This window comes from Gobio gobio (assembly GCF_949357685.1).
Source record: "Gobio gobio genome assembly, chromosome: 8".
Lineage (NCBI taxonomy): Eukaryota > Metazoa > Chordata > Actinopteri > Cypriniformes > Gobionidae > Gobio > Gobio gobio.
This window is the reverse complement of record NC_137114.1, coordinates 28,372,815-28,476,052: the sequence shown is the minus strand read 5'-3', so window position 1 is coordinate 28,476,052 and position 103,238 is coordinate 28,372,815. Positions and strand designations below refer to the sequence as shown.

At 38.6% G+C, this 103,238-nt stretch overlaps 4 protein-coding genes across 7 annotated transcripts; 1 reads left to right on the top strand and 3 right to left on the bottom strand.

Annotated features, from left to right (window-relative positions):
• The first annotated feature begins 1,876 nt into the window (after positions 1-1,876).
• gdpd5b (glycerophosphodiester phosphodiesterase domain containing 5b) lies at positions 1,877-65,317 on the top strand. Of its 4 annotated transcripts, XR_013817102.1 has the most exons (18): positions 1,877-2,190; positions 24,048-24,222; positions 41,414-41,517; positions 44,999-45,092; positions 45,300-45,359; positions 45,627-45,725; positions 47,639-47,732; positions 49,647-49,792; positions 51,541-51,623; positions 53,316-53,466; positions 54,141-54,362; positions 55,426-55,583; positions 55,909-56,056; positions 56,389-56,471; positions 57,626-57,640; positions 59,128-59,240; positions 61,069-61,319; positions 64,048-65,255. XR_013817102.1 is itself a non-coding variant. In XM_079824161.1 (17 exons), exons 2-17 carry the CDS (start codon positions 24,106-24,108, stop codon positions 64,113-64,115), a joined length of 1,755 nt encoding a protein of 584 aa, XP_079680287.1. In that variant the 5' UTR covers positions 1,877-2,190; positions 24,048-24,105; the 3' UTR covers positions 64,116-65,256. The 4 variants fall into 4 exon arrangements, 2 of the variants coding, with proteins under 2 accessions (XP_079680287.1, XP_079680288.1); XR_013817101.1 differs by lacking the exon at positions 57,626-57,640 and having other exon boundaries at positions 64,048-65,317; XM_079824161.1 differs by lacking the exon at positions 61,069-61,319 and having other exon boundaries at positions 64,048-65,256.
• A 135-nt stretch (positions 65,318-65,452) lies between these two features.
• hspa13 (heat shock protein 70 family, member 13) lies at positions 65,453-70,611 on the bottom strand. The gene is made up of 5 exons (XM_079824165.1): positions 70,491-70,611; positions 69,544-69,884; positions 69,258-69,471; positions 68,280-68,447; positions 65,453-66,908 (listed from the first exon to the last, which is right to left on the bottom strand). The coding sequence occupies exons 1-5, from the start codon at positions 70,513-70,515 to the stop codon at positions 66,340-66,342; spliced, it is 1,317 nt and encodes a 438-aa protein (XP_079680291.1). The 5' UTR covers positions 70,516-70,611; the 3' UTR covers positions 65,453-66,339.
• A 1,448-nt stretch (positions 70,612-72,059) lies between these two features.
• samsn1a (SAM domain, SH3 domain and nuclear localisation signals 1a) lies at positions 72,060-88,748 on the bottom strand. Its single transcript, XM_079822616.1, has 16 exons — positions 88,402-88,748; positions 86,970-87,113; positions 86,591-86,637; positions 86,413-86,450; positions 86,017-86,100; positions 80,500-80,582; positions 80,146-80,202; positions 78,788-78,890; positions 78,350-78,651; positions 76,235-76,315; positions 75,728-75,856; positions 74,073-74,184; positions 73,841-73,992; positions 73,524-73,736; positions 72,916-73,066; positions 72,060-72,417 (listed from the first exon to the last, which is right to left on the bottom strand). Exons 1-16 carry the CDS (start codon positions 88,423-88,425, stop codon positions 72,314-72,316), a joined length of 1,824 nt encoding a protein of 607 aa, XP_079678742.1. The 5' UTR covers positions 88,426-88,748; the 3' UTR covers positions 72,060-72,313.
• A 10,415-nt stretch (positions 88,749-99,163) lies between these two features.
• LOC307130229 (long neurotoxin homolog TA-bm16) lies at positions 99,164-100,583 on the bottom strand (the record flags this gene model as incomplete). Its single annotated transcript, XM_079823189.1, has 3 exons — positions 99,164-99,515; positions 99,976-100,071; positions 100,499-100,583. 3 exons carry the CDS (start codon positions 100,581-100,583, stop codon positions 99,433-99,435), a joined length of 264 nt encoding a protein of 87 aa, XP_079679315.1. The 3' UTR covers positions 99,164-99,432.
• Between the last annotated feature and the right edge of the window lie 2,655 nt (positions 100,584-103,238).

The following is a 103,238-nucleotide window of genomic DNA, read 5'->3' as shown; positions in this document are numbered from 1 at the left end:
AGTTATTATGATTTTGGCTCTGTCGTGACTAAATGGAGAACAACCTTTGCTCAGACTGATGAGGAGCAATGCCCTTCATTGTCTCTGGGCCTTGAACAGACTCTTAGTCATCAAGGATAAGGAGTTGGCTATAATTGACTGCAACCTTAGTCACTTTTACAAATTGAAGTCACAACGATTAGTTCTTAAGGCGTTAATCCCAAAATGTGGCTTGATATGTTTTAGGTTTTGAGGTAATTATTCAGATAACCTTGCCCTTGAAGTAGGAACAAAAAGTTGCATAACTCAAAACTTATTTTTTTCACCCTACACCATGTTGATCACTAGATGGCGATCAAAGAAAGCATCATACAGCACTGGCTTTCCCAACTTCATGGGTAGGCCAAGCCTGACCCTTTCCTGTTCTCTCATTAAAAAAATGAATTGGTATTTGGGTGTTAGGTATTTTAAAACTTTTTTTATTGTCCTTTTATCAGACTTTTGTGTAAAACTGCACCTTTTTGACTCCAGATTTATAGAAAGTAAAGATGCCTGCATGCTTAGTCACAAGTATAACAGACAAATAGAGGAGTTTGGAGATAACTGAGCTGATTAGAGGATAGGTGTTCATTTTATTTGAACAGGGCCTAAAATGTCATGTCAAGCAACCTAAGCAAACGTGCCCACACACACTTGCTAACTTAAACTTTGAAATGCTTGTGTCTGTCTGAAGTAAAATTATAATGGCCTACTAGTCCACAAATAAAGCCAAACATTTCAGTTTATAACTGCATTTTAACAATATCGTGTCACAATATATCACAATACAAAACTGCAACAATATTGTGTATAGTTCACACAAAATGAAAATTACTGAGTGAGAATTTTTTATTTACAGAGTTTTAGTGTCAGTACTACATAACTACTTTACATAATTTTGTATATAATGTATAATAATATGATGGAGGGATATCTGTGGGTCCTGATAATGCCAAATTTCTTATGTTTCCAGTAAAAAGTGGCCTACTTTATTTTGAATATATTGAGTCAGTGACAGAGTTCAAGCATTTTTGCCTATAACGATTCTGTGTTTTCAGCTTCAGAATCATGAATATTTTTATTCTGGTGCCGTCACCATTGTCCTGTGCATTGGGTTACCATCACCAAATCCAAGCCTATTCATTTCCGTCCCTAATGTAATACCAAATTTAGCATTTTTATCAACAGTACATTTTTTGTTAACCTTTCACCATATGTCTTTGGGTATCGCAATAATATATTGTGAGTTCAGTATCATGATAGGCTATGTATCGAATCGTAACATGAGGCTATCGTTACACCCCTATTTTAATTTAGTCTTATGGTTTTTTCGCTTCTTCCATTATTTAAAGCATTACGTACAAGTACTGACTTCGCTATTCATTTAAAAGCACAACTTAATTGAACAGTTTTGACATTTTTCACTGTTAGAAGAATTGTTTAAATGGCATTTAAATAAAAAGTAAGTTAGAAAAAAGTCTATAAAAGAACTATGCACGAGTAGCCTATTACATTAAACGCCTTTGCTTGAATAAAACGGAATGAGGACTCAACGTTTTGTAATAATCCACTACTGCACTTGAGCTCCTTCCTCTATCTATATTCTCTTTTATGCAAATTGTGTTTTTTTTCTTTGACAGCTTACAATTAAGAAAGTAATTTATAATACAAATGAATCATGAATACACTAAAACATAACAAATAATGTATTTTTAGCTTATAGCATTGCATGGATAATTTGACTCAGAAGACTCGTCATACTGGACAGTAGGGAGCACAACAAGACAGAACAGCATTTGGCTCCGCCCTCAGCGCATCGGCCCCGCCCATAAGCAAGCGGCAGGACTGCTGCTGTCTCACTCGCATATTAAGCACGAGCCCAGGTACACACAAAGACCGCCCGGAGCCCAGGAAACAGACAACATGCCCTTTTAGTTCAGACACTTTTTTATTGCTTCTCAAAGTGCTTCTCGTGTCTGCCGGTGTACTCGCACTTTTAATTTAGTCTCATATCATTTGAATGTCCTTCGAGTGAGTTGCTGTGTCAGCTGTGGGCTACCTGTCCCGTTAGGTGTTGAAGGAAGGAAGGAAGGAAGGAAGGCACACACACAGGAAACGTTCCTCCAGAGTTCACCAGCTAAACAACTACAGGGCAAACGCGTCGAGATAAAGGTAAGAAACTTGTTAACGTGTTTTTCTTCCTTTTTTTCCGTCATCCGCCCTTTAAATCATTTAAGCGCTGACCATTATTAAATGGTGAAAACTGTTTAGCCCTGCATGTATTGTATTAAATGAATACAAGGCTATTCGATTAATGTAATACTTTATGTCATATTAAAAGGCAACCAGGTTCATATTGTAAGGACCCAGGTGGTATTCAGTGTTGACAGGGTGCGGTGGGGGAGTCTTAAAATTCCCACCAAAGGAAGTCAAAACAAAAGGTTGAGTGGGTGGATCTTAAAAATATGTATGAATTTTAAACATACATATATGTTGTACTTTCAAATATTTCAGTAACCACAAAAGTAAGATTACAAGCTCTGTAACGGAAATCGCGTTGTAGCCATAGCAACAGTATGGCGTTCTTGCATTTATCCAAGTGGTGCTCACTGCAGAGCCAAATGACGTCCAGCTCCCCCTCTCTGGAGTCTGGACGTCAAGGGTTGAGCTTGACATTAGCTGCATCCAAAATCACATACTTCCCTGCTATATTATATAGTAGGCGAAAAAACGCATGTGACAAAATAAGTTTGTCTGAATTCACAGTACTAAAAGAGTTGGCAAAAAGTACCCGGATGACCTACTACTTGCGGCGAGATTCTGAAGTGTGCGTACAATTGACACTTTACAATCTCATGAGGCCACGGGAGAGGATTTGCGAATGGCAGTGGAGCGATGTAACTGTTGCTGGTAGGTTACATGATAATTACATTGGATAAGTAATTACATTCATACTACACACATTAATACTATATAGAACATAGTTGTTTTTAGCAGTCGTGAAATTATTACTCATCTTATGTATGCGATTTCGGTGCAGCCTAGGGCTAATATTTCCCTACTTTTATATAGTTGGCAAAAACAGTATGTGCCAAAATAAGATTTTCCGAATTCACAGTACTCATAAAAGAGTTGGCAAAAAGTACACGGATGACCTACTTCCGGCGAGATTCTAAAGTGTGCATACTTTATTATCAGGTCACATGATAATGACAGCATGGCAAATGTATTAAGTCTGGATTACATTCATACTACACACACTCATACTGTATAGAACAGTCAGATCAGTCGTGTCTGCACAGCTTTCAAAAGTATACTCAACCACGGATGAGTGTGGATGGGCATGTTCGACACACTGTTGTACGCGCACAGTCTGTGTGGTCTCAAAAATTGGGCTGCACACGGATGGGGTGTGCGGACGTCCGCTAACCCTCCTGATGACGAAAATTACGTCACACGGATGGTGGCGGGACACGGACAGCCAAACTATACTTCGGGCTGTCCAGCTCCACCTATCTAATGGATCTAATGGCCCGTACCCAATTTGCATACTATCCATCCTAAATAGTATGTGACATTAGTAATGTTCAATACTTTTTAGGGCAGAAAGGGTGGATAGTATGCACATTAGGATGCAGGGAGAGTATGGTTAGGATGTGGTTGGATGTTTTAGCTTCATCCATTATGCTCAAATCACTTCATTAGGATCGTCATCAGATAAAACATGAGGTGTGTCCCAATTTGTGTACTTATGCACTTTTCTATTACCTTTTTTTAGTATAAATAGTGCGAGTAGTGTGTTCACACCGACAATTCCTCATAGAAAAAGTACACAGATGGTGCACTTAATTAAACGAAAAACGAAGTGTGGAATGTTGGACACTTCATGCACTCAACTGTCACAGCTTTAATAGCGGAGGGGGAGGGGCTATCAGACTCCGGTGAATGACAAAATAACCTTATAAAATTCATACACTACACAGATATACATAGTGCATAAGTACAGAGTGTAAAATGTGTAATTAGGGACGCAACTATAAACCTTGTCCTTTTAATTTAGATTTACATATTGCAAATATGTCACAATTTGATTGGCGTTTAAGTTTAGCACAAGGAACACCAAAAGACATTTTGCGTCACTCCAACATCAACAGATTGTTTTGTAGACAAACTTTATTGTTTGGAATTTCCCTTGCTTGGCACGCGGATACGTCCTTTCTGTTGACGCCAGGTGACGTGATCGCATCTGTTTTCCCTGTCAACATCACTTTGTTGGTCCTGGAGCAACTGTCATCATGTCCACTTATAATTGTAAGCTCTTAGAGGTAAATATTTCTCTATGCATGTAATCATAATTTTCCAGATACATTAATAAATAAGTCTAAGAATCTCTTCAAATTTGAGCTTCTGAATAACCAAAAGATTTCTGGGAACCAGAGTAATGACGGCTTACTCTGTTTTAGCCATTTAGGTCCATTATTTTACATGACAGGTAGGCACTGTTTACACTAGTGCCTTTTCGTTTTTAAACGCATCATTTCTGCTATGCTTACGCCTGGCGTCCACACTACTCCACAGTATTCGACCCTCGAAAACGGAGACGTTTGGAAACGCCGCAAACCCATTGCGCTTCAGTGTAGACGGACCAAAACGGATGCTGCATTCGGACCTGCATACTACTCTTACTATTTCTGCCATAGAGCGATATGGTAAAAGTAGTGAGAATAGAACACTAACAGGGAGTTCCGAATTCAGCAGGAGACTTTTGAGAAGAAAGCGTGGCTGCCCACATTCACATGCCTAGTGTGCATGAATGGTCATGTGACGTTTGTAGTGTAGACGGAGATTGTTTCTGATCGTTTTCATTTTAAAATGCCATGTCATTAATAGGAATGTTGTTGCAGGTCCAACAAACGAATGTTGATCCAGGAACATGTTTTAATCGGGCAAATCACTTTAGGTACTTCAGATATAATCTGTATAATCTTAACCTACATCTCTGACTGTCACTGGTCACTAGGTAGCTTTATTTTTGCCCTTTGACTTGATCGATATCAATGCAGCTTTACCAGTTAATTCTGAGCGAGTCACATTTGTACATTTTAAAGAAAGTTATTTATGTTGGAATACTAGTAGCATGAAGACTTTTAGATTTTAAATTCCATTTGATTGACACATGCCCTTAGAAACAAAACCAGGCCAAAAGCTGAAATGTAACGTATTGCTGTTGTACACTCTCAGCAAAAAAAATTTCTTTAAAAGGTACAGTTATACGTTTTGTTCTTCAAGGAACAAAATTGTACCTCCACTGTACCTTTTAAAGGTACACAATTGGTCCTTAGGGTACAATTAAACCATTGGCCGGCAAGTTCAGTCCTATTGAGTCGCTGTCCTGCCGAGTTTGACTCCAACCCTGAAAGACATCTATAGAAGCTCTTATTGAGAATTAACAGAGGTTTAGATGTTGATGTTTTATTGAAAATATTTGGTCACCATTGTGGTGATGAGTGTTTTCTTTAGTTGGGCAGTTTGACTTTTATGCCAGTTTGTGGTGTTTGTTATAGTGTTAACAAAACACAAAATCTGTTCAAATCAAAAGAAGCCATAAACAAAAATTGTCATGAAGAAAAACGATTGACTGAACTCATCACTGACTAAAAATATCAATAAATAATATTCACCAACAATACTTTCTTGCCACAGATCAGGCATTCTGAATTTTGATTTTTAAATACATTTTAGGGAGAAAAAAGTTTGGACGCACACAGATATCAAGAATCAGCATATGAAAATCAACAATGGTGACATACTTAATGCTGAAATGCATGTTGGGAGCCATGAGTTTTATACTGTGGTGGCTTAGTAGGGTTGGAGCTAAACTCTCCAGGACATCAGCTCTCTAGGACCGAACTTGCCTACCCCTGACTTAGAGGTATAAAAATGTACCCTTAAGGGTACCACCCCAGTGGCGGACACTTGTACCTTAAAAGGTACAATTTTGTACTCTTTTTTTTGAGAGTGTATGTTGCGAAATACACTTGTTCTGTCTTTTATATTAGCTTTAGTTTACGAAGAATAAAGATCTCTTCAAAGATCTGTTAGCCGAGTAAAAAAAAAAAACAACTGTCGCCCATCTCTTAGGAAACAGTCTTCATTTATCTAGCATGGCGGGTTTAACATTGAATTATTCCTCCTTATCGTAAGTGAGCCGGGTGATGCTGTGAGATGACCTATTATTATTGTCAGTCCTGTGGGAGCTGAGCCATGTGCTGTCTTTGATTAGTTCACTCCCCCCTCCCACATGTCAAGGAATAATGGATGAGACTCTCAGACTCAAAGCACAGCATTGCATCATTAGTGGACCAAATGGCATCTACCCTCTTAAGAAACCGCATCTGATGAGGTGCGTTTTGAAACTTGGAATATCTTTAATATTCATTGTGCTTGATGGTGGATGATTTTTAACTTAGTACTTACAGCAGAAATCTGTGGTTTGATCAGTAAGGATATTCTCTACTAATTAGCGGCAATTTAAATCAATTGTGAGCCCTTACGTTTTGTCTTTGGTGCACTGAAAAGTTGCATTGGGATAAGATGGAGTCAGGTGGTTGAGCTTAAACAATATCTGCAAAGTTACGACGCTCAAAGTTCAAAGCAAAGGGAGATATTTTCTCTTAAAGAAATCACTTTTTAAGGACTACAACAAACGCCTGGTAGGGACTACACAAGCTTCCTCCTGGGTTAGTGACATCACTAACCCTGACATTTACATAAACCCTGCCCCTGTGAAGATGCAACAAAGGAGGGTGAGGCTATGTTGAGAATTTATAGATTATCATGACAGAATGTGCTAATCAAGGACTTGAAGGTAGTTAACTCCATCAGCTACATAAATTCATCAACTATTCATTCAGAAAATTCATTCAGAATTCATTCATTCAGAAATGTCTTGTCTCAATCTACATGTTGTCACTTCTTCTTGAGTCTCTCCATCATTGTCCGATTCCGGTTTGAACATAAAAGGCTGAACAGTTTCATTGCCTGTGCATGAGGTAATCAGAGCTGCTAACTGGAGTTCTTGAAGCTCCGCCCCATGAGCAGCAGCTCATTTGCATTTAAAGGGACACGAAGTATCCTCTCTCTTTATTTTTTTTTTTCAATAATAAACTTGGATGTATTTAATTCACAATATGTTTCATTGCAACTTAAAGCGTTTTATAATGTGCAGCGGTATACTGCAGCTGGTGCTGTAATATGGAGCGCAACGCAAGTGCCCAAAACGTTTAGTTTTTTCCACATATCTTTGCCATATAAATGTGGTCTACATTTACATTTATTCATTTTGCAGACGCTTTTATCCAAAGCGACTTACAAATGAGGAATCCAGGAAGCGATTCGTCATGAAGAGGCGAATAAACACAAAAGTGCTCAAAATACAAAGTTTCAGACATTGCTTAGAGCAGCATAACCTAGAATAGGGAAGGATTAAATGAAAGTGAAAGGTTTTTTGTTTATTTTTATGATGAGGTTAAGTGCTCGCGGAAGAGATGAGTTTTCACCTTTTGAATGTTGTCCGGGATTGTGCACTCCGGATGAAGACGGGGATATTGTTCCAGCAGCAAGGAACAGTGAACGAAAATGTTCTGGATCTAAAAATGTGTTGCTTGAAACAGATGGAAAAATCAACAGGCCTGTGCTGCAATTCTAGGGATGTTTTGCCCTCCAGTTCCCAGACTGAAACTATGAATTGGCCACGTATCCCATGTTGCCATTTGGACAGATGGCACCTGTGTTTGCTGCCTCTGAGATTTCACGTGGCATCGGAAGGGTTAAGGCTTTGATGGCCTTCGTTGCAGCCAGAACAATGTTCCTACTGTTTCCGCATACCTCGAATGCCTTTGTCAGGTACAGGTTTTCCTGGGAAATGTTTCAGCAGTACCTACTGTATGATCAAGGTCTGATCCAGAATTACTTTTTTTCCTCACAAGTCCACTTGACTTAATCTCCAGGGGTGGTTGCAAACTGCTCCATTAGGGCATTCTTGTGCTTTCTGCATTAGCATTTAGGAGGGCAGCGGGTTCAGCTGAATGGAGAACGTGCCAAGCTCAGCATCCCTCTGTTTGGAGCGAGTGAAACCATCTGAACACAGTATGTTTATGCTGGTTTGTTGTTCGTTTTGCTCTGTCCCTCGTGTGTAGGAGGTGTTAAGTCCTTCATTTTGTTTCACTCTTTTAAGGTTTATGGCAAAGTCTGCTTTTTATAGAAGGTTGACCACTGATTTTGTATTTGATTTCATTTGCATTGAGAATTGCTTTAGGAATAAAACAGTAAATGTCCTGTTTGAATTCTATGTTTTAATATTCTACTAATACACCCTGTTTAGGGTTCGAGTTTGCCAATATGCCAAAAAAAAAACCTGCCAGATTTGTGCTGCCAGTCTGAACAAAGCTTTATAAGGCTCTCAGAACATAACTGGAGAAAGCTTGACACAAGAGTAAATTCTAACCAAATATGGCTGATTGCAGGCAGTCAATTAGACGGCTGAGGAGGAATGATTACATAAAAGAGCACCACTAAGCGGTGTTACGTCTTTAGCTCCACTACTACTCTCCTGAATAAATGATGGGGCATTAAATTAACCACTTTGGATCGTTCAAAAATGGCACAGTTCCACATTAGCACAATGATGTATGGGTGAGAATGGATGCCCTGCCATCTCTAAGCTTTCTGCTCGTAATTAAAACTATATTTTCTGTGCATGGATAAGCTTGTGTAAAAGATGTCAGAGAGTGCGAGAGGTTGTTAATTATAAATTAAACCTGTTTATATATTTCATTCAGTACTGAAAAATCAATAAAAGAGTTTTCAAAGTGCAATTTATTCCTGTGATGGTAAAGCTGAATTTTCAGTTGTCTTCTGTCACATGAGCCTTCAGAAATTATTCTGATTTGCTGCTCAAGAAACATATCTTATCAATGTTATGAACAGCATTTCATTGATTTAGAAATCTTGTGTAACATTATGAATGTCTTTAATGTCACTTTTGATCAATTTAATGCATTCTTAAAGGGATAGTTCACCCAAAAATGAAAATTAGCCCATGATTTACTTACCCTCAAGCCATCCTACGTGTATATGACTTTCTTCTTTCAGACGAATACAATCGGAGATGTATAAAAAAAAAAATCCTGACTTTTCCAAGCTTTATAAAAATTCCGACTGACGGCCATATGCATTGATTTACAGCGAAAGAGTAACCCCTGACCTAACGCATGACGTATTGACGAACGTCAACCAGAATTTTTAAAGATATAATAAGAGAAGCGGAGCTTGAGTTTGTTGCCCAGTCAATTTGTTTGAACCGCGAGAGGCAAAGTGTCAAAAAGAGTCAAAGCTTACACTACACCTACGTAAGTCGATTTGCGTAAGCCATCTGCCAGAAGCTCGTTATTTTATTTGTTAAAGTTTTAAGTATGGATATTTTTCTTACACAAATGCATCGCTTCGCTTCAGAAGGCCTTTATTAAAGGGATAGTTCACCCAAAAATGAAAATTAGCCCATCATTTACTCACCCTCAAGTCAATCTAGGTGTATATGACATTCTTCTTTCAGACTAATAAAATCTGAGTTGTATTACAAAAGTCCAGGCTAATCCAAGCATTAGAATTGGATTCATAGTTGCTCTGTTTTTGAAGTCCATAAAAAGTGCTTCTGCCCATCAAATAACATGCTCCACGCGGCTCTGGGTGTTAATAAAGGACTTCTGAAGTGAATCGATGCATTTGTGTAAGAAAAATATCCATATTTAAAACTTTATCAAGTAAACTATCGACCGATAGATGGATGCACTATTTTTGGGCTTTAAAATTTCGTTCTCCATTCACTGCCATTATTAAGCTTTCAAAAGCCAGGATTTTTTTTTTATATATCTCTAACTTGCTCTGGCTGGTCAACTCCTTCGAACTCCCATTGGTCCGTGGTGATTACGTAATAGACAGGAGTGCGCTGAGGCTCCGCCTTCTTTCACGTGGATCTCTTCTCTGATTTATTTCTTCTGTTGAGTTTGTCAAGGTCAGATGTCCGTTGGCTAAAAACACGAGCACACTGGAGAGTCACTTTATAGTTGAAAATGAAGTTGTAGGCTACTTCTGATGAAATGAGACACTGACACTGTTTATCACGTTTAATACTGTAAAGCTGCATGCTTTTAAGCATTTTTTATGTAGAGTGCTATATAAATTGACATTTACTAGAGTGCTGAATTGCAGACGTGTGCAAACATACCACGTTGCTTTGATCATATGCTTTTCTTGTGCTTTCTTTAAAAAAAATGCTTGCTGTTTTCTCAATTTTGTTGTGTGTTTATTTTGTTATTGAGAGGAAAGCACGCAGCACATATTTACATTCATCTAAATGTCGTTCTCATCAGTGTGGGCGGTGTTGTTTGCTTATTCGATGTTCGTTTACAGTATATCGCTGCTCACGTATTTCAAATTTATTTTTACCCCTAAGTGAAAAGCCATTATAAAGCTTGGATTAGCCAGGACATTTTCAAATAAAACTCTGATTGTATTTGACTAAAAGAAGAATGTCGTATATACACCTAGGATGGCTTGAGGGTGAGTAAATTATGGGATAATTTTCATTTTTGGGTGAATTATCCCTTTAGACTTGTGAAAATCTGTTGGATGTTGCAGGTCAGTTAAGATTGTTGGCCTTTGTTCCTCTACTGTCTCACATTTTTCCTACAAATGGCACCACCTGCTGCTTTTAATTAGTGCCAGAGAGTAACTAAAAGATCCGGAGTACACAGACACAGCCCAGCTCTCATCTGTGGCATTTTAAATCATTGGCTGTCTCCAGTCATGGAGGAAGGAGGCGTCTGTAACACTATATTGCTACCCTTATAATTACACTGATGGGCATTTAGCACTGTAAAACGTAAGTAGTTAGTCTGTGAAAAGTGCTTCGTGTCACTTGTCACAACTTCTAAATAGTGCCTTCAAATAAACCCTTTTTAATTATGCCTGGTTTAGGGTTCTTAATTTTGCTTTCTGAAACTAGATGTCAGATAAATTAGCCATATTCATAATAGCTAGTGATTGCCTGTTTGTTATGACATTTTAATTAGGGCCAGTGAATAATTGTCTTTTGTTTTTTAAAATGAAAAGTCACTTTGTCCTGACAGTAAAAGTTTCTTCCAAATAGACGTCAAGTGGAAAAATGACAGCATCTAACGTCCGTGTTCAAGGCAACAGCAGCTTATACAATAGAGGAAAGGAACTATATTTAACTCTGATCTATTACAGTGTCTCCGATCAATCAGAGCAAGGTCTTCCTTTAGATGCTCTTTGCTCAGAGTTCTGCTGACTGTTTTTTTTTTTGTCCACTGAAGATGTCCTCTCCTTGTCCTGTGAGACATGACGAAAGCTGTTTGCTTGAACTCTCCACCCAAGAGGACAGAGCACTCAGTGAATGAGAAATGAACAAGGAAACTCATCGGACATGTGACCAAGTTCATATACCCTCACCTATCATGATTATGACAGCTGTCATGGTATGACAGTCTATTAGTAATTTACTAGTAGGAAATGAGGGACTTGCTTATTTGTTTTTGATTGCCATGTGTCCCAAAACCAGCCTTTGATTAATTTAGATGGCAGAGACTGCTGATTTAATTAAAGCTTATTTCTACTTTTAAAATGCATTCCCATTAAACTCTTATATAAGGACGTGTCATGTAAGGGATCAGGTACAGTCAGATGGCAGATTATCTTGTATATCTTATCTGTACTTGATTAGCTTAAAGTTGGCAGGAAACAGAAGTTGGGATTGTCTTTTCTTCCCTCTTACGACATACATCTGAGTGAAACAGCTTCTCAAACAAGTAAAAAATGTAGGGCGGGTCATGATTTTGTTTTTCGGGAATTGATTGGATCGTTGGATCTTTGTGGTATACTATTGCTGCGATCTCAACCTGTGTGACAGGTTTTCCTCCCATAGTCCAATGCAATGTACTGAAGAAAACAATTAGCCGGCTTAGCTACTAAAAATAGTGAAATTGCAGAGTGATACAATAAAGTGGCATTGGTGTGTATGATGTCATTGGAAAATGGTGTTATACAGTTTAGTGTAATTAATCACATTTTTTAATTTAATATAGGGAAACAGACAGTTTATTCCCATTAAAGGAACACGCCGACTTTTTGGGACTTTAGCTTATTCACCGTATCCCCCAGAGTTAGATAAGTCCATACATAACATTCTCATCTCCGTGCGTGCCATAATAACTCTGTCTGACGTACCCACCGCTAGCCTAGCTTAGCACAAAGACTGGAGGTAAATGGCTCCAGCTAGCCTACTGCTCAATAAGTGACAAAATAACACCAACATTTTCCTATTTACATGTTGAGATGTGTATAGTTACATCATGTACGACGGAAAATGAAAAGTTGTGATTTTCTAGTAGCCTGGGAAAACCCAGACAACTTCTGGCAAATTTAGATTTGCTCTGCAAGTAGTCTGGCAAAGACCCCATTCAAGCCCATTTCTAAACCCTAGAAATCGCGGCACCAATTAGAAACGTTGGGGGCGGACTTTAGGCGATGACGACAGCGCAGCGACGTTGAAGCAGATTTGTGGAGCATCACTCGTTCGAATCAGCTATCGCGTCTGTTTTAAGCGATTTAAACTTTTCCTTTTCGTTAAAACCCGAGCAAAGAACAACACTCGAAGCCTTCATATCTAAAAAAAAAGATGTTATCGCTGTCTTACCGACTGGATTTGGCAAAAGTCTGATACCAGCTTGGCCCTTTGGTGGCTAAACGAATGGGTCTTAGCGAGAGCCCTCTGGTAGTGTTAATGTTTTACAAAATATAGTTTTAAGTCCTTTTCAGGCGTGAATGTAGTTGTTTAAAGCTCAAATATGTGGTTTATTTATAAAGAGAGCGCCTTTTTTAAAATTTGATCTGCCGTTTTCGGAGTTGTGAGTTCCAGTGGTTCAGCGGCGCTCAATTGATCATTGAGCCCGCCGAGAGGCGCCTTTCCTCGGCCAGTCCTTCTGCCGTCTGCCGCTGGCTCTGATGTCTCTGTAGTGGTTAAACCGTCTCGTCTTGTGTAGATCTAACGGCTGATCTTTGCTCTCATTAATCTATAATTAGTTCCTAGACAGATCGTTTTGTCTGAGGGCAAAGTGAAGTTTCATAACTTTATATTTTTAAGAAATTAAACTTTACCGTTGTAGTCTCCTAGCGCTGACTTTGACTGAATTGCTTTATTTATTGTATTGATACCTTTTACTTATACTTTTATAATTGCTATTGATGATCACACATAAACTGACATTTAACAAAAAGAGACTGGGTTGTGTTTTGTGTCATATTTAATGTATTACAGTGATAATTATGCCTAAATTATGTGTGTGTGTTTTTTTAAATGTAAACGAAAAGAGGCTGGGTTTTTTATATTTCGTTTTGTTATAAACATGCATTGAAGATAATATGCATTGTCTGCACTACATATATACTGAGTGATACTGTCAAGAACGCTGCTTGTCCATTAGCAGAGTAGGCGGACTAGTGTCCTCCCGTCCTCGGGAGTTCGTTCTCCGGAGTCAAACTTGGTAGCCTAAGTCACGGACGCAAGTCAGAAGTTCACGTACGAAATATGTCATAAAACACCACTGCCTCATTTCATAAAAAAAAAAAATTTAAACATAATAATAGCCACACGAATGTGGTTCAGGCAACGCGTAGCTAGGCCTACATTGATATATATATATTTATAATAAAACGAAGTACAAAACACCCTGCCTCTTTTCGTTTACATTTAAAAAAAATTATATATTAAACATTAATATGTGGTTTAGGTAAGGTGACCAGATTTCTGAAATGGAAACCGGGGACATTTCCTATTTGAGAACACAAGTACAGACAAGTACGCATATTGAGAAACGGCCAGAGTCTCAGATGTTTCTCCGTCGCTCTGCATACGTCATCTCCCTCATCGCTCTGATTGGTTTTTAGGTCTATCCTGCGCCGAGAGGCATTTGAGCGACGCCCGTTGGTGACGCCCCTTTGGAAATGATTTGTCTATGAAGCTTTGCCAGACCATAACTCGGTTACTACTGAGAATGGTCTGGTTTTAACCAGGCTAATTTTCTAGACCAATATGGCTGGGAACTATTCTCTCAATCCTGCGTAATGATCAAGGAACTTTGCTGCCGTACCATGGGTGCAGCGGCTCAATGATATTACACAGCGCCTGAAAATAGCGTGCTGGGGACTTTTCATTTTCCGTCGGTCTTAGTACACAATGTAACTATACACATCACAACATGTAAATAGGAAAATGTTGGCGTTATTTTGTCACTTATTGAGCAGTAGGCTAGCTGGAGCCATTTACCTCCAGTCTTTGTGCTAAGCTAGGCTAGCGGTGTGTGCGTCAGACAGAGTTATTATGGCACGCACGGAGATGAGAATGGTATGTATGGACTTATCTAACTCTGGGGGATACAGTGAATAAGCTAAAGTCCCAAAAAGTCGGCGTGTTCCTTTAAGTCCCATTTTTGTGCATAGCAAATCAGTAAATAATACATGAATTTTTATCTGCACTAGCATTTTGCATAATAAATGAGCATGTCAGAAATAAAGCAATTGATTTGGAATGTGCCGTAGCTACATTCTTACCCCCATTTTACGGTACTCAAAAATTATGTTGGACCAGGCCATATCACATTATGACTTAGAGAGGTCCATTCTTTTCTTGACAGCATGAAGAATTATGGTCTCTCCTCTCTCATACAATTTGATTGTGGTCACATTTATGCTTTCTGCCAGTGTAGATTGTAATCCTCATTCCTCATGCATTCTCTTCGGGCTCATTTCAGGTAACGACTTGGGGGTTTATGTGTCATTTGTGTCACTTTAATAGTTGTCCAAAGTTCCAACAGCAACATATTTTGCTGTCACATAAATATTTTCCATTGCAATATTTGTGTCGTGAGCTAGCCTAAAAAGGTTATAAAACACTGCATTAATACGCAGTCGTAATGTTGTTTTATGTTGGAATTTTGGACCCTCTGAATGAACAGATTTCCACATCAGCATTTTGCCATGCTCATTAGAATTTTGAGCGAGCTGTGCTCTGTGAAGTTGGCACATCTTTCTTCACAACAGAGTCCTTCAACAAAAATGATTGATGAACGGAAGCAATCAAACATGGACCTTTTCGTCAATTTCTGTCACCAAGGAAAAGCATAATTGGACTTGAGCTATTTTTCCATAAATAATATAGCATCCAAGAATAATTTAAAAAAAAAAGCACTTGCGGTTAGTCCACACAGCTGTGAGAATTACCCATGGCCGTGGAAACTAGGGGTGCTAGTACTAGGGGGTGCAGCACCCCCTGCCGACAGTTATACATCTATATTGGAATTTAGGATATTTTTCAACATGTTTTTAATTTTCAACCTTTCGTTTTTATATGTTGTCGGATATGATTTTATGACTTTGAGAAATTAATATAGGGTATTTCAAAAGCCGATCTCGCATGGAGTGAGTGACGTCACTACGCAGGATGAAGACCAGCATGTCTGAGAACTAATTTGACACTGTAATACAAAGATAAATATAGAGGTCTTGATTAAAGCATTCATCGGCATTAGGGGCCGTTCACACAGAACGCAATTTTCCATTCCACTGTGCTACTTTTCCATTGTTTTTCTATGTGAATGTGATAATATCTTAAAGGAACACTCCACTTTTTTTGAAAATAGGCTCATTTTACAAGTCCCCTAGAGTTAAATATTTGAGTTTTACCGTTTTTGAATCCATTCAGCCGATCTTTGTATCTGGCGGTAGCACTTTTAGCATAGCTTAGCATACATCATTGATTCTCATCAATCCATTAGCATCTCATTCAAAAAATGACCAAAGACACTTTCAATATTTTTTTCAATATTTAAAACTTGACTCTTCTACAGTTACATCGTGTGCTAAGACCAACTGAAAATGAAAAGTTGCGATTTTCTACACCTATATGGCTAGGAACTACGTTCTCATTCCTGCGTAATAGTCGCGGATCATCGCGGCAGTACCATGGCTGCAGCGGCGCAATGATTCGTTGGTATTCTGTGAAACATGGTGGTAGTATTCACCTTCGACTTACTATCACAGCCCTTTACAACACACAGAACCATGGCTAATCACACAGGTAAATCCACAACACAATTTGTCGGCTGCAAGCCTGAAACTCTCTCTGCAACTACACGAACTTAGTGCCGGTCCCATTGAAAGTTACCTAGCTGGGGGCTACTTTCAGGCGCTGCAATATCATTGTGCTGCTGCAGCCATAGTACTGCCGCGAAGATCCGCAACTATTACGCAGGAATGAGAAAGTAGTTCCTAGCCATATAGGTGTAGAAAATCGCAACTTTTCATTTTCAGTTTGTCTTAGCACTAGGGCTGTCACTTTACGTTCGAAAATCGATTGCACAATCGATCGGACCAACCAACACAAGTTTCGAAAACGAAAATAGGGAATCGATTTTAACCAAATATGTACACTATTATTTTTGAACGAATTAAACAAATAAAAAGTTATTAACAGGTATTATTAATATGTTGAAATATGTTTTTAAAACTTGCATGAGGTCATATTGTGACAATGCTGTGTGCGTAGAAAAGAATGAGCGCTATTTCCTCCAGAATGGAGAACAGCTTTCTCATTCCTCTCAGCGCCGCTCGCTCAACCCGAAATGCCCTTTGTGATATGCTGGAACAAATATAGGTATATCTGAAATAAATGGCTATAGGGCTGCCCCAACTAAAGCTTTTTTCCTAGTAGGGTAGTTGTTCATTTAAGTCGTTGTTCACACGGAGCCAGCGCCTCCATGTCATTGTATGCTAGATTTTCTTATTATTTATTAAATCAATGCAATATTAGTTCATAAAACAATTGATTAAATTAAGAAACAATTTATATAAAACGAAATTCGATTTATGAAAAGGAACCACCTTTGCCAGCTGACAGCGACCCGCTTTTGTGGTGGAAGATTGGCAGTTCGAAATACCCCCACCTTGCGCAGCTGGCAATGAAGTACCTGAGTGTCCCTGGAACATCAGTGCGGTCAGAGCGCGTCTTCTCAACAGCTGGGCATATAGGCTAGTGAATAAAAAACGCTCTGCTCTGGACCCCGAAAATGTTGATAGACTTGTTTTCCTGTCCAATAATTTGTAATAGGACCTTATTTGCACGTTTCATCAGTAACGCCCGCATAGCCTAAGTGTCGGTTACGTTCAATTAAAAAAAAAACACATGGCCTGTTCACAAGCTAAGTTCATTCAAAGTTTCATTTTGAACGGTGTAATAATTACGTTAAATTGTTATCCACACGAACTTCACATTCAGTCATTGTGCACAAAATAAATCATCAGAAATATTGCTGATTTGTGCGTCTCAAGCGCCCTCTTTACTTTCATCCCAATGCCCGTTAGTTGTCAGTGGATTGGCGTAGGCTATATTTAGCGTTGAAAATGAAAACGTCATTTAAAATCGATTTTAGAATCGATTCAATGAACACTTGTGTCTCAAAAATCGAACAGGATTTTTTTACAAAAGTGACAGCCCTACTTAGCACACGATGTAACTGTAGAAGAGTCAAGTTTTAAATAGGAAAAATATTGAAAGTGTCTTTGGTCATTTTTTGAATGAGATGCTAATGGACTGATTAGAATCAATGATGTATGCTAAGCTATGCTAAAAGTGCTACCGCCAGATACAAAGATCGGCTGAATGGATTCAAAAACGGTAAAACTCAACTATTTAACTGTAGGGGACTTGTAAAATGAGCCTATTTTCAAAAAAAGTGGAGTGTTCCTTTAACGTAAACTGCCGCTGTGCAGTGAAAAAATGCATTGTTTTTAACATGTTCTGAGTTCTGAGCGTTTTCACACAACTTTTTTTATGTTCATCTCTAACTGATGTTTGAGCTGATTTATATTAGGATTTTTTTTTTAAAATCTTCCACTACGGCACCGCACGCCGCCCTGCAGATTTGACATGAATGAATGACATGAATGAAACACACCTATTTTGTTCACCATTTCCTTAATTCACAAAATATTGCTCAATGTTGGGCACCAGATATGCTGGTTGTTGAATATTTTTGTGGTTTAAAATGCAATAATGTGTTACACAGGTTTAATGTCCTGCATGTATTCTTGACTTATCTCCATGTCTTTTTTGCAAAACTCTTGAGCGAAGTTTTATCTACTAGTCCTTGAGAAATAAGGTTATTCTAAAGGTCAAAGCCACATTTTTTTTGATAGGCAAAAGAAGGATACATTGCACAACCACAAAAGTTGAATGCATCCTTTTCGATTTGTTCAATAGGCTCAGTTTCTCAAACAATATTCTAAGAAACAACATCCACCACTCCAAATATTATTTCACATCCAGCCACACCAGCTCTGCTGGTCCTCCACTTAGACCCTGTCTGTGTTTATTTAGGTGTGCTGTGGAAGAGGTCAAGTCCGAACTGTTTGTGGTCTTTGTAAATTCCAGTCTGAAGTGTTTTAAAAAGGGGCTGTGAGCGTCTAATCTGTGAGGTCGTATTCACTCCCTCGTTGTAAAGGAGCATTTTACCTTGGGCTTTGGGCAAGGTATTTGGCAGTTTTGAGCAAACAGATGGTTACTGGAATATCTTTTAGCTGAGAGAGAGCGAGTTGGGGGGTTGCTGACACAGCATTGGAACGCTTCCATTTAGGAGGGAGTCAGACATAAACAACCTGCTAATATGAGTCAGGCCATGGCAGAGCCTGTATAATTTTCATCACCACACCTCCATTTAGTAAAAACAACATGTTTTAGATTAGATTCATCATTTAGATTAGTTAGATGCATGCCAGCCTTCTGTAACTTTTTTTGGTTATTGTTTTCAAACTGAATCCTCATGCCAATCAGTAATAGACACTAAAAGTTGTAAATAGGACAAAATATTTCCTTTAAGCATTGGTTACTCTGAGCATCTGAACTGGAACAAATTGCTCCTTGAAGAACAATTTACCTGATTCACATGAAGAAAAGCTTAAGAAAGCAATTTGTCTCCTCCTGTGGAAAAATGCAACACCTTTGTCCTGTAACTCGATCAGATTTGACATTTTACCCCTGGATAAAAACGAAATATCTGCAACCTTTCCCTAAGGCAAAGAGGTGATTGTTATCATTTTCTGCAATTGTCTCTTCACTTGTCAAGGACCGATGGCGGTAATTTGTAGCGCATCAGTTTGAGGAGCCCTTGATTGCCTGCGGTTATTTTGAATGTCTCACCAAATTGACCGTGATACAGTGACATCTTAAAAATGACTCCAGGGCTTGATTAGTTTGTAACCAGGCTGTAAACAGTTTAACCTGCTCGTCTTTTGCTCAGTGTGACCAGTACTTTGACCTCTATAGTAAACATGTTTAAGATACTAATAGTAGATTGACTCACAGTGGACATTTCTGCCTAAATATGCGGTCACATTTACTGCTCTTCAATGACTTTCGCCGGCAAAATCCAGTAGTTTTAATGATTGGGAAATTTGCATCATGGCAAAAAAGTTCCCTATGCAGACTTTCCAACAGGTTCATGTTCAGGGATTTGCCACACTGACCAACAAAAAGCTGCTTGAAAGTGACTTTTCTGTGAGCTGTGCTTCATACATCACTACACTATTAACAATGAACAATGGACCTTTTTTACTCACAAAATTTTGCCAAAATTTCACTAATGTGACCCCACTTTAAGGCTCTTGAGACTGTCAATGATACTGGCTCTTTTTGCCATAGGAGGTTCCTTTTAACTCAACCTTTCCCTTCTAACTCTAATCTGGGATTCAAACTGCTGAACCGTTTCCCTTAATGGAGGCTGTTTTTCACTGTTTTCGGGCAGTAGGAAATGAAGCAGCAAAAAAGGAGAATATTGTTCCTAAACTCTCTCACCCATGTCAGAGCCCTAAAAATATAGCGTAAGAGTCAACTAGAGGTGTCATGGCTAAACAACAACGGTTGCCCGATGTTGTGAGTTTTGCGTCATTTGATAGAAACTGACTTTTGCTTATGTTCTTTGGGTGTATTTTTGTGTATTACACATTTGCACAAGTAAATATTTGGTTTTCTGTGATTGTATTGAACATTGCTGAGGTGAATCCGGTTGATTTCAACATGCTATTATGCTAATATATATATACATATATAGTGTATAAATGAGGATTACGAGAAAGTTGGATGTGTGACTTTATCCCTTACGCAAGTCACTTTTTTGTAATCATCTATTCCTATTTTACATCTATTACATCTTACATCTATTTTTTTTTTATTCTATTCCAAAGCACAGAGTACGACTTATGTGTTTTTTTTCTCCATTCTCAACAATGCAATTTTTTACTACAACTTATAATCAGGTGCAACTTCTGGGAAATACAGACATCTTCCCAAGTGCTTAATGAAGTGAACTGGTGACCTGGCAGAAAGTTGATATATTTAAAGAGACAGCAGAGTTTTGCTCTTGCAATGTGACTTCATGGTCTTGTGTAATAGCATGTTTTCCCTTTCTGAGGGATCTGTTGAGACACAGAACAGCTGACGGCTGCATTTTATCTCCAGTTCATAACAACAGTGACTAATCCTAATTATTTTAACCTCCACGCTTGCTTGTTTATTGAGCCATCTAATTCCTGGATGATATTAATGACTAAATACATGATGATTTATTCTTATTGAGTATATATTAAATGGTTCATTCTAGATGTATCCTGGCACGCAAATATTAAACGTGTAAAATGTTGATGTAAAAAGCCTTTCAGCCATGTCTGACATGACCAGATCGAATGAACCCTATAATTATCCCACCTGTTAGATTACCGTTCCCCTTCTAAATTTTTCACACGCCCAGCAGTAAATACAGGAGGTGCTTAATTATTCAGCAGCTCACTAAAATGGTTTCTCTTCTCTGCATGGGAGTGCAAGAATAATTGCTTTCTTTTCAATGAACTAACACTGACAGCTAATTTACAGTAATGAACACGAGAGAAGCATTTGAAGCTCATTTTGGTTATGAAAGAAGTTAGATTTGTCATATAACACAACCTTGAAATGGCATACTTCAAGTCTGCCTTGTACAAGCTGAGCTTTCTAATATAATTTTAGCTATTTAACTCCAAGGGCATGGATTGTTTTTGCTCAAGCAAATTAACCGATGCTAGTAACAGCGTGGTCCCTAACCTTCATCGTAGTTCATTGTGAACTCTGATGTTCAGTTAACCTATAGAAAAGTATTTGCTATCATTTTTCCGTGTTCATTTGCATTATTTTTGAAGTGGATTGAGGGTTCATGATCATTCACATGAGACCTTGGTGACGCAACTAACTCCCATTGCTCTGTTGGGTCCTCTAATTACCGGATACGCCTCCCACCAATGCAGTGCACATGAAAGGCTGCTGGTGGTCCCTATTCTCTGCCTGATGTCCCTGATTACTGTTTGGGTGAACTTTGCAATGAATCATTTAGGAGATAAGCAGAGGAGGTACTTAGAGTTATGATAGTCATAGTCTAAATGGTGGCCCTCATTAGAGCGATTCATTCTGATCCACCTAATTTCTTTCTCTAACATCTTTCTTACAACTTGCGATTCACTGTAAGTTCGTGTTGTTTACATTTATATGCACTTACGTGCCGAATGCTAAAAAAACACAGACATTTGATGCAGTTTCACTCTCCGCCTGCGGTTTCAACTCATGACAGGGAACAAACAAACACACTTGCAGAACTCCGTTGCTGCTCCGGGAAAACAAACTGCATCAACTGTTTCCTTAAAGGTGGGTTATTTGGGAAGCTGAACATGGTAATCTTTCCCTCACAACCAGAAACACACTTCTTTAGTGACGTTGTTGATTTTTGTGGTCTAAAAACAAAATGACAGCTCTGCCGACGGCTACCATAACGAAGCTTGTTGATGGGGCGTGTTCTTGCTCTCCCTCTGGTCAATGTGCGCACATGCTCATCTGGGAGAAGTAACCAGGAATTCCACCCTGTATGACGCCATACTCGAAAAAAAACTTTCAGAATACTGAAGGAGTGTATTTGGCTGAGAAATACTGTCATGCATCCAACTAAATTTTTTTTGTTTAATTTTGGCCTTGTTTAGCATGAGAATCCAACTCTTTACCAGTGTAAATAAGTCAGAATGCATGCAATAACATTATATTTATAAATAACTAAAATAACTGTTTTCTATTTTAATGCATTTTAAAATGTAATTTATTCCTGTGATGCAAAGCTGAATTTTCAGCATCATTACTCTTATCTTCAGTGTCCCATGATCCTTCAGAAATCATTCTAAAATTATGATTTTGTGCATAGGAAACATTATCAATATTGAAAACAGCTGCTTAATACTTTTGCATAAACTGTATATTTATGTTCAGAATACTTTGTTGAAATAAGAGCAGCACAAAAGAACAGCATTTGTTTGAAAGATAATTTTTAAGTGTAAAAGTCTTTACTGTCAATTTTATGCATTTTGGCTAAATGGAATTATTAATTCCTTTCAAAAACATAAATCTTACTGACCCCAAACTTTTGCAGGGTACTGTAAACATAGTTTCCTAAACATAAGACGTTTAAGCAGATGAACAACATTGAAAGTATTTCTCTGTTGGCTTTTCCACAGTGCTTGGATTTGTGTAAATGAAAAAGCTGTCTCATTAGATGACAGTGTTTTGGCTGATGCCAGTGCTTCACTGGCTTCCCTGATAAGGGTTCCAGAGGCTTAGTACCTCGCTCACAGAGACTGATACGCAGTGGAAAATCTCTGGGCTGAAGCTGCAAGAATGCGAATTTATTCTCTTGGGTAATTCAGTGATGATTACTAAGGGCACGGCGCCGATCTGATGCCTGACCCACATAAACAGTTGTTGAGGGTCTACTACAGATAGATCCACAGACAGAAAGTAGTCCGAAATAAGTCTCTTATGCTCACTAAGGCTGCATTTATTTAATCAAAAATACAGGAAAAATAAATATTGTAAAATATTATTACAATTTAAAAGGGCAGCTTTCTTGTTTAATTATTATAAAATGTAGTTCATACATGTGATGGCAAAGCTGAATTTTCAGCATCATTACTAATGGACCCTTTTCACAGACTGTGATGATGCGTTTTAGCGGTCATCAATGTCGTAAATCCTGCAAAGTTTTTTGTATTTAAATTTTTTGTTAATGTACATTTAATACTAATACTTTGTATTATATTACTTTTGCATCAAATTACAAAAAACAAGTTGACGCTGCTGTGAGGGTCTTTCTAATACAGCGTGTGTGTGAGTTCTCTCTTTTCACTGCCGTTATCAATCTTACTCTATTTTTTCCCTCTTTTTTTCTTTTGCTATTTGAGCAAATGGGGGCACAAAAATATATTTGATATACTGTCATTCACCACAATAAAAGTTAATCCAACAATGACAACTTCGGCTTCTGAGAAACCCGGAAAAGGTTCTATCGTGTTAAATGATTCTTCAGAAATCATTCGAATTGTTTATTTGGTACTCAAGAAACATGTCATATTATATGTTAAAAAGTTGTGCTGCTTAATATTTTAGTGGAAACCGTGACAGGATTCTTTGATGAATAGTATTTGATTTTTTTTTATTTGCATTTATTTGAAATAGAATCTTTTGTAACAATATAAATGTCTTTTAATTCATTCTCACGGAGTAAAAGAGAAAAAAAAACATCTTACTGACCTCAAACATTTTAACTGTAGATTTCAATAGGCACAAATTGATGGTCAGTTTCAAGAATTCTGCATCTACAGTGTTTAGAGAACCTGGAACGGCATTGATCAGTGACAATGTTGGAAATACACTCTCAGTTCTCCACTCCTCCCCTGATATGATTTATGGATGTGTCAGCCATTTGAAGTGTCACATGGTTCTAATGCTAATCTACTGTTTATTTATGCAGTGCTCTGTGTGTGTCTTTCTGCAGGGTCCTTGGCGGTTAGTGGGATGATAGTGAGGTGGGTTGGAGTCTGGATTGAAGGAGCATGGTGAAGCACCAACCGTTACAGGTCTATGAGAGACAGCTGTGTTTGTCATGTCTAACCGGAATATACGGCTGCCGCTGGAAACGCTACCAGCGGTCACATGATGACACCACCAAGGTGAGCTATCCTGTCTCCAAGCCATCTGGCTGTGACTTGAAGACTTTATTAAAGCTCAAATCCCACAGCTAAAATTCATTTTAGAGTTCATTTTAGTTGTTGTTTGACCTAAGTGTTCTCACGAACAGTTTTGATGTGGTGAAGTGTTTCAACATTTCAACACCAACAGTGTTTAAAGGCTCAGGTATGAGTGTCTTTCTTCTGTTGGACACAAAGGAAGATATTTCAAAGAATGTGGGAAACAGAACAGTTCTGGGGCACCATTGACTTCCATAGTATTTTCTTTCCTACAATGGAAGTTAATGGTGCCCCAAAGCGGCCTGGTTACAAAGAAATTGAGGGTGAGTAAATGACAGAATTTTCCTTTTTGGTTGAATTATCCCTTTAAGAAATGTTCACACTGCCCCGACAAATTTCAACATTTCAAACGAGCTAACATTGTTTTTTCTCATTCTGAGTCATTTCATTCTATTCGATTCTATTATAACTGAAAACAAATAAAGAGTCTTTTTAACCAATTCATCTAAAGAACCAACCCAAAATAATCACAAATCACACTGATCGTGACGTTTGTTGTTGTGTGGTGTCCTTTAGAAAACGGCTTGGGTTCATAATGTTCACGCAACAACCTACACATATGCAGATTGTTTGAAAGTCTAATAGGTTAACTGGGATTGGAAATTAATAAGGTCACATGATGAGTCTTAGTTTCCAAGAAAACCTTTTTGAGAAGATCAAAGTTTCGATTAGTCAAGGGTCACTGTGCAGTACAGGGTCAGGTCAGAAATTCATTGACTGATAGCAAACTCTGTGTTCACTTGTGTTCTTTATCTGGCACCAAGACTAGTGTGACACGTCTATCTTTGTTTTGTGCATAGACATAGATGATGTAGTGTCAATATGAGAACACAGGCTTAAGAAACTGTAGGTCATTAAGAGGGCAGCCATTTTAAAAAAACTTCTCAGTATAGTGAACGAACATTTGCACTGTATACATGTGAAATAACCAGACTAATGAGCCTTAAGGTTCACACCAAGAACGATAACTATATTAGCGTCCACACCAGCAGACTAAGTGCGTTCTTGTCTGTCACTTTAAATGCTTGAGCTCGTTACAGCAGGATGGATTCTGATTGGCTGTCAAATATAGGATAAAATCATTCTGAAAGTGATATTGTTTCTCTGTGCCATTCCGTTGATATCATATCTTTATCGTTATCTTTATAGTAAGACTTACTGAATTTAATGTATTAGGTGAGGTTTTAGAAATTGATTTACTTTAGCAAGCAAATTTTAGTCATAGAGGATAAAAACATTTCATTAGGAATCACATTAATCATAATCTTTTTTTTTTGATTGGGGTTTGCTTACGTCTGCTTCAATAGAGTCAAGTATAAGTAAATAACGATCTGTTTCTTATGTGTCAAAGCACTTTTTGTCTAGGATACCGCTTCCATAAAGTTAATTAAAGGACATGTGCTGAGCATCAGGGGAATTGTGATGTTATATATGTGTGTTGAAAGAACTGCCTCCAGACTGCCAACAAATGGTATTTTCCTCGTTGTCTAATGCAGTGAGCGAGGCCAATAATCCATGAGGGTGCTTTAGTAAAAGAAGACTTTAATCAAAACATTGCAGGTCTGTAGAACTTCTACATTAGCGGAATAGGGACAGCGTTAAGGGAACATGTGCCCTTTCATGTTGTATGTACCCTTTGATTTACCACAGTACGTGTTACGCTAATAAACATCCTCTAGTTTTTTTTTTTCCTTTTCCATGATCTCTCCAAGGACTTTCAGTAGCTCAAAAACACACAAGTGTTAGTGGAAAACCTATAACCCTGCACTTTCATGCTTTTTTATATGTTTTATTAAGCAAATCAAACATCAAAAACCTCTCTGGAGGTGCTTTTATTAAATGTTTGCTTTCCTTCAGAGAGAGTTTTGCCTTTGAGCATTACTGTTTTCAGATGTGTACTCTGTAAAGGTCCCTGTGGGAGAAGAGAGTTGGGACACAATTGCTTGTCAGAGAATCGGGCTGTAAGATGAGACGGGAGCAAAAGGAGAAGACTTTGTGTTGAAAATCGGTGACACAGATTTTGACCGTGGTCATGTTGCTGAGAGAAGCAGGAGAGATGGTTGTCAGAGAAACCAAGATAAAGTTGGGTCTTATCAGTACAGATGCATGTCGATAGCGAACGGAGGAGCATAACACTGCACCAGAGAGACTATATTTGCCTGTCTGAGAGAGTTTAAAAATAATTTGCAAACTTCATGTCCTATTAAGTACACTGTGAAATATACAGTAAATTACTGTAGTATGACTGTAAATTTACAAGAGTACTGTAAGTCATTAACTATATTTGTACTGTAAAAACACAGCACTGCTATTCAATTCAATTCAATTCACATTTATTTGTATAGCGCTTTTCATAAATTAATGCACAGAAATAAGTGAAATAAGAATACATGTTGTTAATGATTAGGGCATATAGAATTGAGCATGAGTGCGTGTTGATGCAGAACTGCGTCATCTGAAGTCATCGCAGGAGCTGGAGTCGTCTCTTCACAGGTGTTGGTCATCTGCACTCTTTATGAGGGGCTTGATCCAGACTGGAGCTGACAGACTCTCTAGTTACCTCGGGATGGGCGTCTCGAGATAAAACAGAACAGGAAAATAATTAGCGTAGCTGCTGTTCAAAACATTAAGCAAAGACAATCATGTGCACTGATATAACTGGAGTACAAGGTTATGAGATGCATTATGTGAATGCTTGGCTAAAGAGATGAGTCTTTAATCTAGATTTAAACTGGAGGAGTGAGTCTGAGCCCCGAACATTATTAGGAAGGCTATTCCATAGTTTAGGTGCCAAAAATGAAAACGTTCTTCCTCCTTTAGTTGACTTAGATATCCTAGGTATTACCAGAAGCCCAGAGTTTAGTGCTCTTAAAGATCGTGATGGGTTATAAGGCGATAGAAGATCAGTTAAATACACAGGAGCTAAACCATTTAGGGCCTTATAGGTCAGTAGCAATACTTTATAATTGATACGAAACTTAATAGGTAACCAGTGTAGGGATGTTAGAATTGGTGTTATGTGATCATATTTTCTTGACCTAGTAAGAACTCTAGCAGCTGCATTTTGGACTAATTGTAGCTTGTTTATTGAGGAGGCAGGACAGCCAGCTAGTAATGCATTACAGTAATCTAGTCTAGAGGTCATGAATGCATGAGCTAACTTTTCCGCATCAGAGACAGATAGCATGTTCCGTAGCTCAGCAATGTTTCTGAGGTGGAAGAAGGCTGTTTTTGTAGTATTTGAAATATGATTTTCAAAAGACAAGTTGCTGTCTAATATAACACCCAGGTCTTTAACTGTAGCGGATGAAGTAACAGTGTATCCTTCTAAATGCAATTATATTCTAAGAGATTCTGTGTACAGGTTTTTGGTCCAATAAGTAATACCGTCTTAATCTGAATTTAATAGGAGAAAATTACAGGTCATCCAATATTTTATATCTTTAACACACTCTGTCAGCTTGGATAATGTAGAGATTTCATCTGGTCGTGCTGAAATATGTAACTGAGTGTCATCGGCATAACAGTGGAAACTAATTCCATGTTTTTTTATAATATTACCAAGTGGCAGCATATATATTGAGAATAGCAGAGGGCCTAACACAGATCCTTGCGACACTCCATAATTTACAGACGTTATCTAAGATTTTTCCCTGTTTAAATAAACAAATTGGTAACGTTCTGATAGATGCGATCTAAACCACTTTAATGCCCATCCCTGAATACCAGTGTAATTTTGTAGACAATCTAAGAGTATTTTATGATCTATTGGTGTCGAATACAGCACTAAGATCAAGTAAAACTAGTATTGAGATACAGCCTTGGTCAGCAGCGACAAAGTCATTTGTAATTTTAATGAGTGCAGTTTCTGTGCTATGATGGGGTCTGAATCCAGACTGAAATTTTTCATAGATATTGTTTTCTTGTAAGTAAGAGCACAATTAGCAGATTTGAAATGGGTCTGTAATTTGCTGCTTCATTTGGATCTAGTTGTGGTTTCTTAAAGGGATAGTTCACCCAAAAATGAAAATTCTTTCATAATTTACTCACCCTCAAGTTGTTCCAAACCTGCATGAGTTTCTTTGTTCTGCTGAACACAAAAGAAAATATTTTGAAGAATGTTTGTAACCAAGAAGATAGAGCAACCATTGACTACCATTGTATTTTTTTCCGCTACTATGGTAGTCAATGGTTGCTCTGTCTGATTTGTTACAAACATTCTTCAAAATTTTCAGAATTTTCATTTTTGGGTGAACTATCCCTTTAATGAGAGGTTTAATAACTGCCATCTTGAACGGTCTTGTTACATGACCTAGAGATAAAGTTGAATTAATAATATTGAGAAGAAGCTCTTCTGCTACAGGTAACAACTCTTTCAGGAGATTAGTTGGTATTGGATCTAATAAACATGTTGTTGGTTTAGAAGCAATGATAAGTTTATTTAGCTCTTCCTGTCCTATAGTTGTAAAGCACTGCAGTTGTTCTTCAGGGGTGATAACTGAGGCTGAATCATAAAACGTTTCAAAGGTTGTACATTTATAACTGTATTTCTGTTGCTTTCGATTTTTTCGAAGTCATTACTACTAAACTGTACTGGAATATTTTGTTCAGGGGATGTCTGTTTATTTGTTAATCTGGCCACTGTACTAAATAACATATAATATAGGTTAGATTGTTAGATTTTTTCCATTTGCGCTCTAGATAACGAGTTTCTCTCTTGATAGCGTGAGTAATACTGTTGTACCATGGTGCAGTACTTTTCTCTCTAAACTTTTTAAATCTGATCGGTGCAACCATTTCTAATGTACTAGAGAAAATACTGCTAATCATTTCCTCTAGTTCATGTGTGTGTTTGGGTACACTGAGCAGCTGAGATAAATCTGGTAGGTTATTTTTGAATTTATCTATAGTGTTTGGGAGAATTGGTCTACCTGGGGTCCGTTCTTCGTACCTCGCTAACTCAGTTAGCCAGATTTGATTGTTGAGGATTTGGCATGATCTTGGATTGTTTGGTTCTTCGATGCTCATCCTGGACTTGCTGTCATAGCAACAGGTCCGTAAACTTAAACCTGCTGGAGAGCAGGCTTATTTCATGTGAACAGGATTAGATTGCATTTTGAGGTGATACTTAAAATCTGTCCCAGCCACTGCTACTTTATTACAAGAGTTCATTACTGAACCAGGGGCAATAATAATAATTTTAAATACAACCCCAAATCAGAAAAAGTTGGGACAGTATGGAAAACGCAAATAATAAAAAAAGAAGTGATTTCTAAATTTACTTTGACATGTATTTCATTACAGACAATATGAACACAAAATATTTCATGTTTTGTCTGGTCAACTTCATGTCATTTGCAAATATGCATCCTTTCCTGTCATTCAGACCTGCAACACATTTCAAAAAAAGTTGGGACAGGAGCAATTTAGGGCTAGTAATGAGGTAAAATGGTTAAATAATGATATTATTTGAAACAGGTGATGTCAACAATTGATTGTAATTATGATTTGGTACAAAAGCAGCATCCAAGAAAGGTCTAATCCTTTAGGAGCAAAGATGGGCCGAGGATCGCCAGTTTGCCAACAAATAAGTGAGAAAATTATTGAAATGTTTAAAAACGATGTTCCTCAAAGAAAGATAGGAAGAGATTTGGATATTTCACATTCAACAGTGCATAACATAATTAAAAGATTCAAGGAATCTGGAGGAATTTCAGTGCGTAAAGGACAAGGCGCAAGCCTAAGCTGAACAACCGTGATCTCCGATCCCTCAGGCGGCACTGCATCAAGAATCATCATTCATCTATAAGCGATATCACCACATGGGCTCAGGACTACTTTGGCAAACCTTTGTCAAGTACCACAATACGTAGTTACATCCACAAATGCCAGTTAAAACTGTACTGTGCCAAAAGGAAGCCCTATGTTAACAGTGTCCAGAAGCGCCGTCGACTTCTCTGGGCTCGGAGGCATCTGGGATGGACCATCACACAGTGGAAACGTGTACTGTGGTCAGATGAATCAGTATTTCAGGTATTTTTTGGGAGGAATAGACGCCGTGTGCTCCGGACCAAAGAAGAAAAGGATCATCCAGACTGTTACCAGCAACGAGTCCAAAAGCCAGGGTCTGTCATGGTATGGGGTTGTGTCAGTGCCCTGGGCAAAGGTAACTTGCACTTCTGTTAAGGCACCATTAATGCTGAAAAGTACATAGAGATTATGCTGCCTTCAAGAAGACATCTTTTCCAGGGACGTCCATGCATATTTCAACAAGACAATGCAAAACCACATTCTGCACACATTACAAAGTCCTGGCTGCGGAGGAAGAGGGTACGGGTACTTCACTGGCCTGCCTGCAGTTCCGACCTGTCTCCAATAGAGAATGTGTGGCGCATTTTGAAGCGCAAAATGCGACAACGAAGACCCTGTACTGTTGCCCACCTTAAGACTTGTTTGCAGGAAGAATGGGACAAAAGTACACCTGAAACACTTCATCACTTGGTATCTTCAGTCCCTAAACGTCTTTTAAGTGTTGTGAAAAGGAATGGCAACATTACAAAGTGGTAAATGCTTTACTGTCCCAACTTTTTTTGAAATGTGTTGCAGGTCTGAATGACAGGAAAGGATGCATATTTACAAATGACATGAAGTTGACCAGACAAAACATGAAAATATTTTGTGTTCATATTGTCTGCAATGAAATACAAGTCAAAGTAAATTTAGAAATCACTTCTTTTTTCTTTTTTTTTTGCGTTTTCCATACTGTCCCAACTTTTTCTGATTTGGGGTTGTAATAATAATATACACATTTTAAATTGTATATGTATATGAGAATGTATATAATATTATAATGTTGTGTATAATACTGTAGACACAGCCACTTGATTGAGCGATTTATTTGTGATGGAATAATTACTTTATAATTTTATTGGAGGTTTACACACATGTTGTACAGTTAATCTGAGCCGTGCATTAATTTAAGTGATGATGGATATTATGGGAGTGGCTTGATGCAGCGCAGGAGATGCAGAGAATTTGATCTTGACCCTTAAGAAACTTTAATACTGTCACGTTACAAATCTGCTTCAAATTGAATTAAAAATGTAATTACAACATTGAAATAAAAATGTAAAGGGTGTACAAAAGTGCCAAGTTTTTTGCCAGGTGGCTTTTTTAATTATATGTTGTCATTACGTTGCTGTCTTGACGCCAGCCAATCGCTGCATTGCTGATCATGGTTTCGAGTATCGATGCATCTGCCCTCTTCAGGGAAAACAAGAACGCGCAGTGATCTTAGATCATTTAATCCAGATATTTAAATCCAATCAGCAAATTTGTTTGAAGAACCAAATTAGCCAGACATCAGTTATCAAGATTAAAAGATTTGGGATCTGTCAAATCATCTCAGATGTATTAAACGAGGAACGAAGAACGGACCCCTGGTCTATAACGCGGAACATATGGAAAATATCAGCAGTGCGCAGTGTGCACGTTACAAGGTAGTGATCAGTGACGTCATCACTTTGGGGTATATCAGTAGGATTGATTCCATGTGATATAATTAAATCTAGTGTATGATTAAAACAATGAGTGGACCCAGTCACGTTTTGCTTGACCCCAAAGGAGTTTAATAAGTCTGTAAACGCAACCCCTAGCGCATCGTTTGTATTATCTACGTGAATGTTCAAATCACCGACAATCAGTGCTTTATCGACTGTGACCATTAAGGTCTGAGAGAAACAGCTAGCTGTACAAACAAAATGGCTTGTTTTACAGTATGTTACTCTAAAATTACAGTACAAATAATATATAATTTAAAAAAAAAATTTGCCAGGGCGAAAATAAAATGGGTGAAAGAATCCTATAGACATACAATGAAGGACTTGGGGCGAGTTATGTATACACTACCGTTAAATATATATATATATATATAAAATCGTACAATCTAAAAATTTGATCGGTAAGCTTTTTTAAATGTTATTAAAAGAAGTCTCACCAAGTATACAAAATACATCAAAAGCAATAATATTGTGAAATATTTTTACAATTTAAAATAATTTTTTTCATGTCAAATTCATGTATTCTATGGTAATATATTTGTGGTATATTTCAAACATTGCCTTACCAAACTTGTTTTTTGGATTCAGAACATAGTGTGAGACAACCAGATGAAGAGTGTGAGTGTGCAGTTGGATCAATGCCTAATACAATAAAATGAGCAAAAATGGAGCAGATATACATTTCCATTTTAAATCCACAAAAGGAGACTAAGCCATTTCCCTGGTTTCCTGTTGTTCTCTGGCTCTCAGATGCTTGTACTGTGCTGTCAGCGGTTTCAACTCAGTCTTGACTGTCCATAGCGGGAGGCCTGACCCTGTCCACAAAACAGCCAGTTCAGCTGTCTGTAAGTGAGAGAGAGAGATAGAATGGTGTCAATTCTCAATGAATGCAGATAATGTAGTTTCCTGTCACTTTTAAATGAAACGGGATATGATTTTTTTTTATTCATACATAAGAATTTGACCTTTGTCCCCTCAGTTGATCAGTTGACAGTTGATCGCTTCAGAGCCCAGTTCTCACTCTCATATGACACACTAAACTCAGGGATGTGAGGTCTGGGATGATGCAAAGCGCATCCATATTTCATGATTCCAGACTCAATCTGTGGAATCACTGAAGCAATGAGATTCCATGTGGCCTTTCAAACTCAATACAAAAGCTTTGTGATTGAATCCCAGAACAGCATGGCATACAGGGATCTAATACGTATAATATGTAGTTCTGTTGAATTATTCTATATGAAGCCTGTCTTTGTGTCTGGGTAGTGTGTGTGTGTGTGTAGTGTGTGTGTGAGAAAGAGAGAGAGAAATGTGTGATTGTCTCCTGTTTAAGCTGTAAACTGTGCTCCACTGAAAAGAGATCCCTCCTCAGTAATAATTGAGAGTTTTTCCATTTACCCATCCCAACACAAAGGACACGTGAATAGAAGTGTCATTTTCTCCCATGGGCCTCTGCATGGTCTGTACAAGCCAATATACACAATACCAGCAGCGACCGGCATGTAGTGGATCAACTGTGATCAGTTACACTACCATTTTGATTTTTTTTTTTTAAAACAAGCCTCTTATGCTCACCAAGGCTGCATTTATTTGATCAAAAATATTGTGTAATATTATTACAAGGTAAAATAATTTGTTCTCTATTTTAATATATTTTAAAATCTAATATATTCCTGATAGCAAAGCTGAATTTTCTGCATCATTACTTTTTCTGTGTCACATGATCCTTCAGAAATAATATGCTGATTTGGTGCTCAAAAAATGTATTATTATTACCAATGTTAAAAACAATTGTGCGGCTTAATATTTTTTGTGGAAACCGTATAACATTTATAAATGGCTTTACTCTCACTTTTGTTTTATCAATTTAGTAAATGGGTCAATGTGTTTGCGATTGTCTTATTGCCTGTAAACAATACTGAAAGATAATGACTGTAAAAATCAACACTTTGTCAGTGTTGAGTCTTTAAGGATTTAATTTCATTCAAAGCTATTTTCCTGCAGCCCCCGCTGCTTTCATCCTCTCAGATTTTCTGCCAAAACCTCTCAGGATCTACCCACTCCACATAATTAAATAAATAATTTTTCATCTGAGAGAGGTTGACGGCTCTAACATTAGTGATTGACAGTAAAGATTATCTCATAATGTGTGGTATACATGTGTCAATGACACGACATACAACTAGTTGTTTACTTTGCTTTCATTCATACAGCACTCATCAACTGAAATCACTGTAATTTTGGTTATATAAGGAATTTGACAGTCTCTTTCATAAAACTGGACCGACAGTTGTATTCTTCTGTTGTGTGAACATAGCCATTGTTTGAGTGTTTAGCATAAAGTTTATCACTCTAAAAAAATGGTGCTATATGGTACTAAAAGTGGTTCTTGGCTCGTAATCATAGGGGAACCACTTTTGGTGCTATATAGCACCACATCTTAACATGTTCTGTATATGGTAGCGGTGCTATATAGCACCTCAGTCATTTAAAGAACCGCTGAAGAACCACTGAAGCACCAAAATTGGTGCTATACACACAGTACTTAAAGTGGTTCCCCTATGATTACGAGCCAAAGAACCACTTTTAGTGCCATATAGCACCATTTTTTAGAGTGTATACGTTTTGAAAAATAGTAAAAAATTGGGGGCGAAAATACCTACCCAGTGATGCCCTGAAATAACTTTTTGTTTGGAATAAATTTAATCAATATATCAATGTAACATTATTATATAATAAAGGGATTTAGTATAGTTTCCTTGATGTGACTTTAAAATAACATTTATAGGCTTCAAAAATATTAAATTTTTTTTTAATGAACTGGCACTTGAAGTAAAAGTGTGGTTACTTGTGCCAGCGATGGCGTTAAACAAACTCAAACAAAATCAGGAAAAGTAAATGTAAAAAGGGCGTCTGTTTGCATCTGATGCAAGCTCTGTCATCATCTGCAATAGATAACGTTAAATATGATTAAACCTGAATTATTTCACATACATGCTGCATTTTCTTTATTGTTATCTGATCAGTTAAATGTACAGTTTCTGTTCATGTTTTTGGCAGCCAAGCTTTTGGTGCATCCCTAAAAAGGCCATTTTAAAGGGATATTTCACTCAAAAATGCAAACCCTGTATTCATTTCTTACTCATGGAAACATCCCTTTTAACATCTTTCTAGCCTTTTGTGAAAAGTTCATATACCTTTTGGTCTGATGAAAACACTTTAGTATGCTAAAACGTTCTCAACCTTCAGTCAGTACTAAGGGCAGGGTGTCACCACAGGCGTGATACACAGTGACAGACAGTGACTCCAGATTACAGAGACAGACCTGCCACCAACTTAGCCAGAGGCCACCCAACCAATCAGTGTATTTCCTCAGGGCGAAGACTGTCATTTCCAGTGGATTGGAAGAAACACACAGACCTGTACATGCATCTTCAGACCACATCAGCAACCAACTGAGGCTCTTAAACTCTTTCCATCCATCAGGAATACAGATTATGTGTGTGATTACGTTCTGTTCCCTAGATGCTGTTTTGCACGTAGTAATCTGTTCGCTGCAATGTTCTTCATTACTTGGATTCACATGTAGGAAGACTTTGCTTTCAGATTTTCTCTCCACTACTCCGCCAGTGCTTTACTGTCATTCAGGGTTCATGTTTACAGAAGGGAGCAGCGTTTTTAAATGGCTTTTGATGAATTTATCTATGCGTGTATTCTAGTGCCAGCATTTCCTACAAGGTGACCTACAATGCATGTTCTTGTCAGATTTAATCTTTCCCTGTCCATCAGCATGGAGATTATTAGGTTACGGTTTTAATTTCACATTGGAGTAGAAGAGAGAAAGATGTTAAAGGGGTAGTTCATCCAAAAATGTGAATTCTGTTGTTTTGGATTCAATTGACTTTCTTTTTATAAATTCTTTCCACATGACATCTTCAATCTTTAATATTCCTTGGAATGGGTTGGTGACTAATTGGAGTCCAGAATTTTGATGTTTGATTTTTTTTAATTAAAGTATGAAGCATGGATAGTATGGATTTACAGAGATCTTGGCTATTCAGTGCTTTTAAATAGAAATGTATGTAAATATGACATTTAGTTCTTTGTTGAAGATGTTGTTCCATGGAACAACATCTTCGACAAAGAGCTAAATGTCATATTCAGTTCAAGTACATATTTAATTTTGTTCCTTTTGCACATTTGCAAAGGAAGCCTATGAAAGTACTCTTTGTAGCAGCCGGCACAAACATTACACATTATTGACCCACAGTAATTTTACATAACAACTAACATCAATGGAAACACTTTGAACAGAAATAAACAGAGTGGAAAATTCAACTGGAAATTAGTCAGGATCACAGCATTTACATTTAGACATCCAGCATGTCTGGCTACAACCTTCAGCTAGACACTATCGAGCTATAGTGAAACTACTTTCAGGACCAAAAATACCCTTGTGTAAATGCCAACACTATGGTGAGAGTTTCCACTATTACTGATGGTCTATTCAGTAGAAATGATCCAACTAACCCATGAAGCTGTAAGAACTAGTAGGGTTATATTGAATCCGTGTGGTTTAGTAAAGTCATTTTGCATAGTCTTTGTTATACTGCCACAATTGAATTCCACCTGACCTAAATTTGACCTCCAATGACACTTTCTTTTCAGTTGTATAGTCTGCTTTTTCAGACTGGTATTCAAAAGGTGCCTCTGTACACCAGTAAAATAACCACTCTATGAATAGAATGCATATCTTTTCTTTAAAAATGGTTCTGTTAATGGATTGTGTGACATCTGTTCCAGAATGGGTCAGTTTGTAAAGGGACTTGATTTTGCACCTCGCTCACCGATGCGATTTACCGCTGAGGGACTGTTATGAAAGGACGTTGTTCCGCTACTCCCCCTACCTTTTCCACTTCCATTTTTCTCTCTGCTCATTTCCACCCACCACTGTCTCTCCTTCACTCTCTCACACTGGGCAGTCGGCCTCCTCATGTTCTTTGCCCTTTGCCTGTGGACTAGATATTTAGCAGTCAGTGGGATTTTGAACTACAGTTGGCAGATGTGTGTGGTAAATATCATATGAATAAATGATCCTGGGGCATCAAACTCAAGGCGCTCCAAGGAAAAGCTGTTTTTTGCTGTTTGTAGGATTCTATCTGTTATGTTTTGGGCAGTGGTTCAGCTTGGTTTTTTGCTCAGGAAATGCTAAATAAGCTAATTTTCATAATTGCAGCCAGTGCTTGGCAGATCTTAGTCTGAGATATTGTTATTTTGCCCATATTTCAGCATCAGATAAGCCTGTTTAACTTAATGAAGATAATTAAAGGCAACCACTGTAACCATGCCATTTCACCCCACCTTAACCAATTAGCGATAGTCCAAGGCGTTTACTTGACAGCATTATAACTAATGTGCCATGCAAAGCTTTGCTGGGATTGTTTTGAGGGGAATTGTTACTTTTGATTTTACTTAAAAGGTTAGTTCACCCAAAAATGAAAATTCTGTCATTCACCCTCATGTCGTTCCAAGACCTTCATTCATCTTCGGAACACAAATGAAGGTATTTTTTTATGAAATGCAAGAACTTTCTGACCCCTCCACTGACAGCAATTTAATTAACACTTTCATGGCCCGTAAAGGTAGTAAAACATTGTTAAAGTAGTCCATATGACTCCAGTGGTTCAACCTTAATTTTATGAAGTGACGAGAATACTTTTTGTGCGCCAAAAAATAAACAAAAATAACGAATTTTCATTTTTGGGTGAACTAACCCTTTAAGAATTGTTTATAGAAGTGTTTCTGTGCCTGACATAACTCTGTGAACAATAAGACGTTCAAGGTCCAGACAGTTGTAGACACTGCCTTGGCTTGCACAATACAAATTCAACGCTCCCCTCAGGAAATAGTGGAAGAAAAGTGAGTTTACTTTGTTACTAAGTGGTGGAGAGGCGCTGCCATCTCAGATCAGCGGGACAGAATGAAACGAGCGCTTTTGAAAATAAGCTTTTTGAGGCTTGATAATAAGATGATATTCTCGTTTAGAGGAAGCACTGCTTGCCGCCCAGGGCTGCTTTGAATCCCTTCTGTTGAGTTGTCTCCTGCTTGTTGCTTATTGACCCTGGTGATGTCATGACAATCTGCTACAACCACAGCCATGCCAAAAACACAGCCGAGTTTATCAATGCATATGCTGAACTATCTTTGTCTTAAGATTGTGTGTTCAAGGTTATGGAGGATGAGTCATTTCAGGCCATGAATAAATCCCTAGCTTAAACTATTAAACTTTGGTGCAAAACTTGTCCCACAATGAATGATACTTCAAATTATGCAGCATTTTTAGGAGAGATGTGCTTTTGGTTTTTGAAGCGATTTATCTTTATTAAGTGACTTTAAAATGATAAATTAATTTAATCGTAAATCCTCATTTCCCCTTTTTTCATGTGTAGATTACCTTTGCTGTCATCTAGAGCTCACTTAAAGTTAATCTTTAAAAATTCAATTTAAATGTAATCTTTAGCTAATTAAAATGAATATACATTTTTTTCACACTGTATATTATAATGTTGAACTAAGAGTACCTTAGTAGCCGTATAGCAACACCCCGCATCCACCCACAACCCATATCAGTGTTAAACATCTCCGTTGTTCTCAGTCTGGTGTCATTTTTAAGCTGATGGAAAAATCATTTGCAAAAACACAACCACATATGACATTTGACCTGTTTTATGGTGTGCTATTGATTTGGCACATTCAGGCAGCCTGTGATGTTGGTGTGAGATCACAGGTTTAGCAGCATTTATTTGTGTGTATTATTTTTCTGCTTAGAATTACCCATAATCCTCTTTATCCATCTATATTTAGGTGTTTTTGGATGATGGGGCTTAGGAATTAATACACTACATGCTTCCTAACTGCTTTTTGTGGACCAAGTGGAACATTCATTTCTGCACATTTTCATTGCTCTGCTCCCTCATGGCCACTATATTTTCGTTCTTTGTGTAGTGACGAGGAAGAAATTTGACAGTATGAGTACTTTGTGTCTCCGCTATTTATTTTATTGAAGTAAGGGCTGTCATTCTGCATTGCCTTTATTTTGCAATGAAAACAGAGTGAATTTCTTTTATGTAACAAGATTTAAATTTATTTAACTAATTAAATTATATTTTATTTTTGTAAAAAAAAGTTATTTAATTTCATATTTATTTGTATTAATTAATTTAATTAAATTACAAAAATACAATTTAATTGTATTACTCTACTTTTTTTTAATTGATCATGCTGTTGTAAAAAGTATATTTTCGTGTTTTTAATTTTTCTGGGTGGTTTATACCTATATTTTTGTCCACTTTCAATTCATTCTCCCAGAAAGGATAAAGAAAAAAGTGGGGCTTATTCAAATAATAACAGGAATTATGTTGTCTGCTATAGACAGACTGACACTGAATCACCAAGGTGGATTAAAGAGGAAAACCATTAAGAAAAATTACTATGATTTGAAAATTATAGTAACGTTAGTCCATTTGAACATTTAAAGCATTATTTATGTCTGATTAAATGAATGTATTATTTGTTTTCCATGGTTTATGTAATTGCACACTAGCCATTTCATTAATTCACAGACCCAATTGGATTGTTTGCTGTAGACAACGCACTACTCTGTGAGCCAAATAAATGGTGATTATTTTTAGGTTCGGACATTATTCACAGTACATTGGTTATTGTTAAGAGGTTGGCAGTGCCAGGGGTGTATATGTGCAATGTGTGGGAAGTGCCGGTGATATGCTGAAAATGAAACTCTATTTCAAAGAAGGTATTGTTAAAAACGTTCTATATGTGTGAGAAATGCTAATATAAAATGCTCAATGCCCATTTCATCCACTGGAAGATATAAACTGGAGAACAAATACCAGAGTGGCTGTAGAGTAACATGGTACTAAAAGAGCTTACCAAGTCAATGATATTTTCATTTCAGTCCATAATTGATCTATAAAACAAATCAATATAGGATGTTTAACAAGTCACTTCCAGTTATTATATAAATTATGCTTTCTCATCTGATGGTCTTCTCATCAATGTTTTTTACATACACTATATTGCCAAAAGTGTTGGGACACCCTGACAAATCATTGAATTCACTTCCATGGCCAAAGGTGTATAAAATCAGGAGCCAGGAGAATGGTACTTGCCTGACTTCAATGTGCCAAGTGTAAAGTTTGGTGGAGGTGGGGTTATGGTGTGCGGTTGTTTTTCAAGGGTTGGGCTTGGCCCCTTAGTTCCAGTGTAAGGAACTTTTAATTCTTCAGCATACCAAGACATTTTGGACAATTTCATGCTCCCAACTTGCTCCCAACTCCCAACAAGACATGGATGAGCGAGTTTGGTGTGGAGGAACTTGACTGGCCTGCACAGAGTCCTGCCCTCAACCTGATAGAACACCTTTGGAATGAATTAAAGTGGAAACTGTGAGCCAGACCTTCTCGTCCGACATCAGTGCCTGACCTCACAAATGTGCTTCTAGAAGAATGGTAAAAAAATACCCATAAACACTCTCCTAAACCTTGTGGAAAGCCTTCCCAGAAGAGTTGAAGCTGTTATAGCTGCAAAGGGTGGGCCAACTCCATATTAAACCTTACAGATTAACAATGGGATGTCATTAAAGTTCATGTGCATGTGAAGACAGGCATCCCAAAACTTTTGGCAATATAGTGTATGTGAGTAAAGTATGGGGAAATTAAATTTGTATTTAATTATTGCAGATTTGCAATTAATTTAGTGTTTGAGTTTACAGTGCATTTTGATGCATTTCTTAAAGGCGCAATATGTTCGATTTTTGGATTAAAATATCCAAAAACCACTAGAACAGTTGTACATATTTTGTTGACTTGTGTACTTGCATTATCTCAGATGTTTCCAAGAATGTTTAAATCCAGAGAAATAAGCCATTTTAACCAGGACACGGATCGTGTCCGTGCGTCGCCTCCGTTATGTCATACCGGCCTTACCCTCGATTTCCGGTTTTATTTTGTAGAAACCATGGAAACACCAAAGATGCTTTAATATATTATGTGTTTTATTTGACAAAGGATACATTTCTAGACAGAAAACGAATTATTGTACAGTAATACAGCATTTTCTCCGTCATATAATATGTTTTAAAATTAATTGCTTTGCTGAGAGCATGAACTAATGTTTGACTAATTAATCTGTGATGAAGGCAGTTCTCACTATTGAAGGAGCTCTATTCAGATTAATTGCGTTTCATATGTGTATGCAGTCATGTCCTGGGGCATTATGAGAACTCTATTAAATTACACTCATTTCACACATTTTTAAACAGTGTTGACAGTATTTAGAAATTTTGTTCTCCATACTGTAGGACTCTCGAGATGATCTTTTGGCACAGTTTTATCACAGTGGCTGTATTGTTACATGCGGACACCAACCTGTTTATTAATATTAAAAATAGACTGATGCTGATAGACACAAACTATGAAACGGATTTATTATAACTCCTATTTACACTATTTGTTTGTTGTGTTTCTCTGTTCCAGTGGGAGTGTTTGTGGTCCTTCATTCTCTTCTGCACTTTCTCCTTGTTACTGGTGTGGTTTTACTTCTGGTGGGAGGCCCACAATGACTACAGCGAGTTTAACTGGTGAGTAGGCTTTATAAAATCATACACTTTCATCAACGTTCCCACAATCTCTGTTTCTCTGCAGTGATACATCTAAGAAACTCATGAGCTTTCCCGAAACAAATTTGGCATAATCCTACGCTTAAAGTAATCCAGAGTTCATGGGAAAGGCTCTGATGGAACAGATTGCAATTTTAATAGATAGGCTTGACTGTTTTTGGCTAGTGCTCAGAATGGAATCACTGATTGCACATACTGTGCAGTGTATACTATGTACTGCTTTTAATACTTTTAGTATTTAAAACGGTGTACATTATGCAACGAATTAGAGTAATATGCTACATTGCATTGCATGCAGGTTGCATATTTAATCCAGCTAATTCTCATCTAGAATTAATTTTGTATGTAAATGAAAATGTGTTCGCTTTTGACAGTCCAATTAAACGTCAAGAAACATGCTGAGAATCGAGGCTGTTATTTTTTTTCTTCCAGTTGATTTCTCAAACATTAAATGGAAGGGTAGAGTGCATTATGTGGCTATAGGACCAAGTGCGGTGTTAATAGTTGTGTATATGGCTAATTTTTTTTACATAAAATACAGAAATAAGTATAGTAGTATAATATGTTATATGGTATATAATATAAAATAATTTATATCTAAAATTTTAATTACATGATATACACCGATCAGGTATAACACTAATATTGTGTTGGTCCCCCTTTTGCTGCCAAAAACAGCAAAACAGTGCTCCTGAACTTTCGAGGCATGGACTTCACTAGACCCTTGAATGTGTGCTGTGGTGTCTGGCACCAAGATGTTAGCAGCAGATCCTTTAAGTCTTGTAAGTTGCGAGGTGGGGCCTCCACGGATTGGACTTGTTTGTTCAGCACATCCCACAGATGCTCGATTGGATTAAGATCTGGGGAATTTGGAGGCGAAGTCAACACCTCAAACTCGTAGTTGTGCTCCTGAAACCCTTCATGAACAACCTGAACCATGACCCTGTCGCCGGTTCACCACTGTTCGTTTCTTGGACCACTTTTGATAGATACTGACCACTGCAGATCGGAAACACCCCACAAGAGCTGCAGTTTTGGAGATGCTCTGACCCAGTCGTCTAGCCATCACAATTTGACCCTTGTCAAACTCACTAAAATCCTTACGCTTGCCCATTTTTCCTGCTTCTATCACATCAACTTTGAGGACGAAATGTTCACTTGCTGCCTAATATATCCCACCCACTAACAGGTGCCGTGATGAAGAGATAATCAGTGTTATTCACTTCACCTGTCAGTGGTCATAAAAAAAATATGCAACAAATAACATGATAAAAGACAACAGAAAACACAGATGTAAACTATAGCCCACATATATTACTAATGTACAGTATTAGATATAGAAAACAAGTGAGGGGGCAGCAACAGCAAGCTCGATCACCCTCACATTATAACTCCGTCAGTGGAATATCCAAAAGCAGCTGATTATTCAATTTAGATCTAGAGGAGCTGCAAGTATTAATAAGCTCTGAAATATAAACTGAGCTTTAAAAACATACGTCAACACCTCAAATTCTTTTCGCTGCTTGACAGGTAACCAATGGCCAAAACAGGAGTGATATGTTCTCTCCTTCTTGTATTCGTTAGTAACTTGGCCGCTGTATTTTGAACAAACACCTAGACATAAAGCATTACAATAATCGAGGCGTGACGAAACAATACTACATAATCTTCTATTTTCCAGGAACCACATTAAAAACAGCATGGCAGTAAAAGCCATTGTTTGCTTTTTCCCTCAAGGTCGTTTTCTCCTGATCCTCCAGATCTCCTTTTTGAATTCTGTCACGTTCTGTTTTCTTTTCCTTTTCAATGTCACTTCTCTCCTCCTTTATGTGGCTTCCACCTTCCCCCCGACAGTCTCATGGGAGGTACATGAGTCCTTGATTTTACTGTAGAGGACAAAAGGTGTTGATTCACAACGACCTCTAGTAAATGCCCTGAGGGACTACATGTAGAATCTGTGATCAGGCAGGAGGATATGCATCTAGCAGGCAAACCCTCGATATGGCTCCGCCCACCAAGCTGTAGATTAGCCAGTCAGTTCTGAAGGGTGATCTATGACATACCAACCCCTTTTGCATTCTGATTTCAGGCTCAGATACTATGCTATACCATACTAACAAATAAGATTTTATGTTTTTGAAAGAAGTCTCTCATGCTCACCCAGACTACATTTATTTGACCAAAGATACAGTAAGAACAGTAATATTGTGGAAACATTATTACAATTTAATACAGCTGTTTTCTTTTGTATTGTATTTTAAAATGTCATTTTTTTCCCTGTGATGGCACAGCTGAATTTTTAGCAGCCGTTATTCCGTTATTCTTCATTCCTTTAGAAATCATTCTAACACTCAAGAAACTTTTCTTATGTAATCAATTTTTTAAAAAGTTGTGCTGCTTAATATTTTTGTGGAAAACGTGATGCTTGTAACATTTGCTATTTTCATGATAACATGATTTCTTAATGTCTAGTGACATATCAGGGCCATTTTATGATTAAATGAAATACAATTCTTACATACAGTTCCTTTAAAGGTGCGTTCTCGAACTGTAAAAGCATTCACATGCTTGTTGAACTTGTAATTACAACATGTAAACTTGTCATTTTCGTAATTCGACTAAACGTTTTGTAACGCAAGAACTAAACATGCTGGCGCAAAATGGTGACTTCACTGTAAGGATAGAAATGGCTCTTTCTAAGGTAATAAAAAACAGTTCCTAAAGGTTCATTATGTAAGGTCTTTATACACCACTAAAAAATATAGTTATGTATATTATATTTCATTTCTGTGACTAGATCCTCCTAAATATTACACAGTGGACACACACAAAAACACACAAAAAGGGACCATTTTAACATCATAAAAAAGGATCTGTGGGGTGTTTTGAGCTACAACTTCACATACACACTCTGGGGACATCAGAGACTTATTTTACATCTTGTAAAAGGGGGCATAATAGGACCTCTTTAAAAATGTATGTGAAGATGTCTACAGCATACTTGAAACATTGTGGAATAATATGCCCTTTTTCAGGAGATATATTACACAGTATTGAGTAAACGTAAGTCGGTATTCAATTCACAGCCGTTGTGCTTAGATGTTGAAGAAAGCTAATACTGACCCTGAAACTGTGCCCTGTGGTTTCATATGCTTTATCTCCCTTTGTTTCAAAGATACGCACAAGGCAGATGATGCTTTTTGTAAAACAAATGCCTCTCATCCACCTCTTTGGTAAAAATATATGTATATAATCCAGAGCTCTCCATGAGAGCGAGCAAGAGAAATGTGGAGCCTGTCAAAAGACTATTGCTTCTATTTGTTTTTCAGGGGCTTGGTTATTTGGTTAGGCCTTAAATCAGTCTGAACATTATGGAGGACATAAAGAATTCTAATGCTGAATAATCAACTGCTAACGGTTTTCCGGTATTGTGCTCCCACAGGTTTTTATATAACCGTTCAGGGGAGTGGAGCGATGGAACCGTTCCCATATTGGCCACCACGGCAGCTGGTTTCACCTATATTGCATTTTTAATGGTGAGTTGTAACTGCTCTGTAGCACTGATACTGCACTGTGGGTTTGCATACCAAAACCTCTCCAAAACCACTAACGTTTTAAATATCTCTCACACCTGTGTGTACATGTCACCATTCAGCATTTTTTTAGCTCCATACCCCAGTTATCACTTTATCTGAACAGTTGCTGTCACCCGTTAAACTTAATATTTGTCCTTTTTGGTCCAGATTTTAGCCCTGTGTCATGTAGCTGTCGGGCAGCAGTTAAACCTTCACTGGCTCCACAAGGTACCCGTCAACCTCTGAAATGTTTTTTTTCTCCAGAATAGAAAAAAAAAACTTAGTCTGTTTGTGTGAGACGAACCAAAATAACCTTGACACAGTGTCACAAACACCTTGTTATGCCCCAAGGCTTTCTGGCCACATTGAGAGAGTAAAAGTTGTATTTCCCGTTTGGTTATGAACATAAATGGAAGCATAGTTTGGTTTGCTGAGAATAAATTAGGTAGAATTGTGTAAAATTACTTTTTAACGGATCTGTGTTTTTCTCATTAGATTGGTGTGACAGTCGCTTTGCTCTCCACAATAATTGGAGTGATATCTGTCACTCAGATGTGGGGAGAGGAATGGGATGTAGTTTCGATTTCTCTTCAGGTATGCTCTTTTAGAAATTTTATCTCCAGGTTTTAGACAGCCCTGAAAAGCTTGATGAAAATGTCAGGGATGTGTCTATATATGTTTGTCTAGATACACTACCATTCAAAAGTTTGGGGTTAGTACGATTTTCAGCAGGGTTGCATTAAATTGATCAAAAGTAACCGTATACATTTGTAATGTTAAAAAAAGATTTATCATTCAAATAAATCCTGTTCTTTTGAGCTTTCTATACATCAAAAATCCTGAAAAAGTATCACTGTTTTCACAAAAATATTAAGCAGCACAACTGTTTTCAACATCGATAATAATAAGAAATGTTTCTTAAAAACCAAATGAGCATTTCTGAAAGATCATGTGACATTGAAGACTGGAGTAATGATGCTGAAAATTCAGCTTTGCCATCACAGGGATAAATTACATTTTAAAATACATTAACATAGAAAACAGGTATTTTAAATTGTAATAATATTTCACAATATATCTGTTTTTACTGTACTTTTGATCAAATAAATGCAGCCTTAGTGAGCATAAGAGACTTCTTTTAAAAACATTAAAACATCTTAGACCCCACATTTTTGAACGGTGGTTTACGCTTTAGGCTATAAGTTTGTCTTGTGTGTGCGATCTCTCTCTGTAAAATTATCTTTCGACACTTTAAAGAGCTAGTTCTCCCAAAAATGAAATGTATGTCATTAATTACCCTCATGTAGTTCCAAACCAGTAAGACTTACGTTCATCTTCAGAACACAAATTAAGATATTTTTTATGTAATCTGAGAGATTTCAGTCCCTCCATTGACAGTTACGCAACTGTCACTTTGATGCTTCAAAAAGTTAATAAATAGTTCATAAAACGAATACATATGAATTGAATGAGTGACACGATCACTTTATATGATGAACAGATTGAATTTAGGCATTTATTCACATATAAATATTGATCAGGGAACATAAACAGAAGCTTAACTGAACCTGCTTGACGCGTGAGAACAAACCTCATTAGTTCTTGCTGAAACTCAAACGTGCTGCGTAACACACGAGAATGAACCTCATTGGTTCTTGCTGAAACTCAAACGTGCTGCGTAACACACGAGAATGAACCTCATTGGTTCTTGCTGAAACTCAAACGTGCTGCGTAACACACGAGAATGAACCTCATTGGTTCTTGCTGAAACTCAAACGTGCTGCGTAACACAAGAATGAACCTCATTGGTTCTTGCTGAAGCTCAAACGTAATGCGTAACACACAAGAATGAACCTCATTGGTTCTTGCTGAAGCTCAAACGTGCTGCGTAACACACAAGAATGAACCTCATTGGTTCTTGCTGAAACTCAAACGTGCTGCGTAACACACGAGAATGAACCTCATTGGTTCTTGCTGAAGCTCAAACGTGCTGCGTAACACACGAGAATGAACCTCATTGGTTCTTGCTGAAACTCAAACGTGCTGCGTAACACACGAGAATGAACCTCATTGGTTCTTGTGGAAGCTCAAACGTGCTGCGTAACACACGAGAATGAACCTCATTGGTTCTTGCTGAAACTCAAACGTGCTGCGTAACACACGAGAATGAACCTCATTGGTTCTTGCTGAAGCTCAAACGTGCGGCGTAACACCAGAATGAACCTCATTGAAGCTCAAGCATGTTTGCTTGACGTGTGAGGACCAGTTTACCACAACTGACGTGCGCGTTGATGAATGTTTATGGAAATAAAATTCTAAATTCAATCTGTTCATCATATAAAGTGATTGTGTCTCTTCTCTTCAGAAAATTTGGACTAAATGAGGGTGTGCATAGGATTGCAGAATTTAATTTTTTTGGTGAACTATACTTTCAAGGATCCTCCATTTCTCTGATTCCATCTATGTTTGTGTATTTAAAACAAATGAATGCCTCAATTTTTGTTCAGGCTACTGGTCCCTTCCTGCACCTCGGAGCTTTAGCTGCAGTTACCGCTTTGGCCTGGCTGGTGGCTGGACAGGTGGCGCGAGCAGAGAGAACCAGTAAGACAAATTCACTTCCTTACTCGAAAGGCTCTTAGTTAGGCATCAGTATTAACCAGATGTTAATTATTAGAGCGATACACAAAGAAATCCTCCATCCCTATCGATACATTCCTGCCATTATACAGAGACATTACTATCTCCTCTTGCTCAACGCGCTGGTGTTTCATGTTACAGCATTAGGGGGAAAATTAATATACTGCTATTGATTCCTCATTTCTGTTTAACCAAGCTCATTTGATTTAACTAAGCACAGATTTAACTGGTTTATCTCGTTTAGTTAATCAGAAGTACATTTCTCTTCCTTCCTCAGGGACATTCAGTACACAGAGCCTACACTAGAGTTCAAAAGTTTGGGATTGGTGAGATTTGTTTTAAAAAAAATCTCTTATGCTCACCAAGACTGTATTTATTACATCAACAATACAATAACATATTGTCAGTATTATTACACTTTAAAATAACTGTTTTATTTGGATATATTTATATTCTGTGATGGCAAAGCTGATTTTTTTCAGTAATTTTCATTACTCCAGTCTTCAGAAATCATTCTAATATGCTGATTTAGTTCTCAAGGAAACATTTATTATTAATATCAATTTTGAAACAGATGAATATATTTTTTTTAGGATTTTTGTATGTATAGAAAGTTCAAAAGAACAGCTATTATTTGAAATAGAAACATTTTGCAATATTAAAAATGTCTTTACTGTTACACTTAATCAATTGAACCCCTAGGAGTCTGAGCTGTTTTGGGGCCCTTTAGAAGTTTTGACATGCTCTGACATTTGTGTTTTTTTTTCAGTTGCTTATAAACACATTAATGGCAAAAGTGTAATTAGACTGTATTCAGCACAATACAGAATTACCATAATATAAGAGCAACATGTATGTACATAACATTTTTTTTTAAATGAAGGCCTCAAAACACACGATAGATACGTTCCCACAAGACTTTTGACTAATGGGTGTATATGCCTAGAGTTTTTGCTTTAAACTGATGTGAGAATCATTGAGCCTACTCATTCACATAAAACTAAAATTTGTAAGACAGTTATTCTTAACAAAGCCAGTATGCAAGGAGGCGTGATAGCTAATGAATAATGATGGATATCACCTGGGAGGACAAAAGAACACAATAGCCCGCATAATGAGCTGCATAATGAATTAGCTTAATTCAGGTGTGTGACTGAGAGCAACAGGACAAAGGACACATATTATATATTGTACTTATCTAGTAAATGCATCTTGATTTAAGAATGTTTAAATATTTAGACTAGAAACAAGACAAAAATTACTAAGATGTCCTCGATAAATAATAATTAGACCCCAAACTTTTGAATGGTAGTGTTTTTTGTCTTCATTTGTAAGATATAGAAAACTTCTCTCACCCTGAATTAAAATGTGAATTAAAATAGCTGTGTAAGCTCAATTCCACACATCATGTGCTCAGAAATGTGTCTGAATGCAATTCATAGTGCAACGCAGTAATGTTCAACTTTTTTTGGCATGGCTGCAAGGGAAGCTATTACACATTTTAGCCTTCTACACTTAGTTTTCTTCTTCAGGACAGCTGCTGTCATATCTCAGTAACAATTGAAAGAAAATCCTGCAGAATCAGCCCTCCTCAACTGTCAACATACATTTACTTACATTAGCACTAATTTTAGAAACGAGGCCGCACACTTTAAAAATGTGTTGGCTAAGCATCCACATAAAATAGTAATTTAGACGTTTCCTCTTAGCTGCAAAGAAGGTAACATAATACATGTTAAAGCAATTAAAAATTGTTAAAAACAAATCTAATTTATAGCTATTTTATGCCTAAAAAACTTTTTGTTTTGTTTTTTACATCTTAAAAAAAAAGCTGTACCATAGTTGTAATTCCAGATAACTAAGTTGTTGGTTCTCTAGGGTTCCAGTTGATGGTTCTCCTCATCTACTTGACTGTTCTCCTCACGCTGTACTTCATTCCGCTGTCAATCAGCTCACCCTGCATTATGGAGCGTGGGAGTCTCAAAGCAGCACCTGCCATCATCGGCCATCAAGGAGCTCCAATGGTAAGCTGCCAAATTATCAACACTGTGCTGTGCACTTCCTATCTTTCCTAGATGCTACATCAAGGATTGCTGGAGGCAGTTTGGTCCTTCCTCTCTCTCTCTCTCTCTCTCTCTCTCTCTCTCTCTCTCTCTCTCTCTCTCTCTCTCTCTCTCTCTCTCTCTCTCTCTCTCTCTCTCTCTCTCTCTCTCTCTCTCTCTCTCTCTCTCTCTCGAGGTCTCTATCTCTTTCCTGTGTCTTTCCATCCCTCATTTTCCCTCTCTTTTTCTTTCACTCCATTTATCTTTCTCATATTTCTTTTCCCTGGCTTGTCATTGCTAAATATAACTCTGGTAAGAGCCACTGAGAATCTCTGTGTAGGCGTTGTTCAAGGTTTGGTGGTTATGAAGGGTTTTCAATACACTTGTGTGTATCATTGGTGTATTATGCTAAAAAATAAGCTTTTTATGTGTGCATGTTATTTCTGTTTTATAGTGGCACAGAAAAAATGCAAATGTGGTTAGTTTTAGTCAAATGCAGCATTTGCAAAGGATTAGTTTTATACACTACTTGAAGGTATGAATACAAGACATCCATGATTTCATGTACTGGTTCAGCTGGAATTGGAATTTTTTTTGTGTGTCTGCACATTTGTACACCACAAAACATATATATACAAAATATATACACACACACACACACACACACACACACACACACACACACACATATATATATTTATATTTATATTTATATTTATATTGATCTATTAATAATGCTCACTTTCTATGCAGCAAAAAATCCTGGAAAATGTATCATGGGTTCCACAATAATGTAAAGCAGCAAAAATGTTTTCAGCATTGATAATAATATTAACATTGATAATTATAATTGTCACTAATTGAGCACCAAATCAGCATATAAGAATGATTTCCGAAGGATCTGTTCAATCTGTTCTTTTAAGTTGTAATGTTTAATTGGTCTGGATTAAAATTGGTCTGTGAAAAACACAAATTACCTAACTTCCCCAGGGAAAAAATTGGTCCGCTTCTGAATAGGGCTACAGAAAAATAAATGAGAAAGATAATTAATAACAACATCTCAGCGTTCTTATAAGTCTCTTTCTTGCAGCAGTGTTATGTAACATTTCTGCTAGCCTATTAGTGAACAATTTTGTTTGGAGGAACTTAATTCTTCTGCCACTCCTAGCTAAAGCTGTAAACACCCAAACTTGGGCTGAAAACGCATTGAGTGTGCTGATTGGAGATCATAGGTGTGGTACTGACCACCATGGCTTTAAAAGCCAGAATCCAGAGATGAGGATCATAACCTTAAGTGCTCTCCAAAGGCACATTCATACTGATCCTGTTGATTCTTAATATATTCCTCTCTTCATTCTCTTGTGCTTCAAAGGAAGCGTCTCACCCTCATTCTGCATTTGTCACATGTAGACCTGCTGTGTGCAAATGATCTCAAGTTGCTGCTTGCATGCCGTTGCATAAGCATGAACCACAGAGGAGCCGTAGATTGTGCATCTGTCTGGCCCTCAAGCACTCAGTGAACCTCTATGAGATGAGGTATTGATTTACAGCCAAATAACAAGGAAGAGGTTTAACTACTGTTTAGCTCCAGGGTGAGAAGAGTCTCGCATTTTGGTTTAACAATGGTCTTTCCATTGAAGCCTCCATAGGGTTCAAGTATGCAATACTTTATTCTTTGTAGGATATTCACTTCTTAATTTTTTTCTTTTCTTTTTCCCCCTCTTGTTCAGCTCGCTCCAGAGAACACTCTCCTATCCTTCAACCGAGCTCTGCAGAGAAATGTTAGTGGGTTGGAGGCAGATGTGACCATCAGGTATTCATACATTCATTCTCATTCATTCTCGGTACATTTCAATCAATAGATTATATAGAGCCATGTGTATGTATGTGTGTGTGTCTAAAGGCACAAGGCTACAGGGTGTTTCAAAGTGTGAATCCTTGTGTGGTAGTGCGAGACTGCTATAATGAGAGGTTGGAGTGAGTCGTGACGTCTCTTAACCCAGAGAGTGCATAGTAATTGAACACTGGGACAGACAGGAAGACTTTATAAAGAAGCCCTTTTAAGCTATAATCTACTCTGCCTGCTTAACATGCATCTTTAGATAATGGAGCTGAAATTGTCCATCTGTTGTGTTGTAATTTATCTTGGTTAAAGAGAGTCATCACTCAAGCTTTTTAGATTGAGATATCTCAAATACTAGTGAAGCTCTATGGACAGAATCTCTGGCATAATGTTGATTACCACAAAAAGAATCGTGACCTCATTTTTAAAAACACTGCAAAAAATTATGTTATTGCCATTTTTTTTTTTTTTAACTGGGCTACAAGTCAAAATAATTTTGATTAAGTATGATATAATATTTAAAAATAATTTCAGCTGGTCCATCGGTTAGAAAATGATAATAATTTCTGTAATGCTTTAAAATCTATTAGTAAAAATTTAAATACCTCATTGAATGTAAGGCTGTTTCCTCCTGATCATCCATATTGGCCATTGTGTTGCAATAATACAGCTGCAATTTTTAAATTGCGTCAGTTAAAACAATATATATTGTAAGAAACCCTAAGAAACACAAATAAATGCAATTGAAAATGAAGTGTTATGGGCCATTACTGTTTTGTGATTGGTTTTTTCAGGCCACATATACCACAAAACAAGTCATAAGGGTAAATTTTTTTAAAATTGAGATTTATACATCACCTGAAAACTGAATAAATAAGCTTTCCATTGACAATATTTGGCCGAGATACAACTACTTGAAAATCTGGAATCTGAGGGTGCAAAAAAATCAAAATATTGAGAAATTAAAGTTGTCCAAATGAAGTCATTAGCAAAAAGTATTACTACTATTATATACTAGTATATAAAAATATATATTTTTTAATATATATTTACGGTAGAAAATGTACAAAATATCTTAATTGAACATGATCTTTACTTAATATCCTGATGATTTTTGGCATAAAAGAAAAGTCGATAATTTTGACCCATTAAATGTGTTGTTGGCTATTGCCACAAATATACCCGTGCGACTTATGACTGGTTTTGTGGTCCAGGGTCACATATCGCTTTGGTTGGGAACATCTGGTTTAATTTCATTAAGAGGTGGTGGCACTGGTATGAAACCATATTCAAATGAAATGGGTTGATGTGGCTTAGAGATTAATATATATTGGCTGGTAACCCAAAGGTTCAATCTTAATACCACCATTATGCTCTTGCATTTAACCTCAGTTTGTGGGTTGTTCTGTGTAAAAAGGCATCTGCCAAATGAAGAATAATGGTTTGCAATAATACTACTATTGTACAACAATCCCATTATTGAAATAAGTCCATTCAGATGTCAGCGTACAGCAAGTCCACTCACCACTTTTATTCGCTCTCTTATCATTGAATATTACCCAGCAGTACTGGCAGGTTCAGCCCTAATGGAAGCACTTTCTCAGTTGCAATCTAAGTGCTGTCTAATCACACACTGCTGAGTAACTCTGGCTTTGGCTGTAGTCTTGATGGTGTGCCGTTCCTCATGAGAGACCGGACATTGAGAAGAACCACAAACGTGAGGAGTGTATTCCCGGAGAGACAGTATGATGATGCTTCACTCTTCAACTGGACTGATCTGAGCTCACTGAACGCTGGCCAGTGGTTTCTGAAGGTATGGGCCATTTTGGCTCTAAACAATGTCTATAATACAGCTGAAATAGTGATGTAGTAGTGTTAGTCATTTGCATTTATTTATGGCAACACTGAAGAGTGTTTTTCAACTTTAATGGGGATTTGAAAGACAGGATTTTTCTTGCTTATTTGAAATTAGAGTTCAGTCTAATATGTAGATGTACTTTAATATTCACACAAAGCCTCTCTCTTGACCAATAATGGAAATTATATTGCAAAACAGGTCATTTAGATAAAACATGCCACAGTTATGATGTCAGCACATTAGCATATGTCCGCCCACATTTATGCATCAACAACTGTTCGTTTGGTGCAATCAGCCCAACCTAATGAACGATAACTATTCTGCATTTCATGCAAAGCGATTAGCCAGTTATAACACGTCATTTGCATATAGAAATCTTAAAGGAACAGTAACAAAAATGGTCTGTTTAACTCTAAGGGTTATGTAAACTAAATTATAAGTGGACTTCAATGCTATCTAATGTGATGAACCATTTTAAGATCTAGCTAATTAAGCACGGTGTCATAGCTTCATAATTAGACAAAATTTCCTTGTTTTCTTCTGACTTTAAAGTTTTAATCTTTTATATTAGGAATTTATAAATGCGTATATCTGCATATAACTTGACTAACTGATTTCACTGAACACAGGATGATCCTTTCTGGACTGTGGAGTACATGTCAGCGTCCGAGCGCTGGTCAGTGGGGAACCAGACAGTGTGCAGCCTGGAGCAGATGCTGAAACTAGCGGCTAAATCCAAGAGCTCGGCCATATTCACTCTGCGCAGACCGCCGCCCAATCACCCCCACCACCACGACTGGGTCAACCTCACCCTGGACACTGTTCTGAGGTCAGGAATACCACAACACCAGGTTAGTCTTGAGGGAGTGATACTCACGTTTGATATGCTACTGGAAATCTTTGTCCTTGACCTGGGGTTGAAATAGATGCCATTAGGACACGTTTTGTTGCTGTTTTATATGGTTGGTTGTATATTCACGCCCCCTAGCTGTGAGTAAAACTAATTACATTGTGGTTGTAACCTTTTAAAGCCTATCATATTTGATAAGCAAACTTCTCTCTAAATTATCAGCATGAAACACCTGTTGTACATAATCTACTACATGTCTTCTGTCATCTGATTGATAGTTTATACTATTTTCAGGAAGTAAAGCCTTTTAGTGTTAATTATAAAAACGCCCACCTTCAGGTTGATTTTTATAAAGTAAACGCAATAATAACGTTTATATTGTTAGTAATATTTTAAGATGAACACTGATGATTCAAAATGATTATTCATACACATTTTTTTGCTGTGAGTATAAAATGTAATATATACGGCTTTTGAGGAACATTTATGCGTACATCTCTCAGTCTTCATAATATTGAAATGCATTATATGTTTTGCCCCATACAATAAAATCTACAGAGCTTGGATCATAAAAACTAGGCATTTAAATATAATCTTACTAAGATATATTATTTGGAAATATAGAGTGACAACTGATATTTTTTATGCTTTTTTTGTGCATGTAGTCTGCTATACTGTTATAAATATCTTAGATTTACATTACAAGCTATGAGAAATTCATCTTCCTTTTGGCCACAAAATATCAGCAACTGCACCAAATTGCATATTTTTGCTCAGTTTGGGCCTCTAAATAAAATTGAGACGTTTATTCCTACTTGAGTATGTGTTCCATATTGCCCTATATCATACTATATATCATATTAAATGAGCCATAAAAGCCCATATTAAATCTACTCAACTAAAAACACATTGAATGACAAATACATTTTTCTGACTATTATGTCATGTCATGCTTCACAGGGTTAATAGAGGATAATTTTATTTAAAAGTATGATTATTCCATAGTTTGTATTCCCCTCTCACATTTAACTGTTTTTTTTTTGTGTGTGTGTACGTCTGTGTAGGTGATGTGGGCGGTGGAAAGTAACAGGGAGATGGTGAGGCAGGTTGCTCCGGGTTTACAGCAGACCTCTGTACAGAAGCTGCCCCTCAGCACACTCCATCATAAAGGCATCAGCAGGGTCCTGCTGCGCTATAACCAGGCCTCTGCGCAGGACGTCCGGTAGGCCTCTGCCCTACTTACAAACACCTGGTCTCACTTACAACATTACTCGATAAAGGACAGTTTGGGAACAAAAGCTGCAGTTTCTGCTGCACTAGTGTAATGTAACGGAAATGCAAAACCTGCAGTTGTTCAGCCAAACTCGAGCTATATTATAGCCAATGTTGCTATTCCAGGCCACTATTTAGCTTTTAAGCTTGTGGCTCGCATCTAAATTTAACATTTAAAACGCCATAGCAACAACAAACAAGCAAAGAGGGAAAAAAAATGTTGTCCTCCATAAAGTGTGTAAAAGCTAGTCCTATATCTCTGTTTATTTGAGTAGGTTGTATAACGAGAACAACATCAGTCTGACTCTGTATACGGTGAACGAGCCGTGGCTGTATTCTCTGCTGTGGTGCAGTGGGGTGCCGTCCGTCTCCTCTGAAGCCCCGCAGGTGCTGAGGAAGGTGCACTATCCACTCTGGCTCATGGTACAAACCCTCAACGTCTTGTAGATTCTTCATTAGGCAATGGCTTAGAAATATAATTGGTCAACATCTGCTGCTCTGGCCTTTGTTCAAAATAAAAGCATATTTGCTTTTTTTTGTCAAATATAACACAATATTTACACATAACACATATTTAGTTAATTGCCTATTTTGTATGTAATATATAATGATAATAATATCCCTTGCAACAAAGTTTTTTGAGGAGCATGTTTTATATGTTTCTTAAGAAAGCATTAGCTAGCATCGGCTGTACTATCCATTCTCTTGCACCATCTTGTGGTGTGTGTGTCTCATTAGCTTTTGTGTCTCTCCAGACTCCAGATGAGTACTGCTTGATATGGATCTCCACTGATCTCATTTCCTTTGCTGTAGTTCTGGGAATATTTATATTCCAGAAGTAAGTGTCCTCTTGTTTGACATTGCATGTTGTAAATTATAGGAATTATGTTTTATTCAAAATACTATCTCACAGTCCACTGTTATTTTAGTATTGTGTATATACTGTTAAAGCATTTATAAATATATTGAATTGGCTTTTATATATATATTTTCAGTTTTTTATTTAGTTTTTATCAAAGTTTTAATAATCGGGTTATGTGCTTTGTCATTTTTAAAAGTTTGTGTGTGTGTGTTTGTATTTAGCTTTAAGTACTTCAACTTATTTCAGTTAGTTGTCAAGGCAACATTTCTCATTTTCATTTAGGTTTATTTATCAGATATTTATTTATAAATATTTTTAATTTTATGATTTGATTTAGTTTTAGTTAACACTAACAACACTATATTAGTTCTTCTTTTCAACTTTCCATAAATTACTTTAATTAAATATTAAATATTAATCTCAATTAAAATAATTTAAATCTCATCTACATTATAAGCAATAAAACATTAGCAAATTAAAATGTTAATGTTTATAGAAAGTTAGAGTGTCCTATACCGGTTTATAAATATTTAGTTTTTGCTACTAAAGAGATATGTTCAAATTTATGTTCTGCATTGAACTTTTTTTACTGCTTAAATTCACCCACAGTACAGATTTGGTCTAAAAGAAAATATGACTTTGGATGTTGTAGTAATGAAAGCTAAAGAAACATCATCTTAAAACATCTAGTTCCCATACATTACATCACTTTGCTCCGATTTTTTTCACACAATCAAATTGTGTGTTGCTGCTTCCTATTCAGATTGTTCGACCTTTACAAAACAAAATATTTTGAACCATGATTAGAGAGAAGGAATAAAGACTAAATAAGAAGAAAGTGTGTTTAAATTGATGTTGTATTGGATGTTTTACACTCTCACTAGTTATTTTTGATTATAATGTTTAATGTTCGAGATCAGCATCACTGGTTAATGTTTTGTGGGGCTCTGGATTCTCTACGTTTGCTGCGCTTGCCATAGTGACATTTGCATCTGCTTTTCTGAACTGACCTCTTGATTCTCTCCCTTTCTTTTACTCTTGTACCCTTTCTTCCACCTCTCCTCCTCTTCTTCTTGCTCTCTGCCTGATGTGCATGCTCCTCTTCTCTGCTGCATTCTGGTATCTCTCAGCTATCACATAATCAGGTAATTGGGTCAGCACTGTTGGCCCATGCTGCCAGTGTATCTCCCTTTCTTGCCCTTCTTTCTCTATATAACCCTGTTTCAAACTATCTGCCTGTATCTTTTGTTTTACCTGTATCTTGTCAATGCTATTACTAACTCTTCTCACTTAACCACAGCCCACATGATTACACTTTAATATCACTGTTTATCACTTAACATATATAATTAATATTTGATTCAGGGTTATTATGTGGAATCACTTTTTTTTTTTTTGCTACGATACTCTGTCACCCCCTAGTGGATGAGTACAGAACAAGCAACAATCACAATTGACTGACAGTTACATTTAGCTGATTTTGTTTCTGCAAGTCATTTTCTACTGTTGCAGAAAATTTTACATTTTATATTTTAAGGTTATCTATAGGCTTGACTTGAGGGCGTTCTTACCTATCATATGGTGTAAATCTTATGGTCTTGTTTTGGGCCAACAACACTCCAAAATTGCCAGATGTTGTCGGATATTATCAGGAAAAAGAAATTACTTTGCATTATGGGTAGTTTGAACAGATGGACACTATAACTGTAGATTGACAGACTTGTTTTTGATTCATACGTAAATGTAAGATTTAAGAGTTTAGTAAATTATTCATACACTTGAATTCAGAAATTTGAGGGTTAGTATGATTTAAAAAAATTTTTTTTTTAAAGAAGTCTCATGCTCACCAGGGCTGCATTAATTTGATCAAACATACAGTAAAACGAGTGATATTGTTCAATGTTATTACAATTTAAAAGAACTGTTTTCTAATTTAATATGTAATTTATTCCTGTGATGGCAAAGCTTCATATTAGCAGCCATTACTTCAGTCTTCAGTGTCACATGATCCTTCAGAAATCATTCTAATATGCTGATTTTCTGCTCAAGAAACATTTCTTATTATTATCAATGTTGAAAACAACAACGGTACTAAAAAATTTTGTGGAAACCATGCAAAAAAAATGTAGGATTCTTTGAGATATAACATTATCAATGGCTTTATTGTCACGTTTGATCGATTTAATGCATAATTGCTGAATAAAAGTACTCTGCCCGGCCAAAAAAAGATTGAAATGCTTAAGAGTGTATGATTGGATCATTATTACAGTGATTATTATGATGATTATGTTTCTGTTATATGTTACATATATAACAGAAACATAATCATCATCATAATAATCACTGTATACATTTTTACTGGCAGAGGGCAGAGTATGAATTTTTACTGACCCTAAACAGTACATGTACACTTGAACAGTAATGTAAATTTGTACTGTATATCTTAGAGTACCAATTACATTAACACATCACAGTGAGATTCAGGTGTTAATTTGGTTGTCAGCACTGGGATTATAAATCAAAAAGAAATGTTTTATTAGCAGAGTCAGCTGTAACAACGCTATCTATGTTTGGCTATGGTCACTAAGGTCTGTTTGTGTACGTGTGTGTTTGTGTGTGCACGTGATCACAGGTGGAGAATGAGTGGGATGCGTAGCTACAACCCAGAGCAGATCATGCTGAGCGCAGCTGTCAGGAGGTCCAGCAGAGATGTCAACATCATGAAGGAGAAGCTCATCTTCTCTGGTAAGAGCCACCAAACCACCTTCTGTTGGCATTTCTCATGCTGTGTGTGTGAGAAAGAGCTTATTATGTGGCGCTCTGAAATACTTGATTGGTGATTGGTCAATCAAATATTTGTATAATGACCACTAAACTACATATTTCACCATTGTACATGGCAAAATACTGGTTCAATATTTACATTTATTTAATGTCTCATTTATTACTCCACAATGTCTTGCTTTTCATACCACCAAGCTCATTATCAACATCTTGTGACTCAAAACTGAAGGAATTCAGTATTCATTATAATATATAGTGAGTAAAACATTTGATAAATGGCTAGAAACTCATGTTTAGTCCCGAGTTACAGCAAGGAAACTATAATGTTGCCAGAGGAACGGCAAACAAGGAAAGAATTCAAAGAGCTGAACGAGAAAGAAATTAAAACTGAAGAAATTGTAGTTAAATGTTAGTTATCTGGTCAATAGATAAAGTATTTGAGTTGCAGATTAAAAATATATAAATTAAGTGTTGGGGAAAGTTACTTTTAAAAGTAATGTGCGGCCCACGTCTGTACAATAGAGAGCTCAAACACACCTTTCAGCTGTGCTTCCATTCTGTACTATAGAAGAATAAAACACAGGAGAAGTTGGTTCAACACTCTTACTTTAGCAATGATAGAAAAAAAAAACACACAAATGTGATGTTTATATAAAGTATTTTTTTTTTCTCATTCGTATGTTTGAATTGGATCATCAAAGGTCATCATTAACATTGGTTGATAAAGTGACTTAACTATTTTATAAAATATAATTTTCATTTTTTGCATCTCACTGTTTTATTCATTTTGAGGAACACCGAATCTGGTTTTAATGCAAGTGAGATGAGTAAATGCCTTTTCACGCCTCTGCTCCTCACTCCTGATTTCTGTCAACATGGGGGCAGGAGAATTACTATCGGTCAATAAATGGGAAAACAAACTTATATTATTTGACTTTTTTTTTGTAATGCTAAAGTAATGCATTACTTTACTAGTTACTTGCAAAAAGTAGTCTGATTAACTAACTCGCAAAAACTGTGGTATTGAAGTCTAGCTTTAAGCTAATATACAATATTATTAGATAACAAAATAATGTCCAAGTATTAATTTAATAAGTAACTGTGTAAGGTACAGCCAACAGTCATTATAACAGTCATTATCGCAAAATCCTTGTCAGGGCATATTTTGGTATTACTATGATCATCTCTGTCATCATAGTATTGGATTGCATTATGTTTTGCCCCTCATAATAAAATCTACAGTGACCACTGATATCTATATACATTTTATGTAAGTAGTCTACTATCCACCTTATTTTTAACGTAAGAGTGGCCAATTGTAAATTGAATGTGAGAGGCTTATAGTGTCACCCCCTTCCAGTATGTAGCTGTTTAAAAATCACTTATTTCCACGTTGCTAAATAAGGTGGATACTTTTATAAAGATCTCATTGATTTGACATTACAAGCTGTCAGAATTTCATCTTACATTTTGATCATATCAACATCAGAAACCGCATGAAATTGCTTATTTTGGGCCTCTTTATATATGAGCCATAAAACCCTGATGCATGAAATAAGATACTCAATGAAAAACATTTGTAATCTTTCCCTTTTTTTAGTTATGCTGTCTAAAAGTTCAATAAATAATATACAATTTCAAACAAACATTTTTTTTTTTTTCAAATGTCAGTCTTTACAAGGTTAATGTCCGGTTAACTGTACACATGTTGCATGCATTGTTTTTTTGGGATTCGCATTGTGTGTGCATGTGTCCCAACAGTGTTTGCATGCCTCTGTGTGTTTTTAAGGTCAGCCACAGTAGCTGTCCACCTCCTGGGTTTGAGTCTTCCACTACTGTATGTCTCCGCATCCCTTCATCCCATTCCATCTCATTCCCTTCCCTTCTCCCTCCTGTCTCTCACTGCCTACCACCGTCCTGTCTCCTCCTGCATCCATTCATCCATCCAACAATCCATACTCCGCCGACATCCCACAGTTTGAATGATAGCTCATGCAGGGCTGTAGCATCACTGGCCAGGGTAACAGTGGCCTGCGTATGGTGAGTATGAGGGTGATGGTCATTCAAATGTGTGGAATTCAAAAAGAAGATCTTCAACTTTGCTTTTTCTCCAGCAGCTCTGTTCCTAGTGGGCAAACCACATAGGCAGCTATACCTTCTAAGAAAGCTTATTATTATGTTGAAACTCACAAAACCATTAGAAATCCTTGCAATGTGCCGATTTGTTGATTAAAGAAACATTTCGTTTTAATATCAATGTTGAAAACAGTTGTGCTGCTTGAAGGTGCAGTAAGCGAATTCTGAGAAACACTGTTGATATTTGAAATTGACACCCAAACAAACACTACCCTCCCTTTATTGCTCCACCCCCAAAATTATGAACATGCTATGCAACACAGGCAACCACTAACAGCTGGCACATCAGACAGCTCACACACGTATGGATTAAACAACAACACATCTTCGCTTAACCAATGTTACTCACGTATCGAGCTGAAACAAAGCAACCTCAGCGGCATCCCTTTTCAGGACTTCCCGCTCTCTAACATCTCTCTAGAGATGGAAAGCTATTCCAAAATTAATGTGGATCATACTGTAGCTCATAATCCTTCTTTTTCCAATTATACTAACCTTTTCCTCTTTGGTAATATCTCAGCTATCTCTCCTTCTACAGTCTTTTTTACCAATGTCCAGCTTGCTCTATCACTCTCCTCCCCACCATGAGCAGATACGCCCCCTGTTTCTGATTGCCTACAAGAGTGTTGTAGTGTTATGTCTGATTGGTCCTCTTTGATTTTTTTCTCTTATTTACACAGCCATCACTATGTACAAACACTTATTTTTCAGCACACAAACGGACATCTAGCAAATATTCACAGAATTGTTTGTTTAGTTGTTTATTTAATTTTTCAACATCATTTCTCAGAAATCACTTATTGCACCTTTAAATATTTTTTGTGGAAATTCAATTATTTGATGGATAGAAGGTTCAAAAGAACATCATTTATTTGAAATAGAACCCTCTTGTAACATTAAATTTTTTTTTTAATTTTATCAATTTCTATTGATTTAATGAGTAAACATACTAAATGAAATATCGTTTCCCTCAAATATTCCCTCTGAATATGAGACACTTAGCTATTGGAAACTGAGTCCAGTATGATGTTAGCATTCAGTTAAGCTAACGAACAAATCAGCACAAAAAAACAAAAACAATATTGAGTAAAATGTTCATTTCTAGTTATATGAAACTGTTTTCTATTGATATGGTTAGTAATATCAATTAATAATAGGGGTGTAACGGTACACGTATTCGGCGAACCGTTTCGTACATGGCTTTCGGTTCGGTGGCATCGGTGCACGCGTGTACCAAACGGTTTCCGAATGCAATCTTTAACAGTTAACAGTCTGCTTGTTTTAAGCGCGGAACACACTTCAATCCGAGTTCCCACACAAACATATTAAGTATTCAGTACATTTTATCACGAAATTCAACCGATAAATGCCGTTATAATGCTCTTTAATGTTGCGTGACTGATCGTGCGTGTAAACGCGATCATCTGTGCTGTGAAGGCGATCGATCATCTCTTCCTAAAGAATAAACATGAATGAACATCTGAAGGTATGTTGAGGATACACTACAACTTCACGTATCATATGTAATCGCTCAGTCAGTGTTTCAACAGCGGAAAGACCCCAATATAACTGCTTGCAAACTAAACAATGTAGCATCACATTTACCTCAGGCAGTCATTCAGAGTCCACAGAATTTTATCCACTAGAAAAATCAAATCTTTCACTAAATATATGCACTATATTAGCCTATATATTCATTATATTCTACTTAACCTGTTAGTGATGTCTTGTTTATTTCATGTATGTTTAAATAAACCTGTCATGAAAATGACAAACACTGTGTATAAATGATTTCTACAACGAATTGGAGAAAAAAACTATTTTTTATAATTAGATTTAGAAGTTATTGCAAAAACTGCCTTATGTGAAGTTTACATGTTTGCGTACGATGTTATTTGAGTGTTAATTATTATATCTAAAAATAAATAGCAACTGAGACTGATTTAGGCTAATAGTTTGGGCTCTGTTGTTAACCTTTAATATTAATGTGCAAGTAAGGGCTTCCTATATAGTTTACAGCAGTATCTTCAATAAACGGTTAGTTATAATTGAATTCGTGGAAGGACAGACACAATTTTTTTCACTAAACCACTGTTTAATAAAAATAAATAAAAAGCAATTTTGTAAAACTGCTGTACCAAACCCATACCGAACGGTGACTTCAAAACCGAGGTACGAACCGAACTGTCAGTTTTGTGTACCGTTACACCCCTAATTAATAGTATTAAAAGTAACATATATTTTCTACCATGGATTTCCTGTAGCTCCTCAGTATGGCGCTAGCAACGGCAAGGTCTTGTGAACTAGAGCAATGTATACCTTGACTAAAAGTGTTATTTTGAGTGAAAAACGTCTTGCTTGTTGCAATGCATTATGGGTTTAAACTATCTATAAAGGATACGTGTAAAATTTTAAGGCAAAACAACATTTCTTACAAGGTAGAAAAAGTAGCACACCTATGATGCCTCATAAAATGCTGATTAGGTAGGGATCTCACTAGGGTTTGGAACAGAGCCGGTGTGTCTCTAGTGTGATTCTCGGTTCGCGATTTTTGCATTGTCAAAGTGGAGATTTTGTAAACGCCATGGATGTTAAACGTCATTGTTTTGCCTTCTTTCGTCTTGTTCCACAGAGGTGAGCAACGGGGTCAGCAACGATGAAACATATACGGAAAATGGATTTAACTACTACACCAATTAAGGCGTTGCTCAGAGACTCGTGGAGCGAAAAAATGCATCACATCCTGAACCAGCTTGTGGTGTATCCTCTGAACTACTGACTTAACTCTGTCTACTGGTCATGATGGACTCTTGTACAGTTTTTTTTCTTCCTCTTCTGCTGTTAAATTGCTTGTTCTGGAAAGACTGGAAAAGAGAAGTAGGAAGTGTGGTTTTTCTGTTGACTATTACCAAATCTGTGGCCTCTTCCCCCACGTAACGCTTGAGGATGCTGGAATGCCTGTTACTTGCTTCGTATTGCAAGCATGCCTGTGATAATATAGTGGATTTTATCTGTCGGTTTTTGGGGATTTTATTTTTTCTAATCTTCCATAGCCAGCCAATCTGGAGCAAATCATATCTAATGCCAGTTTTTTGTCTTTTTTTTTTCTAGACCTTGATTTGGCGTGATATTCACAGTCTAATGATGCCTTCTGTTCAAATGGTTGTGAATTTTGAAGAACTAACAGGTGTTTACAGAGTGCCTGCCTTTAGCCTTCCAGTGATATCTACCGTGTTTTATATGCCACCTATTTAGCATGTTGTTCAGTTGTCATTTCGAGAGAAAATCACCCAGCCTTATCGTCCTGGTCGGTATGATGCCAGATTACATGGAACATTTAGGCACATGTTCTGCACACATACTGTATCTGTGGTTTGATTTAAGAACAACAACAAAACAATTCCCTGATTAGGTTGGATTACAGAAACCAAAGTAAAAGAGGGTCTGTTAAAAGTTTAGTTTAGGCTGTAGTTGAACACTGTTTCTAAAGAAAGTTGGCTTGGAGTTTCGATGCCGTGCAATATTACTTGGACACTGTCCTATAATAAAAAGTGTTTGAATGTTGTTCAGTGACCTTTTATTTTATTTTTTAAACTATTAAATTATAATTTTATCCAAAACCCTCTTGTTTATTAAGTAGCTTTTCATGTATTAAATACTTTGTACAGGGCTTCCCGTTGCCGAGGTGTCCTGACCCCTGACTTAATATTGTAAATGTGAGATGTGACATTGTTTACAGTGGTTGTGCTGTCACACAGAGGACAGGGCTGGACAGTTGTGCTGGTTGATGTTTTTATGATGTGTTTCAGAGGTCAGTCAATAAAAAAACTCTGCAGTTTTTACAGTGTTTGTATTTCTTTGCACAGTAGCAAAGGTTCAATGACTTTAATGACACATGAAATGGTACAGGACTTTTACAAAAATAGAATTATTACAGTTACAGGAAAAGTTTGGATATGCACTGATAAATGTATCATAACTGTTTTCCCTTTTTTTTTTACTGTGTTCTGGACTTCTTCTGTATGTTAAAGTGCATTAAACTAAGTTCACACTTTGCATAATTGATTTTCACCTCTAATATTGAGCATTTAGAATTATGTAAACAAACTAGTTTAGCATCTTTTTTGGTCCATATGGTTAAATATACTTCAGTTTTTTTATATGGACAAGAATTGAGAATATTCAACTTTAAGCATGAAATATATATAAATAAATATTTATATATCTTTTAATTCACATTATTATAAAAAGCTTCAGTTTGAAGATTTCCTGAACTTAATACCACACAGCTCATGCTGGTACATTTGAGATTATTTGTATTTAAAAGTTGGCAGTTACTGTTTACTACTAGTCTTTTAACATAAAATAAAAATCAGACTATGCTTAGTCTATCAAACACATTTAAATGTGGAAATAATAAAAAGGCACAAGCAAAACTCCAGTAGACAGAAACGGCTAGCTGATAAGATCACTAACCTCTGTAAAATAAATAAATAAATAGCTGAGACTGGAATGATTATTCAGTTATATACAAAACCGCTGCTTCCCTGAATACAACATCATTAAACCTGCCAAAACCAGTTGTGAAAGACCTATTGCACAGTTAGTACCAGTTAGGCACACAGATGGCAATAAACTGGTCAATATTGTCCCAAGCACTTGCTCGGGATAACAGGAGAAAAACATTCTCTCAACGCTATTTATATAAGATCTAAATAAATACTCTGCATCTGTTCTAGACATAAACGTACACATTATGATTTGGGCCAACAACTTAAGAACAAATGTTCTAGTAACCACTGTGTTTGGACCGATTCATTGCAAAGCTAATGTATTTGAGGAAGCAAAGACATTAAACATGTCGTTTAACCAGTTTTTGGTTTGTTGGCACAGAGCAGTCACGTGACAAATGTAGCAGTTTAAATCAGCTGAAGTTGGTCTTGCGAAGGTGCCTGTTGGGAATTTCAATTGCGCTGACCTGGAGAGGCCAAGAGCCACCCATGATGCCTGCTTGAATGGCCACCCCGGTCACCACGGCCAGGTCAGGGTCCACGGAGGTGTTCGGGTCCTTCCCAAAGTACTGCCTGATGAGCTGTCTAATGCGGGGGATCCTCGTAGATCCTCCCACCAGGACAATTTCATCCACCTCCTCTTTCCCTAGATGGCCCTCGATGAGGACGGTCTCAATGGGCGCCAGAATCTTCTGGAAGAGATCCGCATTGAGCTCCTCGAAGAGTTCCCGTGTCAGCTTCTCCTGAAACAGGACTTTTTCCTCTCGTGCTCCGTTCTCTCCTGTTGTCTGCAGGTGAAGAGGAACTCGGAGATGAACTTGGGAGTCCCGGGTGAGGTTGAGTTTGACGGCCTCGACAGCCTGTCGGAGAAGGTGGATGTCTTCTTTAAGAGTAGGGGGCACGCCGTACTGCTGCCGCACTCGCTCGATGGAGTACTGCAACAAACGCTGCGTGAAATCCTGCCCTCCGAGCTTGTTATTACCTATGGAGATAAAGATCATGTGTTGAAACAGGATGAGGGTTGTGCACATGATGTGACACCGTTTCCATACGTGTTAAATGTCAGTGAGGTTTCAGTGAGAGAGTATTACCCAAAACCTTCGAACCTAAACACCCATTGAGGTCAAACCACTGAGCCAGGGGGAAAACGTGCATAACCACTAACCCCCTCCATTTTCTAGACAAAGAATATCAATGATTTTCCATTAATTTTCAATCATTTGTGATAACTGGAAAATGATTTAAATACCTTTTAGAGATAACACTCATAATACATAATGAGGCAAAATTACTGTTGAACTGAGCATATCTAGAAAAAACAAGAAATTTCCACAACATTTTAATTTAATTCTGACATTAAAGGGATAGTTCACCCAAAAATGAAAATTCTGTCATCATTTACTCACCCTCAAGTTGTTCCAAACCTGTATGAGTTTCTTTGTTCTGTTCTCAATTTTCATTTTTGGGTGAACTAACCCTTTAAGAACAATACAATTAAATTAGGGCTGTCAAAAGATTAATCGCATCCAAAATAAAAGTTTGTGTTTACATGTTTACATATGTGTGTGTACTCTGTTAATTATTATTTATATATAAATACACACACATTCATGTATATATTTAAGAAATATTTGCATGTATATACATTTATATAATCTATAATATATATAAATATAAATGTTTTATATATAAAAATAATATTTATTTCTTAAATATATACATGCTTGTGTGTGTATTTATATATAAATAATAATTAGAGTACACACACATATATTATGTAAACACAAACTTTTATTTTGGATGCGATTAAGCTTTTGACAGCCCTAAATTAAATACAAAACTAAAGCAAAATCCAATACACCCACATGAAAGTTTCTATTTGTTTTCTATAGAAAGTGTTTTAACTTGGTGTGAGTCGTTCCCCTCATTCAATGCATTTGGCCATGAAGAAATTACGTGACAAGCAGTGTTTCACTAAACGTCAGAGAGAATCCTCAAGCTCATTGGCTGCCACCTCTGTAGACACGCTAGTAGCAAACTGTTGTTTTGTGACGCGAAGAGTCAAAAGTAGAGAGAAGCCAAAAGTATAAATTATTATGTATCTCACATATAATTGTCTGAACAAAAAACGGCAGGGTAAATGAAAATGCAAATTCACTGTTTGGCAGTAGGTGGCGCTTAAGGAATATCTAGTGCGCTTATAAACCACTGTATTAGCTATTATACGGAGGAAGGATGAAAAGAAAAGTGCGGTGTAAGTGCACCACCCTAAGGACTGTCCTGCCACAAATATATGTTTACCACTGTAAAATCTCTTAATTGACAAATTTATAATATCAATCACCCAGCTCACCTGCCATTGCTCTAGTGAGGAACATGCCACCCTGCTTATTGAGAAGTGACACATCTAGTGTTCCTCCTCCCAGATCCACCACCAGCACATTAAACACATCTGCCTTATGCAGTCCATAGGCCATTGCCGCCGCCGTGGGCTCGTTGATCACCCGCAGAATGTCCAGCCCTGAATAAAGAGGAGATCATTTTATTTAACTATTGATCATTCAACTGTATTGTAGATTTTAACCAGGACATTATCAACAGGCTACTTGTAATGATTTCAATAGCAAGACCTTGGTCACAAGTTGTCACTGACTAAAGGTGCGGTCACATTAACGAAATTTCAGCAAAAATTGCCAATAGCTTAGAGATGTATGAAAAAATTGCCGAACAACATTAAAGGGTTAGTTCACCGCCCCCCCAAAAATTCTCATTAATTCCTCACCCTCATGTCGTTCCAAACACTTAAGGCCTTCATTCATCTTCGGAACACAAATGAAGATATTTTTGATGAGTCCATGTGAGTCCAGTGGTTCAACCTTAATGTTATGAAGCGACGAGAATACTTTTTGTGCGCAAAAAACCCTAAAATAACGACTTTATTCAACAATTTCTTCTCTTCTGTGTCAGTCTCTGACGCTGTTAATAATAAACCGGCGTTCTGACGTAGAACCCCGAAGTGCTGCACTGTGTTTACGATGTGAACAGCGTCAGAGACTGACATGGAATTGTTAAATAAAGTCAATATTTTTGAGCAGAAAATGTATTCTTGTCGCTTCATAAAATTAATGTTGAACCACTGGAGTCACATGGACTATTTTAGCCCCTTTCTGGGCCTTGGTCTATGTAGGGGTCAGAGAGACTCAGATAAAAAAATCTCTTAGTTTGTGTTCCGAAGATGAACGAAGGTCTTACGGGTAATTAATGACAGAATTTACATTTTTGGGTGAACTAACCCTTTAAATGCGACTGCACCAGTGAGTAGTAAACTGACCAGCTAGGTTAGCAGCTCTGATGGTGTAGTTTCTTTGCCTCTCATCAAACTCTGCCGGTACTGATATGACGGCTTTATTAATAGGAACTCCCAGTTGCTTCTCCGCCATCTTTCTCATTTTGAGAAGGAGACGGGAACCGATGAATTCAGGAGTAACTGTGAAGGTGCTGTTCGTAGAGACCAAGAATTCTGCACTCCCATTGTTGAATATCACCTGTAAAATAGTAAAGAAAATGTCAGAGATACTGCAAGAGTAATGAACGAATGTAACGTACGAAATGCATACCTTAAACGGGTATCGTGCACTCTCTCGCTCTAAAGTCTCTTGGTCAAAAATCTTCCCTATAAACCTCTTGGAATCGTAGATTGTGTTTTGGGGATTTATGTCAGACAATTCCTGACCCTCATGTCCAGAAAACACGCCGGTAGGGGTGAACGACACCACACTCGGGATGCTTTTGCGATTTTTGTCATCTTCAATAACCTCGATCTCGCCTGTGCCAGGGTGAAACACTCCCACAGAGCAGAACGTGGTCCCAAGATCTAACCCAATGACCCTGGGCTTTGGAGGAGGCAGGTATTGCTGTCCCAGATATCCAGCTAAGAATAAAGCCAGGATGACAGAACCTGTAGGGACATACAAAAAAAATATGACTGGTGAAAAGAAATAAATGGTGAAATCAGGCAATGAGCCGCCTAACAAAACCTTATTGTGGTAACTTACAGTGTCAGATGTTAGTAGCATGATAACTTTGTTATATCATAGAACCTAATGGTTACCATATGTGTATGCCGTTCATAGGCATTTCAAAGGCTGTCCAAAAACATGATATATAGAAAAATAAAACATGACAAATACCAAGTTGCCTAACGTTACCTAAACAATATTCCGGAAAAATTGATGCCTAAAAATGCTATCTAGCTAAGTAAGTTAGGTTTTGAGACAGCCGTAACATCTGTAGTATAAAAGAACGAGAGTCAGCTGTGTCTATAAATTGCGTGTAATGCAAACACCGCTGATGTTTGAGTCTGACTGCTGTGTCTCAAGCTAGACAAGATAACTATCTGTCTGATTTGGTTGAAATCAATCAAGTTATCCACGTACAGTCAGTTATTTGGGACTTTACATACCAGATGCGTCAGTCATGTTTCTAGCTAACGGCTACACGAACGGTTATTCTGTTAAATTTGACATACATCTTGCCATATGCATTAGTTAAAATCAACACTCACCTATTATGGACATTTCTCCAGCCATGTTTCCAACACAATATCTTATGAATAACTGTACAAGAGATGTTCATTCGGTATCTGCGCCGACAGTACGAACATATACACGTCACCCTAATACGTGCCGTTGGGCTTTAGGGGGTTGTAGTTCTTGTCATCAGCCTCATGCCTACAACGTGAGCGGAATTATCTATGCTGTTAACTACATTTCCCAAAATGCACTTTAAAACGCAAGCGGACTTTTGCACAATTTCCTGTTATAGTCTCGAAACCTTTTTTTTTTTACAGTCTATGCTCGAAACCCAGTAAATTAAAGAAAGAAAGAAAAAAGAAAATAAGTGCGTTTTGAAGTGCGCTCAAAACGAGACAGTATGCTCAAAACTATAATAATAACAATATTAATACATTTATTTAAATCCAATCTCGAAATAAAGTTTAAACTTTTTTTAAACATTTAATTCTTGGGAAACCTGTATTTACAAAACGACAGCTGGACAACAAATTCGTTTTTACTTCGTTGCTGTACTTAAGTACATTTATCAAGTACTTTTATCAGAGTATTTTTATTTTGAGAAACTTTTACTTTACACATAGGCTATGCATAATATTGTAGTTTTTACTCCACTTCATTTCTTAAAAACTTATCGTTCGTCGCTATTTAATACTAAAGATATCGCCATCCAAAACCCAGATGCGATTGTCTGATTCGTGAACGAGCCGATTCTTTCCAATGAACCCAGGAATCGGACAACTCACTGATTATATGATCCAGCCAAAATTTCGTCAAAGCTTGAATGGCGCGAAAAGTAAGTTACTGACGAATTTGTGAAAGTCAGATTTAGGTCACGACTCTCAGTTATTTGTGAAATCTGCTGTAAACGTGTATAATAGCCTAAGTATAAGCACAATGTATGATAGGATATTTTTTTATTTGCAGACCGTGGCCTACATACTAACTGAAATGCACTAGTCTGCACTCTTTCTTTTTAGCCTACTAATATTGACGACTACTGGCTAGAATAAATCATAAACATGGTTCATCGATCAGTAGGCTACTTTTTAAATGTAACATTAGTCAATGTATAAACTAACATGAACTAACCATGAGCAATACATTGGTTTCATTATTTATTAATCGTTGTTAACGTTAGTTAGTCCTAATAAAAATCTGCTGTTCATTGTTTGTTCATGTTAGTTCACAGTGCATTACTAGTTTTAACAAATACAACTTTTGTTTTTTTAATAGTGAAATTAGCTTTAACTAAGATAAATAAATGCTAGAAGTGTAGTGAAGTTCATCTTTAGTTCATAATGTAGTTAACTAATCTTAACTAATGAAAACTTATTGTAAAGTGTTACCACAATATATATTCGACTGCTTCTCAAAGAGTTGCATATGATATACATAAATTATGTTATGCAAAACAGGACTACTAGTCATCTGGAAACATATCCGATTCCAAACACCCACCAAAACCAAATTGTTATTTTGAGAAACAAATGGAAAGTTAATGGTCTGAATTTTAGCAGCAGTATCAATGTATATGCCAAATGAGGAGCAAGAGAAAGCTGCAGAATAAATAATTTATTTTTTTAATAATATTATATACAATTCGTACACACAAGTATGGTGGCATGAAAGTTAAAATAACATCTACATTGAACAGAAAAAGGTTACATCAACACAAAGATTAACAAAAATATGTAAATACAAAACAAGTATCTAAATGAAAGTCTAGCACATATAAGAAAACATTTACTGTCTGTTTGTAGCTTTACCAATAATTATATCAGGAGAGAGACATTAGTTAACTAGTGAGTGCCTCTCAACTGTCAGGACACTCTGCTGGAATAAAACAACCCGAGTCTCTGGGACAGTCATTATCTTCGTCTTCCTCATCATCGCCCTTCATCTCTCCCTCTTCGTCTTCTGTAGGCCAAAGCAAAGGAAGGTTAAATCTCTCATACAAACTCCTGCTCGTTAATTTAATCTCTGCCGATCAAATCAGGTTTGCTCAAAAACCCAAATGAAATTAATGTTAATTAAATGGCAGTATGTCTTCCTGGTTATCATCCCACACTCCTATCAGCCAGAGCAGCCCAACCATGTGCCACCTGCTCACACAGTGAGCCCACATCCAAACAGCAATTAATCCTGTAAAGGTCTGCTCCTGACCGCACAGAGCGTCATGGATTAAATTAAAATGGATAAAGCTGTGACATTCAGTATTACAGGACTTTCAGTGTAACTCAAGTATTTCAAAAAGGCAGAATTTCATCCAAACACAAAAATAGACGATGCAAAGATAGCAGTATCGATGCCCTTCCTGATGCTTGCTGACATAATGTTTCCTGAGATGGACACCAAAACCAAAAATATAAACCAAAATAGTTTTGCCCACAGCCGTCAATCAAACTTGACACTCACTGCTTGTGACATAGAGGCAGTCTGACGCAGCCAGCAACTTGCGTCTGTGTTCTGGATCAGTCACATTCAGCTCAATCAAATGCCTTTCTTTCAGATGTTTCAGGTCATCTACTGTCTGGTAGCCGTTCAACAGTAATGAAGATGCATATTCCTGTGACAAAAGAGATTTCGAGCATAAAAAAGTTGCAATACAGCTACCGTATAAACTGTCCATTTGATAAGTTCATTTCATTCTCTGTGGGAGCTGAGTGATTTTTTTTTGTAGGATTGACATGTAGTGGAACAGAGGGTGAGAGTCTCAAAATGTTGAGAATATATGCAAATGAGAAACGAAATATGTTAGTATTTATTAATATTTTTAATTCACTTTTTCATTTTAGTACTATTTTAGAATAGTAGTCAGTCATAGCAACATTTTTAATTTTCATGTAAAATTCATGTAATATTTATTTCAGCTTTTCAATTACAGAAAAATTGTTAATAGTTTAGTTTTAATTACCAATAACACTTGTGGCAGCTAATCGGCGTGAGGTGAAGATAGTGACCTTAAAATACTTTTTTTTTTCTGGTGGTGTGATGTTGCTATGTGTGCACATGTTTGTTTATACCTCTAAACGAAGTCTCTCTAATAACTCCAGAAGTGTGTTTGGTCGTGGCTTCTTGCATACTTTCACAGGTCTTATTTTTGGGTCCTCTTCCTCTTTCTCTTTCTCGGGCAGAACATCCACATAGATAAACTTGAAGTTTCCCACTTTGTTATTGAGCATTCCAGTCCATATGCCCATCGGTGGTTTACTTATGATGCTGATGATGTCTCCCACCTGAAAAAGGCCACCAACTTCATTAACTTCCTGTTGGCAATTCTTTCAATTTGTGCTGGTTAATTCAGCTGGATGCAAGCATTTGTTTTTAATTATTATCTCACCTTTAGGTTGAGGGAGTCTGTATCATATGGGCTGGGGAAAAAGTCTGTATGAACTTTGGCTCGCCCGCAGAACTGACCCGTGTAGGGCATGTCCTCCTCCAGTTTCAGGCTGTCTCTGTTACTGGATACATCGGAATTGCTGGTCACACCACCTGAGCCAATATGAACATTAAGAGTATGATTACAATGTCAAAACACTTTCTAATTCAGGTGCATGTATGCCGATACTTACTGGACGAGCTCTGTCCACTGTAGAGGCTTTCTAATGAGTTGCTGGTGCGGTCTGAGCTTCTGCTCTTCTCAGCTGGAGTCCCGTTCTCCGTTTCTCCTTCAATGTCATCACCCTGTACCAATCACAATATCAGTCTGGAATATTCCTATGAACTATTCTGCTGATTAAGGTTGGCTACAGGGGTTGGTTTTCTGAGGCTGTGTCCGAGATCGCCCTCTATACCCTTAAATAGGGCACTATTTGAGGGGACAGCCATTTGTAGTGGTGTCCGAAACCATAGTGGACGTTATTGAGTGCACTCATTCAATCCCACAATGCACCGCAATAACAAGTGTACAACTAATGTACGCTCAGCGGCTAGAGAATACCCATAATGCACTGTGAGAGTCGCGCGCAAATTAGCGCCATCCATTTTCCAAATGGCGTTGATCCAGCGTAATATCATACAGGTATAAATTCCTTTTTAATTGATTGTTAAATTGTTTAGTTTGATTATTAAAAGGTTTGTACTTGCTACTTTCCATGGCAGAGTTCAATATACATTTTTTCATTACTAGTGGAGCTGCCGGTTTGTTACGTTTTAAATAATTATTAAACAGCAAGCAGAAACTATGCAAAAGCGGCAGCTCTTCTGGCGCACTCAGTGTCCGAATTCACTCGCTCGTTTTAATTCACTCCCTCAAGTGGACTATATTTGAAGCCTGGATGCCAGCCGAACTTAGCCACAACATTTGAGGTCGGGAAGTTCGGTCTGGACTTGATCCGTTGTGGAGCAACTTACTCGAACCAGAGCTGTTCAGACCAATCAAATTGTCAGGGCGTGCTTTATACGATGATAGACAGATGATCAACAGTAACGTAATCATCCACGTCACCAAAGAGCGCTTGGGGTGCATTCGTTCTAATCCTAAACTGAGAACTTGTTCAAATATGCATTCACCTTTACTAATTCTCTCATAAAGGATGATCGTGTTGGTAAGTACTCCGTGTATCCTTAAATTCTTTTTACAACACCGGCAAAGATCGTTTACACTCATCTTCTCCTTCTACTTCTTCCAGCGTGCGTGCAGTTGAGTTCTGTTGACAACTATGCATCGCTCTGTTGCTCTGATTGGTTGTAGGTCTATCCAATTGAGTGCAGAGGCATTTTCTTTCCTGGTTTGGTTGAAACCTTTTTTACGGTCTATGGTTGAAACACACCTCATATTCATAATCACAGCCCAATGGAGCAGTATCAGACTCATATTCTGACTAGAATTGAGTATGACGACATCAGGCTACTATATAAGTGGAGTAATGTGGGAATAGGTTATAGGGGCGATTTCGAACACAGCATGGGTCATCATTTTTGGGTTATGACTCATAAGGTACATTGAATTTTAAAGGTTGTAAATATGAACAAATGTTAAGAGATTGAAATTTAAATTATATAAATATTAGCTAATAGAGATGGAAACCAGTTATAGAAGACTTATAAGCCTTATAAGATGAGATCAAATAATAATTAATATGATAACAACAATGACGCTAACAAGGGGAATATACGTGTGCCTATACTCTCCTATACTCTTGAACAAACTGCTGATCATTTGGATAATGAAAAAGTTGCCTAATCAGTGTCGGTAATCATATGAGGAACTTGCATTGTGACTCACCATGTCCTCAGAGTAGGATTTGACGTGTTTCTTGCCCATCCTTTTACGCATAGTCATCGAGATGGCCTTCATCTTTTTTCCAAGACTTCCTGGTTTCTCACAGTTTTCTGCTGTTGATTCACCCTCTGCCTGTTTGTGCACAAATAAACACAATCTGTTTTATTAATCCTTCTCCAGTGTTCAATAAGACAATTAAAATACACTTTATTTTAAGGAGACGTAGTTACACGCTACTACATGTACTTACTATAGTAAATTATGCATGATTACAAGTAAACCCTAACCGTAACTCTATATTAAGTACATGTATTTAATTAATATTACCCGGTACTTATTTGAGTAAGTAACTACGTCAACTTAAAATAAAGTGTAACCGACAATTGTAACTGATTGTTTTGCCTTTAAGGGTATAGTGAAAAGTATGTCACAAGGAAACATAGCATCATGATGGGGCATAAACTCCTCAAGAGCAGATTAAAGGGTTTTATTCATCCGAATTCTTCTTACCTCAGGTGTCCCATTTTCCTCAAGTCTGGAAGGGGAGTTTTGATTTCTGAACGTGTCAAATCTCCCAAAACTGGTGGACCGCTGTGTCAGGTAAATAAAACAGCAAATTTACAATAGATATAACATCAAAGCACATGCCATGTTTGCACATTACTTTGTATAAAACATAAAATGGCCATTATACTGTCCTTGTCATCAAATTGTAGAGCACTTGAGTTCATTAAGCAGCACTAGACATGTCATCATTTTAATGTAATGTTTTCAATTTGATAAAAACAGTGAACGATTCCTAATCTGCTCAGAACCTGTCAGCTCATCCACAGGAAAATGACAAATAATTATCTAAATTAAAAATCCATGTAATCTCATACAAATAGCAAACTGAGGTAACATAAGAGCCAAGCTAGACAAAGCTGTTCAAAGTAATGTTATGTCAGGTTGTTTTCTTGCTCCACTGTCAGATCTATGGGATATGGTAATACAGAATAATTTCACCTGAAAAGTATCACCCTCAAATGATTACCTTAAGTAAGATACATTAATAAAAACCTACCTTAGGTTTAAGACATTTTGGTTTGTCTGATGCATTTGAAGCAGCCCTTTGAAGCATCGCCTTGATGTGCGTTCAGTTTTTCTTAAAATGAAACTCTAATCTGAAACTAGCGGTTTTACCTCTCAGTGTATAAAAGGCAATGCCTCAGCAGAACAAACGAGCACAAGAACTTCCTTAAATCGCACAGGATGTGAGCCAATGCATGCTCTGTCTATTATCAAGGCATCAGTTTTACAGGGGGAAAACATTGAATGCTTGAGTCTGCATTTTGTGGTTTACCACTTCACAGTCATTTCGAGTAACACAAATTCGGTTAGTGGGACTCTGTGGCATGCACGCAGAGAAAAAGAATTTCCGTAGAGGTGCTTTTTACATAAACAAACCCTCTTTGCACCATATCGGTTTCATGAAGGCCCTCTTTGTGGAACAGATGCAAGAATCTGTGCTTCCACCATGTCTTTTATATAACTTTTATGTTTAATGTCACGTTCATCATTTCAAATTATAAGAAAAGCTTTAAAATAGTCAAGTGAAAGCTTATTAAATAATACTCCTTTTTTCTTTTGCCCAAATTGCGAAATCTGGTCTCTTTATAGGGGAAGTAATTTGCACGCAAAGGAAGTGGACCAATGCTGCTTTTGAAATGCGTCCTGTCTACTTTCACAACTTTTAGTTTGCAAAACTGCACAACGAGTTTTTATCTTTCTTACGTATTTTGTATACATATGTAAAGCATGTTGGTCACAGGCTCTTTATACAACTATAAGTAAGCCAAAAATACGGTTTATTTTCCTAAAGGATTTGCTTTGTGATTTCACCAGCAACAGATGAGAGTGTTCGGGTAACCTGTTTGGAAATAATCCAGATTTTTGCAGTTACGCTTGGCATCGCTGAAATAGGACACTTCTCATTCAAATGAACTAAGACCTACTTAAAATGGATTGATGTTCAAGGCATGAACTGACCAATAGTGTTCAAGAAAACCTTACAGACAATAACAGCGTAATCCAACTATGTGCAATCGGCCACAGTAAAATCCAAATCCAGGATTACAGCATTATAATCTATTTCTTCAAGCCTTTGGAAACAAACAGCCCTTCCTAACCTTTTATGAGAGCTTCAGTTTATCTGAGAGGGATACAGTGTAGTAGTTCACTCTTACAAGATAGTCATATGAGAATCCAGGAAACAGGAAAGGATTATCAACTTTACATTGTGTATGTACCTTCAGAAAACACTAGAGGTCATCACCCTGAATTGTTTTAAGTGTGTGGAAATGTCACTAGTTGGCAGGACAGGACAATCTGTGAGAGTCTTATATTGCAATAACAACATTGGCATTCAGCTCTTGATGGGAGGTTAACAGCTTGAGTTTGTATCACATGAATTAAGACGCTTGGATGGATTGTGTATACTATTTATAGTATGTTTTCAACATTGATAATAAGAATGTTTCTTGAGTACCAAATCAGCATTTTGGAATGGTTTCTGAAGGATCATGTGACACTGAAGACTGAAGTAATGAGTGATAAAAATACATTGAATGATAGTGTATGGCTTACATTGGGGGCAGAGAAATCCACATTGGTTGTGGAACGCACCACTCCTTTGGGCAAGGAGTCTCTGTTCATGTTTTGAATGTTGATTTTATCTCTGGGTGTAGTGCAGTCACAGGTGTGGACACGATGTTCGTTGTGAGGAGGTTGACAGGTGTTGTAGGCTTGTACCCAGGTTACAGCTGTTTCAGTGGGGTTACTCCAGCGATGTCTACTGGAGCTGCTGACCCTTGACCCCTCAGCCGAAATACAGTAATTCTCCTGTTTATGTGACTGTTGCCCATTGTCATGCATCATTCCTTTGGCACCTTTGATGTGAGATTGGCAATACACATAAAAAAAAATTAATGTCTGTCGAAGACATTGACACAGATTTAAATAAAAATCTCTGTTGCACCACAACACCAGTTATTGCTATTGCCTCAAGTTATTAGTTGAATGTACCTGTTGTCTGTTGTGTTGGAGTTCCTCTTTGACTACTTTTCCTCTCTACTTTTTTCACCCTTGTCCCTCTTAGCTGTGTCATCTCTGCATTTACTGTCTCAGGCTGTTAACAGACACAATTGTTACATTACATTGTTACATTTAAATTTTAAGTTAATTTATATCCTCCTGGGACCCAGGACATTATATTTTAGTGAATTTCTCTGACACCATATATGTCACAGTTTTAAGTCTGGATGTCCTGTAAAGAGCATATTCAGAGGTACCAAATGTTTGGATGTTTCACCAGGACAACAACTTCTCCTTGATGTTTAAAAAGGATTGACATTAATTTAGTGATCAAATTTAGCACTCTAATGGAAATATATTATTTTGTAATTATTATTTAAATCAGTTTTTCAAATTGTTTGTTATAAATCAACATCTCAGGAACAATGTTATGGGCTTTCTAATCAAAATATGACTTAAATCATGTTTATCAGGCATTTTGGAGACATAAGTAAATAGGGACAGAAATTACATATCAATATTCCTATGAAATATTAGATATTATCATGAAAATGTATTACTCCCATTATTGCACTTCTTTTTTCATTACATGTTGCTCCAAGGACACATTAATTTGCAGGTCCGTTTATAGATACATTGCATTGAATGGGGAAACCCATGTATGGCCATTTTACCCACATATTACATAAGTAAAATGGTATATCAATTAATTCCGTTATATGTTTCATAACATAGTTGAGAATAATCATTAAACAAAGTTTGGTTTTCAAAGTCCTGAAACCTAAAAATTGATTGGTAAATGAAAAATTGCCTATACATGTCATTTTATTTTTTAAACAATTGAGTCCGGTCCACTACAGAGGACATAGCATAACACATGTATAAAATATAATTCCATTTGTTTATTATGCTCTAACAATGTAATGACATGAAAATATTATACATTTAAAACCCTTTTTTTTCTGGGTCCCAGGAGGATATAAAATATAATAACATTTTTATTTTTTAAATATATGATAAAACAATGATTTTGTGTATTTTATTCCACAACCTCATTATGCTAACAATGTTCTCCACAGGGGTCCATAGGCGGATAATTTATGGCCATTTCACTGGCCCTTACACTGGAGAACACACAACAAATTTAACAGTCTCGACTGAATCTAATGCCATGTGGGCAAAAGGGATTACATGGGCAGAATGTGCCCCTCACCCAACCATCTGTACTGACAGTCAACCACAATACCCTATTTGGGGACAACTGTTGTTCCGGCCCCTATGAAATACACAACGATCAGTTACATTCCAGCTGGCACAAAACCACCTGGGTAGACATGGTTTGAACTCACCATGTCATTCTGTCTGCTGCTTAGCTGGTTCGGCGTACACCCCTCATAATAGACAATCTACCAGTAAAAGGATGAACAATTTTAATAGAAAAAGTAATGCAAAATATGCATATCTATCTATCTATCTATCTATCTATCTATCTATCTATCTATCTATCTATCTATCTATCTATCTATCTATCTATCTATCTATCTATCTATCTATCTATCTATCTATCTATCTATCTATCTATCTATCTAGAAAGAGAGAAAGAGAGAAAATAAAGCTAAACTAAAATACAGTATATTGTTTCCATGGATATTTTCTTTAATCTATATCATAATTTTTTAAAACAAAAGTCACATGTTTCTGACCTGGACAGGCATCTCTTGCTGTATGTTTCTTGAAATGTCTGCCATTTTCTGGCTTTCAGCCCTTTTTACAGCTCTCAGCAGATCTGAAATTTAAACACATTAATCTAATTAGTAAGCAATAGTACTTAGCAACCAAGTCACTGTGCTTTTCTTTTTATTTATTTAGTCATTTACTTTATCAGCAGGAGACTTTAGACTTTAAAAAAAAAGGTTAACCAAAGCAGAGCTCAAAATAGTACATTCCATATGAGAACATTTATGTGGTTTTGCACCTCATTTCCTGTTTTGCTTCTTCACGTATTTTGATGAGGGGAAATACCACATGGCAGATGATTTTACTAGTCAAGGAAATGTGGTACATCCATACAGACAGGTTCAACAACATTATTAGCTTAAAATTAATTTGTATTTGAAATTTTGATTAGAGTAGGCTTATGATTTTTGTTATCATCTATTACAAATAATAGTGATTAAAATATTTGAACTTTGTCTTTTATAAAAAAAACCCCACTAAGATAAACTAGAGCCGCGTTTCCACCGCAGGAACTTTACCCCGGAACCAGGAACTTTGGGGGGGAACTCGGTGTGTTTCGACCGCAGGAACCAGGGTCTAAATGAAGTTCCGGGTAAATATTTCCCCCTCCAAACGGCCCTGCTTGCGAGGTGGGACTTTTCAAAAGTTCCCGAACTTTCGGGGGTGGGACTTGGGCGCTGAACATGCTGATTGGTTGAGCTCTCGCAGCTATTTTTTTTCCACCGCCATATTTACAAGTCTTTTGCGAGGTGGGTTCCGTGGGTTTTGCGTTCAGTAAATATTTTTTTTGCAACAATGGAGTTCAACAAAAAAATTCGACCGATGGACCGACGACGAGGTTCAGGCTTTATTGAGCATATATGCGGAGGAGGACATCCAGCGGGAACTGGAAACGGCGACCCGCAATGAAAAGGTATAACTGAAGATATCGACTCGGTTCCAGTCACACTGGAAAACAGTGCAGAGAGAAGTTGAAGAAATTAGACAAGATTACAAGAAATTAAAGGATCATAACAACCGGAGCGGTTCCGACCGGCGTATCAACAAGTGGTATGACCGCCTGGACGCGTTGCTGGGACACAGACCGTCCTTTTCTGGCGCAGCGGTAACGAAAGACTCGGCTAGTGCGTTGTTGGAAACCATCCAGGAATCCGAGTGGGTTGAAGGTAAGTTAAATATATCATCTTGGTATCATCTATTAAACTCGTTGCAGTGTTTAAACACGTTGCAGTAACTTTTTTCAACGTGCTTTTCCAGGTGTAACGAGTGGCCCTGATGAATCGCAGGCAACGGAGACCAGCGTGTTTTCCTCCGCGGTCACCAGTACGTTATAAAGCTGACAAAAATGTGTATATATTTAAAAACTGATGTGTAATCCTTAATGGTTTTGTTGTTTTTAATTGTAAACTTAAATTGCCCATGATAAAAATTGAAACTGGGCATTGTTCAAACTGGGCAAACAATTGTTCATTATTTGTAGTGAAAACACTTTAAATAATTAATTGATGGTTTCTATTGTTTCATGGTTGCCTTGTGTATTAATTTCCATGTGTTTCTGTGCAATTTTTCTACTTAGAGAAAAGGAAAAGGGACTGTGACTTTCTTGATGCACTGAGGGACATGGAGGATGCTAACCCTGCAGCATGGACAAGAACTGACCAATATATGCAGCTGTTACTTGAGAGCCAGGCCGAGGAGAGATGAGGAGGCAAGAGTTGGCATTCCACCAGTCAGAAGCGGAAGAAAGCAGACGGCAGCAGAGGGACTTTCAGACCGGGTTTCTGTCTGTTCTTGGACAGTTTGTCCAGTCGTTCAAGAAGTAGCCACAATGACCAGCCGCTTGAATGAAGCATTTGCACTACCACATTTGTACTTTATATATTGTACGTGTTGGCACAGCTCTTGGACAGGTTACTGAAAAATACACTTTTTTTATATTGTTGTTTTCACATTTTATATTTTCATTTTATTGTTCTAGTAATTTATTTGTCTTTGCACACTTTTATTTTAATTTTGTAAGAACTAATCTGTCTAAAATAAAGTAAAATGTGTAAAATGTCACTGTGTCTTTAATTTCCACATTCTAACTATATAACCACATTCTAATTGTATTCATATAGTGTAGGAAGCAAATAAAAGGGCTGCTGCTCGCAAGTCTTTCTGAATATGCACATAAACATATCTAGAAAACCCAAATATTATATTTTTAAATGTATAACTATGTGAATGTAGTATAATAACTTATAACCACAACTTAAGTGAAGCCATAAGTGTGGTCCTGCTTCATTTCAAATTTGAGGAAGAAGTCTCTAATATTATGCATTTAATGAAGCATATTGTAATACTAGTCATGTGATTTTGTTTTGTTTTGTGAATGTTAAGAGATGTTATTGTGATAAAAAATAAAATACTTGCAGTCTAGTACCTAATCTTTCAACTGCTTAATTCAGTCTATTGTTTCATTCAATTAACTTTTCACATATCTGTCATGAATGACTGAAACCTCATTATCCTTTTATAGAAAATGTTTTGTTTTGGAATTGAGCTATTACAACACATTCAGATTTTGGATTGCCCATCATCCCATTTTGCATTAAAATGGTCAAACCAGGTGAAAGTGCACGTTTAAATAAGCAGTGTTGGTAATGTGTGTACATAATCAGCAAAAGCAGCGCTGCTTGCATCACCTACACTTGTTATTGTTGCAGACAGTATCGCGCAAAAGTGATTACTGTCCGTCGGTAACTGGGAGAAGCAGTCGCGCGCATTCCCACGTCACCGGACTAATTTGCCTAATCTCCCCGGTACTTTAGACCGTGGTGGAAACGCAGATTGTAGCAGGTCTGGGGGAGAAAAAGTTCCTGGGAAAAAAGTTCCTGGTACAAATAGTTCCGGGTAATTTCGGTGGAAACGCGGCTTAGATATGGAACGTATAGCAAATGGGTAGTAATGCTGCTTTCACGTGCCATCGGAAATGTCCTACGTCCCACTTCAGAAGTTATATTTACGAGCTTGTTGCATTCAAGTGCTTTGTTGTCGGAATGAACAGGAATCATGTTTATACTTGCCTATTTATTTGGAAAATCTAATTAAAACCAAAATTATATGTAGTGTCACATGCACTGACAACCATAAACATTTACGATGCCAGATTCTGTAATTTCGGTCAAATGCTGGCAATTTCTTTGCTGTGTATAAAACATACAATAACCTATGCTTCAAATGATTACTAGTGTAATGTAAATATGCACTACATTAGCGACAAGACCATCTAGCTGTTTTGGGGTAAAAACGAATTAATCATATACCCGTCACAGCAGTAGTTCTCCCCGCCACCTATGGCACGCCTATTTTGGGAATTTGGGTATCAAAATTATTTCTGAACTTCCCAGTGGTAAAATCGACATCAGAGGGCGTTCAAGTGCAACCTTGGAAACTCGTATTTACGATAATTCCGATAGCACGTGAAGCATTAGTGTGGGACACAGGTGGGAAGTTGGCATGTCATGACATTCTCCAGCTAAAACCCTTTAGCAATTGGCTTAATCTTTTATAATTATAATGCATCTCTTATGAACCTAAAATAATAATAAATGAGAGATTACATGGCATGTTTGTACTTTTGAAATTTAATTAAATGTCACATCACAGGACCATTTAAAAGGCAAAAGGATTCCTTTGCAGTAAAATGACAAAGAAATGATGACCAGTCCAGCTATAAAATACACTTTTCTGTACATTTAGGGTAGGTAGTTTTAGAGAGGCTAGCAGTAGCAAGCTAGCTTTGAAAACATAAGATCCCACCCTCCCTTCAGAGCACTTTCCAGAGTCTGCAAAGCGTCATGAGAAACAGCAATAAAAAGCGTAAAGAATGCTGACCAGTAGAATCTGAGTCTGGGGACGTGAACTGCTCCGAGTAGAATGTAATGGGTTGCCATCTCTAATAGACGTAATAGAGGGGTGCAGGTATGACATTACTTTGTAGGCCAAAATGCGAATGCGAGTTAGCATTTTAGCACTTCCGGTTCCATCGTCCCGAAGTCAATTAGTTTTTTTAATGGGATTTTGTTTAAAAGGCTGAAATAAGGTCTGTGGTGAACACAAGCTCAAGACACTTTCACGTTTTATTCTATGACATAAAATACATCAGTATTACGCCACTCAGGATTTTTTGAAGCCGTTACGTGCCTTGAAAAAGGCAGTTGCAAACAAGTGGCTAAATGCAGGTGCACTTAGGGTGTGTCCGAATCCACTTTTAATAGTTTCACGATGGAAAAAAATGGTTGGCGCGCCTGGCACATAGTCTAAAAGGGTTGTCCCTATTCTCTTAATGAGTAATCGGTATGTTTTGGGAAAAACGTCCAATAAACCAATCAGAGTCTCATCTCCCATTCCCTTTAAAAGCCACTTGCAAATGGCAAGCGGAAAAACTGAACGCTTCTTTAGCTAGCGAGGAAACTGATCTCCTCGTCCAATGGCGCCTGCTTGCTCGTCATAACTGCAAATAGGTAGGCTAATTCTGATACATGCAATGACTAAACATTATGACAAGTAGACATTTTTATATTTATGTACACAATAATTTTCAGACCGGCACGCCCATGGGCGCACAAATGGGCGCAAATGCATTTGCTATTTTAACAACGTGGCGCAGGACGTGAAAATGATAACTGATCACAGAGATTTTTTTTTTCCGATAATCCAAAAGCCTATCGAAAAATTCTATAGGGTTTTTGTTGAGGGAACCAGTGTGGTGCTAACTACCGGTTGCCCTACAAAGCACCATGCCATGGCGTGAACGCAGCATGAGCTTGTTTTGGTTCAGGAGGAACTGTAAAATGGGGCTGCGGTTTGTTTTCAGCGCTCAGTGACTATGTGTCAATGCATGTCATGGAACGCGCTGATGACGTTGATGTCTGCGGGAAGGTACGGAATACATGTGTTGACAGGCAGGTAGGACATCTTATCATTGCACTGGACTGAAATCAATGATTCGATAGACATTTTTTGGTCCTGAGACTTCCACAGAAGATATATATACACATATGTACATATATGTACCACTTCTTAAATTGATTGCTATCAGGATGTGAAGAGAGTTTCAACCAGTATAACAAAAAGTGTGTATGAAAAGCATTGCCTAGCTTTAATCTAAAATCTTTAATGCTGATTTAAAAGTCCATGACCCGAGTACTTTGTCATTGAAAGTCCTCAATGCCCTAAGGTCCAGTGCCCTATTTACAATTAAGACCCTGCTGTTTCTTAATTAATCCCACACAGGACAAGCAAGTGCTTTAAGTGAGCTGATGACTGGCTGCACACCACTGTGGTTGTGTTGTACCCACTCCCTATTCACTGTGAATGGGATTTGACGCAATCAGCGTTTCTGATTGGCCAATGTTAAGCGGCTGTTGCTTGCCTCTGTGTGTCTTGTAAATGAAATCTAGTCGGGCTTAACCTACAAATCCTCAGAATGGTTTTACCTTCATTCTGATTGTTCCTCAAGAGGACTAAATCTTCCTGCTTTGTGGCAGCCGGCCAGGCAGAATTAGTGCAGATGGTATTATCTGCAGGAGGGAAACCAAAACCATTAGAGATTTATTCATTTAAGGCACACTAGTGTTCCATGTTTTTACTTTTTTCACTCTGGAAATCTTGATTGAGGGGAAGAAAATGTGGGCAATCTTGTTTGTCTGGTCATTCATGTATAATGATCTGATAATCAATGTACAAATCTTTTTCTTTGTCTGTTGCCTGTCAGTTAATCTAGTTTCTTTATTATGAGTGTGGAAGGATAACAAAGGTGTATTATTGCAACTTGGTCATGTGACGCAAAAGGAAGATGAAATATAAAATATCTCTTAAAATATATCACGTACCTAAAGCGTCATTTTCAGAAACAGTCTTTGGTAGTGTTCTGAAAGTTGACACAAGTAAACATTCAATACAATGCAAATATTTGCAGAGAGGAAGCCACATGGGCCATTTCACTTTTACTTTGACTGGAAGTTCAACATTTTTTCTCTTTGTTCACTAAACAGCACAAACTGGACTTACCTTTGTTTCTTTTTTCTAGTGATGTCTGAGTTGATTTGAGAAATTTCCTGAAAGTAAATACAGTATGAGGCAGTTTATTGTGCAAAGTGATATTTTATTGTATATATATATGCATTAATGTAAAATCACATTCATGCATAGCATGTGTTCTCAAGATTACGCAAGCCTAACATTTCAGGTTTTTCTTTCATAAACAGACCTCAAATAGATGTTAATATATTTCCATATGGTTTCAGTATAATCAGTTAGCTGCAGCTTTTCATTTAATGTAAGCTCATGATGTCCACAGCACTGTTATAGCGTGCATCCAGATGGCTGATACATCTCCCATGACAGTGCAGTATGCATGCAACATTCCAGCAGTTATTTCTATAGTTACCATGGAAATGGAACGCCCTGCGCTCTTCCATTTGTTGGTGTCATCTAAGAGAACAGCTGGGCTGCGGGACCTGCTGGGGATGGTGTACACCTGAGCCTCACTGGACTCCTGCACGGCCTCGTACAGGCTGTCCATAGAGCCCTCCTACAAAACAACATGTCACTTACAATCTGTGCTGCTAATAAGCTATTAACGTTAAGTACGGTGTACTTATTACAAGGGTCTTCATCCCCTTGGTGGACAGAGAGATGGACCCGGTGACAAAATACCTTATATAAAATTAGGTGATGCATTTTAAGCCTGGTCGATATTAACAAGCAGTATTGTATTCATATAAGTAATATATAAATGTATGTGCATATTTTGTTATATAAAAAACCCATATACAGATCATATGCAGGTACATTTTAATTTTACTTGTGAAACATTCAGCTTAATTTAAGCTTCTCTACTTTAGACTTGGTTGAAACGAAGTTCATACAGAATTTTAGTTTAAAGCAATTTTTTAAAACAAAAATTAGTTTTGAGATCAAACAGTTAAGGCAGGACAACCACCGATCCATTAAGGGTCACAGAACACGTTGAAGTCCCTGATTTATATGGGTATGTTTACACCACAACGTTCACACAAAAACGACAAAAAATGCTGTAGTAAGCATATCAGGCCTGTAGTTGGTGATGCCACATTGTAAACTGTAAAGAAACATTATGCACCTATAGACTGAGCATATGAACTGAACACATAATACGCAAACACATGACGTCACAATTTTCACAAAAATATGTTTTATTAACAGAGTTCAGGAGGGACACGTTTAATTGTGAAAAATTTAATAAAATTTTGAATTCACAGTTTTGTAGTTTATACGGATAATGGTATTGCTTTCATCTTTCTTTTTTTTTCAGGCCCCCAAAATGCCAATGTCATGTAAATGAACGGCCAAGGCACATAAAAAGTTTGTCCTGTAAACCGCCCCTACGTGTTTACAGTTCATTTGAGTGCAAATCCATTTGCGCACAAGATAAAACAAAGAGCCAGAATCCTTAGTTTGCTTCAAAATCAGAGCAGCATGAATTCAGTGAAGCAAGACCTCCATTAATCCTAAATTGCACAAAGCAACACATCTGGCAGAGAAACTTTTCACAATGTGTCTTGCTTTTATAAATAAAATAATAAAACAAACAATTCAAATTAAATTAAATGAGATAATATGATAAATAGCTCATCTTTAGAGCTACAAATGTAAGCCATAATGAACACGCTGACTCGACTTCTTCACTAAAAGGAAGAAAAATGAAAGGCCTTCCGAAATCAGCTAAAGCATGGTTTCCTGATCTTCATGCTCTGTCACATGTTGCCTTCAACCCCTCCAGCAGTTCACATTGCATCCACACACAAACCACAGAGTAGAAAAGGTGAATCACATCTTACCAGAGAGAAGCAGAAGAGATTCATTCTGGAAAGAATGGTTTCTTTCCAATGCCCACAGCATAGGATGAACAATGGGACGAGGCAGGCAGACAGAGAGCAGAGTGCTTAGTGTTCCAGACTGCCTACTGCTCCACAGATTAATACTGAATGACATCCTTTCTCTAATCCAATAGATGTGGAGGACCATTACCACTCCAGGCAGCCCCTCAATCAAGTGTTGAGCTTGTTAATGCTGATGTTGTTTACTTACTAGAGAAGTGGGTTGAGAGCTTTTGTTTGGGCTATAGTCACTACAACAGCCGCTTGCTTAATTTACTGTAGATGCAAGGTCTAATAGTCACTGGTCTAATTTAAAAATGTGATGCAGATGCATCCTGTCTTTACACAGGCACGTAAAAGATTTACTAACAGCTTGCGCCAGCGCAAACCCTCTTTTGGCGTTAAAAAAATACTGTCAGAATTTACTACAGACACAAAGTGAAAAATTTGCGCTTAAAAGGCGTGGACAGTTATTTTTGCAGCTGACCTTATTGCATATGCATTTGTAGGAGTTTCCCTTTCAGACACAATTGAAATGAAGGTGATTTACTAAGGTTTCCGCTCGTCAATTTACTGGTGTTTACTCCATTATTTACCTGCCAAAAAACCAGACGCTAACTGGAAGATTGCGTTGGTCATTATGGAAATGATCCGGCTGCGTCTGTGTGCTTTAATTTGCGCATCATCAGTGGATCACGCGCAGAAATTTCCACTCCCATCTGCGTTTTTTTTCTTTTCTTTTTTTTAACTGTGTTTTTATTTAACTTTTCTTATAAACAGAACACTGTTACATAACATATACACAAAATACTAATCATGTAAAGTAAATAAACAACAAAAAAACACAAAGTTAAACAAAATATCCCATGACAGTACTTCAGAGAATATACCAAAACATTATCTGTATTGTTCAAACATTATTAACTCTATTTCCTTCATGCAAATATGTTTCAATTAGTGCCCACTTCTGTCGAAAAATTTCAGATTTTAACTGCACGTCTGCGGTCATTTTCTCAAATATATATATCTGTTTCAGTCTACACTCAAAAAAAATTAACTTTCACTGTTAGTTGGACTCAAATCATCCTTGTTCACATTACTTAAAAAACTCATGTAACTAAATTTACTTAGATTTACTGAGTTGTTTCTACTAAAAATGAGTATTGTCAGCTTTACTTAATAAGTGTTTGTTCGGTCAACTTTACATTGCTAAGTGAAACGAACAAACTGGGCAGTGGATCGGTAGTTCCCAGCATGCTTTGCAAGGGACTGCATTAGGAGAGTAAATTTAGGGATTAAAGTGTTATTTTATCTTTTTCAGTAAAGGGAAAGATGTTGTTAGTGTATGTTAGTGTTTAATGTGCAGTTATGTTGGACATTTAGAGGAGTTTCTGTAATTTTGTGGTTATCATTATGCAGAAGAGTGGTGCCTGTGTTTAGTCTGTGGCCACTCATACACTCATTTATTGGATGGACTTCCTGTTCTCAATCAAGTTATTTTTGAATGTTGATACTAAAAATGTGTTCCCTTTTATTCAGTCACTCCGACGTACGTCAGTGACTGACGAATGGGGGTTTCGCCTAGAAGCCAATTACCTTCGAGGTGTTTAACAGCGCCCAATGGCGTGCCAATGCCATGGGCATGCGGAATTTGCATGCGTAACTCCGCCTCACCGCGTGGGTATATAAGGAAGTACGCTGGCAACATCGCATTATGTTTCTGCTTTGGAGCCAAGAGTATCTCTTCACTCCTTCAAGCCTGCTGACTGAGTCTTTGTCAGCCTTCGAGACGAACAAGCTTCCAGAGGTGTTGGATATACGATCTCATGCTGCCTGCCTGCTGATCTGTGCAGTGATCTGCAACAGCTGTGTGTGTGTTTCCCTGGGCGCTTCGGCACTTCTGCAGAGCTTTCCTCTCACAAAAAGAGCTTGCGCGTGGCACGTCTTTTTCAAGACGGTTCGCCCGTGCACTTCCGGGTGCGATCGATCTCCGTTGCTATGGGCACATTCACTGCTCGATGTGTTTGGGCTTCAGCACGTTCAGGCAGTGTTTGTGGATGTGTCATGTTCCCACTGCGGGAACGTGACCATCGCGATGTCGCGGTCGAGACTCAGTATCTCCGTGAGGAGAGAGAGTCCCCTCTGCCACACCCCAATCTACCGTCTCCGAGAGAGGTGGTACTTTGGCTGGTGGCCAGGGTGACCTGAGGGCGGTGCCGTGGTGTTAAGAACCCCGACGATCATTCCTCGGGCCACGCCCTCTCTCGCACATAGCTTAAACCCGCGAGTGTTGGACTGAAACAGCGGCCCGTCACTGACGCCTCGTTCGTTTCGTTCACGCTCCAGATAGCAGTGAGATGTCGATCGCCGCATCCCAAGGTGGGCTGGAGTCCTTTGGGGATGACGATTAGGTTTTGCTCCGCCTCCGGGTGTGTCAGCACTGCCTGATCCGACCTAAAGTTGACAGCCATGTTATCTCGGGCAGCCGCGAGTCTCGCGCTGGTGTGGAACTCCGCCCAGTCGCGAGTGCTCGTGGTTGCGCGATTGGTTTTTGGGTATGGCACCCGACAGTTGTTGGGCCCCGCCCCCAATGCCTTTCGCTCCTGAGGTGCATGAGGAGATCACGCGGTCCCGGAAGTCCCCGTGCTTCCCGCGACCGTTTGGTGGCCTCCTCCGCCTTCTCTGCCCTTGATGGGGCCGCGGCCTAGGGTACACTGGGGCCCCCTCACCCCCACTGTTGAACTCTCTGTTGCGCACTACGGTGTCCACAGAGGGCTTGACGTGGCGTGGTGTGGCTGTCCTAAGCACCCTCCCAAAGCCTGTGGGCTCGTCTACTTCGGTGGCGTGGTCCTGCAGAGCTACGGGCAGGCCGCCGCCCCTTTGCACATGCACAAGGGTGGAGCCGACCCAGGGCTCTTCAATGAGCTGCGTGCCGCAACTGATCCCGCCCCCCAGGTGGTGAAGGTGGCCACACGCTCCCTGGGTCGGGTGATGTCCACAGCTGTGGTCCGGGAGAACACCTGGCCTTACCTGGTGATGTGGAGGACGTTGAGCGGGCCCGCCTCCTCAACTCACCCATATCCCAGGCTGGCCTCTTCGGTGGCGCGGCTGAGAACTGCGCCCAACGGTTCTCGGCCGCCCCAGAGCAGACTGAGGCTGTAACACGTACTGCCCCGGCGGCCAGCTGCTGCACCCAGCCGCCGGCTCAGTCGCCTCGGTCTGCTCGCCGCCGAGGGCGCCCTCCCTCCTCCCGCCCGGCCCCAGCAGCAGCCTTCACCTGGGCCGCGCCGTGGAGGTGGTTGAGGATGACGCCCAGTCCGCTCCCCAGCCTGGTTAAATGCCAGGCTGGAGGTGGACAACTCAGAGATGGGTTCCAGTTCTTCCCAGGGGATGGTAGCAGGGCCTCTCCTTCCCCCGGTGGAGGGCAGGGGGAAAAATCATTCCGCTGCTGGCCCCCGGGCTAGCAGCGCTTGGGAAGAACTCATGTCCCTGTCTCTGAGGACCCAGAGACCGGTGATGACAGTGCGCGCCACCCACGGGTCCCGCCACTCGCATCCCTCTCTGTCGTCAGCCTCCTGGCAGAGCAGACCCCAGTGGAACGCGCGTCCTTCCCTGGTCTCCTCTGTCAGGACGCAGCCGTTAACCACACCCCCACACCGGGACGCCCTACAGCCTCCCTTGTCCGGGTCGGTAACGCTGCATCGCTGCCCCACTCCGGGTACGTCTGTAATCCGAATGACCCCGCTGGTGCAGTTCCTGGGAGCCTGGCTTCAGATTCCAGGGCTGTCCCGCTGGGTCGTGAAGACATTCAGGCGCGGCTACGCGATTCAGTTCGCGCAGGCTCCTCCCTGCTTCCGGGGAGTCCGCTTACTATGGTCGGGGCTAATGCCCCTGTCATGCGAGCGGAGGTTGCCACCCTACTGGCGAAGGGTGCGATCGAGCCTGTCCCTCCAGCCGAGATGAAGTCCGGGTTCTACAGCCCCTACTTCATTGTACCCAAAAAGACCGGTGGGTTAAGACCAATCCTGGACCTGCGCATCTTGAACCGTTACCTACACAGGCTTCCGTTCAAGATGTTGACAGCGAAACGCCTTTTCGAATGCGTTTGTCCGGTCGATTGGTTTGCAGCGATCGACCTGAAGGACGCCTACTTTCATGTCTCCATCTTACCTCGACACAGACCGTTCCTACGGTTTGCTTTCGAGGGGCGGGCATATCAGTACGTGGTCCTCCCATTTGGGCTATCTCTGTCCCCTCGCGTCTTTACGAAGATTGCCGAGGCAGCCCTTGCGCCCCTACGGCAGCACGGGGTTCGTATCCTGAACTACCTCGACGACTGGCTCATACTGAGTCACTCTCGAGAGCAGGTTTGCGAACACAGAGATCTGGTTCTCCACCACTTAGCCTGTCTGGGCCTTCGGGTCAACTGGGAGAAGAGCAAACTCTGCCCAGTGCAGAGGATCTCTTTTCTCGGTATGGAGATCGACTCGGTCACCATGTGCGCGCAGCTTACGAGCGAGCGCGCGCAGTCTCTGCTGACTTGCCTCCGTCAAATCGAGAGCAAGAGTGCGGTTCCACTGAAACATTTTCAGAGGCTCCTGGGGCATATGGCATCGGTAGCCGCGGTAACGCCGCTCTGATTGCTACATATGAGACCGCTTCAGCACTGGCTTCGCGATCGAGTCCCGAGATGGGCATGGCGGTCTGGCACGCTCCAGGTCCAAGTGACCCGGGCCTGCTTACAGACACTCACTCCGTGGTCGAACCTCAGTTTTCTACGGGCCGGAGTGTCCTTAGAACGAGTTTCCAGGCATGTTGTTGTATCAACAGATGCCTCCGCCACGGGCTGGGGTGCCATGTGCAATGGACAAGCAGCCGCGGGCTCCTGGACAGGACCCCAGCGCAAACTCCTGCATGTCAATTGCCTCGAGTTGCTGGCAGTACGGTTCGCCCTGCACCGCTTCCGAGCGTTGCTGAGGGGTCAACACGTACTTGTCCGGACAGACAACACGGCCACAGTAGCGTACATCAACCACCAGGGCGGTCTACGCTCCCGCCGTATGTCTCAACTCGCCCGCCATCTCGTTTTATGGAGTCAGAAGCACCTGAGGTCCCTTCGTGCTATCCACATCCCGGGGGTCCTGAACCGTGCAGCCGACGAGCTCTCACGGATTCAGCCACTTCCTGGAGAATGGAGACTCCATCCCCAGACGGTCCAGCTGATTTGGGAACAGTTCGGCGACGCTCAGGTAGATCTGTTTGCCTCCCAAGACTCTTCCCACTGCAGCCTGTACTATTCCCTGTCCGAGGGCAAGTCAGCACGACCTGATCATCAGGTTCCTGAGGGGGGCGAGGAGACTGAATCCTCCTCGCTCTCCTCTCGTTCCCTCTTGGGACCTCTCAGTAGTCCTAAGTGCTCTGCAGAGGCCTCCCTTTGAGCCTTTGCGGTCGGTCGATATTAAGTTTCTGTCGATGAAGACGGCTCTGCTGACCGCATTGGCCTCTCTTAAGAGGGTCGGGGACCTACAGGCATTTTCGGTTGACGAAGCGTGCCTAGATTTCGGGCCGGCTAACTCTCACGTGACCTTGAGACCCCGGCCTGGATATGTGCCCAAGGTTCCTACCACTCCCTTCAGAGATCAGGTAGTGAACCTGCAAGCGCTGCCTTTGGAGGAGGCAGACCCAGCCTTGGTATTGCTCTGTCCAGTACGCGCTCTCCGCGCTTACGTAGACATGACGCAGTGTTTCAGGACCTCAGACCAGCTCTTTGTCTGTTATGGTGGAGAGCGGAAGGGAAGTGCTCTCTCAAAGCAGAGGTTGTCTCACTGGATAGTAGACACCATTGTTTTGGCTTACCAGCAGCAAGGTAGACCATGTCCCCTTGGTGTGAGGGCACACTCCACCCGGCTAGCGGGGTGGAGATAACACTCTAGCGCATGGCGCCTCGCTAACAGACATCTGCAGAGCTGCAGGCTGGGCGACACCCAACACATTCGCCAGATTCTACAATCTCCGAGTGGAGCCAGTGTCCGACTATGTACTCGCCCCCCCGACGTGCGATATATTCCCTCAGGTGAGCTCCCCGAGAGCCCTGAGCTCCTCCAGCACTGTCGACGCCGACATCAGTTCAGTCTGCCCTTTCGAGCCCAGACCCTCATGTCCGGCCAGGTGCCCCGTGTTCATGGTTCCCTCCGGCGACCCCCACACGAGTATTTCCACCGTAAGCCTCCTCAGTGAGCAGGTGTCTTTCCCTTGGCAAGCCCTGCCACCCCTAGGTTTAAAAATCCACCTTCGGCTGGTACCCTAGAGTTCTTCCATATGCAGCCCACAGCGGGTCATATGTGTACTCTCTAAGTCCTCCCCACGGGTAGGCATCTTTGGCATTCCCTCACTGGGATATGCTTCCCAGTGTACCTTGGTAATCCTGTGATAAGTGGGAGTCCTACGGCCTTAAGTGGCGGGATTTCACACTTAAGCAGGGCACTGGACGACAGCTGAGTGGCGGGGTTATATTGGAACCCCCATTCATCAGTCACTGACGTACGTCGGAGTGACTGAACGAAAGGGAACGTCTCGGTTACGTATGTAACCCTCGTTCCCTGAGTAGGGAACGGAGACGTACGTTCCTCAGCCACGTCAGCTGTGCTGCTGGAACGCGGAGTTCAGATCTTGGCTCCGCAGCAGATACATAATGCGATGTTGCCAGCGTACTTCCTTATATACCCACGCGGTGGGGCGGAGTTACGCATGCAAATTCCGCATGCCCATGGCATTGGCACGCCATTGGGCGCTGTTAAACACCTCGAAGGTAATTGGCTTCTAGGCGAAACCCCCATTCGTCAGTCACTGACGTACGTCTCCGTTCCCTACTCAGGGAACGAGGGTTACATACGGAACCGAGACGTTTTTTTGTTATATTTAATAGTTTTCCACTTACATTTGTAGAACAAGTAGTTAATTTAATAAGGTAAATTAAATCAATAAATGTGTTCACCTTACATAATAAACTTTTATAAATTTAACATAACATTATTAAGTGAACTGCACAAATAAATATTATGTAACAGTGACAAATTCAAATGGTTTGTATTTACTTAAAGACATGTCAGCTTTACTTGACTTTCTTTTGTTCATATAACTAAATTGTTATTTGTAAGAATGACTCAATATAGTTGTGTGGAACCACTTGACGCAGCTTGTAAATTACAAGTAAATTCAACAAATACGTTTTTTGAGTGTATGTGTCTGCGCTTTTTTTCTTAGCATGTCTGATGCGGATTTGGTTCTATGTAAATAAAAGCAGCATTAGAAGCAGCATTATGCTGCCTTATACTTCATTTATATATTTAAAAATTCTCAAATGTCATATTTATAGTTTTCACATGAATTAACATTATTTCTGAAATGATTATTTGTGGATGCTCCACTCACATGCTTCAGGCCAATGCTTTATTACAGGCCAATGGAAAACAAATATTTATTTAAAAAATATTATATTTGATAACTGAATTATAAAATATTTTAGAAATATTGAATTTAGCCAAATGTTATAACACACATGTATAATTCAGAGGCCACTTTATTAGGTACATCTTGGTAGTCCCTTTTGCCTTCAGAACTGCCTTAATTCTTCATGGTGTTGGAAACATTCGTCAGTGGTTTTGGTCCATTTTGGCATGATGGCATCACACAGTTGCTAGAGATTTGTTTACTGTCGTATCGTATCCATGATGCAACTCTCCAGTTCCACCACATTCCAAAGGTGGATTGAGATCTGGTGACTGAAGGCCATTTGAGTGTAGTGAACTCCCTGTCATGTACTATAAACCCGTTTGAGATTATTTGAGCTTTGTGACATGGCACGCTATCCTGCTGGAAATAGCCATCAGAAGATGTGTACACTGTGGTCATAAAGGGATGGACATGGTCAGTAACAATACTCAGGTAGGCTGTGGTGTTTAAACGATGCTCAATTGGTATTAAGAAGCGCAAAGTGTTCCAAGAAAATCTCCCCCACACCATTACACCACCACCTGCAGCCTGAACCGTTGATGTTTAATACCAAAATCGAGACTCATCAGACCAGGCAATGTCCCATTTTGGTGAGCCCGTGCCAATTGTAGTCTCAGTTTCCTGATCTTAGAGGACAGAAGGAACACCCGTCGTGTTCTTCTGCAGCTGTATCCCATCTGCTTCGAGGTACGACATGTTGTGCATTCAGAGATGCTATTCTGCATACCTCGGTTGTAAAGAGTGTTTATTAGAGTTATTGTTGCCTTTCTATTAGCTCAAACCAGTCCGGCCATTCTCCTTTGACCTCTGGCATCAACAAGGCATTTTCACCCACAGAACTGCCGCTCACTGGATATATTTTTTACCATTCTCTTTAAACCCTAGAGATGGGTCAGAATATTCCGTGGCAACCATGCCACGTTCAAAGTCACACCTTTCTTCCCCATTCTGATGCTCAGTTTGAACTTCAGCAGATCGGCTTGACCATGCCTAAATACATTGAGAAGGTGCATTTGAAAAGGTGTACCTAATAAAGTGACCACTGAGTATAACATACTAATTTATATTATATACAACATTGTAAGTAGACTGAAGACAACAGAACACCAGCAGTCTCTACACAGGGAACGTTGACCTCTTTTTCTTGCTGGTGACATAAGATATACTTAAATATGGCAGTGATATTTTATTAACCAAGCACCATGTTCTGTCTCCATCCACAGGGAAAATGAAGGTGACATTAAAGCATAGCTCTTAGGAAAATCTATCATTCAAGTATACCTTCAAAAACCTTGACTGCACTGTAAAACATATTCGGTAACTAATATATTCTCAGCGTGGGACCATCTGAATTACGCCTAGTTTTAAGTTAAAATATGATTTAATATGACTGAACCTCAAGGTTAGACTTGTAAGCCTCCGGTCACACAGAAATGCTCCCTTAAGTGCACAGTTTCACTTTCTACATTCTATAACCCAAGGAGTGTGACATTGCATGTTGTAATAAAAACTGTAGACACTTGGGTAAATCTCTTTTCATCCATTCTCAGCTAGAGAAAATCTACCCAGCTGAGGATGCACCGCCTTGGCACCTGACATTACCTGCTAGCACAGCGAGTGTTTTTTAGCCAAAGTGCATGTGATGTCTTGTCAACAACCCTTAAGTCGTTTATATCTGGAATTGTCTTAAAAATAGGCCCAGAGGATTATGGTGCACAGCGCAGCGTTTCAGACTCAGGACAGGAGGTGAATCTGGTTCAAGAATGTGTAAGCTGTCGCAGAAAGTGGGTCACAATGAAAGCAAGATGTTCATGGTTTCTCTCTGGCTGTGCACACAGATGATTGTGAAGGTCATCAGATATTTGATTTGCTTCAGTGATAATCTGCTTGTTTTGATTTTTGGAAGGCTGCCAAATTATGCAATCTGTTCATTTCCTTTATGTTGCTATGAAAAGGGCAGTTTGAGGTGATGGCTGGTCTGGCAGAGAAAGCACAACTAATGCACTCAAATAATTAATGTGCTCTCGTAAATTTAATGATTAGTCCTGCATACTTACAAATGCATATTTTATGGGTAATTCTAGTAGCAGATTCCATTTTAAAGTCATCAAGAATGCAATCTTTGGTGCATGTTATTCCAAATGTATTGCTTAAAATGTTAAAATTAAACAACTTAGCTTTTTTCATGACTTCATGCAAATGAAGTATTTAGGCATCATTTTAACAAACTTGCATTTTTGGTCTGGCTCTTTTCAGTGGGCAACACTCACTTCTCACTGTCCAATCATTTTTTTCCATTTTTCCTTATTCTATATTCAGTTGCAAACTGGAATTCATGTTAATCATAGCCAAGTCAAGATGGCAAGGCCTCAATTCGGTTAAAGTTCAATCCATCACACTGCTATGTGTCCGCTTTTCTTCCTCTTTCTTGACAAATCTTGGATATATCTTTCTCTCTTAATCAGCAAAAGAGCCCTGATTCTGAGAAACGACAGCTCATTCACTTGCTCATTTCTTAGAACTTGTAAATTGACAAAAATGCCGTGTCAATTCAACACACGAGGCCTCCGGCTCTTAATCTTTTGCTGTCCATTAGAGAACATGACAAGATAAATTGCTGTCCCAGGCGCTGTGTGAAAGAAGGTGCGCAGGTTCCCAGCTGGGTTTTTTTAAAAGAAGAAAATCCTCAATCTCTTTAATAACAAACCCTGCAGTCATGGAAAATAAAGGATTAATGGAGGATTAATTCACATCTGACCCATATTTCCTTGTTTGAATTAAGATTATTAAAATATGCCCAACTTTTTTGTGTACAAGAAAGCATTTTTAAAATATATATATATATAATTAGCATTATATTATAATGAATATTATAACAAGCAGCACAGTTATCTGTGCAAAAATAAAAGTCACTTGTGTCATAATACTCACAGACGGAACAATAGAGTTCAATAACCTCACAATAAAGGGTTTATAAAATGTACAGAGCATCTCATAGACCCTAATAGAGAAACAAGCAGGTTATTATGTTTTAAATCACCTATTTGATATGCAGTTTTGAATATCACTGTCTGGAGTGCATGTTTAGCTTCTAGTCTTCTCATCTGTTAAAAGCAGATAATCCAGACACATATGGCATCATAACATCTCTCTCGAATGACCTACATCTCTTTGATTCTACTTTGACTTAAACACACATACACAGCGTTTTACTGAGTAGATTTTATTTAATTCATAAATCAAATCATACAGAGCTGGGACAGAATCACGCTTATTAGAAATCCATTTAAGCAGTGATATGTAAAACAATCCATGTTGAGTCAGATTGAAAAAGAATTAGAGGGGGAAAAAACGTAACTTACAACAGCGGATTACAAATAAAACGTACACCTACAGCAACCCAGTGCTACTACGCTATTACAATGAACATTAGTGCCTGACTCAAGGACAGAGATCAACAGGATTGGTGACATTGAGAGATCAGTCACACAGATCAGAAGTGCAGCAGTAGACATTCAGTCCAGGCACACAGAACTCCTCACATGTCCGGGCGAACAGTGTGGCTGTGTTTAGAAAAACAGGTTAATATCATATATCTAAATTTCTATAATACAGATTTCTAATAAAGAAATTACATTTTACTTTTTTAATCACCAGTGGAAAGGTAATACATATTGAGCCTGTTCAAGGTCATTATCATGAACTATAACTAAAACCATAAATAAAATAAAAACACTCCAACTTATTTTTTTTCAGTTAGCTGCCAAGGCAACATTTCTCGTTTTCATTTAGTTTAAGTTGAAGTACTAAAATATCTAAAACTAAAAAGTAAAATAAAATATATATAGATATTTAAAAAATGCTGAACTAAAAGAAAAACATCAACAAATAATGATTATATTAAAAAATTTAAATATGAACAAAAACTATAATAGTATATAAATGATAGCATACTAGAATAACACTCGCTGTTACTGACAATTGAAAATTCAGTAAATATCTATTTTAATATTGTTTGCTTACGTGTTGAAACCATTTTGCAGAAATTGCTTGAGGTTGGGCATTCAGTTGGGGTCTTGCAGTCCCCATCCACACAGGTGTAGCATGTCAGTGAGTGCACTGATGCGAGATTACATATTAGACAAATAGATAATAATGGTGAAATTTACCTGCACTTTTTCAGAGTATTTTGTAAAACTTTTTCATTTCAAACATACATTCCAAACTTACTCCAAAGCATGATAGCAATGTCCAGTTCGTAAAAAAATCATTAACTTCTGTTGATTCTTTTCAATTAATCATTTGAATAATATTCGAAAATTACACTTTTAAGATAGATAGATAGATAGATAGATAGATAGATAGATAGATAGATAGATAGATAGATAGATAGATAGATAGATAGATAGATAGATAGATAGATAGATAGATAGATAGATAGATAGATAGATAGATAGATAGATAGATAGATAGATAGATAGATAGATAGATAGATAGATAGATAGATAGATAGATGGATAGATGTATAGAAAAGCTTTTGTCTTACCTGATGCACTGCAGAGGAGCACCACAACAAAAGCACACACTAGCGTCTTCATGATGAAATCTGGTCTGGTCACGCAGAGGAACATGATTCTTTATATACCTTGGTTACACCTTTTACCGAAAATACATTCTTTCTAAAGCAGAACAGTAATGCAGCATAACAGGTTTCATGTAACTATATATAGATGTTAGCTTAGTTCCTGGACAAGGAAGTAAAATGATTTTGTACATTGCAGTTCTGGTTGGCTAATTCTCTGTGCTTAGCTTATTGTCTGTACTTGATCCAATATGCAAGATCCAAGAACTTCTATCAAGCCTGTAACTCGGGGGCATCTTTTTCTAGCCTTTTAGACCAGTGGTTCCCAACCACGTTCCTGGAGGACCCCCAACAGTGCACATTTTGCATGTCTCCTCAATCAAACACACCTGATTCAGGTTATCAGCTCATTAGTAGCTACTCCAAGACCTGATGTGGGTGTGTCAGACAAAGGACACATCCAAAATGTGCACTGTTGGGGGTCCTCCAGGAACGTGGTTGGGAACCACTGTTTTAGACTCATCTGCTGTCATGTGATAATTTCGTTATTTTAAGATTAAGATCACTTTTCCAGCACTGGCAGATTATACCACAATGATTTACACCCTCAGCCCTAAACTATTTTATGTCCCTTTTTTTTTCCAAATATCACAACTAACCTCTGAACTGTTTTGACTGTACTTCTATTTTATTATATAATTCTAATTACAGTTATTGAAACCAGTGTTGGTGTAACATTTAAGTCCAGTGAAGGAGAGGAATCTAAACCAATGTGCAGTTTATTTGATAAATGATAAATGTGATACAAAAATAAATGTATCTAAAAAATAACATAAACATGAGCACTTGAACGTGAGAACTAGACTTGAACAGAACTTGACTATGACCATAAACAGACTTGACAAACTCACCAAACAGCAGGTTACACAAAACAAAGCTTGACAAGAGAAAATAGTAGCATGAGGGCTATTTATAAACAAGGACAAATGACAAACAAGGAATCAAATAATGAACCAATTAGGACATGACACAAGTAAGGAACACATGAAAAGATCACATAAGGGGCAAGTCACATGACAAACCAGGAAACAAGACCAAGAAAAATTTCAAAATAAAAGACATGAAAGAATGGGGGCTCTGGCATGGTGGCCATGGCGTGACATGAAGGCTGGAGACTCTGGCGTGGTGGCCATGACAGCCGGAGACTCTAGCCTGGCAGCTATGATGGCTGGATACTCTGGTGTGGTGGCCATGAAGGCTGGAGAGTCTGGCGTGGCAGCCATGATGGCTGGAGACTCTGGCGTGGTGGCCATGAAGGCTGGAGAATCTGGTGTGGTGGCCATGGTGGCTGGAGACTCTGGTGTGGTGGCCAGGGTGGCTGGAGACTCTGGTGTGGTGGCCAGGGTGGCTGGAGACTCTGGTGTGGTGGCCATGGTGGCTGGAGACTCTGGTGTGGTGGCCATGGTGGCTGGAGACTCTGGTGTGGTGGCCAGGGTGGCTGGAGACTCTGGCTTGGGGACCAGGGTGGCTGGAGACTCTGGTGTGGTGGCCAGGGTGGCTGGAGACTCTGGCTTGGGGACCAGGGTGGCTGGAGACTCTGGCGTGGTGGCCATGGTGGCTGGAGACTCTGGTGTGGAGGCCAGGGAGGCTGGAGAATCTGGTGTGGTGGCCATGAAGGCTGGAGACTCTGGTGTGGTGGCCATGGTGGCTGGAGACTCTGGCGTGGTGGCCATGAAGGCTGGAGAATCTGGTGTGGTGGCCATGGTGGCTGGAGACTCTGGTGTGGTGGCCAGGGTGGCTGGACACTCTGGCTTGGGGACCAGGGTGGCTGGAGACTCTGGCGTGGTGGCCATGGTGGCTGGAGACTCTGGTGTGGTGGCCAGGGTGGCTGGACACTCTGGCTTGGGGACCAGGGTGGCTGGAGACTCTGGCGTGGTGGCCATGGTGGCTGGAGACTGGTGTGGGGACCATGAAGGCTGGAGACTCTGGCAGCTGGAGACCCAGACTGGAGACTCTGGCATGGCAGCCATGATGGCTGGAGACTCTGGCTTGGAGGCCAGGGTGGCTGGAGACTCTAGCCTGGCAGCCATGATGGCTGGATACTCTGGCGTGGTGGCCATGAAGGCTGGAGATTCTGGCAGCTGGAGAACCAAACTGGAGACTCTGGCCTGGCAGCCATGATGGCTGGAGACTCTGGCGTGGTGGCCATGAAGGCTGGAGACTCTGGCAGCTGGAGACCCAGACTGGAAACTCTGGCGTGGCAGCCATGATGGCTGGAGACTCTGGCTTGGAGGCCAGGGTGGCTGGAGACTCTGGCAGCTGGAGACCCAGACTGGAGACTCTGGCATGGCAGCCATGATGGCTGGAGACTCTGGCTTGGAGGCCAGGGTGGCTGGAGACTCTGGCTTGGAGGCCAGGGGGGCTGGAGACTCTAGCCTAGCAGCCATGATGGCTGGGTACTCTGGCATGGTGGCCATGACGGCCGGAGACTCTAGCCTGGCAGCCATGATGGCTGGAGACTCTGGCATGGTGGCCATGAAGGCTGAAGACTCTGGCAGCTGGAGATCCAGACTGGAGACTCTGGCATGGCAGCCATGATGGCTGGAGACTCTGGCTTGGAGGCCAGGGTGGCTGGAGACTCTGGTGTGGTGGCCATGGTGGCTGGAGACTGGTGTGGGGACCATAGTGGCTGAAGACTCTGGCG

Excerpts from the sequence above, each read along its gene's own strand:
- hspa13 (XM_079824165.1), bottom strand. The coding sequence starts at position 70,515 with ATGGCTGGAGAAATGTCCATAATAG. Across the intron at positions 69,885-70,490 it reads TGGAGAAATGTCCATAATAG|GTTCTGTCATCCTGGCTTTA; the intron begins GTGAGTGTTGAT and ends ATGTCCCTACAG. Across the intron at positions 69,472-69,543 it reads GTGCACGATACCCGTTTAAG|GTGATATTCAACAATGGGAG; the intron begins GTATGCATTTCG and ends ACTATTTTACAG.
- samsn1a (XM_079822616.1), bottom strand. The coding sequence starts at position 88,425 with ATGAATCTCTTCTGCTTCTCTCTG. Across the intron at positions 87,114-88,401 it reads ATCTCTTCTGCTTCTCTCTG|GAGGGCTCTATGGACAGCCT; the intron begins GTAAGATGTGAT and ends GTTGTTTTGTAG. Across the intron at positions 86,638-86,969 it reads CAGGGCGTTCCATTTCCATG|GAAATTTCTCAAATCAACTC; the intron begins GTAACTATAGAA and ends ATTTACTTTCAG.
- gdpd5b (XM_079824161.1), top strand. The coding sequence starts at position 24,106 with ATGGTGAAGCACCAACCGTTACAGGTCTATGAGAGACAGCTGTGTTTG. Across the intron at positions 41,518-44,998 it reads GACTACAGCGAGTTTAACTG|GTTTTTATATAACCGTTCAG; the intron begins GTGAGTAGGCTT and ends GTGCTCCCACAG. Across the intron at positions 45,726-47,638 it reads TAGTTTCGATTTCTCTTCAG|GCTACTGGTCCCTTCCTGCA; the intron begins GTATGCTCTTTT and ends ATTTTTGTTCAG.